Genomic DNA, 144179 nt, shown 5'->3' on the forward strand with positions numbered 1-144179 from the left:
AAGAGCGGAGGTGCCATAGGCACAATCAGAGAACACTGTATAAACATCAGAGGTCCGCGGTTGTTCAACGTCCTCCCAGCAAGCATAAGAAATATTGCCGGAACAACCGTGGACATTTTCAAGAGTAAACTAGATTTATTCCTCCAAGGAGTGCCGGACCAGCCGGGCTGTGGTGGGTATGTGGGCCTGCGGGCCGCTACAAGCAACAGCCTGGTGGACCAGACTCTCACAAGTCGAGCCTGGCCTCGGGCCGGGCTTGGGGAGTAGAAGACTCCCAGAACCCCATCAACCAGGTATCAACCAGGTAAATATGACCAAACGTCGCTTACAGTACTTGGCATATGTTGGGTATATAAAGTCGTAATTTCAATCTGCGAATACGTGCAGAGAGCCAGAATTTGGCTCCCAAATATTGCTCAGGCCTCGAAATTGGGATATTTGGGATATTTTGAAAACTGCAGTGCAGTTTGTGTGAAATGTGACTCACTGCCGCTTTCAGGACTTGGCATATGTTGGGCATAAAATGTCGTAATTTCAAACCGCGAATACATGCATAGAGCCAGAATTTGGCTCCAAAATATGGCTCAGGCCTCGAAATTGGGATGTTTGGGATATTTTGAAACTGCAGGGAGGTTTGGGACAAAAGTGACGAAACGCCGCTTTCAGTACTTGGCATATGTTGGGTATATAAATTCATAATTTCAAACTGCGAATACGTGCAGAGAGCCAGAATTTTGCTCCAAAATATGGATCAGGCCTCAAAATTGGGATATTTGGGATATTTCGAAAACTGCAGGGGAGTTTGTGTGAAATGTGACTCACTGCCGCTTTCAGGGCTTGGCATATGTTATGTATAAAATATCGTAATTTCAAACCGCGAATACGTGCATAGAGCCAGAATTTTGGCTCCATAATATTGCTCAGGCCTCGAAATTGGGATGTTTGGGATATTTTGAAAACTGCAGGGGGGGGGGGGGGGTTTGGGACAAATGTGACCAAACACCGCTTTCAGTACGTGGCATATGTTGGGCATAAAAAAGTCGTAATTTCAAACTGTGAATACGTGCAGAGAGCCAGAATTTGGCTCCCAAATATTGCTCAGGCCTCGAAATTGGGATATTTGGGATATTTTGAAAACTGCAGTGCAGTTTGTGTGAAATGTGTCTCACTGCCGCTTTCAGGACTTGGCATATGTTGGGTATAAAATATCGTAATTTCAAACCGCGAATACGTGCATAGAGCCAGAATTTTGGCTCCAAAATAAGGCTCATGCCTCGAAATTGGGATGTTGGGATATTTCGAAAACTACAGGGGAGTTTGTGCAAAATGTGACTCACTGCCGCTTTCAGTACTTGGCATATGTTGGGTATAAAATCGTAATATTAAACTGCGAATACTTGGAGAGAGCCAGAATTTGGCTCCATAATATGGCTCAGGCCTCGATATTGGGATATTTGGGATATTTCGAAAACTGCAGGGGAGTTTGTACAAAATTTGGACTCACTGCCGCTTTCAGGACTTGGCATATGTTGGGTATAAAAAGTCGTAATTTCAAACTGCGAATACGTGCATAGAGCCAGAATTGGCTGAAAATATTGCTCTGTCCTCGAAATTGGGATGTTTGGGATATTTTGAAAACTGCAGGGGGGTTTGGGACCAAACAGACGAAACGCCGCTTTCAGAACTTGGCATATGTTGCGTATAAAAAGTTGTAATTTCAAACTGCGAATACGTGCAGAGAGCTTGAATTTGGCTCCAAAATATGGCTCAGGCCTCGAAAGTGGGATGTTTGGGATATTTTGAAAACTGCAGGGGAGTTTGTGCAAAATGTGACTCACTGCTGCTTTCAGTACTTGGCATATGTTGGGTATAAAAAGTCGTAATTTCAAACTGCGAATACGTGCAGAGAGCCAGAATTTGGCTCGAAAATATTGCTCAGGCCTCGAAATTGGGATATTTGGGATATTTCGAAAACTGGAAGGAAGTTTGTGCAAAATGTGACTCACTGCCGGTTCAGGACTTGGCATATGTTGGGTATAAAATATCGTAATTCAAGCCTCGAATACGTGCATAGAGCCAGGAATTTGGCTCCAAAATATGGCTCAGGCCTCGAAATTGCGATGTTTGAGATATTTTGAAAACTGCTGGGGGGTTTGGGACAGATGTAACCAAACGCCGCTTTCAGTACTTGGATATGTTGGGTATAAAAAGTCGTAATTTCAAACTGCGAATACGTGCAAAGAGCTTGAATTTGGCTCCAAAATATGGCTCAGGCCTCGAAATTGGGATGTTTGGGATATTTTGTAAACTGCAGGGAGGTTTGGGACAAATGTGACAAAACGCCCCTTTCAGTACTTGGCATATGTTGGTATATAAAATCGTAATTTCAAAATGCGAATACGTGCTGAGAGCGAGAATTTGGCTCCAAAATATGGCTCAGGCCTCGAAATTAGGATATTTGTGATATTTTGAAAACTGCAGGGGAGTTTGTGCAAATGTGACTCACTGCCGCTATCAGGACTTGGACATATGCTGGGTATAAAAAGTCATAATTTCAAACTGCGTATACTTGCATTAGAGCGAGAATTTGGCTCCAAAATATGGCTCAGGCCTCGAAATTGGGATGTTTGAGATATTTTGAAAACTGCAGGGGGGTTTGGGACAAATGTCACCAAAATTTCAGTACTTCGCATATGTTGGGTATAAAAAAGTCGTAATTTCAAAATACGAATTCGTTCAGAGAGCCAGGAATTTGGCTCCAAAATATGGCTCTGGCCTCGAAATTGGGATGTTTGGGATATTTTGAAAACTGCAGGGGGGTTTTGGGACAAATGTCACCAAACATTTCAGTACTTCGCATATGTTGGGTATAAAAAGTCGTAATTTCAAAATACGAATTCGTTCAGAGAGCCAGAATTTGGCTCCAAAATATGGCTCAGGCCTCGAAATTGGGATGTTTAGGATATTTTGAAAATTGCTGGGGGGTTTGGGACAAATGTCACCAACATTTCAGTACTTCGCATATGTTGGGTATAAAAAAGTCGTAATTTAAAACTGCGAATACGTGCAGAGAGCCAGAATTTGGCTCCAAAATATGGCTCGGGCCTCGAAATTTAGATGTTTGGGATATTTTGAAAACTGCAGGGGGAATTGGGACAAATTTGAGAAAACGCCGATTTCAGTACTTGGCATATGTTGGGTATAAAAAAGTCGCAATTTAAAACTACGAATACGTGCAGAGAGCTAGAATTTGGCTCCAAAATATGGATCAGGCCTCGAAATGGGATGTTTGAGATATTTTGAAAACTGCAAGAAGGATTGAGACAAATGTGACCAAATGCCGCTTTCAGTACTTGGTATATGTTGGGTATAAAAAAGTCGTAATTTCAAACTGCGGATACGTGCAGAGAGCCAGAATTTGGCTCCAAAACATGGCTCAGTCCTCGAAATTGGGATGTTTGGGATATTTTGAAAACTGCTGGGAGGTTTGGGACAAATGTGACCAAATGCCGCTTTCAGTACTTGGTATATGTTAGGTATAAAAAGTCGTAATTTCAAAGTGCGAATACGTGCAGAGAGCCAAAATTTGGCTACAAAATATGGCTCAGGCCTCGAAAATTGGGATGTTTGGGATATTTTGAAAACTGCAGGGGAGTTTGTGCGAAATGTGACTCACTGCCGCTTTCAGGACTTGGCATATGTTGGGTATAAAATGTCGTAATTTCAAACCGCGAATACGTGCATAGAGCCAGAATTTTGGCTCCAAAATATTGCTCACGCACGAAATTGGGATGTTTGGGGTATTTCGAAAACTGCAGGGGAGTTTGTGCAAAATGTGACTCACTGCTGCTTTCAGTACTTGGCATATGTTGGGTATAAAAATCGTAATATCAAACTGCGAATACGTGCAGAGACCCATTAATTTGGCTCCTAAATATGGCTCAGGCCTCGATATTGTGATGTTTGGGATATTTTGAAAACTGCATGGAGGTTTGGGACAAATATAACCAAACGCCGCTTTCAACACTTGGCATATGTTGGGTATAAAAAATTCGTAATTTCATACTGCGAATACGTGCAGAGAGCCAGAAGTTGGCTTTAAAATATTGCTCAAGCCTCGAAATTGGGATATTTGGGATATTTCGAAAACTGCAGGGGAGTTTGTGCGAAATGTGACTCACTGCCGCTTTCAGTACTTGTCATATGTTGGGTATAAAAATCGTAATATCAAACTGCGAATACCTGCAGAGAGCCAGAATTTATCTCCAAAATATGGCTCAGGCCTCGATATTGTGATGTTTGGGATATTTTGAAAACTGCAGGGAGGTTTGGGACAATATAACCAAACGCCGCTTTCAACACTTGGCATATGTTGGGTATAAAAAATTCGTAATTTCATACTGCGAATACGTGAAGAGAGCCAGAAGTTGGCTCCAAAATATGGCTCAGGCCTCGAAATTGGGATATTTGGGATATATCGACAACTGTAGGGGAGTTTTGTGCAAAATTTGACTCACTGCTGCTTTCAGGACTTGGCATATGTTGGGTATAAAAAGTCGTAATTTCAAACCACGAATACGTGCCTAGAGCCAGAATTTGACTCCAAAATATTGCACAGTTCTCGAAATTGGGATGTTTGGGATATTTTGAAAACTGCAGGGACGGTTTGTGAAAAATGTGACCAAACGCCGCATTCAGTACTTGGCATATTTTGGGCATAAAAAAGGTCGTAATTTCAAACTGCGAATACGTGCAATGAGCCAGAATTTGGCTCCAAAATATTGCTCAAGCCTCGAAATTGGGATATTTGGGATATTTCGAAAACTGCAGGGGAGTTTGTGCGAAATGTGACTCACTGCCGCTTTCAGTACTTGACATATGTTGGGTATAAAAAGTCGTAATTTCAAACTGCGAATACGTGCAGAGAGCCTGAGTTTGGCTCCAAAAATATGGCTCTTGCCTCGAAATTGGGATTTTTGGGGTATTTCGAAACTGCAGGGGAATTTGTGCAAAATGTGACTCACTGGCGCTTTCAGTACTTGCATATGTTGGGTATAAAAATCGTAATATCAAACTGCGAATACGTGCAGAGAGCCAGAATTTGGCTCCAAAATATGGCTCAGGCCTCGATATTGTGATGTTTGGGATATTTTGAAAACTGCAGGGAGGTTTGGGACAAATATAACCAAACGCCGCTTTCAACACTTGGCATATGTTGGGTATAAAAAGTCGTAATTTCAAACTGCGAATACGTGCATAGAGCCAGAATTTGGCTCCAAAATATTGCTCAGTCCTCGAAATTGGGTAGTTTGGGATATTTTGAAAACTGCAGGGGGGTTTGGGACAAATATGACCAAACGCTGCTTACAGAACTTGGCATATGTTGGGTATAAAAGTCATAATTTCAAACTGCGAATACGTGCAGAGAGCTTGAATTTGGCTCCAAAATATGGCTCAGGCCATGAAAGTGGGATGTTTGGGATATTTTGAAAACTGCAGGCGAGTTTGAGCAAAATGTGACTCGCTGCCGCTTTCAAGACTTGGTATATGTTGGATATAAAATGTCGTAATTTCAAACCGCGAATACGTGCAGAGAGCCAGAATTTGGCTCCAAAATATGGCTAAGGCCTCGAAATTGGGATGTTAGGGATATTTTGAAAACTAAAGGGGGGGGGGGGTTTGGGACAAATGTGACCAAACGCCGCTTTCAGTACTTGGCATATGTTGGGTATAAAAAATTCGTAATTTCAAACTGCGAATACGTACAGAGAGCCAGAATTTGGCTCCAAAATATGGCTCAGGCCTCGAAATTGGGATATTTGGGATATTTCGAAAACTCCAGGGGAGTTTGTGCGAAATGTGACTCGCTGCCGCTTTCAAGACTTGGCATATGTTGGGTATAAAATGTCGAAATTTCAAACTGCGAATACGTGCAGAGAGCCAGAATTTGGCTCCAAAATATTGCTCAAGCCTCGAAATTGGGATATTTGGGATATTTCGAAAACTGCAGGGGAGTTTGTGCGAAATGTGACTCACTGCCGCTTTCAGTACTTAGCATATGTTGGGTATAAATTAAAAGTCGTAAATTCAAACTGCGAATACGTGCAGAGAGCCTGAGTTTGGCTCCAAAATATGGCTCACGCCTCGAAATTGGGATGTTTGGGGTATTTCGAAAACTGTAGGGGGTTTGGGACAAATATGACCAAACGCCGCTTACAGAACTTGGCATATGTTGGGTATAAAAAGTCGTAATTTCAAACTGCGAATACGTGCAGAGAGCCAGAATTAGCTCCAAAGTATGGCTCAGGCCTCAAATTGGGATATTTGGGATATTTCGAAAACTGCAGGGGAGTTTGTTGGAAATGTGACTCACTGCCGCTTTCAGGACTTGGCATATGTTGGGTATAAAATGTCGTAATTTCAAACCGCGAATACTTGCATGGAGCCAGAATTTGACTCTAAAATATGGCTCAGACCTCGAAATTGGGTTGTTTTGGGATATTTTGAAAACTGCAGGGGGGTTTGGGACAAATGTCACCAAACGCCGCTCTCAGTACTTCGCATATGTTGGTTATAAAAAAGTCGTAATTTAAAAATGCGAATACGTGCAGAGAGCCAGAATTTGGCTCCAAAATATGGCTCAGGCCTCGAAATTGGGATGTTTGGGATATTTTGAAAACTGCAGGGAGGTTTGGGACAAATGTGACCAAACGCCGCTTTCAGTACTTGGAATATGTTGGGTATATAAAGTCGTAATTTCAAACTGCGAATACGTGCAGAGAGCCAGAATTTGGCTCCAAAATATGGCTCAGGCCTAGAAATTGGAATATTGGGATATTTTGAAACTGCAAGAGAGTTTGTGCAAAATGTGACTCACTGCCGCTTTCAGGACATGGCATATGTTGGGTATAAAAGTCGTAATTTCAAACTGCGAATATGTGCATTAGCCAGAATTTGGCTCCAAAATTTGGGTCAGGCCTCGAAATTGGGATGTTTGGGATATTTTGAAAACTGCAGGGGGGTTTGCGACAAATATGACCAAACGCCGCTTTCAGAACTTTGCATATGTTGGGTATAAAAAGTCGTAAATTCAAAGTGCGAATACGTTCAGAGAGTCAGAATTTGGCTCCAAAAAAATGGCTCAAGCCTCGAAATTGGGATGTTTGGGATATTTTGAAAACTGCTGGGGGGTTTGGGACAGATGTAACCAAACGCCGCTTTCAGTACTTGGCATATGTTGGTATAAAAAGTCGTAATTTCAAACTGCGAATACGTTCAGAGAGCCAGAATTTGGCTCCAAAAAAATGGCTCAAGCCTCGAAATTGTAATGTTTGGGATATTTTGAAAACTGCTGGGTGGTTTGGGACAGATGTAACCAAACGCCGCTTTCAGTACTTGGCATATGTTGGGTATAAAAAGTCGTAATTTCAAATTGCGAATACGTGCAAAGAGCTTGAATTTGGCTCCAAAATATGGCTCAGGCCTCGAAATTGGGATGTTTGGGATATTTTGTAAACTGCAGGGAGGTTTGGGACAAATGTGACAAAACGCCCCTTTCAGTACTTGGCATATGTTGGGTATATAAAATCGTAATTTCAAAATGCGAATACGTGCTGAGAGCGAGAATTTGGCTCCAAAATATGGCTCAGGCCTCGAAATTAGGATATTTGTGATATTTTGAAAACTGCAGGGGAGTTTGTGCAAAATGTGACTCACTGCCGCTATCAGGTCTTGGCATATGCTGGGTATAAAAAGTCATAATTTCAAACTGCGTATACTTGCATAGAGCGAGAATTTGGCTCCAAAATATGGCTCAGGCCTCGAAATTGGGATGTTTGAGATATTTTGAAAACTGCAGGGGGGTTTGGGACAAATGTCACCAAACATTTCAGTACTTCGCATATGTTGGGTATAAAAAAGTCGTAATTTCAAAATACGAATTCGTTCAGAGAGCCAGAATTTGGCTCCAATATATGGCTCTGGCCTCGAAATTGATATGTTTGGGATATTTTGAAAACTGCAGGGGGGTTTGGGACAAATGTCACCAAACATTTTAGTACTTCGCATATGTTGGGTATAAAAAAGTCGTAATTTCAAAATACGAATTCGTTCAGAGAGCCAGAATTTGGCTCCAAAATATGGCTCAGGCCTCGAAATTGGGATGTTTGAGATATTTTGAAAACTGCAGGGGGGTTTGGGACAAATGTCACCAAACATTTCAGTACTTCGCATATGTTGGGTATAAAAAAGTCGTAATTTCAAAATACGAATTCGTTCAGAGAGCCAGAATTTGGCTCCAATATATGGCTCGGGCCTCGAAATTGGGATGTTTGGGATATTTTGAAAACTGCAGGGGGTTTGGGACAAATGTCACCAAACATTTTAGTACTTCGCATATGTTGGGTATAAAAAAGTCGTAATTTCAAAATACGAATTCGTTCAGAGAGCCAGAATTTGGCTCCAAAATATGGCTCAGGCCTCGAAATTGGGATGTTTAGGATATTTTGAAAACTGCTGGGGGGTTTGGGACAAATGTCACCAAACATTTCAGTACTTCGCATATGTTGGGTGTAAAAAAGTCGTAATTTAAAAGTGCGAATACGTGCAGAGAGCCAGAATTTGGCTCCAAAATATGGCTCAGGCCTCGAAATTTAGATGTTTGGGATATTTTGAAAACTGCAGGGGGAATTGGGACAAATTTGAGAAAACGCCGATTTCAGTACTTGGCATATGTTGGGTATAAAAAAGTCGCAATTTAAAACTACGAATACGTGCAGAGAGCTAGAATTTGGCTCCAAAATATGGATCAGGCCTCGAAATTGGGATGTTTGAGATGTTTTGAAAACTGCAAGAAGGATTGAGACAAATGTGACCAAATGCCGCTTTCAGTACTTGGTATATGTTGGGTATAAAAAAGTCGTAATTTCAAACTGCGGATACGTGCAGAGAGCCAGAATTTGGCTCCAAAACATGGCTCAGTCCTCGAAATTGGGATGTTTGGATTTTTTGAAAACTGCTGGGAGGTTTGGGACAAATGTGACCAAATGCCGCTTTCAGTACTTGGTATATGTTAGGTATAAAAAGTCGTAATTTCAAAGTGCGAATACGTGCTGAGAGCCAAAATTTGGCTACAAAATATGGCTCAGGCCTCGAAATTGGGATGTTTGGGATATTTTGAAAACTGCAGGGGAGTTTGTGCGAAATGTGACTCACTGCCGCTTTCAGGACTTGGCATATGTTGGGTATAAAATGTCGTAATTTCAAACCGCGAATACGTGCATAGAGCCAGAATTTGGCTCCAAAATATTGCTCAAGCCTCGAAATTGGGATATTTGGGATATTTCGAAAACTGCAGGGGAGTTTGTGCGAAATGTGACTCACTGCCGCTTTCAGTACTTGACATATGTTGGGTATAAAAAAGTCGTAATTTCAAACTGCGAATACGTGCAGAGAGCCTGAGTTTGGCTCCAAAATATGGCTCTCGCCTCGAAATTGGGATTTTTGGGGTATTTCGAAAACTGCAGGGGAATTTGTGCAAAATGTTACTCACTGGCGCTTTCAGTACTTGGCATATGTTGGGTATAAAAATCGTAATATCAAACTGCGAATACGTGCAGAGAGCCAGAATTTGGCTCCAAAATATGGCTCAGGCCTCGATATTGTGATGTTTGGGATATTTTGAAACTGCAGGGAGGTTTGGGACAAATATAACCAAACGCCGCTTTCAACACTTGGCATATGTTGGGTATAAAAAGTCGTAATTTCAAACTGCGAATACGTGCATAGAGCCAGAATTTGGCTCCAAAATATTGCTCAGTCCTCGAAATTGGGTAGTTTGGGATATTTTGAAAACTGCAGGGGGGTTTGGGACAAATATGACCAAACGCTGCTTACAGAACTTGGCATATGTTGGGTATAAAAAGTCATAATTTCAAACTGCGAATACGTGCAGAGAGCTTGAATTTGGCTCCAAAATATGGCTCAGGCCATGAAAGTGGGATGTTTGGGATATTTTGAAAACTGCAGGCGAGTTTGAGCAAAATGTGACTCGCTGCCGCTTTCAAGACTTGGCATATGTTGGATATAAAATGTCGTAATTTCAAACCGCGAATACGTGCAGAGAGCCAGAATTTGGCTCCAAAATATGGCTAAGGCCTCGAAATTGGGATGTTAGGGATATTTTGAAAACTAAAGGGGGGGGGGGTTTGGGACAAATGTGACCAAACGCCGCTTTCAGTACTTGGCATATGTTGGGTATAAAAAAATTCGTAATTTCAAACTGCGAATACGTACAGAGAGCCAGAATTTGGCTCCAAAATATGGCTCAGGCCTCGAAATTGGGATATTTGGGATATTTCGAAAACTCCAGGGGAGTTTGTGCGAAATGTGACTCGCTGCCGCTTTCAAGACTTGGCATATGTTGGGTATAAAATGTCGTAATTTGAAACTGCGAATACGTGCAGAGAGCCAGAATTTGGCTCCAAAATATTGCTCAAGCCTCGAAATTGGGATATTTGGGATATTTCGAAAACTGCAGGGGAGTTTGTGCGAAATGTGACTCACTGCCGCTTTCAGTACTTGGCATATGTTGGGTATAAATTAAAAGTCGTAAATTCAAACTGCGAATACGTTCAGAGAGTCAGAATTTGGCTCCAAAAAAATGGCTCAAGCCTCGAAATTGGGATGTTTGGGATATTTTGAAAACTGCTGGGGGGTTTGGGACAGATGTAACCAAACGCCGCTTTCAGTACTTGGCATATGTTGGGTATAAAAAGTCGTAATTTCAAACTGCGAATACGTTCAGAGAGCCAGAATTTGGCTCCAAAAAATGGCTCAAGCCTCGAAATTGTAATGTTTGGGATATTTTGAAAACTGCTGGGGGGTTTGGGACAGATGTAACCAAACGCCGCTTTCAGTACTTGGCATATGTTGGGTATAAAAAGTCGTAATTTCAAATTGCGAATACGTGCAAAGAGCTTGAATTTGGCTCCAAAATATGGCTCAGGCCTCGAAATTGGGATGTTTGGGATATTTTGTAAACTGCAGGGAGGTTTGGGACAAATGTGACAAAACGCCCCTTTCAGTACTTGGCATATGTTGGGTATATAAAATCGTAATTTCAAAATGCGAATACGTGCTGAGAGCGAGAATTTGGCTCCAAAATATGGCTCAGGCCTCGAAATTAGGATATTTGTGATATTTTGAAAACTGCAGGGGAGTTTGTGCAAAATGTGACTCACTGCCGCTATCAGGACTTGGCATATGCTGGGTATAAAAAGTCATAATTTCAAACTGCGTATACTTGCATAGAGCGAGAATTTGGCTCCAAAATATGGCTCAGGCCTCGAAATTGGGATGTTTGAGATATTTTGAAAACTGCAGGGGGGTTTGGGACAAATGTCACCAAACATTTCAGTACTTCGCATATGTTGGGTATAAAAAAGTCGTAATTTCAAAATACGAATTCGTTCAGAGAGCCAGAATTTGGCTCCAATATATGGCTCGGGCCTCGAAATTGGGATGTTTGGGATATTTTGAAAACTGCAGGGGGGTTTGGGACAAATGTCACCAAACATTTTAGTACTTCGCATATGTTGGGTATAAAAAAGTCGTAATTTCAAAATACGAATTCGTTCAGAGAGCCAGAATTTGGCTCCAAAATATGGCTCAGGCCTCGAAATTGGGATGTTTAGGATATTTTGAAAACTGCTGGGGGGTTTGGGACAAATGTCACCAAACATTTCAGTACTTCGCATATGTTGGGTGTAAAAAAGTCGTAATTTAAAAGTGCGAATACGTGCAGAGAGCCAGAATTTGGCTCCAAAATATGGCTCAGGCCTCGAAATTTAGATGTTTGGGATATTTTGAAAACTGCAGGGGGAATTGGGACAAATTTGAGAAAACGCCGATTTCAGTACTTGGCATATGTTGGGTATAAAAAAGTCGCAATTTAAAACTACGAATACGTGCAGAGAGCTAGAATTTGGCTCCAAAATATGGATCAGGCCTCGAAATTGGGATGTTTGAGATGTTTTGAAAACTGCAAGAAGGATTGAGACAAATGTGACCAAATGCCGCTTTCAGTACTTGGTATATGTTGGGTATAAAAAAGTCGTAATTTCAAACTGCGGATACGTGCAGAGAGCCAGAATTTGGCTCCAAAACATGGCTCAGTCCTCGAAATTGGGATGTTTGGGATTTTTTGAAAACTGCTGGGAGGTTTGGGACAAATGTGACCAAATGCCGCTTTCAGTACTTGGTATATGTTAGGTATAAAAGTCGTAATTTCAAAGTGCGAATACGTGCTGAGAGCCAAAATTTGGCTACAAAATATGGCTCAGGCCTCGAAATTGGGATGTTTGGGATATTTTGAAAACTGCAGGGGAGTTTGTGCGAAATGTGACTCACTGCCGCTTTCAGGACTTGGCATATGTTGGGTATAAAATGTCGTAATTTCAAACCGCGAATACGTGCATAGAGCCAGAATTTGGCTCCAAAATATTGCTCAAGCCTCGAAATTGGGATATTTGGGATATTTCGAAAACTGCAGGGGAGTTTGTGCGAAATGTGACTCACTGCCGCTTTCAGTACTTGACATATGTTGGGTATAAAAAAGTCGTAATTTCAAACTGCGAATACGTGCAGAGAGCCTGAGTTTGGCTCCAAAATATGGCTCTCGCCTCGAAATTGGGATTTTTGGGGTATTTCGAAAACTGCAGGGGAATTTGTGCAAAATGTTACTCACTGGCGCTTTCAGTACTTGGCATATGTTGGGTATAAAAATCGTAATATCAAACTGCGAATACGTGCAGAGAGCCAGAATTTGGCTCCAAAATATGGCTCAGGCCTCGATATTGTGATGTTTGGGATATTTTGAAACTGCAGGGAGGTTTGGGACAAATATAACCAAACGCCGCTTTCAACACTTGGCATATGTTGGGTATAAAAAGTCGTAATTTCAAACTGCGAATACGTGCATAGAGCCAGAATTTGGCTCCAAAATATTGCTCAGTCCTCGAAATTGGGTAGTTTGGGATATTTTGAAAACTGCAGGGGGTTTGGGACAAATATGACCAAACGCTGCTTACAGAACTTGGCATATGTTGGGTATAAAAAGTCATAATTTCAAACTGCGAATACGTGCAGAGAGCTTGAATTTGGCTCCAAAATATGGCTCAGGCCATGAAAGTGGGATGTTTGGGATATTTTGAAAACTGCAGGCGAGTTTGAGCAAAATGTGACTCGCTGCCGCTTTCAAGACTTGGCATATGTTGGATATAAAATGTCGTAATTTCAAACCGCGAATACGTGCAGAGAGCCAGAATTTGGCTCCAAAATATGGCTAAGGCCTCGAAATTGGGATGTTAGGGATATTTTGAAAACTAAAGGGGGGGGGGGTTTGGGACAAATGTGACCAAACGCCGCTTTCAGTACTTGGCATATGTTGGGTATAAAAAATTCGTAATTTCAAACTGCGAATACGTACAGAGAGCCAGAATTTGGCTCCAAAATATGGCTCAGGCCTCGAAATTGGGATATTTGGGATATTTCGAAAACTCCAGGGGAGTTTGTGCGAAATGTGACTCGCTGCCGCTTTCAAGACTTGGCATATGTTGGGTATAAAATGTCGTAATTTGAAACTGCGAATACGTGCAGAGAGCCAGAATTTGGCTCCAAAATATTGCTCAAGCCTCGAAATTGGGATATTTGGGATATTTCGAAAACTGCAGGGGAGTTTGTGCGAAATGTGACTCACTGCCGCTTTCAGTACTTGGCATATGTTGGGTATAAATTAAAAAGTCGTAAATTCAAACTGCGAATACGTTCAGAGAGTCAGAATTTGGCTCCAAAAAAATGGCTCAAGCCTCGAAATTGGGATGTTTGGGATATTTTGAAAACTGCTGGGGGGTTTGGGACAGATGTAACCAAACGCCGCTTTCAGTACTTGGCATATGTTGGGTATAAAAAGTCGTAATTTCAAACTGCGAATACGTTCAGAGAGCCAGAATTTGGCTCCAAAAAATGGCTCAAGCCTCGAAATTGTAATGTTTGGGATATTTTGAAAACTGCTGGGGGGTTTGGGACAGATGTAACCAAACGCCGCTTTCAGTACTTGGCATATGTTGGGTATAAAAAGTCGTAATTTCAAATTGCGAATACGTGCAAAGAGCTTGAATTTGGCTCCAAAATATGGCTCAGGCCTCGAAATTGGGATGTTTGGGATATTTTGTAAACTGCAGGGAGGTTTGGGACAAATGTGACAAAACGCCCCTTTCAGTACTTGGCATATGTTGGGTATATAAAATCGTAATTTCAAAATGCGAATACGTGCTGAGAGCGAGAATTTGGCTCCAAAATATGGCTCAGGCCTCGAAATTAGGATATTTGTGATATTTTGAAAACTGCAGGGGAGTTTGTGCAAAATGTGACTCACTGCCGCTATCAGGACTTGGCATATGCTGGGTATAAAAAGTCATAATTTCAAACTGCGTATACTTGCATAGAGCGAGAATTTGGCTCCAAAATATGGCTCAGGCCTCGAAATTGGGATGTTTGAGATATTTTGAAAACTGCAGGGGGGTTTGGGACAAATGTCACCAAACATTTCAGTACTTCGCATATGTTGGGTATAAAAAAGTCGTAATTTCAAAATACGAATTCGTTCAGAGAGCCAGAATTTGGCTCCAATATATGGCTCGGGCCTCGAAATTGGGATGTTTGGGATATTTTGAAAACTGCAGGGGGGTTTGGGACAAATGTCACCAAACATTTTAGTACTTCGCATATGTTGGGTATAAAAAAAGTCGTAATTTCAAAATACGAATTCGTTCAGAGAGCCAGAATTTGGCTCCAAAATATGGCTCAGGCCTCGAAATTGGGATGTTTAGGATATTTTGAAAACTGCTGGGGGGTTTGGGACAAATGTCACCAAACATTTCAGTACTTCGCATATGTTGGGTATAAAAAAGTCGTAATTTAAAACTGCGAATACGTGCAGAGAGCTAGAATTTGGCTCCAAAATATGGCTCAGGCCTCGAAATTTAGATGTTTGGGATATTTTGAAAACTGCAGGGGGAATTGGGACAAATTTGAGAAAACGCCGATTTCAGTACTTGGCATATGTTGGGTATAAAAAAGTCGCAATTTAAAACTACGAATACGTGCAGAGAGCTAGAATTTGGCTCCAAAATATGGATCAGGCCTCGAAATTGGGATGTTTGAGATGTTTTGAAAACTGCAAGAAGGATTGAGACAAATGTGACCAAATGCCGCTTTCAGTACTTGGTATATGTTGGGTATAAAAAAGTCGTAATTTCAAACTGCGGATACGTGCAGAGAGCCAGAATTTGGCTCCAAAACATGGCTCAGTCCTCGAAATTGGGATGTTTGGGATATTTTGAAAACTGCTGGGAGGTTTGGGACAAATGTGACCAAATGCCGCTTTCAGTACTTGGTATATGTTAGGTATAAAAAGTCGTAATTTCAAAGTGCGAATACGTGCTGAGAGCCAAAATTTGGCTACAAAATATGGCTCAGGCCTCGAAATTGGGATGTTTGGGATATTTTGAAAACTGCAGGGGAGTTTGTGCGAAATGTGACTCACTGCCGCTTTCAGGACTTGGCATATGTTTGGTATAAAATGTCGTAATTTCAAACCGCGAATACGTGCATAGAGCCAGAATTTGGCTCCAAAATATTGCTCAAGCCTCGAAATTGGGATATTTGGGATATTTCGAAAACTGCAGGGGAGTTTGTGCGAAATGTGACTCACTGCCGCTTTCAGTACTTGACATATGTTGGGTATAAAAAAGTCGTAATTTCAAACTGCGAATACGTGCAGAGAGCCTGAGTTTGGCTCCAAAATATGGCTCTCGCCTCGAAATTGGGATTTTTGGGGTATTTCGAAAACTGCAGGGGAATTTGTGCAAAATGTGACTCACTGGCGCTTTCAGTACTTGGCATATGTTGGGTATAAAAATCGTAATATCAAACTGCGAATACGTGCAGAGAGCCAGAATTTGGCTCCAAAATATGGCTCAGGCCTCGATATTGTGATGTTTGGGATATTTTGAAAACTGCAGGGAGGTTTGGGACAAATATAACCAAACGCCGCTTTCAACACTTGGCATATGTTGGGTATAAAAAGTCGTAATTTCAAACTGCGAATACGTGCATAGAGCCAGAATTTGGCTCCAAAATATTGCTCAGTCCTCGAAATTGGGTAGTTTGGGATATTTTGAAAACTGCAGGGGGGTTTGGGACAAATATGACCAAACGCTGCTTACAGAACTTGGCATATGTTGGGTATAAAAAGTCATAATTTCAAACTGCGAATACGTGCAGAGAGCTTGAATTTGGCTCCAAAATATGGCTCAGGCCATGAAAGTGGGATGTTTGGGATATTTTGAAAACTGCAGGCGAGTTTGAGCAAAATGTGACTCGCTGCCGCTTTCAAGACTTGGCATATGTTGGATATAAAATGTCGTAATTTCAAACCGCGAATACGTGCAGAGAGCCAGAATTTGGCTCCAAAATATGGCTAAGGCCTCGAAATTGGGATGTTAGGGATATTTTGAAAACTAAAGGGGGGGGGGGGGGTTGGGACAAATGTGACCAAACGCCGCTTTCAGTACTTGGCATATGTTGGGTATAAAAAATTCGTAATTTCAAACTGCGAATACGTACAGAGAGCCAGAATTTGGCTCCAAAATATGGCTCAGGCCTCGAAATTGGGATATTTGGGATATTTCGAAAACTGCAGGGGAGTTTGTGCGAAATGTGACTCGCTGCCGCTTTCAGTACTTGGCATATGTTGGGTATAAATTAAAAGTCGTAAATTCAAACTGCGAATACGTGCAGAGAGCCTGAGTTTAGCTCCAAAATATGGCTCACGCCTCGAAATTGGGATGTTTGGGGTATTTCGAAAACTGTAGGGGGGTTTGGGACAAATATGACCAAACGCCGCTTACAGAACTTGGCATATGTTGGGTATAAAAAGTCGTAATTTCAAACTGCGAATACGCGCAGAGAGCCAGAATTTGGCTCCAAAGTATGGCTCAGGCCTCAAAATTGGGATATTTGGGATATTTCGAAAACTGCAGGGGAGTTTGTTGGAAATGTGACTCACTGCCGCTTTCAGGACTTGGCATATGTTGGGTATAAAATGTCGTAATTTCAAACCGCGAATACTTGCATGGAGCCAGAATTTGACTCTAAAATATGGCTCAGACCTCGAAATTGGGTTGTTTGGGATATTTTGAAAACTGCAGGGGGGTTTGGGACAAATGTCACCAAACGCCGCTCTCAGTACTTCGCATATGTTGGTTATAAAAAAGTCGTAATTTAAAAATGCGAATACGTGCAGAGAGCCAGAATTTTGCTCCAAAATATGGCTCAGGCCTCGAAATTGGGATGTTTGGGATATTTTGAAAACTGCAGGGAGGTTTGGGACAAATGTGACCAAACGCCGCTTTCAGTACTTGGAATATGTTGGGTATATAAAGTCGTAATTTCAAACTGCGAATACGTGCAGAGAGCCAGAATTTGGCTCCAAAATATGGCTCAGGCCTAGAAATTGGAATATTTGGGATATTTTGAAAACTGCAAGAGAGTTTGTGCAAAATGTGACTCACTGCCGCTTTCAGGACTTGGCATATGTTGGGTATAAAAGTCGTAATTTCAAACTGCGAATATGTGCATTAGCCAGAATTTGGCTCCAAAATTTGGCTCAGGCCTCGAAATTGGGATGTTTGGGATATTTTGAAAACTGCAGGGGGGTTTGCAACAAATATGACCAAACGCCGCTTTCAGAACTTTGCATATGTTGGGTATAAAAAGTCGTAAATTCAAAGTGCGAATACGTTCAGAGAGCCAGAATTTGGCTCCAAAAAAATGGCTCAAGCCTCGAAATTGGGATGTTTGGGATATTTTGAAAACTGCTGGGGGGTTTGGGACAGATGTAACCAAACGCCGCTTTCAGTACTTGGCATATGTTGGGTATAAAAAGTCGTAATTTCAAACTGTGAATACGTGCAAAGAGCTTGAATTTGGCTCCAAAATATGGCTCAGGCCTCAAAATTGGGATGTTTGGGATATTTTGTAAACTGCAGGGAGGTTTGGGACAAATGTGACAAAACGCCCCTTTCAGTACTTGGCATATGTTGGGTATATAAAGTCGTAATTTCATAATGCGAATACGTGCTGAGAGCGAGAATTTGGCTCCAAAATATGGCTCAGGCCTCGAAATTAGGATATTTCTGATATTTTGAAAACTGCAGGGGAGTTTGTGCAAAATGTGACTCACTGCCGCTATCAGGACTTGGCATATGCTGGGTATAAAAAGTCATAATTTCAAACTGCGTATACGTGCATAGAGCCAGAATTTGGCTCCAAAATACGACTCAGGCCTCGAAATTGGGATGTTTAGGATATTTTGAAAATTGCAGGGGGGTTTGGGACAAATGTCACCAAACATTTCAGTACTTCGCATATGTTGGGTATAAAAAAGTCGTAATTTCAAAATACGAATTCGTTCAGAGAGCCAGAATTTGGCTCCAAAATATGGCTCAGGCCTCGAAATTGAGATGTTTGGGATATTTTGAAAACTGAAGGGGGAATTGGGACAAATATGACCAAATGCCGCTTTCAGTACTTGGCATATGTTGGGTATAAAAAAGTCGTAATTTCAAACTGCGAATAGGTGCAGAGAGCCAGAATTTGGCTCCAAAACATGGCTCAGTCCTCGAAATTGGGATGTTTGGGATATTTTGAAAACTGCTGGGAGGTTTGGGACAAATGTGACCAAATGCCGCTTTCAGTACTTGGTATATGTTAGGTATAAAAAGTCGTAATTTCAAAGTGCCAATACGTGCAGAGAGCCAAAATTTGGCTACAAAATATGGCTCAGGCCTCGAAATTGGGATGTTTGGGATATTTTGAAATCTGCAGGGGAGTTTGTGCAAAATGTCACTCACTGCCGCTTTCAGGACTTGGCATATGTTGGGTATAAAAAGTCGTAATTTCAAACTGCGAATACGTGCATAGAGCCAGAATTTGGCTCCAAAATACGGCTCAGGCCTCGAAATTGGGATGTTTGGGAAATTTTGAAAACTGCTGGGGGTTTGGGAAAAATATGACCAAACGCACTTTCAGAACTTTGCATATGTTAGGTATAAAAAGTCGTAATTTCAAAGTGCGAATACGTGCAGAGAGCCAAAATTTGGCTACAAAATATGGCTCAGGCCTCGAAATTGGGATGTTTGGGATATTTTGAAAACTGCAGGGGGGGTTTGGGACATATGTGACCAAACGCCGCTTTCATTACTTGGCATATGTTGGGTATAAAAAAGAAGTAATATCAAACGGCGAATACGTGCAGAGAGCCAGAATTTGGCTTCAAAATATAGCTCAGGCCTCGAAATTGGGATATTTGGGATATTTCGAAAACTGCAGGGGAGTTTGTGCAAAATGTGACTCACTGCCGCTATCAGGACTTGGCATATGTTGGGTGTAAAAAGTCGTTATTTCAAACTGCGTATACGTGCATAGAGCCAGAATTTGGCTCCAAAATACGGCTCAGGCCTCGAAATTGGGATGTTTAGGATATTTTGAAAACTGCAGGAGGGTATGGGACAAATGTCACCAAACGCCGCTTTCAGTAATTGGCATATGTTGGGTATAAAAAAGTCGAAATTTCAAACTGTAAATACGTGCAGAGAGCCAGAATTTGGCTCTATAATATGGCTCAGGCCTCGAAATTGGGATGTTTGGGATATTTTGAAAACTGCAGGGAGGTTTGGGACAAATGTGACCAAACGCCGCTTTCAGTACTTGGAACATGTTGGGTATATAAAGTCGTAATTTCAAACTGCGAATACGTGCAGAGAGCCAGAATTTGGCTCCAAAATATGGCTCAGGCCTAGAAATTGGAATATTTGGGATATTTTGAAAACTGCAAGAGAGTTTGTGCAAAATGTGACTCACTGCCGCTTTCAGGACTTGGCATATGTTGGGTATAAAAGTCGTAATTTCAAACTGCGAATATGTGCATTAGCCAGAATTTGGCTCCAAAATTTGGCTCAGGCCTCGAAATTGGGATGTTTGGGATATTTTGAAAACTGCAGGGGGGTTTGCGACAAATATGACCAAACGCCGCTTTCAGAACTTTGCATATGTTGGGTATAAAAAGTCGTAAATTCAAAGTGCGAATACGTTCAGAGAGCCAGAATTTGGCTCCAAAAAAATGGCTCAAGCCTCGAAATTGGGATGTTTGGGATATTTTGAAAACTGCTGGGGGGTTTGGGACAGATGTAACCAAACGCCGCTTTCAGTACTTGGCATATGTTGGGTATAAAAAGTCGTAATTTCAAACTGTGAATACGTGCAAAGAGCTTGAATTTGGCTCCAAAATATGGCTCAGGCCTCAAAATTGGGATGTTTGGGATATTTTGTAAACTGCAGGGAGGTTTGGGACAAATGTGACAAAACGCCCCTTTCAGTACTTGGCATATGTTGGGTATATAAAGTCGTAATATCATAATGCGAATACGTGCTGAGAGCGAGAATTTGGCTCCAAAATATGGCTCAGGCCTCGAAATTAGGATATTTCTGATATTTTGAAAACTGCAGGGGAGTTTGTGCAAAATGTGACTCACTGCCGCTATCAGGACTTGGCATATGCTGGGTATAAAAAGTCATAATTTCAAACTGCGTATACGTGCATAGAGCCAGAATTTGGCTCCAAAATACGACTCAGGCCTCGAAATTGGGATGTTTAGGATATTTTGAAAATTGCAGGGGGGTTTGGGACAAATGTCACCAAACATTTCAGTACTTCGCATATGTTGGGTATAAAAAAGTCGTAATTTCAAAATACGAATTCGTTCAGAGAGCCAGAATTTGGCTCCAAAATATGGCTCAGGCCTCGAAATTGAGATGTTTGGGATATTTTGAAAACTGAAGGGGGAATTGGGACAAATATGACCAAATGCCGCTTTCAGTACTTGGCATATGTTGGGTATAAAAAAGTCGTAATTTCAAACTGCGAATAGGTGCAGAGAGCCAGAATTTGGCTCCAAAACATGGCTCAGTCCTCGAAATTGGGATGTTTGGGATATTTTGAAAACTGCTGGGAGGTTTGGGACAAATGTGACCAAATGCCGCTTTCAGTACTTGGTATATGTTAGGTATAAAAAGTCGTAATTTCAAAGTGCCAATACGTGCAGAGAGCCAAAATTTGGCTACAAAATATGGCTCAGGCCTCGAAATTGGGATGTTTGGGATATTTTGAAATCTGCAGGGGAGTTTGTGCAAAATGTCACTCACTGCCGCTTTCAGGACTTGGCATATGTTGGGTATAAAAAGTCGTAATTTCAAACTGCGAATACGTGCATAGAGCCAGAATTTGGCTCCAAAATACGGCTCAGGCCTCGAAATTGGGATGTTTGGGATATTTTGAAAACTGCAGGGGGGTTTGGGAAAAATATGACCAAACGCACTTTCAGAACTTTGCATATGTTAGGTATAAAAAGTCGTAATTTCAAAGTGCGAATACGTGCAGAGAGCCAAAATTTGGCTACAAAATATGGCTCAGGCCTCGAAATTGGGATGTTTGGGATATTTTGAAAACTGCAGGGGGGGTTTGGGACATATGTGACCAAACGCCGCTTTCATTACTTGGCATATGTTGGGTATAAAAAAGAAGTAATATCAAACGGCGAATACGTGCAGAGAGCCAGAATTTGGCTCCAAAATATAGCTCAGGCCTCGAAATTGGGATATTTCGAAAACTGCAGGGGAGTTTGTGCAAAATGTGACTCACTGCCGCTATCAGGACTTGGCATATGTTGGGTGTAAAAAGTCGTTATTTCAAACTGCGTATACGTGCATAGAGCCAGAATTTGGCTCCAAAATACGGCTCAGGCCTCGAAATTGGGATGTTTAGGATATTTTGAAAACTGCAGGAGGGTATGGGACAAATGTCACCAAACGCCGCTTTCAGTAATTGGCATATGTTGGGTATAAAAAAGTCGAAATTTCAAACTGTAAATACGTGCAGAGAGCCAGAATTTGGCTCTATAATATGGCTCAGGCCTTGAAATTAGGATATTTGGGATATTTTGAAAACTGCAGGGAGGTTTGGGACAAATGTGACCAAACGCCGCTTACAGTACTTGGCATGTGTTGGGTATATAAAGTCGTAATTTCAAACTGCGAATACGTGCAGAGAGCGAGAATTTGGCTCTAAAATATGGCTCAGGCCTCGAAATTGGGATATTTGGGATATTTTGAAAACTGCAGTGGGGATTGGGACAAATGTGACCAAACGCCGCTTTCAGAACTTGGCATATGTTGGGTATAAAAAAGTCGCAATTTCAAACTACGAATACGTGCAGAGAGCCAGAATTTGGCTCCAAAATATGGCTCAGGCCTCGAAATTGGGATATTTGGGATATTTCGAAAACTGCAGGGGAGTTTGTGCAAAATGTGACTCACTGCCGCTATCAGGACTTGGCATATGTTGGGTATAAAAAAGTCGAAATTTCAAACTGCGAATACGTGCAGAGAGCCAGAATTTGGCTCTATAATATGGCTCAGGCCTCGAAATTAGGATATTTGGGATATTTTGAAAACTGCAGGGGAGGTTTGGGACAAATGTGACCAAACGCCGCTTTCAGTACTTGGTATATGTTGGGTATAAAAAAGTCGTAATTTCAATCTGCGAATACGTGCATAGAGCCAGAATTTGGCTCCAAAATATGGCTCAGGCCTCGAAATTGGGATGTTTGGGATATTTTGAAAACTGCTGGGAGGTTTGGGACAAATGTGACCAAATGCCGCTTTCAGTACTTGGTATATGTTGGGTATAAAAAGTCGTAATTTCAAACTGCGAATACGTGCAGAGAGCCAGAATTTGGCTCCAAAATATGGCTCAGGCCTCTTAATTGGGTTATTTGGGATATTTTGAAAACTGCAGGGGAGTTTGGGACAGATGTAACCAAACGCCGCTTTCAGTACTTGCCATATGTTGGGTATAAAAAGTCGTAATTTCAAACTGCGAATACGTGCAAAGAGCTTGTATTTGGCTCCAAAATATGGTTCAGGCCTCGAAATTGGGATGTTTGGGATATTTTGTAAACTGTAGGGAGGTTTGGGACAGATGTGACCAAACGCCGCTTTCAGTACTTGGCATATGTTGGGTATAAAAAGTCGTAATTTCAAACTGTGAATACGTGCAGAGATCCAGAATTTGGCTCTATAATATGGCTCAGGCCTCGAAATTAGGATATTTGAGATATTTTGAAAACTGCAGGGAGGTTTGGGACAAATGTGACCAAACACCGCTTTCAGTAATTGGAATGTGTTGGGTATATAAAGTCGTAATTTCAAACTGAGAATACGTGCAGAGAGCCAGAATTTGGCTCCAAAATATAGCTCAGGCCTCGAAATTGTGATATTTGGGATGTTTCCAAAACTGCAGGGGAGTTTGTGCAAAATGTGACTCACTGCCGCTATCAGGACTTGGCATATGCTGGGTATAAAAAGTCGTAATTTCAAACTGCGTATACGTGCATAGAGCCAGAATTTGGCTCCAAAATACGGCTCAGGCCTCGAAATTGGGATGTTTAGGATATTTTGAAAACTGCAGGAGGGTATGGGACAAATGTCACCAAACGCCACTTTCAGTACTTTGCATATGTTGGGTATAAAAAAGTCGCAATTTCAAACTACGAATACGTGCAGAGAGCCAGAATTTGGCTCCAAAATATGGCTCAGGCCTCGAAATTGGGATGTTTGGGATATTTTGAAAACTGCAAGAAGGATTGAGACAAATGTGACCAAACGCCGCTTTCAGTACTTGGTATATGTTGGGTATAAAAAAGTCGTAATTTCAATCTGCAAATACGTGCATAGAGCCAGAATTTGGCTCGAAAATATGGCTCAGGCCTCGAAATTGGGATGTTTGGGATATTTTGAAAACTGCAGGGAAGTTTGGGACAAATGTGACCAAACGCCGCTTTCAGTACTTGGCATATGTTGTGTATATAAAGTCGTAATTTGAAACTGCGAATACGTGCAGAGAGCCAGAATTTGGCTCCAAAATACGGCTCAGGCCTCGAAATTGGGATGTTTGGGATATTTTGAAAACTGCAGGGGGGTTTGGGACAGATGTAACCAAACGCCGCTTTCAGTACTTGGCATATGTTGGGTAAAAAAAGTCGTAATTTCAAACTGCGAATACGTGCAGAGAGCCAGAATTTGGCTCTATAATATGGCTCAGGCCTCGAAATTAGGATATTTGGGATATTTTGAAAACTGCAGGGAGGTTTGGGACAAATGTGACCAAACGCCGCTCTCAGTACTTGGCATATGTTGGGTATATAGATTCGTAATTTCAAAATGCGAATACGTGCAGAGAGCGAGAATTTGGCTCCAAAATATGGCTCAGGCCTCGAAATTGGGATGTTTGGGATATTTTGAAAACTGCAGGGGGGTTTGGGATATATGTGACCAATCGCCGCTTTCATTACTAGGCACATGTTGGCTATAAAAAAGTCGTAATTTCAAACGTCGAATACGTGCAGAGAGCCAGAATTTGGCTCCAAAATATAGCTCAGGCCTCGAAATTGGGATATTTGGGATGTTTCCAAAACTGCAGGGGAGTTTGTGCAAAATGTGACTCACTGCCGCTATCAAGACTTGGCATATGCTGGGTATAAAAAGTCGTAATTTCAAACTGCGTATACGTGCATAGAGCCAGAATTTGGCTCGAAAATACGGCTCAGGCCTCGAAATTGAGATATTTGGGATATTTTGAAAACTGCAGGGAGGTTTGGGACAAATGTGACCAAACGCCGCTTTCAGTACTTGGCATATGTAGGGTATAAAAAAGTCCCAATTTCAAACTTCGAATATGTGCAGAGAGCCAGAATTTGGCTCCAAAATATGGCTCAGGCCTCGATATTAGGATGTTTGAGATATTTTGAAAACTGCAGGGGAGTTTGTGCAAAATGTGATTCACTGCCTCTTTCAGTACTTGGCATATGTTGGGTATAAAAAGTCGTAATTTCAAACTGTGAATACGTGCAGAGAGCCAGAATTTGGCTCCAAAATATGGCTCAGGCCTCGAAATTGGGATGTTTGGGATATTTTGAAAACTGAAGGGGGGATTGGGACAAATGTGACTAAACACCGCTTACAGTACTTGGCATATGTTGGGTATAAAAGAGTCGTTATTTCAAACTGTGAATAAGTGCAGAGAGCCAGAATTTGGCTCCAAAATATGGCTCAGGCCTCGAAATTGGGATATTTGGGATATTTTGAAAACTGCAGGGGAGTTTGTGCAAAATGTGGCTCACAGCCGCTTTCAGTACTTGGCATATGTTGGATATAAATAGTCGTAATATCAAACTGCGAATACGTGCAGAGAGCCAGAATTTGGCTCCAAAATATGGCTCAGGCCTCGAAATTGGGATATTTGGGATATTTTGAAAACTGCAGGGGAGTTTGTGCAAAATGTGACTCACTGCCGCTTTCAGTACTTGGCATATGCTGGCTATAAAAAGTCGTAATATCGAACTGCGAATACGTGCAGAGAGCCAGAATTTGGCTATAAAATATAGCTCAGGCCTCGAAATTGGGATATTTGGGATATTTTGAAAACTGCAGGGAGGTTTGGGACAAATGTGACCAAACGCCGCTTTCAGTACTTGGCATATTTTGGGTATAAAAAGTCGTAATTTCAAACTGTGAATACGTGCAGAGAGCCTGAATTTGGCTCCAAAATATGGCTCAGGCCTCAAAATTGGGATGTTTGGCATATTTTGAAAATGGCAGGGGGGATTGGGACAAATGTGACCAAACGCCGCATTCAGTACTTGGCATATGTTGGGTATAAAAAAGTCGTAATTTCAAACTGCGAATACGTGCAGAGAGCCAGAATTTGGCTCCAAAATATGGCTCAGGCCTCGAAATTGGGAAGTTTGGGATATTTTGAAAACTGCAGGGGAGTTTGTGCAAAATGTGGCTCACTGCCCCTTTCAGTACTTGGCATATGTTGGGTATAAAAAGTCGTAATTTAAAACTGCGAATACGTGCAGAGAGCCAGAATTTGGCTCCAAAATATGGCTCAGGCCTCAATACTGGGATGTTTGGGATATTTTGAAAACTGCAGGGAGGTTTGGGACAAATGTGACCATATGCCGCTTTCAGTACTTCGAATATGTTGGGTATAAAAAAGTCGCAATTTCAAAAAGCGAATAGGTGCAGAGAGCCAGAATTTGGCTCTAAAATATGGCTCAGGCCTCGAAATTGGGATGTTTGGGATATTTTGAAAACTGCAGGGGAGTTTGTGCAAAATGTGACTCACTGCCTCGTCCAGTACTTGGCATATGTTGGGTATAAAAAGTCGTAATATCAAACTGCGAATACGTGCAGAGAGCCAAAATTTGGCTCCAAAATATGGCTCAGGCCTCGAAATTGAGATATTTGGGATATTTTGAAAACTGCAAGGAAGTTTGGGACAAATGTGACCAAACGCCGCTTTCAGTACTTGGCATATGTTGGGTATAAAAAGTCGGAATTTCAAACTGCGAATAAGTGCAGAGAGCCAGAATTTTGCTCCAAAATATGGCTCAGGCCTCGAAATTGGGATATTTTGGATATTTCGAAGACTGCAGGGGAGTTTGTGCAAAATGTGACTCACTGCCGCTTTCAGTACTTGGCATATGTTGGGTATAAAAAGTCGTAATATCGAAATGCGAATACGTGCAGAGAGCCAGAATTTGTCTATAAAATATAGCTCAGGCCTCGAAATTGGGATATTTGGGATATTTTAAAAACTGCGGGTGGGTTTGGGACAAATATGACCAAACGCCGCTTTCAGAACTTGGCAAATGTTGGGTATAAAAAGTCGTAATTTCAAAGTGCGAATACGTGCAGAGAGCCAGAATTTGGCTCCAAAATGTGAATCAGGCCATAAAATTGGGATGTTTGGGATATTTTAAAAACTGCGGGTGGGTTTGGGACAAATATGACCAAACGCCGCTTTCAGAACTTGGCAAATGTTGGGTATAAAAAGTCGTAATTTCAAAGTGCGAATACGTGCAGAGAGCCAGAATTTGGCTCCAAAATGTGAATCAGGCCATAAAATTGGGATGTTTGGGATATTTGGAAAACTGAAGGGGGGATTGGGCTAAATGTGACCAAATGCCGTTTTCAAGACTTGTCATATGTTGGGTATAAAAAAGTCGCAATTTTAAACTGCGAATATGTGCAGAGAGCCAGAATTTGGCTCCAAAATACGGCTCAGGCCTCGATATTGGGATATTTAGGATATTTCGAAAACTGAAGGGGGGTTTGGGACAAATGTGACCAAACGCCGCATTCAGTACTTGGCATATGTTGGGTATAAAAAAGTCGAAATTTCAAACTGCGAATACGTGCAGAGAGCCAGAATTTGGCTCCAAAATATGGCTCAGGCCTCGAAATTGGGATGTTTGGGATATTTTGAAAACTGCAAGAAGGATTGAGACAAATGTGACCAAACGCCGCTTTCAGTACTTGGTATATGTTGGGTATAAAAAAGTCGTAATTTCAATCTGCAAATACGTGCATAGAGCCAGAATTTGGCTCGAAAATATGGCTCAGGCCTCGAAATTGGGATGTTTGGGATATTTTGAAAACTGCAGGGAAGTTTGGGACAAATGTGACCAAACGCCGCTTTCAGTACTTGGCATATGTTGTGTATATAAAGTCGTAATTTGAAACTGCGAATACGTGCAGAGAGCCAGAATTTGGCTCCAAAATACGGCTCAGGCCTCGAAATTGGGATGTTTGGGATATTTTGAAAACTGCAGGGGGGTTTGGGACAGATGTAACCAAACGCCGCTTTCAGTACTTGGCATATGTTGGGTAAAAAAAGTCGTAATTTCAAACTGCGAATACGTGCAGAGAGCCAGAATTTGGCTCTATAATATGGCTCAGGCCTCGAAATTAGGATATTTGGGATATTTTGAAAACTGCAGGGAGGTTTGGGACAAATGTGACCAAACGCCGCTCTCAGTACTTGGCATATGTTGGGTATATAGATTCGTAATTTCAAAATGCGAATACGTGCAGAGAGCGAGAATTTGGCTCCAAAATATGGCTCAGGCCTCGAAATTGGGATGTTTGGGATATTTTGAAAACTGCAGGGGGGTTTGGGATATATGTGACCAATCGCCGCTTTCATTACTAGGCACATGTTGGCTATAAAAAAGTCGTAATTTCAAACGTCGAATACGTGCAGAGAGCCAGAATTTGGCTCCAAAATATAGCTCAGGCCTCGAAATTGGGATATTTGGGATGTTTCCAAAACTGCAGGGGAGTTTGTGCAAAATGTGACTCACTGCCGCTATCAAGACTTGGCATATGCTGGGTATAAAAAGTCGTAATTTCAAACTGCGTATACGTGCATAGAGCCAGAATTTGGCTCGAAAATACGGCTCAGGCCTCGAAATTGAGATATTTGGGATATTTTGAAAACTGCAGGGAGGTTTGGGACAAATGTGACCAAACGCCGCTTTCAGTACTTGGCATATGTAGGGTATAAAAAAGTCCCAATTTCAAACTTCGAATATGTGCAGAGAGCCAGAATTTGGCTCCAAAATATGGCTCAGGCCTCGATATTAGGATGTTTGAGATATTTTGAAAACTGCAGGGGAGTTTGTGCAAAATGTGATTCACTGCCTCTTTCAGTACTTGGCATATGTTGGGTATAAAAAGTCGTAATTTCAAACTGTGAATACGTGCAGAGAGCCAGAATTTGGCTCCAAAATATGGCTCAGGCCTCGAAATTGGGATGTTTGGGATATTTTGAAAACTGAAGGGGGGATTGGGACAAATGTGACTAAACACCGCTTACAGTACTTGGCATATGTTGGGTATAAAAGAGTCGTTATTTCAAACTGTGAATAAGTGCAGAGAGCCAGAATTTGGCTCCAAAATATGGCTCAGGCCTCGAAATTGGGATATTTGGGATATTTTGAAAACTGCAGGGGAGTTTGTGCAAAATGTGGCTCACAGCCGCTTTCAGTACTTGGCATATGTTGGATATAAATAGTCGTAATATCAAACTGCGAATACGTGCAGAGAGCCAGAATTTGGCTCCAAAATATGGCTCAGGCCTCGAAATTGGGATATTTGGGATATTTTGAAAACTGCAGGGGAGTTTGTGCAAAATGTGACTCACTGCCGCTTTCAGTACTTGGCATATGCTGGCTATAAAAAGTCGTAATATCGAACTGCGAATACGTGCAGAGAGCCAGAATTTGGCTATAAAATATAGCTCAGGCCTCGAAATTGGGATATTTGGGATATTTTGAAAACTGCAGGGAGGTTTGGGACAAATGTGACCAAACGCCGCTTTCAGTACTTGGCATATTTTGGGTATAAAAAGTCGTAATTTCAAACTGTGAATACGTGCAGAGAGCCTGAATTTGGCTCCAAAATATGGCTCAGGCCTCAAAATTGGGATGTTTGGCATATTTTGAAAATGGCAGGGGGGATTGGGACAAATGTGACCAAACGCCGCATTCAGTACTTGGCATATGTTGGGTATAAAAAAGTCGTAATTTCAAACTGCGAATACGTGCAGAGAGCCAGAATTTGGCTCCAAAATATGGCTCAGGCCTCGAAATTGGGAAGTTTGGGATATTTTGAAAACTGCAGGGGAGTTTGTGCAAAATGTGGCTCACTGCCCCTTTCAGTACTTGGCATATGTTGGGTATAAAAAGTCGTAATTTAAAACTGCGAATACGTGCAGAGAGCCAGAATTTGGCTCCAAAATATGGCTCAGGCCTCAATACTGGGATGTTTGGGATATTTTGAAAACTGCAGGGAGGTTTGGGACAAATGTGACCATATGCCGCTTTCAGTACTTCGAATATGTTGGGTATAAAAAAGTCGCAATTTCAAAAAGCGAATAGGTGCAGAGAGCCAGAATTTGGCTCTAAAATATGGCTCAGGCCTCGAAATTGGGATGTTTGGGATATTTTGAAAACTGCAGGGGAGTTTGTGCAAAATGTGACTCACTGCCTCGTCCAGTACTTGGCATATGTTGGGTATAAAAAGTCGTAATATCAAACTGCGAATACGTGCAGAGAGCCAAAATTTGGCTCCAAAATATGGCTCAGGCCTCGAAATTGAGATATTTGGGATATTTTGAAAACTGCAAGGAAGTTTGGGACAAATGTGACCAAACGCCGCTTTCAGTACTTGGCATATGTTGGGTATAAAAAGTCGGAATTTCAAACTGCGAATAAGTGCAGAGAGCCAGAATTTTGCTCCAAAATATGGCTCAGGCCTCGAAATTGGGATATTTTGGATATTTCGAAGACTGCAGGGGAGTTTGTGCAAAATGTGACTCACTGCCGCTTTCAGTACTTGGCATATGTTGGGTATAAAAAGTCGTAATATCGAAATGCGAATACGTGCAGAGAGCCAGAATTTGTCTATAAAATATAGCTCAGGCCTCGAAATTGGGATATTTGGGATATTTTAAAAACTGCGGGTGGGTTTGGGACAAATATGACCAAACGCCGCTTTCAGAACTTGGCAAATGTTGGGTATAAAAAGTCGTAATTTCAAAGTGCGAATACGTGCAGAGAGCCAGAATTTGGCTCCAAAATGTGAATCAGGCCATAAAATTGGGATGTTTGGGATATTTTAAAAACTGCGGGTGGGTTTGGGACAAATATGACCAAACGCCGCTTTCAGAACTTGGCAAATGTTGGGTATAAAAAGTCGTAATTTCAAAGTGCGAATACGTGCAGAGAGCCAGAATTTGGCTCCAAAATGTGAATCAGGCCATAAAATTGGGATGTTTGGGATATTTGGAAAACTGAAGGGGGGATTGGGCTAAATGTGACCAAATGCCGTTTTCAAGACTTGTCATATGTTGGGTATAAAAAAGTCGCAATTTTAAACTGCGAATATGTGCAGAGAGCCAGAATTTGGCTCCAAAATACGGCTCAGGCCTCGATATTGGGATATTTAGGATATTTCGAAAACTGAAGGGGGGTTTGGGACAAATGTGACCAAACGCCGCATTCAGTACTTGGCATATGTTGGGTATAAAAAAGTCGAAATTTCAAACTGCGAATACGTGCAGAGAGCCAGAATTTGGCTCCAAAATATGGCTCAGGCCTCGAAATTGGGATGTTTGGGATATTTTGAAAACTGCAGGGGAGTTTGGGACAGATGTAACCAAACGCCGCTTTCAGTACTTGCCATATGTTGGGTATAAAAAGTCGTAATTTCAAACTGCGTATACGTGCATAGAGCCAGAATTTGGCTCCAAAATACGGCTCAGGCCTCGAAATTGGGATGTTTAGGATATTTTGAAAACTGCAGGAGGGTATGGGACAAATGTCACCAAACGCCACTTTCAGTACTTTGCATATGTTGGGTATAAAAAAGTCGCAATTTCAAACTACGAATACGTGCAGAGAGCCAGAATTTGGCTCCAAAATATGGCTCAGGCCTCGAAATTGGGATGTTTGGGATATTTTGAAAACTGCAAGAAGGATTGAGACAAATGTGACCAAACGCCGCTTTCAGTACTTGGTATATGTTGGGTATAAAAAAGTCGTAATTTCAATCTGCAAATACGTGCATAGAGCCAGAATTTGGCTCGAAAATATGGCTCAGGCCTCGAAATTGGGATGTTTGGGATATTTTGAAAACTGCAGGGAAGTTTGGGACAAATGTGACCAAACGCCGCTTTCAGTACTTGGCATATGTTGGGTATATAAAGTCGTAATTTGAAACTGCGAATACGTGCAGAGAGCCAGAATTTGGCTCCAAAATACGGCTCAGGCCTCGAAATTGGGATGTTTGGGATATTTTGAAAACTGCAGGGGGGTTTGGGACAGATGTAACCAAACGCCGCTTTCAGTACTTGGCATATGTTGGGTAAAAAAAGTCGTAATTTCAAACTGCGAATACGTGCAGAGAGCCAGAATTTGGCTCTATAATATGGCTCAGGCCTCGAAATTAGGATATTTGGGATATTTTGAAAACTGCAGGGAGGTTTGGGACAAATGTGACCAAACGCCGCTCTCAGTACTTGGCATATGTTGGGTATATAGATTCGTAATTTCAAAATGCGAATACGTGCAGAGAGCGAGAATTTGGCTCCAAAATATGGCTCAGGCCTCGAAATTGGGATGTTTGGGATATTTTGAAAACTGCAGGGGGGTTTGGGATATATGTGACCAATCGCCGCTTTCATTACTAGGCACATGTTGGCTATAAAAAAGTCGTAATTTCAAACGTCGAATACGTGCAGAGAGCCAGAATTTGGCTCCAAAATATAGCTCAGGCCTCGAAATTGGGATATTTGGGATGTTTCCAAAACTGCAGGGGAGTTTGTGCAAAATGTGACTCACTGCCGCTATCAAGACTTGGCATATGCTGGGTATAAAAAGTCGTAATTTCAAACTGCGTATACGTGCATAGAGCCAGAATTTGGCTCGAAAATACAGCTCAGGCCTCGAAATTGAGATATTTGGGATATTTTGAAAACTGCAGGGAGGTTTGGGACAAATGTGACCAAACGCCGCTTTCAGTACTTGGCATATGTAGGGTATAAAAAAGTCCCAATTTCAAACTTCGAATATGTGCAGAGAGCCAGAATTTGGCTCCAAAATATGGCTCAGGCCTCGATATTAGGATGTTTGAGATATTTTGAAAACTGCAGGGGAGTTTGTGCAAAATGTGATTCACTGCCTCTTTCAGTACTTGGCATATGTTGGGTATAAAAAGTCGTAATTTCAAACTGTGAATACGTGCAGAGAGCCAGAATTTGGCTCCAAAATATGGCTCAGGCCTCGAAATTGGGATGTTTGGGATATTTTGAAAACTGAAGGGGGGATTGGGACAAATGTGACTAAACACCGCTTACAGTACTTGGCATATGTTGGGTATAAAAGAGTCGTTATTTCAAACTGTGAATAAGTGCAGAGAGCCAGAATTTGGCTCCAAAATATGGCTCAGGCCTCTAAATTGGGATATTTGGGATATTTTGAAAACTGCAGGGGAGTTTGTGCAAAATGTGGCTCACTGCCGCTTTCAGTACTTGGCATATGTTGGATATAAATAGTCGTAATATCAAACTGCGAATACGTGCAGAGAGCCAGAATTTGGCTCCAAAATATGGCTCAGGCCTCGAAATTGGGATATTTGGGATATTTTGAAAACTGCAGGGGAGTTTGTGCAAAATGTGACTCACTGCCGCTTTCAGTACTTGGCATATGCTGGCTATAAAAAGTCGTAATATCGAACTGCGAATACGTGCAGAGAGCCAGAATTTGGCTATAAAATATAGCTCAGGCCTCGAAATTGGGATATTTGGGATATTTTGAAAACTGCAGGGAGGTTTGGGACAAATGTGACCAAACGCCGCTCTCAGTACTTGGCATATGTTGGGTATATAGATTCGTAATTTCAAAATGCGAATACGTGCAGAGAGCGAGAATTTGGCTCCAAAATATGGCTCAGGCCTCGAAATTGGGATGTTTGGGATATTTTGAAAACTGCAGGGGGGTTTGGGATATATGTGACCAATCGCCGCTTTCATTACTAGGCACATGTTGGCTATAAAAAAGTCGTAATTTCAAACGTCGAATACGTGCAGAGAGCCAGAATTTGGCTCCAAAATATAGCTCAGGCCTCGAAATTGGGATATTTGGGATGTTTCCAAAACTGCAGGGGAGTTTGTGCAAAATGTGACTCACTGCCGCTATCAAGACTTGGCATATGCTGGGTATAAAAAGTCGTAATTTCAAACTGCGTATACGTGCATAGAGCCAGAATTTGGCTCGAAAATACAGCTCAGGCCTCGAAATTGAGATATTTGGGATATTTTGAAAACTGCAGGGAGGTTTGGGACAAATGTGACCAAACGCCGCTTTCAGTACTTGGCATATGTAGGGTATAAAAAAGTCCCAATTTCAAACTTCGAATATGTGCAGAGAGCCAGAATTTGGCTCCAAAATATGGCTCAGGCCTCGATATTAGGATGTTTGAGATATTTTGAAAACTGCATGGGAGTTTGTGCAAAATGTGATTCACTGCCTCTTTCAGTACTTGGCATATGTTGGGTATAAAAAGTCGTAATTTCAAACTGTGAATACGTGCAGAGAGCCAGAATTTGGCTCCAAAATATGGCTCAGGCCTCGAAATTGGGATGTTTGGGATATTTTGAAAACTGAAGGGGGGATTGGGACAAATGTGACTAAACACCGCTTACAGTACTTGGCATATGTTGGGTATAAAAGAGTCGTTATTTCAAACTGTGAATAAGTGCAGAGAGCCAGAATTTGGCTCCAAAATATGGCTCAGGCCTCGAAATTGGGATATTTGGGATATTTTGAAAACTGCAGGGGAGTTTGTGCAAAATGTGGTTCACTGCCGCTTTCAGTACTTGGCATATGTTGGATATAAATAGTCGTAATATCAAACTGCGAATACGTGCAGAGAGCCAGAATTTGGCTCCAAAATATGGCTCAGGCCTCGAAATTGGGATATTTGGGATATTTTGAAAACTGCAGGGGAGTTTGTGCAAAATGTGACTCACAGCCGCTTTCAGTACTTGGCATATGCTGGCTATAAAAAGTCGTAATATCGAACTGCGAATACATGCAGAGAGCCAGAATTTGGCTATAAAATATAGCTCAGGCCTCGAAATTGGGATATTTGGGATATTTTGAAAACTGCAGGGAGGTTTGGGACAAATGTGACCAAACGCCGCTTTCAGTACTTGGCATATTTTGGGTATAAAAAGTCGTAATTTCAAACTGTGAATACGTGCAGAGAGCCTGAATTTGGCTCCAAAATATGGCTCAGGCCTCAAAATTGGGATGTTTGGCATATTTTGAAAATGGCAGGGGGGATTGGGACAAATGTGACCAAACGCCGCATTCAGTACTTGGCATATGTTGGGTATAAAAAAGTCGTAATTTCAAACTGCTAATACGTGCAGAGAGCCAGAATTTGGCTCCAAAATATGGCTCAGGCCTCGAAATTGGGAAGTTTGGGATATTTTGAAAACTGCAGGGGAGTTTGTGCAAAATGTGGCTCACTGCCCCTTTCAGTACTTGGCATATGTTGGGTATAAAAAGTCGTAATTTAAAACTGCGAATACGTGCAGAGAGCCAGAATTTGGCTCCAAAATATGGCTCAGGCCTCAATACTGGGATGTTTGGGATATTTTGAAAACTGCAGGGAGGTTTGGGACAAATGTGACCATATGCCGCTTTCAGTACTTCGAATATGTTGGGTATAAAAAAGTCGCAATTTCAAAAAGCGAATAGGTGCAGAGAGCCAGAATTTGGCTCTAAAATATGGCTCAGGCCTCGAAATTGGGATGTTTGGGATATTTTGAAAACTGCAGGGGAGTTTGTGCAAAATGTGACTCACTGCCTCGTCCAGTACTTGGCATATGTTGGGTATAAAAAGTCGTAATATCAAACTGCGAATACGTGCAGAGAGCCAAAATTTGGCTCCAAAATATGGCTCAGGCCTCGAAATTGAGATATTTGGGATATTTTGAAAACTGCAAGGAAGTTTGGGACAAATGTGACCAAACGCCGCTTTCAGTACTTGGCATATGTTGGGTATAAAAAGTCGGAATTTCAAACTGCGAATAAGTGCAGAGAGCCAGAATTTTGCTCCAAAATATGGCTCAGGCCTCGAAATTGGGATATTTTGGATATTTCGAAGACTGCAGGGGAGTTTGTGCAAAATGTGACTCACTGCCGCTTTCAGTACTTGGCATATGTTGGGTATAAAAAGTCGTAATATCGAAATGCGAATACGTGCAGAGAGCCAGAATTTGTCTATAAAATATAGCTCGGGCCTCGAAATTGGGATATTTGGGATATTTTAAAAACTGCGGGTGGGTTTGGGACAAATATGACCAAACGCCGCTTTCAGAACTTGGCAAATGTTGGGTATAAAAAGTCGTAATTTCAAAGTGCGAATACGTGCAGAGAGCCAGAATTTGGGTCCAAAATGTGAATCAGGCCATAAAATTGGGATGTTTGGGATATTTTAAAAACTGCGGGTGGGTTTGGGACAAATATGACCAAACGCCGCTTTCAGAACTTGGCAAATGTTGGGTATAAAAAGTCGTAATTTCAAAGTGCGAATACGTGCAGAGAGCCAGAATTTGGCTCCAAAATGTGAATCAGGCCATAAAATTGGGATGTTTGGGATATTTGGAAAACTGAAGGGGGGATTGGGCTAAATGTGACCAAATGCCGTTTTCAAGACTTGTCATATGTTGGGTATAAAAAAGTCGCAATTCTAAACTGCGAATATGTGCAGAGAGCCAGAATTTGGCTCAAAAATACGGCTCAGGCCTCGATATTGGGATATTTAGGATATTTCGAAAACTGAAGGGGGGTTTGGGACAAATGTGACCAAACGCCGCATTCAGTACTTGGCATATGTTGGGTATAAAAAAGTCGAAATTTCAAACTGCGAATACGTGCAGAGAGCCAGAATTTGGCTCCAAAATATGGCTCAGGCCTCGAAATTGGGATGTTTGGGATATTTTGAAAACTGCAGGGTGGGTTTGGGACAAATGTGACCAAACGCCGTTTTCAGTACTTGGCATATGTTGGGTATAAAAAAGTCATAATTTCAAACTGCGAATACGTGCAGAGAGCCAAAATTTGGCTCCAAAATATGGCTCAGTCCTTGAAACTGGGATGTTTGGGATATTTTGAAAACTGCAGGGGGGTTTGGGACAAATGTGACCAAACGCCGCTTTCAGTACTTGGCATATGTTGGGTATAAAAAAGTCGATATTTCAAACTGCGAATACGTGCAGAGAGCCAGAAATTGTCTATAAAATATGGCTCAGGCCTCGAAATTGGGATATTTGGGATTTTACGAAAACTGCAGGGGAGTTTGTGCAAAATGTGATTCACTGCCGCTTTCAGGACTTGGCATATGTTGGGTATAAAAAGTCATAATTTCAAACTGCGAATACGTGCAGTGAGCCAGAATTTTGCTCAAAAATATAGCTCAGGCCTCGAAATTGGGATGTTTGGGATATTTTGAAAACTGCAGGGGGGGTTTGGGACAAATGTGACCAAACGCCGCAGATCAGTACTTGGCATATGTTGGGTATAAAAAGGTTGAAATTTCAAACTGCGAATACGTGCAGAGAGCCAGAATTTGGCTCCAAAATATGGCTCAGGCCTCGAAATTGGGATATTTAGGATATTTCGAAAATTGCAGGGGAGTTTGTTCGAAATGTGACTCACTGCCGCTTTCAGGACTCGGCATATGTTCTGTATAAAATGTCGTAATTTCAAACCGCGAATACGTGCATAGAGCCAGAATTTGGCTCCAAAATATTGCTGAGGCCTCGAAATTGGGATATTTGGGATATTTCGAGAACTGCGGGGGGTTTTGGGACAAATGAGACCAAACGCATTGGCATATGTTGGGTATAAAAAGTCGTAATTTTAAACTGCGAGTATGTGCAGAGAGCCAGAATTTTGCTCCAAAATATGGCTCAGGCCTCGAAATTGGGATGTTTGGGATATTTTGAAAACTGCGGGGGGGTTTGGGACAAATGTGACCAAACGCCGCTTTCAGTACTTGCCATATGTTGGGTATAAAAAAGTCGCAATTTCAAACTGCGAATACGTGCAGAAAGCCAGAATTTGGCTCCAAAATATGGCTCAGGCCTCGAAATTGGGATATTTGGGATATTTCGAAAACAGCAGGGAAGTTTGTGCAAAATGTGACTCACTGCCACTCACAGGACTTGGTATATGTTGGGTATAAAAAGTCATAATTTCAAACTGCGAATACGTGCATAGAGACAGAATTTGGCTCCAAAATATGGCTCAGTCCTTGATATTGGGATTTTTGGGATATTTTGAAAACTGCAGGGAAGTTTGGGACAAATGTGACCAAACGCCGCTTTCAGTACTTGGCATATGTTGGGTATAAAAAGTCGTAATTTCAAACTGCGAATACGTGCAGAGAGCCTGAATTTGGCTCCAAAGAATGGCTCAGGCCTCGAAATTGGGATGTTTGGGATATTTTGAAAACTGCAGGGGGGGTTTGGGACAAATGTGACCAAACGCCGCTTTCAGTACTTGGCATATGTAAGGTATAAAAAAGTCGTAATTTCAAACTGCGAATACGTGCAGAGAGCCAGAATTTGGCTCCAAAATATGGCTCAGGCCTTGAAATTGGGATGTTTGGGATATTTTGAAAATTGCAGGGGGGATTGAGACAAATGTGACCAAACGCATTGGCATATGTTGGGTATAAAAAGTCGTAATTTTAAACTGCGAGTATGTGCAGAGAGCCAGAATTTGGCTCCAAAATATGGCTCAGGCCTCGAAATTGGGATATTTAGGATATTTCGAAAACTGCAGGGGAGTTTGTTCGAAATATGACTCACTGCCGCTTTCAGGACTCGGCATATGTTGGGTATAAAATGTCGTAATTTCAAACCGCGAATACGTGCATAGAGCCAGAATTTGGCTCCAAAATATTGCTGAGGCCTCGAAATTGGGATGTTTGGGATATTTTGAAAACTGCAGGGGAGTTTGTTCGAAATGTGACTCACTGCCGCTTTCAGGACTCGGCATATGTTGGGTATAAAAAGTCATAAATTCAATCTGCGAATACGTGCAGAGAGCCAGCATTTTGCTCCAAAATATGGCTCAGGCCTTGAAATTGAGATGTTTGGGATATTTTGAAAACTGCAGGGGGGATTGGGACAGATGTGACCAAACGCCGCTTTTAGTACTTGGCATATGTTGGGCATAAACAAGTCGCAATTTCAAACTGTGAATACGTGCAGAGAGCCAGCATTTTGCTCCAAAACATGGCTAAGGCCTCGAAATTGGGATATTTGGGATATTTTGAAAACTGCAGGGGAGTTTGTGCAAAATGTGACTCACTGCTGCTTTCAGTACTTGGCATATGTTGGGTATAAAAATTCGTAATTTCAAACTGCGAATACGTGCAGAGAGCCAGAATTAGGCTCCAAAATATGGCTCAGGCCTCGAAATTGGGATATTTGGGATATTTCGAAAACTGCAGGGGAGTTTGTGCAAAATGTGACTCTCTGCCGCTTTCAGGACTTGGCTTATGTTGGGTATAAAAAGTAGAAATTTCAAACTGCGAATACGTGCAGAGAGCCAGAATTTGACTCCAAAATATGGCTCAGGCCTCGAAATTGGGATGTTTGGGATATTTTGAAAACTGCAGGGGAGTTTCTGCAAAATGTGAGTCACTGCCACTTTCAGTACTTGGCATATGTTGGGTATAAAAAAGTCGTAATTTCAAACTGCGAGTACGTGCAGAAAGCCAGAATTTGGCTCGAAAATATGGCTCAGGCCTCGAAATTGGGATATTTGGGATATTTTGAAAACTGCAGGGGGGTTTGGGACAAATATGACCAAACGCTGCTTTCAGAACTTGGCATAAGTTGGGTATAAAAAGTCGTAATTTCAAACTGCGAATACGTGCAGAGAGCCAGAATTTGGCTCCAAAATATGGCTCAGGCCTCGAAATTGGGATATTTGGGATATTTTGAAAACTGCAGGGGGGTTTGTGCAAAATGTGACTAACTGCCACTTTCATTACTTGGCATATATTGGGTATAAAAAATCGTAATTTCAAACTGCGAATACGTGCAGAGAGCCAGAATTTGGCTCCAAAATGTGAATCAGGCCTTAAAATTGGGATGTTTGGGATATTTTGAAAACTGCAGGGGGGGATTGCTCCAAATGTTACCAAACGCCGCTTTCAGGACTTAGCATATGTTGGGTATAAAAAAGTCGCAATTTTAAACTGCGAATACGTGCAGAGAGCCAGAATTTGGCTCCAAAATTTGACTCAGACCTCGAAATTGGGATGTTTGGGATATTTTGAAAACTGCATTGGGGGTTTTGGACAAATGTGACCAAACGCCGCTTTCAGTAATTGGCATATGTTGGGCATAAAAAAAGTCGTAATTTCAAACTGCGAATACGTGCAGAGAGCCAGAATTTGGCTCCAAAATATGGCTCAGGCCTCGAAATTGGGATGTTTGGGATATTTCGAAAACTGCAGGGGAGTTTGTGCGAAATGTGACTCACTGCAGTTATCAGGACTTGGCATATGTTGGGTATAAAATGTCGTAATTTCAAACCGTGAATACGAGCATAGAGCCAGAATATGGCTTCAAAATATGGCTCAGGCCTCGAAATTGGAATGTTTGGGATATTTTGAAAACTGCAGGGAGGGGTTTGGGACAAATGTTACCAAACGCCGCTTCCAGTACTTGGCATATGTTGGGTATAAAAAAGTCGTAATTTTAAACAGCGAATACGTGCAGAGAGCCAGAATTTGGCTTCAAAATATGGCTCAGGCCTCGAAATTGGGATATTTGGGATATTTTGAAAACTGCAGTGGGGTTTGGGACAAATATGACCAAACGCCGCTTTCAGAACTTGGCAAATGTTGGGTTTAAAAATTCGTAATTTCAAACTGCGAATACGTGCAGAGAGCCAGAATTTGGCTCCAAAATATGGCTCAGGCCTCGAAATTGGGATATTTGGGATATTTTGAAAATTGCAGGGAGGTTTGGGACAAATGTGACCAAACGCCGCTTTCAGTACTTGGCATATGTTGGGCATAAAAAAAGTCGTAATTTCAAACTGCGAATACGTGCAGAGAGCCAGAATTTGGCTTCAAAATATTTCTCAGGCCTCGAAATTAGCATGTTTGGGATATTTTGAAAACTGCAGGGAGGTTTGGGACAAATGTGACCAAATGCCGCTTTTAGTACTTGGCATATGTTGAGTATAAAATTTGCAATTAAAAACTGCTAATACGTGCAGAGACCCAGAATTTGGCTCCAAATTATGGTTCAGGCCACGAAATTGGGATATTTGGGATATTTAGAAAACTGCAGGGGGGATTGGGCTAAATGTGTCCAAACGCCGTTTTCAGGACTTGTCATATGTTGGGTATAAAAAAGTCGCAATTTTAAACAGCGAATATGTGCAGAGAGCCAGAATTTGGCTCCAAAATACGGCTAAGGCCTCGAAATTGGGATATTTGGGATATTTCGAAAACTGCAGGGGAGTTTGGGCGAAATGTGACTCAATGCCGCTTTCAGGACTTGGCATATGTTGGGTATAAAAAGTCGTAATTTAAAACTTCGAATACGTGCAGAGAGCCAGAATTTGGCTCAGGCCTCAAAATTGCGATGTTTGGGATATTTTGAAAACTGCAGGGGAGTTTGTGCAAAATGTGACTCAATGCTGCTTTCAGGGCTTGGCATATATTGGGTATAAAAAGTCGTAATTTTAATCTGCGAATACGTGCATAGAGCCAGAATTTGACTCCAAAATATGGCTCAGGCCTTGAAATTGGGATGTTTGGGATATTCTGAAAACTGCAGAGAGGTTTGGGACAAATGTGATGAAACGCCGCTTTCAGTACTTGGCATATGCTGGGTATATAAATTCATAATTTCAAACTGCAAATACGTGCAGAGAGCCAGAATTTGGCTCCAAAATATGGCTCAGGCTTCAAAATAGGGATATTTGGTATATTTCGAAAACTGCAGTGGAGTTTGTGCGAAATGTGATTCACTGCCGCTTTCAGGGCTTGGCATATGTTGGGTATAAAATGTCGTAATTTCAAATCACGAATACGTGAATAGAGCCAGAATTTGGTTTTAAAATTTGGCTCAGGCCTCGAAATATGGATGTTTGGGATATTTTGAAAACTACCAGGGGGGTTTGGGACAAATGTGACCAAACGCCGCGTTCAGTACTTGGCATATGTTGGGCATAAAAAAAGTCGTAATTTCAAACTGCGAATACGTGCAGAGAGCCAGAATTTGGCTCCAAAATATGGTTTAGGCCTCGAAGTTGGGATGTTTGGGATATTTTGAAAACTGCAGGATAGTTTGTGCTAAATGTGACTCACTGCCGCTTTCAGTACTTGGCATATGTTGGGTATAAAAATCCTAATATCAAACTTCGAATACTTGCAGAGAGCGAAAATTTGGTTCCAAAATAAGACTCAGGCCTCGAAATTGGGATATTGGGGATATTTTGAAAACTGCAGGGGAGTTTGTGCAAAATGTGACTCACTGCTGCTTTCAGTACCTGGAATATGTTGGGTATAAAAAGTCGTAATTTCAAACTGCGAATACGTGCAGAGAGCCAGAATTTGGCTTCAAAATATTTCTCAGGCCTCGAAATTAGCATGTTTGGGATATTTTGAAAACTGCAGGGAGGTTTGGGACAAATGTGACCAAATGCCGCTTTCAGTACTTGGCATATGTTGAGTATAAAATTTGCTATTAAAAACTGCTAATACGTGCAGAGACCCAGAATTTGGCTCCAAATTATGGTTCAGGCCTCGAAATTGGGATATTTGGGATATTTCGAAAACTGCAGGGGAGTTTGTGGGAAATGTGACTCACTGCCGCTTTCAGGACTTGGCATATGTTGGGTATAAAAATTCATAATTTCAAACTGCGAATACGTGCAGAGAGCCAGAATTTGGCTCCAAAATATAGCTCAGGCCTCGAAATTAGGATATTTGGGATATTTCGAAAACTGCAGGGGAGTTTGTGCAAAATGTGACTCACTGCCGCTTTCAGTACTTGGCATATGTTGGGTATAAAAATCGTAATATCAAACTGCGAATACGTGCATAGAGCCAGAATTTGGCTCCAAAATATGGCACATGCCTCAAAATTGGGATGTTTGGGATATTTTGAAAACTGCAGGGAGGTTTGGGACAAATGTGACCAAACGCCACTTTCAGTACTTGGCATATGTTGGGTATAAAAAGTCGTAATTTCAAACTGTGTATACGTGCAGAGAGCCAGAATTTGGCTCCAAAATATGGCTCAGGCCTCAAAATAGGGATATTTAGTATATTTCGAAAAATGCAGTGGAGTTTGTGCAAAATGTGACTCACTGCCGCTTTCAGAGCTTGGCATATGTTGGGTATAAAATATCGTAATTTCAAACCTCGAATACGTGCATAGAGCCAGAATTTGGCTCCAAAATATGGCTCAGGCCTCGAAATTGGGATGTTTGGGATATTTCGAAAACTGCTGGGGAGTTTGCGAATACGTGCAGAGAGCCAGAATTTGGCTCAAAAATATGGCTCAGGCCTCAAAATTGGGATATTTATGATATTTCGAAAATTGCAGGGGAGTTTGTGCAAAATGTGACTTACTGCCGCTTTCAGGGCTTGGCATATGTTGGGTATAAAATGTCGTAATTTCAAACCACGAATACGTGCATAGAGCCAGAATTTGGCTCCAAAATTTGGCTCAGGCCTCGAAATAGGGATGTTTGGGATATTTTGAAAACTAGAGGGGGGGGGGGTTGGGACAAATGTGACCAAACGCCGCGTTTTGTACTTGGCATATGTTGGGCATAAAAAAGTCGTAATTTCAAACAGCGAATACGTGCAGAGAGCCAGCATTTGGCTCCAAAATATGGCTCAGTCCTCGAAATTGGGATATTTGGGATATTTCGAAAACTGCAGGGGAGTTTGTGCGAAATGTGACTCTCTGCCGCTTTCAAGACTTGGCATATGTTGGGTATAAAATGTCGTAATTTCAAACCGCGAATACGTGCATAGAGCCAGAATTTGGCTCCAAAATATGGCTCAGGCCTCGAAATTGGGATGTTTGGGATATTTTGAAAACTGCAGGGGGGTTTGGGACAAATTTGACCAAAAGCCGCTTTCAGAACTTTGCATATGTTGGGTATAAAAAGTCCTAATTTCAAACTGCGAATACGTGCAGAGTGCTTGAATTTGGCTCCAAAATATGGCTCAGGTGTCGAAATTGAGATATTTGGGATATTTCGAAAACTGCAAGGGAGTTTGTGCAAAATGTGACTCACTGCCGCTTTCAGGACTTGGCATATGTTTGAATAAATAGTCGTAATTTCAAACTGCGAATACGTGCAGAGAGCCAGAATTTGGCTCCAAAATATGGCTCAGGCGTCGAAATTGGGATGTTTGAGATACTTTGAAAACTGCAGTGAGGTTTGGGACAAATATGACCAAACGTCGCTTACAGTACTTGGCATATGTTGGGTATATAAAGTCGTAATTTCAATCTGCGAATACGTGCAGAGAGCCAGAATTTGGCTCCCAAATATTGCTCAGGCCTCGAAATAGGGATATTTGGGATATTTTGAAAACTGCAGTGCAGTTTGCGTGAAATGTGACTCACTGCCGCTTTCAGGACTTTGCATATGTTGGGCATAAAATGTCGTAATTTCAAACCGCGAATACATGCATAGAGCCAGAATTTGGCTCCAAAATAGTGCTCAGTCCTCGAAATTGGGATGTTTGGGATATTTTGAAAACCTCAGTGGGCTTTGGGACAAATATGACCAAACACCGCTTTCAGAACTTGGCATATGTTGGGTATAAAAAGTCGTAATTTCAAACTGCGAATACGTGCAGAGAGCCAGAACTTGGCTCCGAAATATAGCTCAGGCCTGAAAATTGGAATATTTGGGATATTTCGAAAACTGCAGGGGAGTTTGTGCGAATGTGAATCACTGCCGCTTTCAGGACTTGGCATATGTTGGGTATAAAAAAGTCGTAATTTAAAACTGCGAATACGTGCTGGGAGCCAGAATTTGGCTCCAAAATATGGCTCAGGCATCGAAATTGGGATATTCGTAATTTCAAACTGCGAATATGTGCAGAGAGCCAAAATTTGGCTCCAAAATATAGCTCATGCCTCGAAATTGTGATGTTTGGGATATTTTGAAAACTGCAGGGGAGTTTGTGCAAAATGTGACTTACTGCCGCTTTCAGGACTTGGCATATGTTGGGGAAAAAAGTCGTAATTTCAAACTTCGAATACATGCAGAGAGCCAGAATTAGGCTCCAAAATACGGCTCAGGCCTCAAAATTGGGATGTTTGGAATATTTTGAAAACTGCAGGGGGGGGGTTTGGGACAAATGTGACCAAACTCCGCGTTCAGTACTTGCATATGTTGGGTATAAAAAAGTCGTAATTTCAAACTGCGAATACGTGCAGAGAGCCAGAATTTGGCTCCAAAATATGGCTCAGGCCTCAAAATTGGGATGTTTGGGATATTTTGAAAACTGCAGGGGGGGTTTTGGACAATTGTGACCAAACGCCGCGATCTGTACTTGGCATATGTTGGGAATAAAAAAGTCGTAATTTCAAACTGCGAATATGTGCAGAGAGCCAGAATTTGGCTCCAAAATATGGCTCAGGCCTCGAAATTGGGATGTTTGGGATATTTTGAAAAATGCCGGGTGGATTGAGACAAATGTGACCAATTGCCGCTTTCAGTACTTGGCATATGTTTGGGTATAAAAAAGTGGTTATTTCAAACTGCGAATATGTGCAGAGAGCCAGAATTTGGCTCCAAAATATGGCTCAGGACTCGAAATTGGGATTTTTGGGATATTTTGAAAACTGCAGGGAGGTTTGGGACAAATTTGACCAAATGCCACTTTCAGTACTTGGCATATGTTGGGTATAAAAAGTCGTAATTTCAAACTTCGAATACGTGCAGAGAGCCAGAATTTGGCTCCAAAATATGGCTCAGGCCTCGAAATTGGGATATTTGGGATATTTCGAAAACTGCAGGGGAGTTTGTGCGAAATGTGACTCACTGCCGCTTTCAGTACTTGGCATATTTTGGGTATAAAAATCGTAATATCAAACTGCGAATACGTTCAGAGAGCCAGAATTTAGCTCCAAAACATGGCTCAGGCCTCGATATTGTGATGTTTGGGATATTTTGAAAACTGCAGGGAGGTTATGGACAAATGTAACCAAACGCCGCTTTCAGTACTTGGCATATGTTGGGTATAAAAAAATCTTATTTTCAAACTGCGAATACGTGCAGAGAGCCAGAATTTGGCTCCAAAATATAGCTCAGGCCTCAAAATTAGGATATTTGAGATATTTCGAAAACTGCAGGGGAGCTTGTGCGAAATGTGACTCACTGCCGCTTTCAGTACTTGGCATATGTTGGGTATAAAATGCCGTAATTTCAAACCGCGAATACGTGCATAGGGCCAGAATTTGGCTCCAAAATATGGCTCAGGCCTCGAAATTGGGATGTTTGGAATATTTTGAAAACTGCAGGGGGGGTTTTGGACAAATATGACCAAACGCCGCGTTCAGTACTTGGCATATGTTGGGTATAAATAAGTCGTAATTTCAAACTGCGAATACGTGCAGAGAGCCAGAATTAGGCTCCAAAATACGGCTCAGGCCTCGAAATTGGGATGCTTGGGATATTTTGAAAACTGCAGGGGGGGTTTTGGACAAATGTTTCCAAATGCCACTTTCAGTACTTGGCATATGTTGGGTATAAAAAGTCGTAATTTCAAACTTCGAATACGCGCAGAGAGCCAGAATTTGGCTCCAAAATATAGCTCAGGCCTCAAAATTGGGATGTTTTGGGATATTTTGAAAACTGCAGGGGGGGTTTTGGACAAATGTGACCAAACGCCGCGTTCAGTACTTGGCATAAGTTGGGTATAAAAAGTCGTAATTTCAAACTTCGAATACGTGCAGAGAGCCAGAATTTGGCTCCAAAATATGGCTCAGGCCTCGAAATTGGGATGTTTGGGATATTTTGAAAACTGCAGGGAGGTTTGGGACAAATTTGATTAAATGCCACTTTCAGTACTTGGCATAAGTTGGGTATAAAAAGTCGTAATTTCAAACTTTGAATACGCGCAGAGAGCCAAAATTTGGCTCCAAAATATTGCTCAGGCCTCTAAATTGGGATATTTGAGATATTTCGAAAACTGCAGGGGAGCTTGTGCGAAATGTGACTCACTGCCACTTTCAGGACTTGGCATATGTTGGGTATAAAATGCCGTAATTTCAAACCGCGAATACGTGCATAGAGCCAGAATTTGGCTCCAAAATATGGGTCAGGCCTCGAAATTGGGATGTTTGGGATATTTTGAAAACTGCAGGGGGGGTTTTGGACAAATGTGACCAAACGCCGCGTTCAGTACTTGGCATATGTTGGGTATAAAAAAGTTGTAATTTCAAACTGCGAATACGTGCAGAGAGCCAGAATTTGGCTCCAAAATACGGCTCAGGCCTCGAAATTGGGATATTTGGGATATTTCGAAAACTGCAATGGAGTTTGTGCAAAATTTGACTCACTGCTGCTTTCAGTACTTGGCATATGTTGGGTATAAAAATCGTAATATCAAACTGCGATTACGTGCAGAGAGCTAGAACTTGGCTCCAAAATATGGCTCAGGCCTCGATATTGTGATGTTTGGGATATTTTGAAAACTGCTGGGAGGTTTGGGACAAATATAACCAAACGCCGCTTTCAACACTTGGCATATGTTGGGTATAAAAAATTCGTAATTTCATACTGCGAATACGTGCATAGAGCCAGAATTTGGCTCCAAAATATTGCTCAGTCCTCGAAATTGGGTAGTTTGGGATATTTTGAAAACTGCAGGGGGGTTTGGGACAAATATGACCAAACGCTGCTTACAGAACTTGGCATATGTTGGGTATAAAAAGTAGTAATTTCAAACTGCGAATACGTGCAGAGAGCTTGAATTTGGCTCCAAAATATGGCTCAGGCCTTGAAAGTGGGATGTTTGGGATATTTTGAAAACTGCAGGGGAGTTTGAGCAAAATGTGACTCACTGCCGCTTTCAGTATTTGGCATATGTTGGGTATAAAAAGTCGTTATTTCAAACTGCGAATACGTGCAGAGAGCCAAAATTTGGCTCCAAAATATGGCTCATGCCTCGAAATTGGGATATTTGGGATATTTCGAAAACTGCAATAGAGTTTGTGCAAAATGTGACTCACTGCCGCTTTCAGGACTTAGCATATGTTGGGTATAAAATGTCGTAATTTCAAACCACGAATACGTGCATGGAGCAAGAATTTGGCTCCAAAATATGGCTAAGGCCTCGAAATTGGGATGTTTGGGATATTTTGAAAACTGCAGGGGGGTTTGGGACAGATGTAACCAAACGCCGCTTTCATTACTTGGCATATGTTGGGTATAAAATAGTCGTAATTTCAAACGGCGAATACGTGCAGAAAGCCAGAATTTGGCTCCAAAATATAGCTCAGGCCTCGAAATTGGGATATTTGGGATATTTCGAAAACTGCAGGGGAGTTTGTCCAAAATGTGACTCACTGCCGCTATCAGGACTTGGCATATGTTGGGAATAAAAAGTCGTTATTTCAAACTGCGTATACGTGCATAGAGCCAAAATTTGGCTCCAAAATACGGCTCAGGCCTCTAAATTGGGATGTTTGGGATATTTTGAAAACTGCAGGGGGGTTTTGGAAAAATATGACCAAACGCCGCTTTCAGAACTTGGCATATGTTGGGTATAAAAAGTCGTAATTTCAAACTGCGAATACGTGCAAAGAGCTTGTATTTGGCTCCAAAATATGGCTCAGGCCTCGAAATTGGGATGTTTGGGATATTTTGTAAACTGTAGGGAGGTTGGGACAGATGTAACCAAACGCCGCTTTCAGTACTTGGCATATGTTGGGTATAAAAAGTCGTAATTTCAAACTGTGAATATGTGCAGAGATCCAGAATTTGGCTGTATAATATGGCTCAGGTCTCGAAATTAGGATATGTGAGATATTTTGAAAACTGCAGGGAGGTTTGGGACAAATGTGACCAAACATCGCTTTCAGTACTTATAATGTGTTGGGTATATAAAGTCGTAATTTCAAACTGCGAATACGTGCAGAGAGCGAGAATTTGGCTCCACAATATGGCTCAGGCCTCGAAATTGGGATGTTTGGGATATTTTGAAAACTGCAGGGGGGTTTCGGACATATGTGTCCAAACGGCGCTCTCATTACTTGGCATATGTTGGGTATAAAATAGTCGTAATTTCGAACTGAGAATACGTGCAGAGAGCCAGAATTTGGCTCCAAAATATAGCTCAGGCCTCGAAATTGGGATATTTGGGATATTTCGAAAACTGCAGGGGAGTTTTGTCCAAAATGTGACTCACTGCCGCTATCAGGACTTTGCATATGCTGGGTATAAAAAGTCGTAATTTCAAACTGCGTATACGTGCATAGAGCCAGAATTTGGCTCCAAAATACGGCTCAGGCCTCTAAATTGGGATGTTTAGGATATTTTGAAAACTGCAGTGGGGTTTGGGACAAATGTCACCAAACGCCGCTTTCAGTACTTCGCATATGTTGGGTATAAAAAAGTCGTAACTTCAAACTGAAAATACGTGCAGAGAGCCAGAATTTGGCTCCAAAATATAGCTCAGGCCTCGAAATTTTGATATTTGGGATGTTTCCAAAACTGCAGGGGAGTTTGTGCAAAATGTGACTCACTGCCGCTATCAGGACTTGGCATATGCTGGGTATAAAAAGTCGTAATTTCAAACTGCGTATACGTGCATAGAACCAGAATTTGGCTCCAAAATACGGCTCAGGCCTCGAAATTGGGATGTTTAGGATATTTTGAAAACTGCAGGAGGGTTTGGGACAAATGTCACCAAACGCCGCTTTCAGTACTTTGCATATGTTGGGTATAAAAAAGTCGCAATTTCAAACTACGAATACGTGCAGAGAGCTAGAATTTGGCTCCAAAATATGGCTCAGGCCTCGAAATTGGGATGTTTGGGATATTTTGAAAACTGCAAGAAGGATTGAGACAAATGTGACCAAACGCCGCTTTCAGTACTTGGTATATGTTGGGTATAAAAAAGTCGTAATTTCAATCTGCGAATACGTGCATAGAGCCAGAATTTGGCTCAAAAATATGGCTCAGGCCTCGAAATTGGGATGTTTGGGATATTTTGAAAACTGCGGGGAGGTTTGGGACAAATGTCACCAATCGCCGCTTTCAGTACTTGGCATATGTTGGGTATATAAAGTCGTAATTTCAAACGTCGAATACGTGCAGAGAGCCAGAATTTGGCTCCAAAATATAGCTCAGGCCTCGAAATTGGGATATTTGGGATGTTTCCAAAACTGCAGGGGAGTTTGTGCAAAATGTGACTCACTGCCGCTGTCAAGACTTGGCATATGCTGGGTATAAAAAGTCGTAATTTCAAACTGCGTATACGTGCATAGAGCCAGAATTTGGCTCGAAAATACGGCTCAGGCCTCGAAATTGGGATGTTTAGGATATTTTGAAAACTGCAGGGAGGTTTGGGTCAAATGTCACCAAACGCCGCTTTCAGTACTTCGCATATGTTGGGTATAAAAAAGTCGTAATTTAAAACTGCGAATACGTGCAGAGAGCCAGAATTTGGCTCCAAAATATGGCTCAGGCCTCGAAATTGGAATATTTCGGATATTTTGAAAGCTGCAGGGGAGTTTGTGCAAAATATGACTCACTGCCGCTTTCAGTACTTGGCATATGTTGGGTATAAAAAGTCGTAATTTCAAACTGCGAATACGTGCAGAGAGCCAGAATTTGGCTCGAAAGTATGGCTCAGGCCTCAAAATTGAGATGTTTGGGATATTTTGAAAACTGTAGTGGGGATTGGGACAAATGTGACCAACCGCCGCTTTCAGAACTTGGCATATGTTGGGTATAAAAAAGTGATGTGGAAAGCATGGGGGATTTTTTTTATATTGCAGAATGGTGACTGGGGCTAGTGCGTGATGCTTTCCTACTAATCCAGACCCACTCAGATGCACCTGCTATATTTAGATCAACAACACTGCTGATCTATGATTCATCCAGTGTCTAATGTCACTTAGTGGAGAGATTTAGCAAGAGGTCAGCAGCAGATCAACTTTTTCTAAATACCATGTTGGCGATCACAGCAAACAATGAGGGTGAAAAAAAGTTCATTTGCTGAGAGATTGTAATTCAGTAGAACTCCATTCACACTGACTGATGCCAAAATCTAGTACATCCATATCAGCCTGGATAGCTCCAGGGAGCCTCTGGCTCTCGCCATGTAAATGATGTTTCATTACATTCATTTTTTTTTTTTACCCTGTCTGTAAGACATCGTTTTCTACAGATAAAATAATAACTATTTGATATTTTTGAACATCATTCTCATAAATTTCTGCTCTGTTTAATTGAAGCCTTTTTATTTCTGCCATCCAACTATTATGAAGCTAAATGAGCTACGTAACATCAATCCACGATTAGCAGAACTCACTACCAAACAGGTCAGTAGGAGGGATGAAGTTTGATGCAAATGACAGATAAGGACACACTTTAAAAGGATTCAGTATAAGTAGACAAATAAACGCACAATTTAACAGGAGCATCTCTAAGCAGTAGCGTATATACTAAGCCTACAAACATAGGATTATGCCTAAACAGTAGGAGTGAGTGCTTCCAAAGACACAAAGCCAGTGTTCTAAACACTTATATTCGTCGAGCCCTTACCCACTGCTCAGAATGGAGCAACGTGAGTACGGAGTTTGAAAGTTAACTGAAGTGTTGGTGAACAATGGATATAGCAACAAAGAAATAAACGCGACAGAAGATACCTGGTCGATACCTGGTACCTGGTTGATGGGGTTCTGGGAGTTCTTCTACTCCCCAAGCCCGGCCCGAGGCCAGGCTCGACTTGTGAGAGTTTGGTCCACCAGGCTGTTGCTTGGAGCGGCCCGTAGGCCCACATACCCACCACAGCCCGGTTGGTCCGGCACTCCTTGGAGGAATAAATCTAGTTTCCTCTTGAAAATGTCCACGGTTGTTCCGGCAATATTTCTTATGCTTGCTGGGAGGACGTTGAACAACCGCGGACATGATGACACCTGGACCAGGTACAATCCTGAACCTAGAACAGAAACCACAACACCTCCAATAATATTATATTACAAATCGGATTTGGAAGGAAGGATTGGGCTACAGGAAGGATTGGTCAACAAGAAGGATTGGGCTACAGGAAAGATTGGGCTACAGGAAGGATTGAGCTACATGAAGGATTGGTCTACAGGAAGGATTGGGCTACAAGAAGGATTGGGCTACAGGAAAGATTGGGCTACAGGAAGGATTGAGCTTCATCTCCAAATGTATATTTGCCAGATAATTTGGCACTAAAAACAAAACGCATATATTATTGTTTAGACTAAATCCGCTACTCATTACTTTCCTGAAGTTGTCGTATATACACTACAAAATCTGCGTGTAAATCACGACAATTAACACGTGATGAAAATGTGAGTGTCAGACCAGGAAGGAAGAATTGAAACAGGAATTTCCTTAAGTATTTTCGTATTTAATAATACATCTTCAGAAGGGTGTTTCAATTCTTCCTTCGAGGTCTGACACAGTCACTACAGAACATGAATGTATTTCAAATCAAATCAAATGTTTATTTAGGTAAGGTACATACATACAAGAGATTTTACAAAGAGTGATGGATTTATAGATAGGGCTAGTACATACAATGCCTAAAGCCACTATTACGCAAAGCGTTTCGGGCATGAAACGTTGCAACAATGAATAATGAGAGCAATTATTATATGGATGGCGTAATAACAGGGGAACATTAGCGCCTCTGGTGGTCAGATGCTTAACTGTATTAGAGGTTGACAGTTTAGATATTATAGTGAAGTAAGGGTGAGTGGCGCGTCTGGGAGTCCCACTTCTTAACGTGTGGCTCAGTTGTCGACCAGCCGCCGCCTGGCAAGGGTCACGTTGATTACCAGTGTGCAAAAAATAAATGTGTTACAGATATCATTAATCAATCATAATAAAGAAAGAATTGTACGAGGTGTGTACTTCATGTTGTTATTCGTTATTATTTTGTATATTATATGTATTTAGACAAAATATAGAGGAGATTGTCAGGTGGCAGCCATAGGTGTACCCGCTAGTTAAGTCATTAGGGCGCTTGTGGTGGCCTTAATAGCCACGCCAGTAGTTAGCCAGCAATCTTAAGGTTATCTTGAGATGATTTCGGGGCTTAGCGTCCCCGCGGCCCGGTCCTCGACCAGGCCTTCTTTTTCTTACACATCCCCAGGAAGCAGCCCATAGCAGCTGTCTAACTCCCAGGTACTTATTTACTGATAGGTAAACAGGGTCATCAGGGTGAAAGAAAGTGCCCATTTGTTTCAGTCTCCACCGGGGATCGAACCCGGAACCTCAGGATTACGAATCCGAAGCGCTGTCCACTCGGCTGTCAGGCCCCTTAAAACAACCCAAAGAGAAATCTTCGACATATTTTGATGAAAATCTGAATGAAACGAGAAATTTTGGCCACAGATTGTGTGAAGATGGTGGGGGGGGGGGGATTGAGGGGGTGCAGGTTAGTACGATGAGCATGATTCAGGATGATGGAAGGAGAAGGGCTCCTATGATGAATTGACCTAAGGGCCACCATCTACAGTGGCCTCGACGGGGACAGGATGGCGGCACCTTGTCAAAGGTCAGCCTTCCTACTCCCTCCACCCTTATTTTATTGAGGATTTGTCTTGTGTATATTGTGAACAAGAGGAATGACTCTGCATTTACGACTTGAGTGGTTAAGCGGGTTCATGGGTTAATCCCCCCTATGGGGGAAACAACACATCTATTTTCTGTGTTACATTGTGGCTTGTTGAGCTTGAAGCTGTTGTCCAGCCTGTCTGTGTCAAATATGACATTTTAGAGAAGTGGTCTGTATTAATAGCCTCCAATTTGGTCAGTATTAAATTTTTTTTTTTTAATTTGTAATACTGACAAAGTTGGAGGTTATAAATACAAAGCACTTCTCTAAAAGACTTTACAAAGTATAAAGCAATGCATTAAAATAGTATTACAAAGGCCTCGGCTGTTATTCATTTATTTATATATCTATAAGAAGTTACATTGGGTTTCTGAGAGTACATGGCATGATGTGTTTACATTCTTGTAAAGCCACTAGTACGCATAGCGCTTCGGGCAGGGCCTTAATCTAACAGATAATATTAAGTAGGTAATTTCTAGCAAAATTTATAGGCTAATCTATCAAAATCTATAACAATTTAAACATTTATAGTGTTAGTCCTTCAAAGATTCGTGGTAGTGACAGTTGAACAAGTTCTGGCATGATTGTTGTTGCTGTCTTGAACTTTCTCCAAAGCGGAAAATCATTGATGTGTTTTTGAAGTGAAGTTTCCATATTAGGACACAGTAGGCCAGATGGGACCACAACAGAGACTCGTACAGTTCAATATTCAATGTTGTTCGTTTAAGTCAATGATTCGTTTAACTATTCTTAAGGATTGTTTTCATATTAACTGTGAGTCCCAGATGTTCAATGGCTGGTACATCATAACTCCTAGGTAATATTGACTTAAATTTACCAGAGGGCCACCATTTCTCCATAGTGCCCTCTACGGCAACAGGAAGCCGGCGGCTTGTCAAAGGTTCCCCTACGGTTCCTGAGGAGTTTGTCTATCTGTATTTTAAGGGCGCAAACTGCTGCATTATGACATTAAAGGTAGTTTGATAATATGCACAACGTGTCTTGTAGCTAAGGTAATGGTGACTTGTAATGTTTAGCAACAAGTCGCCCTAGATTGTTTAGTGTGTTGACGACGACATTTCGATCCTGGACCATTCTCAAGTCGACTTGTGAATGGTCCAGGACGGACCGAAACGTCGTCATCCCTTCACCTGCTAGTGTGTGGTCTGGTCAAACTACTTCAGCCACGTTATTGTGACTCATCGCCTGCACTTAGTATGTTAACGACTGGGGCGATGGAGTGGTCATATCAGGATGGCAATTGTGCAAATAAGTGTGGAAGATAATTGTTTCCATCTTGTTTACTCTGCGATATGAAATGGTTTCACCTGTAAATGGTAATTTTTAACAATGTAATCACTAGGCTTCTAACGTTGGTTTGGTGCTCAGAGACCATATTCTGTACTTAAGAGGTTTTAAGCATGTTATTAATATAATTTAGGCCAATAAACAGCTAAATAAATTAATAATACACAGTACGTTTATCTAAGGTTAGCAAAAGGTTTGTTTTTAGTGGAAGACCCTAATAAGATAATGTGTTTCTATGTAACTTTAAAAGAACATTGATGCTTAACCATAGCCTCATGAGTCAGAGACAAAAATGTACTCCGTTAGGCTATTGCAGTCTTATCAGTCTTGCCTACTCGCTATTGTTGATACAATCTGTTATTAATCTCCATTGCAATTACACCTTTTCCAGTGATTGGTTCCAGTGTTCTTGAAATTCATAATTGTATTTTCCTTCTCGATTGTATTTGAAATAAACTTTATACTTACCCTGGTGCTACATAGCCTTCCCGGTTTGGTGCATTCTTTTGATAATTACTTACTTATACTTGCCCTAAATATATGTAAAAAATATTTTTTCAGGAGTGTGGCCCGTGTGGACAAGTGTTGGATCAGAGGAGTCAAGGTAAAGTGCTTATTTAACAACTAGTTCTGGGGAGGAGCGGGTGGAACTAGATGGACGTAGTCAACTTCACATTCTTGTTACACTAACACTGGTTTGTGCCTCGGAGAGGCTGCAGGATCCAGTAAGTTCAGTAGAACTTCGGTTTCAACTCCTTTTGACCATGTCGTAGCTCAGTCGATTACGGCAGCGTCTGGGATGCTCTCGGACGCAGGTTCGAATCCTCGTCCCGGCCCTTGTGGATTTGTACACTCTTGTTAGCAGGCTGAGAGCTTTTCTTTCCCATAGATTTATTTAAAGAAGAGTTAGCAATAAGTCGGCTGGGTTTATTAACGTATTGTTTTTAGGCCCCATTTACATTATGCCGTTCAGTTTTGGTCGCCATACTAAAGAGTGGACATAATTCACTAGAACACGTCAGTTAGGATGACAAAGTTAATCCCGCAAATTAGAAAGCTTCCGTATGAAGAGATGTTGGAAAAACCTTAACGTGACATGATTGAAGTGTACAAGTGGATGAATGGGCATAACAAGGAAGCTATTGATAAGGCTTTAAATGAAGATAAGTTTAGATTTAGGAAATACCTGGGTAAATACTGGTTTGGTAACTGGGTTGTGGATTTGCGGAACAAATTACTGGATCATGTGCAGACGACGAGTCACAATAACGTGGCTGAAGTATGTTGACCAGACCACACACTAGAAGGTGAAGGGACAACGACGTTTCGGTCCGTCCTGGACCATTCTCAAGTCTATTGTGGATCATACTACTGGATCACTGGATCAGTTTCTTGACTTACGTTCTACTAGTTTACACTCGGAACGCGACTCTCCAATCAGTTTACATCTGTATCCTCAATTGCTGCTAGGTGATCAAGGGCAAACATTTAACCTTGAATGTTTAATCCAAACCAAATGATGGGTAGCAAAGATGTATGGTAAGGTAAAAGTTGGGTGGCGAGGCAAGTTTTGGGGTGGTGAAGACTTAGAATATTGTTCAATGTGGGTGACAAAGACTTGCTGTGAAGAGTAGGTAAAGAATAAATTGAGAGATAGGAGAATTATCTTAAGATTAGGCTTGGACTGGCTGGCATATGCATTATATATCATTAATGCATACGCCAGGGGGGGGGGATGGGAGATCTCCCCAAAGGCATAAACTGCTAGGTCAGGTAATCCACAAACCCATATCCAATGACTCCAAGGTCATGGGAAGCTTGACCTTCCCCTGAAGTTGCACCCACCGTTATATCTGTCTGTATGGCCTGTTTTGCCGCAGTTTGCACAGTGTGCTTCATTATGGCAGGCGAGGCGACTGTGCCCCAATAGATAACAAGCGTAACATCGTTACACAGGGAAGTTGTAGGGCTGGACCTGATACGAGGTTCTGTGTAGTACCACCCGATCAGGGAGGGGCCCATCGAACTTTACACAGACCATGGATGTCGGGTTTGCTGCTCCGCGAATCCCGGTAACTTCCAATAATCCCGCTGATGCACCCCCTAACACATGCAGAGCGGTCTGGATGTTATCCACATCAACACTCTGGTCATTGGGCCAATCTTCCCATACCGGGCCCGAGACTGCTCCTGCGACAATACCTGTCGGCACCTGACGGGCCAGTCCCCCAACTTAATAATGTCGGATACACGGATGTGTGATAGAGCCTCCTTTTTGATGTGTAGCTTCAGTGCTGCACCCCTACCCAGGGTACACGCGGTCTCAGGCAGGCAATGTGGCCACAATACCGAAGCCTCAATTGCTGCACCTAAGGTACGAGGATTTGCAACCACGCACTGAGCTGATTCTGACTGGATTAGGACAACCACAAACGAGGAATGAGGTACCACAGGAGAAAGGTCTTCTGAAGGCAAAGACATTCTCTTAGCATCTCGCTTTGGCGCAGCATCAGCCGACTCATTTTCCAGCAGACGTTTTCCTCTCTGGAACTTGCTGTCAACGTACATGGCGCCCCCGCTCGGGGAGGCGTCCATTAGTGAGGCTCCGGCCTCCCCCGGGGCTGTGAGCCCCTGGGTAGCTGCAGTGAGCACACACTGGCCCAAAAAAGCCATCTGAATTCAAAGATGAGTCCCAGGCGAGGTGTGGAAAGAAAGTCCAGCCAGGGGCGTTCAATCTGCGCGCCGAGATGGCCGACCTTCGGGCGGGAATCTCCTCCACAACCAAATCTTTAGTGTGGACCCCCTCCCCGCTCAGCTCGTTGTTGCCCTTGTGGGGGCTTAGTGGGCGGCTGCCAGAGTGTGATGCTCCTTGGGACAGTCCTCTGTCCTTTTCTAGCCTTGTGCTCCTGCTGCCGTCCTCTCCAATTCTGCTGGGCACCTTTTCCTTTTCCTTCTGTTTCGTTTTTCTCCCCCCTCTTCTCCTATCTGCTTGCCGTTTCCTGCCGACCTTTTGCTTGTTCTGGTTCTTCCCTTGGACTACTACTATTTTGACGCCCGGGTGCTTGAGGAGGCATACTCTTGCACCCGTAGAACTGTAGTACCCGACGTCGAGAGCGAGGGGAACCTTTTATTGTCAATCCTCCTTTCGTCACTGAACCCGATCTCGACGGACTGTCGGTTTCTTAAGGTGGCGTTTGTGGGGCGTATACTTACGACGCACACCTAGGAGGCCCCGGCAAGATCGGCGATAGCTTCTTGTTGGGTGTCCTGCCTCTAACTGTGGCTCCATGGTGGGTGTGGGGGCACATTCGTGAATGAATTCTTCTTTTCGTCATGATGATAAACCCTGTTTCGACTGCTTCTGGTTTACCTTCTCAGGCTCGTGGGGTGGGCGACCAAGCCCCCGAGTCGGTCCGTATTGGATGACCGGGCTCTGTAGCCTCCGCTGCATTGGGCCCCGACCTTGCTCCTCCTTTGGCCTCTCTGACTCCTTCCCCTGGCTCCCCTCCCTCCTCTGTGGTTGGGTCAAGCCCCAAGCCCCCAGTGGTGACTACCTCGTCCCCTGGCGCGGCTCCTTCTCTAGTTGTAACTACTGCGCCTTTTAACCCCTCTCTCTCTGGGGGTTCTCACCGCCGCCCTCGCTCGATTCCCTCCAGTTCTGCTACCTATCAAGCCTTGTTTGGTCCCGCTTCGTGGGCCAAATATTTTGATCTCCTCCCTCTTGATTCTGCGCCTCCTGACGATTTCTCCCTCCATCGACATCTCGTTGATTCCGTGGATGCCTCTGTTACCTCCAACCCCACTCGTCTCGGTACATGTGTCGTTGCTGCTCCTTCTCAGGATGCTGCTTCCCGCTTGGCTGCCTTATCCTGCCTTGGCGAGACCCCTGTTCGGGTCTCGAAGAACGCTCAGTTGAATGCCAGTGTTGGCACTATTCTGCTCCCGCCCCATGTTGCGACCGGTGTTCGGGACCTGCGCGACTGCCACGACGATATTCGACATATCCTCGCTGCCCAGGGCCATTCTATTCTCCAGGTGGACACGTTTACTCGTCCCCCTCGTGGTAGTCGCCGTCAACCCCTCCGGGTTGTGAAGATTACCTTTGATGGTAGGACCCTTCCGCCCTCTGTCATTCTTGCTGGTGCCAGGTGCTCTGTCCAGGAGTATATTCCTTCTCCTCGGCTCTGCAACAAGTGCTGGAGGTTTGGGCATGGTGCCCTCCGCTGCTCTGGGACTGTCTCTCTCTGTCCTTTGTGTGGTGGCGAAGGTCACTCTAAGTCGGAGTGCACTTCTCTCCAGGCTCGTTGCCTCAACTGCGGTGAGGCCCATCCTACCTTCTCCCGCGCGTGTGTCCATTACAAGCTTGAGGCGGCCGTCCTTAACCTGAAGCACCGGGAGCGTTTATCTTTTCCTGAGGCGAGGCGCCAGGTTCGCTGGCTCCCGCCTTATGCTAATATCTCTTATGCTCGCGTGTTGCGCTCTTCCTCTCCTCGTCCTTCCCGCCTTCCTCAGACTCACAACCGTTTCCGGGCCTTGGACCCTGATGCGCCCACTGCCCCCTCCTCTGTTCCTTTGGGTTCTCTCCCGAAGGATCCTCCTCCTGGTCCTCTGTCTGGGGTTCCCCTTCCTTCTACCCGGTCTGTCGTGTCTCCTGTGTCTTCTTCCTCGTCTCCCTCCGTTCCTCCTTCCCATCCTTCCCCTCCGTCTCTTGACTCTCCCCGCCGCCTGTCGGTGCGGGCTGATGTCCATCGCTCTCCAAACGGCTGTCATGTGTGCTCTCGTTCAGCTTCTCCTGTTGAGACACTAGAATCCGTTGCCCAGTACGTGGTTGCTGGGACACCGGTCTCTTTACGTCAGAAGCGTAAACCTGGCTCCTCTCCTTCCTCCTCCCCAGCAGGTAAGAAGGTTTCGCTTTCTTCCTCGGCCCCTACTTCTGCCTCTCTCGCTCCTTCCCCTCCCATTTCGGTGGTTGCGCCCCCTGTTCCTGCTATGGAGGTTTCTTTAGCCCCCGCTTCCCTCTCAGTTGCTGCCCTTGCTGAGGTACGCTCCCCTCTTTCTACCCCTCCTCTTCCTGCTGCTGTCCTTGACTGCTCCTCTCCGTTGTCTCCTCCTCCTCCTCCGGACCCCGCCCGTCCACCTCTGATCTGTTCTCCCATTTCCTTCCCTCCGTCTTTGCTCAGTTTACCCATGCCCCCTAACCCTGACTTTGCTGACCCTGATCCCAACCCTGATATTCTTTAAAGTGCTCTGTTGCTCTTTCGCCTTTGTTTCTTCCTTGTTCTCTGTTTTTGTCCTTTCTCTTCTCGTCGTTGTCCATTCTTCAATGGAACGTTCGAGGTTATTACGCTAATTTCCTCGAACTCCAACTTTTGATTTCGCGGTTTTCACCCCTTTGTGTCTGTCTCCAGGAGCCGATGCTTGGTGCTCGTCCTGGTCGTTTTCGTGGCTATTCCTTTCTCTCCTCCCCCCCCAGCTGTTGCTGGGGCTTCTAATTCTTCTACTCTTTTGATTCGTGCTGATGTTCCCTTTGTTCCTTTACTTTTTCCTTCACCTCTCCATTGTTCTGCTGATCGTGTCTTTGTGGGGAAATGGTACACTGTTTGTTCCATTTATCTCCCACCGAGTGTCCCGCTTTCTCTCCTTGATTTGAAACACCTAGACTCCTTACTGGAGCCTGTGCTCCTGCTGGGTGACTTCAATTGTCGTCATTCTCTTTGGGGTGGCGTTCTGACGAATACCCGGGGTCGCCTTCTTGAGCCGTTTCTCCTCTCTTCTTCCCTGTCTCTTCTGAATTCTGGTGAGCCCACTCATTTGGACTCTCGGACTCGCACCCTTTCTTGTCTTGATCTTTCTCTCTGCTCTTCTTCTCTTCACTTAAATTTCACGTGGCAGGTTCTTGATGACCTCCATGGAAGTGATCATTTCCCCATCCTTGTTTCCTTTTTCTCTTTTCGCCCTTCCCTCTCTTTCCCTAGGTGGCAGTTTGCTAAGGCGGACTGGACCCTATTTACCCTCAGTGCTGCTCTCTCTGACCTCTCCCTTCTGCCTCTCTCTCGCGCTCTCCTCCTTTTTCATGACACTGTCTTCAACGCTGCCCTCCGCTCTATCCCTCGCTCTTCCTCCCGGGGTCCACGGAAGTGCGTTCCCTGGTGGAATGCGAACTGTGCTCGGGCTGTCCGCTGTAAGCGTGCAGCCTGGAAGAGGCACCGCCGTAGGCAGACGACCGATTCTTTTCTTTTCTTTCGGAAAGCGAGTGCGGTGGCCCGTAGGGCCATCCGTACGGCTAAACGTGAATGTTGGGCATCTTATGTCTCAACAATTACGTCCGAAACTCCTCTGGCCCAGATCTGGAAGCGTATCCGCAAGATAGCGGGTAAATTCGTTCCCGATGTTTCACCGGTCCTTCACCTCCATGATACTCTTGTGGCGGACCCGTTGCAGGTCGCTTCCGAACTGGGTTCCCACTTTTCTTCTGTTAGCTCTGGTCTTCATCTTCCCCAGTCTTTTCTTCTTCGTAAACCTGTTCTTGAGTCTCGTCCTTTAGATTTCTGCACTCGTCTTCAACTTCCCTATAATGATCCCTTCTCTCTCTCTGAACTTCGTTCTGCCCTGGCCCTCTGCGGTTCTACGGCGGCGGGCTCCGATGGTATTCATTATGAGATGCTTCGCCATCTCCCTCCGTGCACGTCTCAGTATTTACTGAGTCTGTATAATCGGATCTGGGAGTCGTCGTCAGTCCCTGAGGACTGGCTCGATGCCGTTGTCCTCCCTATTCGCAAACCGGGGTCTCTGGGTACTTCCCCTAAGGACTTTCGCCCTATTGCTCTCACAAGTTGTGTCTGCAAACTCTTTGAACGTATGGTTAACGTTCGTCTGATGTGGTTCCTGGAACACCATCACCTCCTCTCCCCTTCTTAATTTGGTTTCCGCAAGTGCCGCAGCACGACAGATGTCCTGGTGAACTTGGAGGTCTATATTCGTACTGCTTTTGTTGCGAAGACCTCCGTTGTTGCCGTCCTTTTTGACCTGGAAAAGGCTTACAACACCACTTGGCGATATCATATTCTATCTCAACTTCATTCTTTTGGCCTTCGTGGTCGTCTCCCTCTCTTTCTCCGCAGCTTCCTCTCTCGTCGTTCCTTTCGGGTGCGCCTTGGTACCGCGCTCTCTGCTTCTTTTCAGCAATATGAAGGTGTGCCCCAGGGTAGTGTTCTGAGCACTACTCTTTTTCTGGTTGCCCTCAATGGTCTTCTTTCCTCTCTTCCTTCTGGTGTCTTCTCCGCTCTCTATGTCGATGATCTTACCCTTTGCTGTCAGGGTGATGATTCGCCTCTCCTTCAGCGCCGGCTTCAACTTGCAATTGATGCCGTGTCGTCTTGGGCCACCGATCATGGCTTCAAGTTCTCTACTTCTAAGACTTGTGCCATGACTTTTACTCGGAAACGGGTTGTTCTTCGTCCCTCTTTGTCACTTTATGATCATCCCCATGAATACAAAGAATCCGCAAAGCTTTTGGGGTTATTCCTTGACACTCGTTTGTCTTGGTCTCCCCATATCTCTTACCTTCGTGTTGAGTGCTCTAAGGCCCTCCTTCGGGTCTTGTCCCATACTTCTTGGGGAGCGGATAGGCGCACTCTCCTTGCTTTACATTCCTCTCTCGTCCTGTCTAAGCTTGATTATGGTTGCCCTGCTTACTCGTCTGCTTCTCCTACTCTTCGCCGTCTTGATGCTTTGCACCATACTGGGTTGCGCCTCAGTTCTGGTGCCTTTCGTTCGACTCCCATCCTTAGCCTGTATGTTGACGCTGGCTTCCTGTCTCTCCAGGACCGCCGTGATCGCTACTGTCTTCGCTATCTTGCGCGGTCCTTACAACATCCTTCCTCTCGCCTCTGTCGTGCTTTAACTTTTACCCCTCCTGCGGTTTCTGTTCCTCTTCATCAGCTCCCTCTTTCTGTCCGGTTATCTCGCCTGCAGGATTCTCTTTCCGTTCGTATTTCTAATGTTTCTCCTCGTGTTGTTCCTTCTTTGCCCCCGTGGAGAGTTCCTCTTCCGCGGTTTTGTACTTCCTTGACCCGTATCACTAAAGCTTTTACCCCTCTCACGGTTCTAAAATGCCTTTTCCTTGAGCACTTTTCTTCTCACTCCCGCTCCGTTTCTGTCTTCACCGATGGGTCTAAGTCGGCGGACGGTGTTGGCTACTCTGTTGTTTTTCCTGATCGCACTTATATGTGTCGCTTACCTCCGGAGACTAGCATCTTTACAGCGGAACTTTATGCTATTCTCTATGCTCTTCGTCTCCTGCTTTCTCGTTGTCAGTCTTCCTTTGTAGTTGTTGTTGACTCTCGTAGTGCCCTCATGGCTCTCGGGTCCTTTAATCTGGTTCATCCAGTAGTTGTCGAGATCCAACATTGGCTGTTTCTTGTTCACAGTAAATTTAAGTCGGTTGAGTTTTGTTGGGTTCCCAGCCATATTGGTGTGTCTTTAAATGAGCGTGCGGATGCTGCCGCCAAGGAAGCTGTCCGCTCTTGTCCCATCTCTCGTAAAGGCGTTCCGTATTCCGACTTTTACCCGGTTATCCATTCCTCAGTCCTTACCCCGTTGGCAGGCTTCTTGGTTGTCTGTTTCTGGTAACAAGCTACGTACTCTTAAATGTTGTGTTTCCTCGTGGCCGTCCTCCTTCCACCGTAACCGGCGGTGGGAAACAGCTCTGGCGAGGTTGCGTAGTGGCCATACTCGCTTAACCCATGGTCACTTGATGGAGCGCAGCCCTGCTCCTTATTGTCCTAGTTGCATTGTCCCTCTTACGGACGTGCATGTCCTTCTTGAATGTCCTGACTTCCAGGACGAGCGTGTCTTGCTTTCCGACCGTCCCTCGCGGTCACTTGTCCCTCGATAGAATTCTTGGTGACTCGGATACTTTTGATATCGTTCGCCTTATGCGTTTTTGTTCTCGTATTGGCATCCTTGGTGATATTTAGCGCCCTCTGATTATTTTGCGCATTTGATGGTGCTACATAGCCTTCTCGGTTTGGTGCCTTCTTTTGATAATTACTTACTTACTTCCTTATTCGTCAGCCTACTTCCAGCTGGAAATGTGGACGAGAGCACAGTTGACGGCCCATCAGGTTATCTTGAGGTGCTTCCGGGGCTTAGCGTCCCCGCGGCCCGGTCCTAGACCAGGCCTCCTTTTTGTTACACATCACCAGGAAGCAGCCCCGTAGCAGCTGTAACTCCCAGGTACCTATTTACTGCTAGGTGAATAGGGGCATCAGGGTGTAAGAAACTCTGCCCATTTATTTCCGCCTCCACCGGGGATCGAACCCGGAACCTCAGGACTACGAATCCCGAGCGCTGTCCACTCAGCTGTCAGGCGCCAACTGCGTCGGGGTCGAGGACAGCTCGCCAATATATGTCAAGGCACTCACTATTAGCATTAAGGCACACTCCTATTTTGTTTTCCTTAGTGTTGACTGTAGTGCGACTGCCACCATTCTAGTCCCAGACAGTTACGCTTAAATTCACTCTTTAACTCCTTAGAAACCTATTTGCTATTTTTTAATGGCTATTGTCGAACAGTTTTTCTTGACGTGGGCCTAAATTATGACATCTCCTGTAGGTATGCAACAGAGCTCCCTGACGGCTGAGAGGACACTGCTCGGGATTCGTAGTCCTAAGGTTATGGGTTCGATCGCCCGGTGGAGGCGGAAACAAATGGACAGTTTCTTTCACCCTGATTCACCTGTTCATCTAGCAGTAAATAGGTACCTGGGAATTACAGCTGCTACGGGGCTGCTTGCTGGGGATGTATAACAAAAAGAAGGCCTGGTCAAGGACCGGGCCGCGGGGACGGTAAGCCTCGAAATCATCTCAAGATAACCTCAAGATGCTGATATATCTGAAGGTTCCTGATGCTGGGCGCATGCTTCAACTTATTCATTCATGCAAGCAGTAGAGAGAAGTTCCGTACTACATTTCGCACACAGCCATAACCACTCTACTTGGCCTAGTAAGCAAGGCCTAATTTACTTAACAGGCAGAATGATTTTCTTAATGTTCAAATAATTATTTCCAAATTATTTAATTCTAAATTAATTTTTCATTCCAAATACAAATTATTTGTATATTACGTACCTTAATTACCGACGTTATCGTGATAGGTTAGATTAGGAGAGTTAAGTCGCTTAGGTTAGTTTGGCTCTGCTCGAATTGATTACACTCCCAAAAATTTTCATGTATAATGAAACTCTAAACCACATCATTTCATGTTTAAAAATGTATGAAAATTCAACTTTCAGGAAAATTCTGCTTGCTAGGCAACTCCCGCTATTAGGCACGACATATATACAAACAGAATAGATAATAACTGTACGGTTTATTTATCGTACACAGGTGGAACCTTCATGGGAATATGGATGGGTATATGTATCTACACCTTCATGAGTGTAGATGGATGAGTAGGAAAATGGGTCAAGCACGCGCACTGGGTCAAGCACGAACGCTGAGTCAAGTGCACACACACTTCCATCTGTTTACGTACATTCATTCACACAGGTGCTCAAATACAGAAAGAAAAAAACACCGATGGAAAACAAAGAATACACTTAGTTTCTCTCAGGGAGGCTCACATCCACACTGAAATCTCCGGCCATACTAGCGAGCTCCCTCGCTCCATCTCTCACTAACGTAACTATACATCTGCGTTATCAGCGGGAACTTCCAACAGGGCTCGTTATCTTGTCCCAGATCGCTGACCCGCCAAGGCAGATGCCAACTTGCCTCAACACTACACAAATTTCTGCTCATTTGTAGCACAGGGAACGTGAGGGGCGAATGTAACTCAAAGTCGCTGCACGATTTTTCTTAAGTCTCTTGAAGAGGGACTTAAGAAAATCTGTCTTCGTGAATTTTGAAAGATGGTCGTAATTCGCAGCTCTTGTAAAGTTTCGTCTCTTAGTGTGGAGTGAACGGAGATATGATCTCCAGTGTGAAGCTACCATCAAGGGACGAGAATGTAGACATTTAGTTACTCTGAACTGGATAACAATGTTAAAGAACGTTTATTGAGCCAATAAAATACATCTCGAGGGGATAGAGTAGCTTAGGCAATTTCTACCACCTCATAACACTTTTGTATCAGTATAAACATTTAATTATTAACTTGGTACAAAATAGAAGTAAAACTTGGTGATTGGTAGACATAAATAACATGAAAGTCCGCCCCCCCCCCCTTCTAACAAAAACAGTTAGTCTTAATGATCATAACTCACGCTCACCTTATAATCTCAAAAATTATAAGCTAACTCTGCAATTTATTTCTCCAAGGGTGCCCTTCTACTTGAGGTTAATGTAATGTTGAGTTTGCTCAAATTATGCTCCATATTGCATATTATGTGTGTACTCCTGTGGTATATATATGTATTTCTTTTTAAATAATTAACCCGTCAACGTCAACTGTGGTGGTCAGTTTATCATTTTATTTTTACGTTGCCGTTGCCTGACGATGCCGGCTCTGTGGCGAGCAGTGGTGCCCTGACTTATGTCAGTGTCCATGGTGCGCCCCTGGAGTTCCCTGATGACCTCCTCCGGCGTTACTTCGGGGGTTTTGGTACTGTTGTCAGCGTGCGGGTGAACACGCTCTCCTCGGGGCGGTATGCTGGGAGGCGTACAAACATTTGCACGTTGGGGATGCGCCTGCGGTCGGATATACCTTCTTCTGTCCGGCTTATGGGGTACTACGTCCGGGTGTATTATGCCCGGCAGCCTCGTACTGGTTTCCGGTGTGGCCTGTTGGGGCATCAGGCTGCCGGGTGCTCTGCGGCCCCTGCAGCTCCTGTCAACTTGTTCCGCGACGAGGATTTCCCGCCGCTCCCTCTGGCGGCAGTCTCCGGTGATGTTGATGAGGTGGTGCGCGTCCTGTCTGCTGCTGCAGCTTCCCCGGCGGCGCCTGCCATTCCTCCGGTGGGGGCGAGTGGCGACTTCTCGCCTCAAGAGTTCTACCATCTGGGTCCCCAGTTTGCAGGTGTTTGTTGCCCCGGTTCCAGATGTTATGGCGTCCCCGGTGGATGGACGAGACCCTTGGCAATGGGTGCTCTGGGTGGCGTTCAATGTGAGGTTCCCGCGGGCCAAGTTCCCGGGCAAGTATGTGCTCTGATTTCTTGTGTGTTTGCTCTGACATGCTGTGTGTCCTTCTGGCTGTTTGTTTGCCCTGTTCTATTATGTGTTTCTGCCTCTCTCTTTGTGCGTAGCTTTGCCGTGTGGCATATTAGTTTCTAGTGCTTGGCGTCACTCGTTTCGCGTTTTGGCTTAGCATTTCGCCTTTCCTGGCTTTGCGATTTCACCCTTCACGGGTACGCCGGGGCGCATCCGATCCCACGATCGTCGTTGCCCCTAACTCAACAACGACAACACCGTAGAGGGTCCCCTCCACCTGGACTAGGTACAGGGACCTTCTACAGTGTAAGTTATTTTTGGGGGATGTATTCGGTGTATGAGGAATTTCAGTGTTAAAGCATGCCTTCCGAGTGTGTGTGTGTGTGTGTGTGTGAGAGAGGCGTGGTTAAGTATTTTAGAAGTGTAGAGAGAAGTGTACCACTCACAGCTTTAAAATCTCTAATACAAACAGTTGTGCAATGCATTTTAATAGGAAACATTATCCACTAGGCACCATTGCGCAATTATATTCCTTGATACTATATGGATTATGCAGAACTGCTTAGAATGATCTTTAACACCTGGCTATATTGGTCATGTCATGTTAAATTTGTGCACTCTGAATGCTCAAAGACCCTTTCTTTATTCAGTGTTGTCACATACCTCATGGGGGTGTGGATAGGCAAACACTGAACCAGTTAAACTTGCCTCGTAGTACTTTCATAGCTCGGTAATTTGGAATCTGTTAAGCAGAATCTCCAAATAATTTTACCTTTAAAGTGAATTACTATTTGGGTTTAAAAGGTTCTACCGAATGAGTAAGTCGGATTAAATAGTCTAACACCAGAAATGTTATTCGGTTTGGTTGCCTAGAGCACATACAAACACTAGACATTACCAGGCAATCCAGGCTTCCTCTATACCTTACATTATGCTGTAAACATTGCCACAACCCTGTAATTTATTTATTTAAATGGCCACGGTGAGGCATACAAAACTGCAGATTATAATGTTGTTAGTTATCCACTGGGCTGAATGAAGTCCTTTGACACCTGTATCGTGCTTCAATTTACTCACTGGATCACCCTGTCACTGGACTCGTCTGTAGGAAGTATCTCAAATTATCTTGGATCATTAATAGATGACTTGGGGGGTAGAAGAGAGTTGCAGTGTTTGTCGTGGCCCTCAGTTGTTCCTGGTTTTAGAGTCGACTTAGTTTTCGAAATATTTTTGTTGGCCAGTGTTGAATTTTTTTGGAAGTGGGTATGTTTTTGTAAAGAGGGCAGGGAAAGGAGGGGGGGGGGTTCTCCGAGCTTGGATACACTTATCTAAATGATTACTATGAGACTACTGTATTACTATACACCAGAGATTTATACATTAGAATAACTACCTTCTTTTCCTTAAAGTCAAAAGGTCGGTTGATTTTTTGTTCTCGGGGTTTTGTTAGTATTGTTTTTTCACTGCATCACCCCTCCGTGGTGCCTCCTTGCCGTGGTGCCTCCGTGGTGCCTCCTTGCCGTGGTGCCTCCGTGGTGCCTCCTTGCCGTGGTGAGGGGCTCACGTACACCTCCCAGGGACCGGTGTGGGTTGCCTTTGCCCCCTCTCCTGCCCCCTCTTTGTGTGGTGTACGTGCAGAAGGGACCCACGTAGGGGCTTTGTGAGGCATCGGACCACCCGCTGGAGGGGTCGCCTGTGAGGGGCCGCCCTGAGTGGATGGTTGGGTGTCCAGGCTGGTGCGATAGGGGGACTGGGGTCTTAGCACCAGTGTGGGAGAATGAACGATGTAGTAGGACTCCCCTGTTGAAAAGGGGGAGCACCGTTGGGGCTTCCTACACTGGCCAGCGCTCGGCCTCCCTGGCTGCCCTGGTAGGTGGTATCCCTTGGTTCCAGGTCCCAAACTTTTGAAATTGTTTGCTGCATGGATGACGACACGACTTCTCTCACCCAGGCTCATGGTGTGTGCGACCAGGCCCGTGAGTCGGACCGTCCTGGAAAACCGGGATCTGTAGCCCCGGCTACAGGGCCCGGTTTAGACCCAGACCGGGCTCTTCCTCCCTGCTCCCCTCCCTCCTCTGTGGTTGTGTCGAGCCCCAAGCTTGCTGTGGTGACCGCCTCGTCCCCTTGCACGGCTCCATCTCTTATTGTGACTACTGCACCTTATGATCCGTCTCTCTCCAAAGGTTCTCATCGCTGTCCCCGCCACGGCCGCTCTCGTATGCTCCCTTCCCATACCGTGCTTTCTTTGGTCCTGCTACGTGGACTAAGTACTTTCACCTCCATCCTTTAGATTCGACTCCTCCTGACGATTTTTCCCTTCATAGGCATTTTGTAGATTCAGTAGATGTCTCTGTTACCTTCAACCCCACCTGTCTTGGTACCCGTTTCGTTGCTGCTCCTTCTCAGGATGCGGCCACCCACTTGGCCGCCTTATCCTGCATTGGTGAGACCTCTGTTCGGGTCTCCAAGAAAGCTCAGTTAAATGCCAGTGTTGGCACTATTCTCCTCCTGCACCATATTGTAACTGGTGTTAGGAATCTAAAAGACTGCCACGAGGATATCAAGCATAACCTCGAGGCCCAGGGTTATTCTGTCCTCCAGGTGGATACGTGTACTCGTCCCCCTCGTGGTAGTCGCCGTCAACCCCTCCGGGTTGTGAAGATTACCTTTGATGGTAGGACCCTTCCGCCCTCTGTCATTCTTGCTGGTGCCAGAAGCTCCGTCCAGGAGTATATTCCATCTCCTCGGCTCTGCAATAAGTGTTGGAGGTTTGGGCATGGTGCCCTCAAATGCTCTAGTCTTTTCTCCCTCTGTCCCATGTGTGGAGGCGAGGGTCACTCTAAGTTGGTGTGCACTTCCCCCCAGGCCCCCCGCTGCCTCAATTACGGTGAGGCCCACCTTACCTTCTCCCACACGTGTATACGTTACAAACTTGAGGCGGCCGTCCTAAACTTGAAGCACCGGGACCGTTTGTCTTTTCCTGAGGCTCGGCGCCAAGTTCATCGTCTCCCCTCTTTCGCTGGTGTCTCCTATGCTCGCGTGGTGCGCTCTTCCTCTCCTCGTCCTTCCCACCTTCCTCAGTCTCACAACCGTTTCCAAGCCTTAGACCCGGACATGTCCACCACCACCTCCCCCGTTTCCTTCCTTTCTGTCCCGTAGGGTCCCCCTCCTGGTTCTCTGTTTAGGGTTTCCCTTCTTTCTACCCAGTCTGTCATGTCTCCTGTGTCTTCTTTCTCCTCTCCCTCTGGTCCTCCTTCCCTTCATTCTCCTCTGTCTCTTGGCTCTCCACGCCGCCTGACTGTGCCGGCCGATGTCCATCGCTCTCCTGGTGGTCGTGTTGTTCGCTCTCGCTCTTCTTCTCCTCCTATTGAGACGCTAGAGTCTGTTGCCAGTACATTGGTGCTGGGACGCCAGTCTCTTTGAGTCAGAAGCAGAAACCTGGCTCCTCTCTTTCCTCCTCCCTGGTAAGTATGAAGGCTTTGCTTTCTTCTTCGCCCCTATATCTGATTTTATCGTTCCTTCCCCTCCCGCTTTGGTGGTGGAGCCCCCTGTTCCAACTGTGGAGGTTTCTTTAGCCCCCGGTTCCGTCTCAGTTTCTGCCCTTGCTGAGGTGCACTCCCCCTCTTTCTGCCCCTCCTCCTCCTCTTCCTCTTCTCCTCCTCGAGACCTTGCTCGTCCACCTCTGGTCTGCCCTCCCACTCCTTTCCCTCCTTCTATGCTCAGTTTACCCATGCCCCCTAACCCTGACATCACTGACCCTGATCCTGTGCTTCTTTAACGTGCTGTGTTCCTTTTTCACCTTTGTTTCTTTTTTGCTCTCTGTTGCTATCCTTTCTCTTTTTGTCAATGTATATTCTTCAATGGAACATCCGTGGATATTACGCCAATTTCCTTGACCTCCCACTTCTAATTTCACAGTTTTTGCCCCTTTGTGTCTGTCTCCAGGAGCCGATGCTTGGTGCTCGTCCTGGTCGCTTCCGTGGCCCCCCCTTCCCTCCCAGCTGTCGCTGGGGCCCATAACTCTTCTGCTCTCTTGATTTGCTCAGATGTTCCCTTCGTCCCCTTACTTTTTCCTCGCCTCTCCACTGTTCTGCTGACTGTGTCTTTGTGCTTAATGGTACACGGTTTGTTCCATTTATCTCCCCCCTGCTGTCCCACTTTCTCTTCCCCATTTTAAACACCTCCTGGACTCCTTGCCAGAGCCTGTGCTCCTGCTGGAAGATTTGAATTGTCGTCATGCCCTTTGGGGTGATGTGCTGACAAACACCCGGGGTCGCCTCCTTGAAACTTTCATCCTCTCTTCTTCCCTGTCCCTTTTGAATTCTCGTGAGCCCACTCATTTGGACTCTCGGACTCGCTCCATTTCCTGTCTCGATCTTTCTCTGTGCTCGTCATCCCTTTCCTTAGATTTCGGGTGACAGGTCCTTGATGACCTCCATGGCAGTGACCATTATCCTATCCTTGTTACCTTTTTCTCTTTTCACCCTCCTCTCTCCTTCCCTAGGTGGCGGTTTGCCGAGCCTGACTGGCGCCTCTTTACTCTCCGTGCTACTATTTCCGACCTCTCCATTCTGCCTCTCCCTCGCGCCCTCCTTCTTTTTCATGACATTGTCTTTGACGCTGCCCTCCGCTCTATTCCTCGCTCTTCCTCTCGGGGAACACAAAAGTGTGTTCCCTGGTCGAATGTGGACTGAGCTCAGGCTGTCCGCTGTAAGCGTGCAGCCTGGAAGAGACATTGCCGCCGGCAAACGGTTGAGTCCTTTGTTTTGTTTCGGAAGGCGAGTGCGGTGGCCCGTAGGACCACCCGTACAGCTAAATGTGCATCCTGGATGTCTTATGTCTCCACCGTTACGTCTGAAACTCCTCTACCACTGGTCTGGAAGCGTATCCGCAAGATAGCGGGTAAGTTCGTTCCCGATGTCTCGCTGGTCCTTCGCCTCCGTGGTGCTCTTGTGGCGGACCTGTTGCAGGTCGCGACCGAACTGGGTTCCCACTTTTCATCTGTTAGTTCTGGTTCTCATCTTCCCCAATCCTTCCTTTTTCGTAAGCCTATTCTTGAATCTCGTCCTTTAGATTTCTGTACTCATCTTTGCCTTCCTTATAATGATCCCCTCTCTCTCTCTCTCTCTCTCTGAGCTTCAGACTGTCCTAGCTCTCTGCGGTTCTACGGTGGCGGGCTCCGAAGGCATTCATTATTCATTATGAAATGCTACGCCATCTCCCTCCGTGCACGTCTCAGTATTTACTGAGTCTGTACAATCAGGTCTGGGAGTCGTCGTCAGTCTCTGAGGACTGGCTCGATGCTGTTGTCCTCCCTATTTGGAAACTAGGGCCTCTCAGGTCATTCCCCAAGGACTTCCGCCCTATTGCCCTCACGAGTTGTCTCCAAGCTCTTTGAATGTATGGTTAACGTTCGTTTGATGTGGTTCTTAGAGCACTATCACCACCTCTCCCCTTCTCAATTTGGTTTTCGCAAGTGCCGCAGCACAACGGATATCCTGGTAAACTCGGAGGTCTATATTCGTACTGCTGTTCCTGCGAAGACCTCCGTTGTTGCCGTCCTTTTTGACCTGGAAAAGACTTAGACATTACCTGGCGGTATCATATTCTGTCTCAACTTCAATCTTTTGGCCTATGTGGGAATCTCCCTCTCTTCCTCCAGAGTTTCCTCTCTCGTCGTTCCTTTCGTGTGCAGCTTGGTTCCACTCTCTCTGCCTCTTTTAGGCAGTATGAGGGTGTACCCCAGGGTAGTGTTCTGAGCACTACTCTTTTTCTAGTTACCAAATTTTAAGTTTCTTTTTATACCCAACATATGCCAAGTACTGAAAGCGGCAGTAAGTCACATTTTGCACAAACTCCCCTGCAAATTTTCAAAATATCGCAAACATCCCAATTTCGAGGCCTGAGCCATATTTTGCAGCCAAATTCTGGCTCTCTACACGTATTCGCAGTTTGAAATTACGACTTTTTATACCCAACATATGCCAAGTACTGAGAGAGGCATTTGATCACATTTGTCCCAAACCTCCCTGCAGTTTTCAAAATATCCCAAACATCCCAATTTCGAGGCCTGAGCCATATTTTGGAGCCAAATTCTGGCTCTCTGCACGAATTCGCAGTTTAATATTAAGCCTTTTTTATGCCCAACATATGCGAAGTAATGAAAGCGGCGTTTGGTCACATTTGTCCCAAACCTCCCTTCAGTTTTCAAAATATCCCAAACATCCCAATATCGAGGCCTGAGCCATATTTTGAAACCAAATTCTGGCTCTCTGCACGTATTCGCAGTTTGATATTACGACTTTTTATACCCAACATATGCCAAGTACTGAAAGCGGCAGTGAGTCACATTTTGCGCAAAACTCCCCTGCAGTTTTCAAAATACCCCAAACATCCCAATTTCGAGGCCTGAGCGATATTTTGGAGCCAAATTCTAGCTCATTGCACGTATTCGCAGTTTGAAAATACGACTTTTTATACCCAACATATGCAAAGTACTGAAAGCGGCAGTGAGCAACATTTTGCACACACCCCCCCTGCAGTTTTCAAAATATCCCAAATATCCCAATTTTGAGGCCTGAGCCATATTTTGGAGCCAAATTCTGGCTCTTTGCACGTAATCGCTGTTTGAAATTACGACTTTTTATACCCAACATATGCCAAGTACTGAAAGCGGCATTTGGTCACATTTGTCCCAAACCTCCCTGCAGTTTTCAAAATATCCCAAACATCCCAATTTCGAGGCCTGAGCCATATTTTGGAGCCAAATTCTGGCTCTCTGCACGTATTTGCAGTTTGATATTACGACTTTTTTATACCCAACATATGGGAAGTACTGAAAGCGGCGTTTGGTCACATTTGTCCCAAACCTCCCTGCAGTTTTCAAAATATCCAAAATATCCCAATTTCGAGGCGTGAGCCATATTTTGGAGCCAAATTCTGGCTCTCTGCACGTATTCGCAGTTTGAAATTACGACTTTTTATGCCCAACATATGCGAAGTACTGAAAGCGGCGTTTGGTCACATTTGTCCCAAACCTCCCTGCAGTTTTCAAAATAACCCAAACATCCCAATTTCGAGGCCTGAGCCATATTTTGGAGCCAAATTCTGGCTCTCTGCACGTATTCGAAGTTTGAAATTGCGACTTTTTTATACCCAACATATGCCAAGTATTGAAAGCGGCGTTTGGTCATATTTGTCCCAAATTGGAATGTTTGCAATATTTTGAAAACTGCAGGGGAGTTTGTGCAAAATGTGACTCACTGCCTCGTCCAGTACTTGGCATATGTTGGGTATAAAAATTCGTTATATCAAACTGCGAATACGTGCAGAGAGCCAGAATTTGGCTCAAAAATATGGCTCAGGCCTCGAAATTGAGATATTTGGGATATTTTGAAAACTGCAGGGAGGTTTGGGACAAATGTGACCAAACGCCGCTTTCAGTACTTGGCATATGTAGGGTATAAAAAAGTCCCAATTTCAAACTTCGAATATGTGCAGAGAGCCAGAATTTGGCTCCAAAATATGGCTCAGGCCTCGATATTAGGATGTTTGAGATATTTTGAAAACTGCAGGGGAGTTTGTGCAAAATGTGATTCACTGCCTCTTTCAGTACTTGGCATATGTTGGGTATAAAAAGTCGTAATTTCAAACTGTGAATATGTGCAGAGAGCCAGAATTTGGCTCCAAAATATGGCTCAGGCCTCGAAATTTGGATGTTTGGAATATTTTGAAAACTGAAGGGGGGATTGGGACAAATGTGACTAAACACCGCTTACAGTACTTGGCATATGTTGGGTATAAAAGAGTCGTTATTTCAAACTGTGAATAAGTGCAGAGAGCCAGAATTTGGCTCCAAAATATGGCTCAGGCCTTGAAATTCGGATATTTGGGATATTTTGAAAACTGCAGGGGAGTTTGTGCAAAATGTGGCTCACTGCCGCTTTCAGTACTTGGCATATGTTGGATATAAATAGTCGTAATATCAAACTGCGAATACGTGCAGAGAGCAAGAATTTGGCTCCAAAATATGGCTCAGGCCTCGAAATTGGGATATTTGGGATATTTTGAAAACTGCAGGGGAGTTTGTGCAAAATGTGACTCACTGCCGCTTTCAGTACTTGGCATATGCTGGCTATAAAAAGTCGTAATATCGAACTGCGAATACGTGCAGAGAGCCAGAATTTGGCTATAAAATATAGCTCAGGCCTCGAAATTGGGATATTTGGGATATTTTGAAAACTGCAGGGGAGTTTGTGCAAAATGTGACTCACTGCCGCATTCAGTACTTGGCATATTTTGGGTATAAAAAGTCGTAATTTCAAACTGTGAATACGTGCAGAGAGCCTGAATTTGGCTCCAAAATATGGCTCAGGCCTCAAAATTGGGATGTTTGGGATATTTTGAAAATGGCAGGGGGGATTGGGACAAATGTGACCAAACGCCGCATTCAGTACTTGGCATATGTTGGGTATAAAAAAGTCGTAATTTCAAACTGCGAATACGTGCAGAGAGCCAGAATTTGGCTCCAAAATATGGCTCAGGCCTCGAAATTGGGAAGTTTGGGATATTTTGAAAACTGCAGGGGAGTTTGTGCAAAATGTGGCTCACTGCCCCTTTCAGTACTTGGCATATGTTGGGTATAAAAAGTCGTAATTTAAAACTGCGAATACGTGCAGAGAGCCAGAATTTGGCTCCAAAATATGGCTCAGGCCTCAATACTGGGATGTTTGGGATATTTTGAAAACTGCAGGGAGGTTTGGGACAAATGTGACCATATGCCGCTTTCAGTACTTCGAATATGTTGGGTATAAAAAAGTCGCAATTTCAAAAAGCGAATAGGTGCAGAGAGCCAGAATTTGGCTCTAAAATATGGCTCAGGCCTCGAAATTGGGATGTTTGGGATATTTTGAAAACTGCAGGGGAGTTTGTGCAAAATGTGACTCACTGCCGCTTTCAGTACTTGGCATATGTTGGGTATAAAAAGTCGTAATATCAAACTGCGAATACGTGCAGAGAGCCAAAATTTGGCTCCAAAATATGGCTCAGGCCTCGAAATTGAGATATTTGGGATATTTTGAAAACTGCAAGGAAGTTTGGGACAAATGTGACCAAACGCCGCTTTCAGTACTTGGCATATGTTGGGTATAAAAAGTCGGAATTTCAAACTGCGAATAAGTGCAGAGAGCCAGAATTTTGCTCCAAAATATGGCTCAGGCCTCGAAATTGGGATATTTTGGATATTTCGAAGACTGCAGGGGAGTTTGTGCAAAATGTGACTCACTGCCGCTTTCAGTACTTGGCATATGTTGGGTATAAAAAGTCGTAATATCGAAATGCGAATACGTGCAGAGAGCCAGAATTTGTCTATAAAATATAGCTCAGGCCTCGAAATTGGGATATTTGGGATATTTTAAAAACTGCGGGTGGGTTTGGGACAAATATGACCAAACGCCGCTTTCAGAACTTGGCAAATGTTGGGTATAAAAAGTCGTAATTTCAAAGTGCGAATACGTGCAGAGAGCCAGAATTTGGCTCCAAAATGTGAATCAGGCCATAAAATTGGGATGTTTGGGATATTTTAAAAAACTGCGGGTGGGTTTGGGACAAATATGACCAAACGCCGCTTTCAGAACTTGGCAAATGTTGGGTATAAAAAGTCGTAATTTCAAAGTGCGAATACGTGCAGAGAGCCAGAATTTGGCTCCAAAATGTGAATCAGGCCATAAAATTGGGATGTTTGGGATATTTGGAAAACTGAAGGGGGGGTTTTGGACAAATGTGACCAAACGCCGCAGATCAGTACTTGGCATATGTTGGGTATAAAAAAGTTGAAATTTCAAACTGCGAATACGTGCAGAGAGCCAGAATTTGGCTCCAAAATATGGCTCAGGCCTCGAAATTGGGATATTTAGGATATTTCGAATACTGCAGGGGAGTTTGTTCGAAATGTGACTCACTGCCGCTTTCAGGACTCGGCATATGTTCTGTATAAAATGTCGTAATTTCAAACCGCGAAGACGTGCATAGAGCCAGAATATGGCTCCAAAATATTGCTGAGGCCTCGAAATTGGGATATTTGGGATATTTCGAAAACTGCGGGGGGGTTTGGGACAAATGTGACCAAACGCATTGGCATATGTTGGGTATAAAAAGTCGTAATTTTAAACTGCGAGTATGTGCAGAGAGCCAGAATTTTGCTCCAAAATATGGCTCAGGCCTCGAAATTGGGATGTTTGGGATATTTTGAAAACTGCTGGGGGGTTTGGGACAAATGTGACCAAACGCCGCTTTCAGTACTTGGCATATGTTGGGTATAAAATAGTCGATATTTCAAACTGCGAATACGTGCAGAGAGCCAGAAATTGTCTATAAAATATGGCTCAGGCCTCGAAATTGGGATATTTGGGATTTTTCGAAAACTGCAGGGGAGCTTGTGCAAAATGTGACTCACTGCCGCTTTCAGGACTTGGCATATGTTGGGTATAAAAAGTCATAATTTCAAACTGCGAATACGTGCAGTGAGCCAGAATTTTGCTCAAAAATATAGCTCAGGCCTCGAAATTGGGATGTTTGGGATATTTTGAAAACTGCAGGGGGGGGTTTTGGACAAATGTGACCAAACGCCGCAGATCAGTACTTGGCATATGTTGGGTATAAAAAAGTTGAAATTTCAAACTGCGAATACGTGCAGAGAGCCAGAATTTGGCTCCAAAATATGGCTCAGGCCTCGAAATTGGGATATTTGGGATATTTCGAAAACTGCGGGGGGGTTTGGGACAAATGTGACCAAACGCATTGGCATATGTTGGGTATAAAAAGTCGTAATTTTAAACTGCGAGTATGTGCAGAGAGCCAGAATTTTGCTCCAAAATATGGCTCAGGCCTCGAAATTGGGATGTTTGGGATATTTTGAAAACTGCGGGGGGGTTTGGGACAAATGTGACCAAACGCCGCTTTCAGTACTTGCCATATGTTGGGTATAAAAAAGTCGCAATTTCAAACTGCGAATACGTGCAGAAAGCCAGAATTTGGCTCCAAAATATGGCTCAGGCCTCGAAATTGGGATATTTGGGATATTTCGAAAACGGCAGGGGAGTTTGTGCAAAATGTGACTCACTGCCGCTTTCAGTACTTGGCATATGTTGGGTATAAAAAGTCGTAATATCGAAATGCGAATACGTGCAGAGAGCCAGAATTTGTCTACAAAATATAGCTCAGGCCTCAAAATTGCGATATTTGGGATATTTTGAAAACTGCAGGGAGGTTTGGGACAAATGTGACCAAACGCCGCTTTCAGTACTTGGCATATGTTGGGTATAAAAAGTAGTAATTTCAAACTGCGAGTACGTGCAGAGAGCCAGAATTTGGGTCCAAAATATGGCTCAGGCTTCGAAATTGGGATATTTAGGATATTTCGAAAACTGCAGAGGAGTTTGTGCAAAATGTGACTCACTGCCACTTTCAGGACTTGGCAAATGTTGGGTATAAAAAGTCGTAATTTTAAACTGCTAATACATGCATAGAGCCAGAATTTGGCTCTAAAATATGGCTCAGGCCTCGAAATTGGGATGTTTGGGATATTTTAAAAACTGCGGGTGGGTTTGGGACAAATATGACCGAACGCCGCTTTCAGAACTTGGCAAATGTTGGGTGTAAAAAGTCGTAATTTCAAAGTGCGAATACGTGCAGAGAGCCAGAATTTGGCTCCAAAATGTGAATCAGGCCATAAAATTGGGATGTTTGGGATATTTGGAAAACTGAAGGGGGGATTGGGCTAAATGTGACCAAATGCCGTTTTCAAGACTTGTCATATGTTAGGTATAAAAAAGTCGCAATTTTAAACTGCGAATATGTGCAGAGAGCCAGAATTTGGCTCCAAAATACGGCTCAGGCCTCGATATTGGGATATTTAGGATATTTCGAAAACTGAAGGGGGGTTTGGGACAAATGTGACCAAACGCCGCATTCAGTACTTGGCATATGTTGGGTATAAAAAAGTCGAAATTTCAAACTGCGAATACGTGCAGAGAGCCAGAATTTGGCTCCAAAATATGGCTCAGGCCTCGAAATTGGGATGTTTGGGATATTTTGAAAACTGCAGGGGAATTTGTGCAAAATGTGACTCACTGCCGCTTTACGTACTTGGCATATGTTGGGTATAAAAAGTCGTAATATCAAACTGCGAATACGTGCAGAGATCCAGAATTTGGCTCCAAAATATGGCTCAGGCCTCGAAATTGGAATGTTTGGGATATTTTGAAAACTGCAGGGTGGGTTTGGGACAAATGTGACCAAACGCCGTTTTCAGTACTTGGCATATGTTGGGTATAAAAAAGTCATAATTTCAAACTGCGAATACGTGCAGAGAGCCAAAATTTGGCTCCAAAATATGGCTCAGTCCTTGAAACTGGGATGTTTGGGATATTTTGAAAACTGCAGGGGGGTTTGGGACAAATGTGACCAAACGCCGCTTTCAGTACTTGGCATATGTTGGGTATAAAAAAGTCGATATTTCAAACTGCGAATACGTGCAGAGAGCCAGAAATTGTCTATAAAATATGGCTCAGGCCTCGAAATTGGGATATTTGGGATTTTTCGAAAACTGCAGGGGAGTTTGTGCAAAATGTGATTCACTGCCGCTTTCAGGACTTGGCATATGTTGGGTATAAAAAGTCATAATTTCAAACTGCGAATACGTGCAGTGAGCCAGAATTTTGCTCAAAAATATAGCTCAGGCCTCGAAATTGGGATGTTTGGGATATTTTGAAAACTGCAGGGGGGGTTTGGGACAAATGTGACCAAACGCCGCAGATCAGTACTTGGCATATGTTGGGTATAAAAAGGTTGAAATTTCAAACTGCGAATACGTGCAGAGAGCCAGAATTTGGCTCCAAAATATGGCTCAGGCCTCGAAATTGGGATATTTAGGATATTTCGAAAATTGCAGGGGAGTTTGTTCGAAATGTGACTCACTGCCGCTTTCAGGACTCGGCATATGTTCTGTATAAAATGTCGTAATTTCAAACCGCGAATACGTGCATAGAGCCAGAATTTGGCTCCAAAATATTGCTGAGGCCTCGAAATTGGGATATTTGGGATATTTCGAGAACTGCGGGGGGGTTTGGGACAAATGTGACCAAACGCATTGGCATATGTTGGGTATAAAAAGTCGTAATTTTAAACTGCGAGTATGTGCAGAGAGCCAGAATTTTGCTCCAAAATATGGCTCAGGCCTCGAAATTGGGATGTTTGGGATATTTTGAAAACTGCGGGGGGGTTTGGGACAAATGTGACCAAACGCCGCTTTCAGTACTTGCCATATGTTGGGTATAAAAAAGTCGCAATTTCAAACTGCGAATACGTGCAGAAAGCCAGAATTTGGCTCCAAAATATGGCTCAGGCCTCGAAATTGGGATATTTGGGATATTTCGAAAACAGCAGGGAAGTTTGTGCAAAATGTGACTCACTGCCACTCACAGGACTTGGTATATGTTGGGTATAAAAAGTCATAATTTCAAACTGCGAATACGTGCATAGAGCCAGAATTTGGCTCCAAAATATGGCTCAGTCCTTGATATTGGGATTTTTGGGATATTTTGAAAACTGGGGGGGGGGGGTTTGGGACAAATGTGACCAAACGCCGCTTTCAGTACTTGGCATATGTAAGGTATAAAAAGTCGTAATTTTAAACTGCGAATACGTGCAGAGAGCCTGAATTTGGCTCCAAAGAATGGCTCAGGCCTCGAAATTGGGATGTTTGGGATATTTTGAAAACTGGGGGGGGGGGTTTGGGACAAATGTGACCAAACGCCGCTTTCAGTACTTGGCATATGTAAGGTATAAAAAAGTCGTAATTTCAAACTGCGAATACGTGCAGAGAGCCAGAATTTGGCTCCAAAATATGGCTCAGGCCTTGAAATTGGGATGTTTGGGATATTTTGAAAATTGCAGGGGGGATTGAGACAAATGTGACCAAACGCATTGGCATATGTTGGGTATAAAAAGTCGTAATTTTAAACTGCGAGTATGTGCAGAGAGCTAGAATTTGGCACCAAAATATGGCTCAGGCCTCGAAATTGGGATATTTAGGATATTTCGAAAACTGCAGGGGAGTTTGTTCGAAATATGACTCACTGCCGCTTTCAGGACTCGGCATATGTTGGGTATAAAATGTCGTAATTTCAAACCGCGAATACGTGCATAGAGCCAGAATTTGGCTCCAAAATATTGCTGAGGCCTCGAAATTGGGATGTTTGGGATATTTGGAAAACTGCAGGAGAGTTTGTTCGAAATGTGACTCACTGCCGCTTTCAGGACTCGGCATATGTTGGGTATAAAAAGTCATAAATTCAATCTGCGAATACGTGCAGAGAGCCAGCATTTTGCTCCAAAATATGGCTCAGGCCTTGAAATTGAGATGTTTGGGATATTTTAAAAACTGCAGGGGGGATTGGGACAGATGTGACCAAACGCCGCTTTTAGTACTTGGCATATGTTGGGCATAAACAAGTCGCAATTTCAAACTGTGAATACGTGCAGAGAGCCAGCATTTTGCTCCAAAACATGGCTAAGGCCTCGAAATTGGGATATTTGGGATATTTTGAAAACTGCAGGGGAGTTTGTGCAAAATGTGACTCACTGCTGCTTTCAGTACTTGGCATATGTTGGGTATAAAAATTCGTAATTTCAAACTGCGAATACGTGCAGAGAGCCAGAATTAGGCTCCAAAATATGGCTCAGGCCTCGAAATTGGGATATTTGGGATATTTCGAAAACTGCAGGGGAGTTTGTGCAAAATGTGACTCTCTGCCGCTTTCAGGACTTGGCTTATGTTGGGTATAAAAAGTAGAAATTTCAAACTGCGAATACGTGCAGAGAGCCAGAATTTGACTCCAAAATATGGCTCAGGCCTCGAAATTGGGATGTTTGGGATATTTTGAAAACTGCAGGGGAGTTTCTGCAAAATGTGACTCACTGCCTCTTTCAGTACTTGGCATATGTTGGGTATAAAAATTCGTAATTTCAAACTGCGAATATGTGCTGAGAGCCAGAATTAGGCTCCAAAATATGGCTCAGGCCTCGAAATTGGGATATTTGGGATATTTCGAAAACTGCAGGGGAGTTTGTGCAAAATGTGACTCACTGCCGCTTTCAGGATTTGGCATATGTTGGGTATAAAAAGTCGTAATTTCAATCTTCGAATTCGTGCATAGAGCCAGAATTTGGCTCCAAAATATAGCTCAGGCCTCGAAATTGGGATGTTTGTATTATTTTGAAAACTGCAGGGAGGTTTCGGACAAATGTGACCAAACGCCGCTTTCAGTACTTGGCATATGTTGGGTATATAAAGTCGTAATTTCAAATTGCGAATACGAGCTGAGAGCCAGAATTTGGCTTCAAAATATGGCTCAGGGCTCGAAATTGAGATGTTTAGGATATTTTGAAAAATGCAGGGGAGTTTAGCAAAATGTGAGTCACTGCCACTTTCAGTACTTGGCATATGTTGGGTATAAAAAAGTCGTAATTTCAAACTGCGAGTACGTGCAGAAAGCCAGAATTTGGCTCGAAAATATGGCTCAGGCCTCGAAATTGGGATATTTGGGATATTTTGAAAACTGCAGGGGGGTTTGGGACAAATATGACCAAACGCTGCTTTCAGAACTTGGCATAAGTGTGGTATAAAAAGTCGTAATTTCAAACTGCGAATACGTGCAGAGAGCCAGAATTTGGCTCCAAAATATGGCTCAGGCCTCGAAATTGGGATATTTGGGATATTTTGAAAACTGCAGGGGGGTTTGTGCAAAATGTGACTAACTGCCACTTTCATTACTTGGCATATATTGGGTATAAAAAATCGTAATTTCAAACTGCGAATACGTGCAGAGAGCCAGAATTTGGCTCCAAAATGTGAATCAGGCCTTAAAATTGGGATGTTTGGGATATTTTGAAAACTGCAGGGGGGGATTGCTCCAAATGTTACCAAACGCCGCTTTCAGGACTTAGCATATGTTGGGTATAAAAAAGTCGCAATTTTAAACTGCGAATACGTGCAGAGAGCCAGAATTTGGCTCCAAAATTTGACTCAGACCTCGAAATTGGGATGTTTGGGATATTTTGAAAACTGCATTGGGGGTTTTGGACAAATGTGACCAAACGCCGCTTTCAGTAATTGGCATATGTTGGGCATAAAAAAAGTCGTAATTTCAAACTGCGAATACGTGCAGAGAGCCAGAATTTGGCTCCAAAATATGGCTCAGGCCTCGAAATTGGGATGTTTGGGATATTTCGAAAACTGCAGGGGAGTTTGTGCGAAATGTGACTCACTGCAGTTATCAGGACTTGGCATATGTTGGGTATAAAATGTCGTAATTTCAAACCGTGAATACGAGCATAGAGCCAGAATATGGCTTCAAAATATGGCTCAGGCCTCGAAATTGGAATGTTTGGGATATTTTGAAAACTGCAGGGAGGGGTTTGGGACAAATGTTACCAAACGCCGCTTCCAGTACTTGGCATATGTTGGGTATAAAAAAGTCGTAATTTTAAACTGCGAATACGTGCAGAGAGCCAGAATTTGGCTTCAAAATATGGCTCAGGCCTCGAAATTGGGATATTTGGGATATTTTGAAAACTGCAGTGGGGTTTGGGACAAATATGACCAAACGCCGCTTTCAGAACTTGGCAAATGTTGGGTTTAAAAATTCGTAATTTCAAACTGCGAATACGTGCAGAGAGCCAGAATTTGGCTCCAAAATATGGCTCAGGCCTCGAAATTGGGATATTTGGGATATTTTGAAAATTGCAGGGAGGTTTGGGACAAATGTGACCAAACGCCGCTTTCAGTACTTGGCATATGTTGGGCATAAAAAAAGTCGTAATTTCAAACTGCGAATACGTGCAGAGAGCCAGAATTTGGCTTCAAAATATTTCTCAGGCCTCGAAATTAGCATATTTGGGATATTTTGAAAACTGCAGGGAGGTTTGGGACAAATGTGACCAAATGCCGCTTTTAGTACTTGGCATATGTTGAGTATAAAATTTGCAATTAAATACTGCTAATACGTGCAGAGACCCAGAATTTGGCTCCAAATTATGGTTCAGGCCTCGAAATTGGGATATTTGGGATATTTAGAAAACTGCAGGGGGGATTGGGCTAAATGTGACCAAACGCCGTTTTCAGGACTTGTCATATGTTGGGTATAAAAAAGTCGCAATTTTAAACAGCGAATATGTGCAGAGAGCCAGAATTTGGCTCCAAAATACGGCTAAGGCCTCGAAATTGGGATATTTGGGATATTTCGAAAACTGCAGGGGAGTTTGGGCGAAATGTGACTCAATGCCGCTTTCAGGACTTGGCATATGTTGGGTATAAAAAGTCGTAATTTAAAACTTCGAATACGTGCAGAGAGCCAGAATTTGGCTCAGGCCTCAAAATTGCGATGTTTGGGATATTTTGAAAACTGCAGGGGAGTTTGTGCAAAATGTGACTCAATGCTGCTTTCAGGGCTTGGCATATATTGGGTATAAAAAGTCGTAATTTTAATCTGCGAATACGTGCATAGAGCCAGAATTTGACTCTAAAATATGGCTCAGGCCTCGAAATTGGGATGTTTGGGATATTTTAAAAACTGCGGGTGGGTTTGGGACAAATATGACCAAACGCCGCTTTCAGAACTTGGCAAATGTTGGGTATAAAAAGTCGTAATTTCAAAGTGCGAATACGTGCAGAGAGCCAGAATTTGGCTCCAAAATGTGAATCAGGCCATAAAATTGGGATGTTTGGGATATTTGGAAAACTGAAGGGGGGATTGGGCTAAATGTGACCAAATGCCGTTTTCAAGACTTGTCATATGTTGGGTATAAAAAAGTCGCAATTTTAAACTGCGAATATGTGCAGAGAGCCAGAATTTGGCTCCAAAATACGGCTCAGGCCTCGATATTGGGATATTTAGGATATTTCGAAAACTGAAGGGGGGTTTGGGACAAATGTGACCAAACGCCGCATTCAGTACTTGGCATATGTTGGGTATAAAAAAGTCGAAATTTCAAACTGCGAATACGTGCAGAGAGCCAGAATTTGGCTCCAAAATATGGCTCAGGCCTCGAAATTGGGATGTTTGGGATATTTTGAAAACTGCAGGGGAATTTGTGCAAAATGTGACTCACTGCCGCTTTACGTACTTGGCATATGTTGGGTATAAAAAGTCGTAATATCAAACTGCGAATACGTGCAGAGATCCAGAATTTGGCTCCAAAATATGGCTCAGGCCTCGAAATTGGAATGTTTGGGATATTTTGAAAACTGCAGGGTGGGTTTGGGACAAATGTGACCAAACGCCGTTTTCAGTACTTGGCATATGTTGGGTATAAAAAAGTCATAATTTCAAACTGCGAATACGTGCAGTGAGCCAGAATTTTGCTCAAAAATATAGCTCAGGCCTCGAAATTGGGATGTTTGGGATATTTTGAAAACTGCAGGGGGGGTTTGGGACAAATGTGACCAAACGCCGCAGATCAGTACTTGGCATATGTTGGGTATAAAAAGGTTGAAATTTCAAACTGCGAATACGTGCAGAGAGCCAGAATTTGGCTCCAAAATATGGCTCAGGCCTCGAAATTGGGATATTTAGGATATTTCGAAAATTGCAGGGGAGTTTGTTCGAAATGTGACTCACTGCCGCTTTCAGGACTCGGCATATGCTCTGTATAAAATGTCGTAATTTCAAACCGCGAATACGTGCATAGAGCCAGAATTTGGCTCCAAAATATTGCTGAGGCCTCGAAATTGGGATATTTGGGATATTTCGAGAACTGCGGGGGGGTTTGGGACAAATGTGACCAAACGCATTGGCATATGTTGGGTATAAAAAGTCGTAATTTTAAACTGCGAGTATGTGCAGAGAGCCAGAATTTTGCTCCAAAATATGGCTCAGGCCTCGAAATTGGGATGTTTGGGATATTTTGAAAACTGCGGGGGGGTTTGGGACAAATGTGACCAAACGCCGCTTTCAGTACTTGCCATATGTTGGGTATAAAAAAGTCGCAATTTCAAACTGCGAATACGTGCAGAAAGCCAGAATTTGGCTCCAAAATATGGCTCAGGCATCGAAATTGGGATATTTGGGATATTTCGAAAACAGCAGGGAAGTTTGTGCAAAATGTGACTCACTGCCACTCACAGGACTTGGTATATGTTGGGTATAAAAAGTCATAATTTCAAACTGCGAATACGTGCAGAGAGCCTGAATTTGGCTCCAAAGAATGGCTCAGGCCTCGAAATTGGGATGTTTGGGATATTTTGAAAACTGCAGGGGGGGTTTGGGACAAATGTGACCAAACGCCGCTTTCAGTACTTGGCATATGTAAGGTATAAAAAAGTCGTAATTTCAAACTGCGAATACGTGCAGAGAGCCAGAATTTGGCTCCAAAATATGGCTCTGGCCTTGAAATTGGGTTGTTTGGGATATTTTGAAAATTGCAGGGGGGATTGAGACAAATGTGACCAAACGCATTGGCATATGTTGGGTATAAAAAGTCGTAATTTTAAACTGCGAGTATGTGCAGAGAGCCAGAATTTGGCTCCAAAATATGGCTCAGGCCTCGAAATTGGGATATTTAGGATATTTCGAAAACTGCAGGGGAGTTTGTTCGAAATATGACTCACTGCCGCTTTCAGGACTCGGCATATGTTGGGTATAAAATGTCGTAATTTCAAACCGCGAATACGTGCATAGAGCCAGAATTTGGCTCCAAAATATTGCTGAGGCCTCGAAATTGGGATGTTTGGGATATTTTGAAAACTGCAGGGGAGTTTGTTCGAAATGTGACTCACTGCCGCTTTCAGGACTCGGCATATGTTGGGTATAAAAAGTCATAAATTCAATCTGCGAATACGTGCAGAGAGCCAGCATTTTGCTCCAAAATATGGCTCAGGCCTTGAAATTGAGATGTTTGGGATATTTTGAAAACTGCAGGGGGGATTGGGACAGATGTGACCAAACGCCGCTTTTAGTACTTGGCATATGTTGGGCATAAACAAGTCGCAATTTCAAACTGTGAATACGTGCAGAGAGCCAGCATTTTGCTCCAAAACATGGCTAAGGCCTCGAAATTGGGATATTTGGGATATTTTGAAAACTGCAGGGGAGTTTGTGCAAAATGTGACTCACTGCTGCTTTCAGTACTTGGCATATGTTGGGTATAAAAATTCGTAATTTCAAACTGCGAATACGTGCAGAGAGCCAGAATTAGGCTCCAAAATATGGCTCAGGCCTCGAAATTGGGATATTTGGGATATTTCGAAAACTGCAGGGGAGTGTGTGCAAAATGTGACTCTCTGCCGCTTTCAGGACTTGGCTTATGTTGGGTATAAAAAGTAGAAATTTCAAACTGCGAATACGTGCAGAGAGCCAGAATTTGACTCCAAAATATGGCTCAGGCCTCGAAATTGGGATGTTTGGGATATTTTGAAAACTGCAGGGGAGTTTCTGCAAAATGTGACTCACTGCCTCTTTCAGTACTTGGCATATGTTGGGTATAAAAATTCGTAATTTCAAACTGCGAATATGTGCAGAGAGCCAGAATTAGGCTCCAAAATATGGCTCAGGCCTCGAAATTGGGATATTTGGGATATTTTGAAAACTGCAGGGGGGATTGGGATAGATGTGACCAAACGCCGCTTTCAGAACTTGGCAAATGTTGGGTTTAAAAATTCGTAATTTCAAACTGCGAATACGTGCAGAGAGCCAGAATTTGGCTCCAAAATTTGACTCAGACCTCGAAATTGGGATGTTTGGGATATTTTGAAAACTGCATTGGGGGTTTTGGACAAATGTGACCAAACGCCGCTTTCAGTAATTGGCATATGTTGGGCATAAAAAAAGTCGTAATTTCAAACTGCGAATACGTGCAGAGAGCCAGAATTTGGCTCCAAAATATGGCTCAGGCCTCGAAATTGGGATATTTGGGATATTTTGAAAACTGCAGGGGGGATTGCTCCAAATGTTACCAAACGCCGCTTTCAGGACTTAGCATATGTTGGGTATAAAAAAGTCGCAATTTTAAACTGCGAATACGTGCAGAGAGCCAGAATTTGGCTCCAAAATTTGACTCAGACCTCGAAATTGGGATGTTTGGGATATTTTGAAAACTGCATTGGGGGTTTTGGACAAATGTGACCAAACGCCGCTTTCAGTAATTGGCATATGTTGGGCATAAAAAAAGTCGTAATTTCAAACTGCGAATACGTGCAGAGAGCCAGAATTTGGCTCCAAAATATGGCTCAGGCCTCGAAATTGGGATGTTTGGGATATTTCGAAAACTGCAGGGGAGTTTGTGCGAAATGTGACTCACTGCAGTTATCAGGACTTGGCATATGTTGGGTATAAAATGTCGTAATTTCAAACCGTGAATACGAGCATAGAGCCAGAATATGGCTTCAAAATATGGCTCAGGCCTCGAAATTGGAATGTTTGGGATATTTTGAAAACTGCAGGGAGGGGTTTGGGACAAATGATACCAAACGCCGCTTCCAGTACTTGGCATATGTTGGGTATAAAAAAGTCGTAATTTTAAACTGCGAATACGTGCAGAGAGCCAGAATTTGGCTTCAAAATATGGCTCAGGCCTCGAAATTGGGATATTTGGGATATTTTGAAAACTGCAGTGGGGTTTGGGACAAATATGACCAAACGCCGCTTTCAGAACTTGGCAAATGTTGGGTTTAAAAATTCGTAATTTCAAACTGCGAATACGTGCAGAGAGCCAGAATTTGGCTCCAAAATATGGCTCAGGCCTCGAAATTGGGATATTTGGGATATTTTGAAAATTGCAGGGAGGTTTGGGACAAATGTGACCAAACGCCGCTTTCAGTACTTGGCATATGTTGGGCATAAAAAAAGTCGTAATTTCAAACTGCGAATACGTGCAGAGAGCCAGAATTTGGCTTCAAAATATTTCTCAGGCCTCGAAATTAGCATGTTTGGGATATTTTGAAAACTGCAGGGAGGTTTGAGACAAATGTGACCAAATGCCGCTTTTAGTACTTGGCATATGTTGAGTATAAAATTTGCAATTAAAAACTGCTAATACGTGCAGAGACCCAGAATTTGGCTCCAAATTATGGTTCAGGCCTCGAAATTGGGATATTTGGGTTATTTAGAAAACTGCAGGGGGGATTGGGCTAAATGTGTCCAAACGCCGTTTTCAGGACTTGTCATATGTTGGGTATAAAAAAGTCGCAATTTTAAACTGCGAATACGTGCAGAGAGCCAGAATTTGGCTCCAAAATTTGACTCAGACCTCGAAATTGGGATGTTTGGGATATTTTGAAAACTGCATTGGGGGTTTTGGACAAATGTGACCAAACGCCGCTTTCAGTAATTGGCATATGTTGGGCATAAAAAAAGTCGTAATTTCAAACTGCGAATACGTGCAGAGAGCCAGAATTTGGCTCCAAAATATGGCTCAGGCCTCGAAATTGGGATGTTTGGGATATTTCGAAAACTGCAGGGGAGTTTGTGCGAAATGTGACTCACTGCAGTTATCAGGACTTGGCATATGTTGGGTATAAAATGTCGTAATTTCAAACCGTGAATACGAGCATAGAGCCAGAATATGGCTTCAAAATATGGCTCAGGCCTCGAAATTGGAATGTTTGGGATATTTTGAAAACTGCAGGGAGGGGTTTGGGACAAATGATACCAAACGCCGCTTCCAGTACTTGGCATATGTTGGGTATAAAAAAGTCGTAATTTTAAACTGCGAATACGTGCAGAGAGCCAGAATTTGGCTTCAAAATATGGCTCAGGCCTCGAAATTGGGATATTTGGGATATTTTGAAAACTGCAGTGGGGTTTGGGACAAATATGACCAAACGCCGCTTTCAGAACTTGGCAAATGTTGGGTTTAAAAATTCGTAATTTCAAACTGCGAATACGTGCAGAGAGCCAGAATTTGGCTCCAAAATATGGCTCAGGCCTCGAAATTGGGATATTTGGGATATTTTGAAAATTGCAGGGAGGTTTGGGACAAATGTGACCAAACGCCGCTTTCAGTACTTGGCATATGTTGGGCATAAAAAAAGTCGTAATTTCAAACTGCGAATACGTGCAGAGAGCCAGAATTTGGCTTCAAAATATTTCTCAGGCCTCGAAATTAGCATGTTTGGGATATTTTGAAAACTGCAGGGAGGTTTGAGACAAATGTGACCAAATGCCGCTTTTAGTACTTGGCATATGTTGAGTATAAAATTTGCAATTAAAAACTGCTAATACGTGCAGAGACCCAGAATTTGGCTCCAAATTATGGTTCAGGCCTCGAAATTGGGATATTTGGGTTATTTAGAAAACTGCAGGGGGGATTGGGCTAAATGTGTCCAAACGCCGTTTTCAGGACTTGTCATATGTTGGGTATAAAAAAGTCGCAATTTTAAACAGCGAATATGTGCAGAGAGCCAGAATTTGGCTCCAAAATACGGCTAAGGCCTCGAAATTGGGATATTTGGGATATTTCGAAAACTGCAGGGGAGTTTGGGCGAAATGTGACTCAATGCCGCTTTCAGGACTTGGCATATGTTGGGTATAAAAAGTCGTAATTTAAAACTTCGAATACGTGCAGAGAGCCAGAATTTGGCTCAGGCCTCAAAATTGCGATGTTTGGGATATTTTGAAAACTGCAGGGGAGTTTGTGCAAAATGTGACTCAATGCTGCTTTCAGGGCTTGGCATATATTGGGTATAAAAAGTCGTAATTTTAATCTGCGAATACGTGCATAGAGCCAGAATTTGACTCCAAAATATGGCTCAGGCCTTGAAATTGGGATGTTTGGGATATTCTGAAAACTGCAGAGAGGTTTGGGACAAAAGTGATGAAACGCCGCTTTCAGTACTTGGCATATGCTGGGTATATAAATTCATAATTTCAAACTGCAAATACGTGCAGAGAGCCAGAATTTGGCTCCAAAATATGGCTCAGGCTTCAAAATAGGGATATTTGGTATATTTCGAAAACTGCAGTGGAGTTTGTGCGAAATGTGATTCACTGCCGCTTTCAGGGCTTGGCATATGTTGGGTATAAAATGTCGTAATTTCAAATCACGAATACGTGAATAGAGCCAGAATTTGGTTCCAAAATTTGGCTCAGGCCTCGAAATATGGATGTTTGGGATATTTTGAAAACTACCAGGGGGGTTTGGGACAAATGTGACCAAACGCCGCGTTCAGTACTTGGCATATGTTGGGCATAAAAAAAGTCGTAATTTCAAACTGCGAATACGTGCAGAGAGCCAGAATTTGGCTCCAAAATATGGTTTAGGCCTCGAAGTTGGGATGTTTGGGATATTTTGAAAACTGCAGGATAGTTTGTGCTAAATGTGACTCACTGCCGCTTTCAGTACTTGGCATATGTTGGGTATAAAAATCGTAATATCAAACTTCGAATACTTGCAGAGAGCGAAAATTTGGTTCCAAAATAAGACTCAGGCCTCGAAATTGGGATATTGGGGATATTTTGAAAACTGCAGGGGAGTTTGTGCAAAATGTGACTCACTGCTGCTTTCAGTACCTGGAATATGTTGGGTATAAAAAGTCGTAATTTCAAACTGCGAATACGTGCAGAGAGCCAGAATTTGGCTTCAAAATATTTCTCAGGCCTCGAAATTAGCATGTTTGGGATATTTTGAAAACTGCAGGGAGGTTTGGGACAAATGTGACCAAATGCCGCTTTCAGTACTTGGCATATGTTGAGTATAAAATTTGCAATTAAAAACTGCTAATACGTGCAGAGACCCAGAATTTGGCTCCAAATTATGGTTCAGGCCTCGAAATTGGGATATTTGGGATATTTCGAAAACTGCAGGGGAGTTTGTGGGAAATGTGACTCACTGCCGCTTTCAGGACTTGGCATATGTTGGGTATAAAAAGTCGTAATTTTAATCTGCGAATACGTGCATAGAGCCAGAATTTGACTCCAAAATATGGCTCAGGCCTTGAAATTGGGATGTTTGGGATATTCTGAAAACTGCAGGGAGGTTTGGGACAAAAGTGACGAAACGCCGCTTTCAGTACTTGGCATATGTTGGGTATATAAATTCATAATTTCAAACTGCGAATACGTGCAGAGAGCCAGAATTTGGCTCCAAAATATAGCTCAGGCCTCGAAATTAGGATATTTGGGATATTTCGAAAACTGCAGGGGAGTTTGTGCAAAATGTGACTCACTGCCGCTTTCAGTACTTGGCATATGTTGGGTATAAAAATCGTAATATCAAACTGCGAATACGTGCATAGAGCCAGAATTTGGCTCCAAAATATGGCACATGCCTCGAAATTGGGATGTTTGGGATATTTTGAAAACTGCAGGGGAGTTTGTGCGAAATGTGACTCTCTGCCGCTTTCAAGACTTGGCATATGTTGGGTATAAAATGTCGTAATTTCAAACCGCGAATACGTGCATAGAGCCAGAATTTGGCTCCAAAATATGGCTCAGGCCTCGAAATTGGGATGTTTGGGATATTTTGAAAATTGCAGGGGGGTTTGGGACAAATGTTACCAAACGCCGCTTTCAGTACTTGGCATATATTGGGTATAAAAAATTCGTAATTTCAAACTGCGAATACGTGCAGAGAGCCAGAGTTTGGCCCAAAATATGGCTCAGGTCTCAAAATTGGGATATTTGGGATATTTTGAAAACTGCAGGGGGGTTTGGGACAAATTTGACCAAAAGCCGCTTTCAGAACTTTGCATATGTTGGGTATAAAAAGTCCTAATTTCAAACTGCGAATACGTGCAGAGTGCTTGAATTTGGCTCCAAAATATGGCTCAGGTGTCGAAATTGAGATATTTGGGATATTTCGAAAACTGCAAGGGAGTTTGTGCAAAATGTGACTCACTGCCGCTTTCAGGACTTGGCATATGTTTGAATAAATAGTCGTAATTTCAAACTGCGAATACGTGCAGAGAGCCAGAATTTGGCTCCAAAATATGGCTCAGGCGTCGAAATTGGGATGTTTGAGATACTTTGAAAACTGCAGTGAGGTTTGGGACAAATATGACCAAACGTCGCTTACAGTACTTGGCATATGTTGGGTATATAAAGTCGTAATTTCAATCTGCGAATACGTGCAGAGAGCCAGAATTTGGCTCCCAAATATTGCTCAGGCCTCGAAATAGGGATATTTGGGATATTTTGAAAACTGCAGTGCAGTTTGTGTGAAATGTGACTCACTGCCGCTTTCAGGACTTGGCATATGTTGGGCATAAAATGTCGTAATTTCAAACCGCGAATACATGCATAGAGCCAGAATTTGGCTCCAAAATAGTGCTCAGTCTTCGAAATTGGGATGTTTGGGATATTTTGAAAACCTCAGTGGGCTTTGGGACAAATATGACCAAACACCGCTTTCAGAACTTGGCATATGTTGGGTATAAAAAGTCGTAATTTCAAACTGCGAATACGTGCAGAGAGCCAGAACTTGGCTCCGAAATATAGCTCAGGCCTGAAAATTGGAATATTTGGGATATTTCGAAAACTGCAGGGGAGTTTGTGCGAAATGTGAATCACTGCCGCTTTCAGGACTTGGCATATGTTGGGTATAAAAAAGTCGTAATTTCAAACTGCGAATACGTGCAGAGAGCCAGAATTTGGCTCCAAAATATGGCTCAGGCATCGAAATTGGGATATTCGTAATTTCAAACTGCGAATATGTGCAGAGAGCCAAAATTTGGCTCCAAAATATAGCTCATGCCTCGAAATTGTGATGTTTGGGATATTTTGAAAACTGCAGGGGAGTTTGTGCAAAATGTGACTTACTGCCGCTTTCAGGACTTGGCATATGTTGGGGAAAAAAGTCGTAATTTCAAACTTCGAATACATGCAGAGAGCCAGAATTAGGCTCCAAAATACGGCTCAGGCCTCAAAATTGGGATGTTTGGAATATTTTGAAAACTGCAGGGGGGGGTTTGGGACAAATGTGACCAAACTCCGCGTTCAGTACTTGGCATATGTTGGGTATAAGAAAGTCGTAATTTCAAACTGCGAATACGTGCAGAGAGCCAGAATTTGGCTCCAAAATATGGCTCAGACCTCAAAATTGGGATGTTTGGGATATTTTGAAAACTGCAGGGGGGGTTTTGGACAAATGTGACCAAACGCCGCGATCTGTACTTGGCATATGTTGGGAATAAAAAAGTCGTAATTTCAAACTGCGAATATGTGCAGAGAGCCAGAATTTGGCTCCAAAATATGGCTCAGGCCTCGAAATTGGGATGTTTGGGATATTTTGAAAAATGCCGGGTGGATTGAGACAAATGTGACCAATTGCCGCTTTCAGTACTTGGCATATGTTGGGTATAAAAAAGTGGTAATTTCAAACTGCGAATATGTGCAGAGAGCCAGAATTTGGCTCCAAAATATGGCTCAGGACTCGAAATTGGGATTTTTGGGATATTTTGAAAACTGCAGGGAGGTTTGGGACAAATTTGACCAAATGCCACTTTCAGTACTTGGCATATGTTGGGTATAAAAAGTCGTAATTTCAAACTTCGAATGCGTGCAGAGAGCCAGAATTTGGCTACAAAATATGGCTCAGGCCTCGAAATTGGGATATTTGGGATATTTCGAAAACTGCAGGGGAGTTTGTGCGAAATGTGACTCACTGCCGCTTTCAGTACTTGGCATATTTTGGGTATAAAAATCGTAATATCAAACTGCGAATACGTTCAGAGAGCCAGAATTTGGCTCCAAAATATGGCTCAGGCCTCGAAATTGGGATATTTGGGATATTTTGAAAATTGCAGGGAGGTTTGGGACAAATGTGACCAAACGCCGCTTTCAGTACTTGGCATATGTTGGGCATAAAAAAAGTCGTAATTTCAAACTGCGAATACGTGCAGAGAGCCAGAATTTGGCTTCAAAATATTTCTCAGGCCTCGAAATTAGCATGTTTGGGATATTTTGAAAACTGCAGGGAGGTTTGGGACAAATGTGACCAAATGCCGCTTTTAGTACTTGGCATATGTTGAGTATAAAATTTGCAATTAAAAACTGCTAATACGTGCAGAGACCCAGAATTTGGCTCCAAATTATGGTTCAGGCCTCGAAATTGGGATATTTGGGATATTTAGAAAACTGCAGGGGGGATTGGGCTAAATGTGTCCAAACGCCGTTTTCAGGACTTGTCATATGTTGGGTATAAAAAAGTCGCAATTTTAAACAGCGAATATGTGCAGAGAGCCAGAATTTGGCTCCAAAATACGGCTAAGGCCTCGAAATTGGGATATTTGGGATATTTCGAAAACTGCAGGGGAGTTTGGGCGAAATGTGACTCAATGCCGCTTTCAGGACTTGGCATATGTTGGGTATAAAAAGTCGTAATTTAAAACTTCGAATACGTGCAGAGAGCCAGAATTTGGCTCAGGCCTCAAAATTGCGATGTTTGGGATATTTTGAAAACTGCAGGGGAGTTTGTGCAAAATGTGACTCAATGCTGCTTTCAGGGCTTGGCATATATTGGGTATAAAAAGTCGTAATTTTAATCTGCGAATACGTGCATAGAGCCAGAATTTGACTCCAAAATATGGCTCAGGCCTTGAAATTGGGATGTTTGGGATATTCTGAAAACTGCAGAGAGGTTTGGGACAAAAGTGATGAAACGCCGCTTTCAGTACTTGGCATATGCTGGGTATATAAATTCATAATTTCAAACTGCAAATACGTGCAGAGAGCCAGAATTTGGCTCCAAAATATGGCTCAGGCTTCAAAATAGGGATATTTGGTATATTTCGAAAACTGCAGTGGAGTTTGTGCGAAATGTGATTCACTGCCGCTTTCAGGGCTTGGCATATGTTGGGTATAAAATGTCGTAATTTCAAATCACGAATACGTGAATAGAGCCAGAATTTGGTTCCAAAATTTGGCTCAGGCCTCGAAATATGGATGTTTGGGATATTTTGAAAACTACCAGGGGGGTTTGGGACAAATGTGACCAAACGCCGCGTTCAGTACTTGGCATATGTTGGGCATAAAAAAAGTCGTAATTTCAAACTGCGAATACGTGCAGAGAGCCAGAATTTGGCTCCAAAATATGGTTTAGGCCTCGAAGTTGGGATGTTTGGGATATTTTGAAAACTGCAGGATAGTTTGTGCTAAATGTGACTCACTGCCGCTTTCAGTACTTGGCATATGTTGGGTATAAAAATCGTAATATCAAACTTCGAATACTTGCAGAGAGCGAAAAATTGGTTCCAAAATAAGACTCAGGCCTCGAAATTGGGATATTGGGGATATTTTGAAAACTGCAGGGGAGTTTGTGCAAAATGTGACTCACTGCTGCTTTCAGTACCTGGAATATGTTGGGTATAAAAAGTCGTAATTTCAAACTGCGAATACGTGCAGAGAGCCAGAATTTGGCTTCAAAATATTTCTCAGGCCTCGAAATTAGCATGTTTGGGATATTTTGAAAACTGCAGGGAGGTTTGGGACAAATGTGACCAAATGCCGCTTTCAGTACTTGGCATATGTTGAGTATAAAATTTGCAATTAAAAACTGCTAATACGTGCAGAGACCCAGAATTTGGCTCCAAATTATGGTTCAGGCCTCGAAATTGGGATATTTGGGATATTTCGAAAACTGCAGGGGAGTTTGTGGGAAATGTGACTCACTGCCGCTTTCAGGACTTGGCATATGTTGGGTATAAAAAGTCGTAATTTTAATCTGCGAATACGTGCATAGAGCGAGAATTTGACTCCAAAATATGGCTCAGGCCTTGAAATTGGGATGTTTGGGATATTCTGAAAACTGCAGGGAGGTTTGGGACAAAAGTGACGAAACGCCGCTTTCAGTACTTGGCATATGTTGGGTATATAAATTCATAATTTCAAACTGCGAATACGTGCAGAGAGCCAGAATTTGGCTCCAAAATATAGCTCAGGCCTCGAAATTAGGATATTTGGGATATTTCGAAAACTGCAGGGGAGTTTGTGCAAAATGTGACTCACTGCCGCTTTCAGTACTTGGCATATGTTGGGTATAAAAATCGTAATATCAAACTGCGAATACGTGCATAGAGCCAGAATTTGGCTCCAAAATATGGCACATGCCTCGAAATTGGGATGTTTGGGATATTTTGAAAACTGCAGGGGAGTTTGTGCGAAATGTGACTCTGCCGCTTTCAAGACTTGGCATATGTTGGGTATAAAATGTCGTAATTTCAAACCGCGAATACGTGCATAGAGCCAGAATTTGGCTCCAAAATATGGCTCAGGCCTCGAAATTGGGATGTTTGGGATATTTTGAAAACTGCAGGGGGGTTTGGGACAAATGTTACCAAACGCCGCTTTCAGTACTTGGCATATATTGGGTATAAAAAATTCGTAATTTCAAACTGCGAATACGTGCAGAGAGCCAGAGTTTGGCCCAAAATATGGCTCAGGTCTCGAAATTGGGATATTTGGGATATTTTGAAAACTGCAGGGGGGTTTGGGACAAATTTGACCAAAAGCCGCTTTCAGAACTTTGCATATGTTGGGTATAAAAAGTCCTAATTTCAAACTGCGAATACGTGCAGAGTGCTTGAATTTGGCTCCAAAATATGGCTCAGGTGTCGAAATTGAGATATTTGGGATATTTCGATAACTGCAAGGAAGTTTGTGCAAAATGTGACTCACTGCCGCTTTCTGGACTTGGCATATGTTTGAATAAATAGTCGTAATTTCAAACTGCGAATACGTGCAGAGAGCCAGAATTTGGCTCCAAAATATGGCTCAGGCGTCGAAATTGGGATGTTTGAGATACTTTGAAAACTGCAGTGAGGTTTGGGACAAATATGACCAAACGTCGCTTACAGTACTTGGCATATGTTGGGTATATAAAGTCGTAATTTCAATCTGCGAATACGTGCAGAGAGCCAGAATTTGGCTCCCAAATATTGCTCAGGCCTCGAAATAGGGATATTTGGGATATTTTGAAAACTGCAGTGCAGTTTGTGTGAAATGTGACTCACTGCCGCTTTCAGGACTTGGCATATGTTGGGCATAAAATGTCGTAATTTCAAACCGCGAATACATGCATAGAGCCAGAATTTGGCTCCAAAATAGTGCTCAGTCCTCGAAATTGGGATGTTTGGGATATTTTGAAAACCTCAGTGGGCTTTGGGACAAATATGACCAAACACCGCTTTCAGAACTTGGCATATGTTGGGTATAAAAAGTCGTAATTTCAAACTGCGAATACGTGCAGAGAGCCAGAACTTGGCTCCGAAATATAGCTCAGGCCTGAAAATTGGAATATTTGGGATATTTCGAAAACTGCAGGGGAGTTTGTGCGAAATGTGAATCACTGCCGCTTTCAGGACTTGGCATATGTTGGGTATAAAAAAGTCGTAATTTCAAACTGCGAATACGTGCAGAGAGCCAGAATTTGGCTCCAAAATATGGCTCAGGCATCGAAATTGGGATATTCGTAATTTCAAACTGCGAATATGTGCAGAGAGCCAAAATTTGGCTCCAAAATATAGCTCATGCCTCGAAATTGTGATGTTTGGGATATTTTGAAAACTGCAGGGGAGTTTGTGCAAAATGTGACTTACTGCCGCTTTCAGGACTTGGCATATGTTGGGGAAAAAAGTCGTAATTTCAAACTTCGAATACATGCAGAGAGCCAGAATTAGGCTCCAAAATACGGCTCAGGCCTCAAAATTGGGATGTTTGGAATATTTTGAAAACTGCAGGGGGGGGTTTGGGACAAATGTGACCAAACTCCGCGTTCAGTACTTGGCATATGTTGGGTATAAAAAAGTCGTAATTTCAAACTGCGAATACGTGCAGAGAGCCAGAATTTGGCTCCAAAATATGGCTCAGGCCTCAAAATTGGGATGTTTGGGATATTTTGAAAACTGCAGGGGGGGTTTTGGACAAATGTGACCAAACGCCGCGATCTGTACTTGGCATATGTTGGGAATAAAAAAGTCGTAATTTCAAACTGCGAATATGTGCAGAGAGCCAGAATTTGGCTCCAAAATATGGCTCAGGCCTCGAAATTGGGATGTTTGGGATATTTTGAAAAATGCCGGGTGGATTGAGACAAATGTGACCAATTGCCGCTTTCAGTACTTGGCATATGTTGGGTATAAAAAAGTGGTAATTTCAAACTGCGAATATGTGCAGAGAGCCAGAATTTGGCTCCAAAATATGGCTCAGGACTCGAAATTGGGATTTTTGGGATATTTTGAAAACTGCAGGGAGGTTTGGGACAAATTTGACCAAATGCCACTTTCAGTACTTGGCATATGTTGGGTATAAAAAGTCGTAATTTCAAACTTCGAATACGTGCAGAGAGCCAGAATTTGGCTCCAAAATATGGCTCAGGCCTCGAAATTGGGATATTTGGGATATTTCGAAAACTGCAGGGGAGTTTGTGCGAAATGTGACTCACTGCCGCTTTCAGTACTTGGCATATTTTGGGTATAAAAATCGTAATATCAAACTGCGAATACGTTCAGAGAGCCGGAATTTAGCTCCAAAACATGGCTCAGGCCTCGATATTGTGATGTTTGGGATATTTTGAAAACTGCAGGGAGGTTATGGACAAATGTAACCAAACGCCGCTTTCAGTACTTGGCATATGTTGGGTATAAAAAAATCTTATTTTCAAACTGCGAATACGTGCAGAGAGCCAGAATTTGGCTCCAAAATATAGCTCAGGCCTCAAAATTAGGATATTTGAGATATTTCGAAAACTGCAGGGGAGCTTGTGCGAAATGTGACTCACTGCCGCTTTCTGTACTTGGCATATGTTGGGTATAAAATGCCGTAATTTCAAACCGCGAATACGTGCATAGGGCCAGAATTTGGCTCCAAAATATGGCTCAGGCCTCGAAATTGGGATGTTTGGAATATTTTGAAAACTGCAGGGGGGGTTTTGGACAAATATGACCAAACGCCGCGTTCAGTACTTGGCATATGTTGGGTATAAATAAGTCGTAATTTCAAACTGCGAATACGTGCAGAGAGCCAGAATTAGGCTCCAAAATACGGCTCAGGCCTCGAAATTGGGATGCTTGGGATATTTTAAAAACTGCAGGGGGGGTTTTGGACAAATGTTTCCAAATGCCACTTTCAGTACTTGGCATATGTTGGGTATAAAAAGTCGTAATTTCAAACTTCGAATACGCGCAGAGAGCCAGAATTTGGCTCCAAAATATAGCTCAGGCCTCAAAATTGGGATGTTTGGGATATTTTGAAAACTGCAGGGGGGGTTTTGGACAAATGTTTCCAAATGCCGCGTTCAGTACTTGGCATAAGTTGGGTATAAAAAGTCGTAATTTCAAACTTCGAATACGTGCAGAGAGCCAGAATTTGGCTCCAAAATATGGCTCAGGCCTCGAAATTGGGATGTTTGGGATATTTTGAAAACTGCAGGGAGGTTTGGGACAAATTTGACCAAATGCCACTTTCAGTACTTGGCATAAGTTGGGTATAAAAAGTCGTAATTTCAAACTTTGAATACGCGCAGAGAGCCAAAATTTGGCTCCAAAATATTGCTCAGGCCTCTAAATTGGGATATTTGAGATATTTCGAAAACTGCAGGGGAGCTTGTGCGAAATGTGACTCACTGCCACTTTCAGGACTTGGCATATGTTGGGTATAAAATGCCGTAATTTCAAACCGCGAATACGTGCATAGAGCCAGAATTTGGCTCCAAAATATGGGTCAGGCCTCGAAATTGGGATGTTTGGGATATTTTGAAAACTGCAGGGGGGGTTTTGGACAAATGTGACCAAACGCCGCGTTCAGTACTTGGCATATGTTGGGTATAAAAAAGTTGTAATTTCAAACTGCGAATACGTGCAGAGAGCCAGAATTTGGCTCCAAAATACGGCTCAGGCCTCGAAATTGGGATATTTGGGATATTTCGAAAACTGCAATGGAGTTTGTGCAAAATTTGACTCACTGCCGCTTTCAGTACTTGGCATATGTTGGGTATAAAAATCGTAATATCAAACTGCGATTACGTGCAGAGAGCTAGAACTTGGCTCCAAAATATGGCTCAGGCCTCGATATTGTGATGTTTGGGATATTTTGAAAGCTGCTGGGAGGTTTGGGACAAATATAACCAAACGCCGCTTTCAACACTTGGCATATGTTGGGTATAAAAAATTCGTAATTTCATACTGCGAATACGTGCATAGAGCCAGAATTTGGCTCCAAAATATTGCTCAGTCCTCGAAATTGGGTAGTTTGGGATATTTTGAAAACTGCAGGGGGGTTTGGGACAAATATGACCAAACGCTGCTTACAGAACTTGGCATATGTTGGGTATAAAAAGTAGTAATTTCAAACTGCGAATACGTGCAGAGAGCTTGAATTTGGCTCCAAAATATGGCTCAGGCCTTGAAAGTGGGATGTTTGGGATATTTTGAAAACTGCAGGGGAGTTTGAGCAAAATGTGACTCACTGCCGCTTTCAGTATTTGGCATATGTTGGGTATAAAAAGTCGTTATTTCAAACTGCGAATACGTGCAGAGAGCCAAAATTTGGCTCCAAAATATGGCTCATGCCTCGAAATTGGGATATTTGGGATATTTCGAAAACTGCAGGGGAGTTTGTGCGAAATGTCACTCACTGCCGCTTTCAGGACTTGGCATATGTTGGGTATAAAAAGTCGTAATTTCAAACTGCGAATACGTGCATAGAGCCAGAATATGGCTCCAAAATACGGCTCAGGCCTCGAAATTGGGATGTTTGGGATATTTTGAAAACTGCAGGGGGGTTTTGGAAAAATATGACCAAACGCCGCTTTCAGAACTTGGCATATGTTGGGTATAAAAAGTCGTAATTTCAAACTGCGAATACGTGCAAAGAGCTTGTATTTGGCTCCAAAATATGGCTCAGGCCTCGAAATTGGGATGTTTGGGATATTTTGTAAACTGTAGGGAGGTTTGGGACAAATGTGACCAAACATCGCTTTCAGTACTTGGAATGTGTTGGGTATATAAAGTCGTAATTTCAAACTGCGAATACGTGCAGAGAGCGAGAATTTGGCTCCACAATATGGCTCAGGCCTCGAAATTGGGATGTTTGGGATATTTTGAAAGCTGCAGGGGGGTTTCGGACATATGTGTCCAAACGGCGCTTTCATTACTTGGCATATGTTGGGTATAAAATAGTCGTAATTTCAAACTGAGAATACGTGCAGAGAGCCAGAATTTGGCTCCAAAATATAGCTCAGGCCTCGAAATTGGGATATTTGGGATATTTCGAAAACTGCAGGGGAGTTTGTCCAAAATGTGACTCACTGCCGCTATCAGGACTTTGCATATGCTGGGTATAAAAAGTCGTAATTTCAAACTGCGTATACGTGCATAGAGCCAGAATTTGGCTCCAAAATACGGCTCAGGCCTCTAAATTGGGATGTTTAGGATATTTTGAAAACTGCAGTGGGGTTTGGGACAAATGTCACCAAACGCCGCTTTCAGTACTTCGCATATGTTGGGTATAAAAAAGTCGTAATTTCAAACTGAAAATACGTGCAGAGAGCCAGAATTTGGCTCCAAAATATAGCTCAGGCCTCGAAATTTTGATATTTGGGATGTTTCCAAAACTGCAGGGGAGTTTGTGCAAAATGTGACTCACTGCCGCTATCAGGACTTGCCATATGCTGGGTATAAAAAGTCGTAATTTCAAACTGCGTATACTTGCATAGAGCCAGAATTTGGCTCCAAAATACGGCTCAGGCCTCGAAATTGGGATGTTTAGGATATTTTGAAAACTGCAGGAGGGTTTGGGACAAATGTCACCAAACGCCGCTTTCAGTACTTTGCATATGTTGGGTATAAAAAAGTCGCAATTTCAAACTACGAATACGTGCAGAGAGCTAGAATTTGGCTCCAAAATATGGCTCAGGCCTCGAAATTGGGATGTTTGGGATATTTTGAAAACTGCAAGAAGGATTGAGACAAATGTGACCAAACGCCGCTTTCAGTACTTGGTATATGTTGGGTATAAAAAAGTCGTAATTTCAATCTGCGAATACGTGCATAGAGCCAGAATTTGGCTCAAAAATATGGCTCAGGCCTCGAAATTGGGATGTTTGGGATATTTTGAAAACTGCGGGGAGGTTTGGGACAAATGTCACCAATCGCCGCTTTCAGTACTTGGCATATGTTGGGTATATAAAGTCGTAATTTCAAACGTCGAATACGTGCAGAGAGCCAGAATTTGGCTCCAAAATATAGCTCAGGCCTCGAAATTGGGATATTTGAGATGTTTCCAAAACTGCAGGGGAGTTTGTGCAAAATGTGACTCACTGCCGCTATCAAGACTTGGCATATGCTGGGTATAAAAAGTCGTAATTTCAAACTGCGTATACGTGCATAGAGCCAGAATTTGGCTCGAAAATACGGCTCAGGCCTCGAAATTGGGATGTTTAGGATATTTTGAAAACTGCAGGGAGGTTTGGGTCAAATGTCACCAAACGCCGCTTTCAGTACTTCGCATATGTTGGGTATAAAAAAGTCGTAATTTAAAACTGCGAATACGTGCAGAGAGCCAGAATTTGGCTCCAAAATATGGCTCAGGCCTCGAAATTGGAATATTTCGGATATTTTGAAAGCTGCAGGGGAGTTTGTGCAAAATATGACTCACTGCCGCTTTCAGTACTTGGCATATGTTGGGTATAAAAAGTCGTAATTTCAAACTGCGAATACGTGCAGAGAGCCAGAATTTGGCTCGAAAGTATGGCTCAGGCGTCGAAATTGGGATGTTTGAGATACTTTGAAAACTGCAGTGAGGTTTGGGACAAATATGACCAAACGTCGCTTACAGTACTTGGCATATGTTGGGTATATAAAGTCGTAATTTCAATCTGCGAATACGTGCAGAGAGCCAGAATTTGGCTCCCAAATATTGCTCAGGCCTCGAAATAGGGATATTTGGGATATTTTGAAAACTGCAGTGCAGTTTGTGTGAAATGTGACTCACTGCCGCTTTCAGGACTTGGCATATGTTGGGCATAAAATGTCGTAATTTCAAACCGCGAATACATGCATAGAGCCAGAATTTGGCTCCAAAATAGTGCTCAGTCCTCGAAATTGGGATGTTTGGGATATTTTGAAAACCTCAGTGGGCTTTGGGACAAATATGACCAAACACCGCTTTCAGAACTTGGCATATGTTGGGTATAAAAAGTCGTAATTTCAAACTGCGAATACGTGCAGAGAGCCAGAACTTGGCTCCGAAATATAGCTCAGGCCTGAAAATTGGAATATTTGGGATATTTCGAAAACTGCAGGGGAGTTTGTGCGAAATGTGAATCACTGCCGCTTTCAGGACTTGGCATATGTTGGGTATAAAAAAGTCGTAATTTCAAACTGCGAATACGTGCAGAGAGCCAGAATTTGGCTCCAAAATATGGCTCAGGCATCGAAATTGGGATATTCGTAATTTCAAACTGCGAATATGTGCAGAGAGCCAAAATTTGGCTCCAAAATATAGCTCATGCCTCGAAATTGTGATGTTTGGGATATTTTGAAAACTGCAGGGGAGTTTGTGCAAAATGTGACTTACTGCCGCTTTCAGGACTTGGCATATGTTGGGGAAAAAAGTCGTAATTTCAAACTTCGAATACATGCAGAGAGCCAGAATTAGGCTCCAAAATACGGCTCAGGCCTCAAAATTGGGATGTTTGGAATATTTTGAAAACTGCAGGGGGGGGTTTGGGACAAATGTGACCAAACTCCGCGTTCAGTACTTGGCATATGTTGGGTATAAAAAAGTCGTAATTTCAAACTGCGAATACGTGCAGAGAGCCAGAATTTGGCTCCAAAATATGGCTCAGGCCTCAAAATTGGGATGTTTGGGATATTTTGAAAACTGCAGGGGGGGTTTTGGACAAATGTGACCAAACGCCGCGATCTGTACTTGGCATATGTTGGGAATAAAAAAGTCGTAATTTCAAACTGCGAATATGTGCAGAGAGCCAGAATTTGGCTCCAAAATATGGCTCAGGCCTCGAAATTGGGATGTTTGGGATATTTCGAAAAATGCCGGGTGGATTGAGACAAATGTGACCAATTGCCGCTTTCAGTACTTGGCATATGTTGGGTATAAAAAAGTGGTAATTTCAAACTGCGAATATGTGCAGAGAGCCAGAATTTGGCTCCAAAATATGGCTCAGGACTCGAAATTGGGATTTTTGGGATATTTTGAAAACTGCAGGGAGGTTTGGGACAAATTTGACCAAATGCCACTTTCAGTACTTGGCATATGTTGGGTATAAAAAGTCGTAATTTCAAACTTCGAATACGTGCAGAGAGCCAGAATTTGGCTCCAAAATATGGCTCAGGCCTCGAAATTGGGATATTTGGGATATTTCGAAAACTGCAGGGGAGTTTGTGCGAAATGTGACTCACTGCCGCTTTCAGTACTTGGCATATTTTGGGTATAAAAATCGTAATATCAAACTGCGAATACGTTCAGAGAGCCGGAATTTAGCTCCAAAACATGGCTCAGGCCTCGATATTGTGATGTTTGGGATATTTTGAAAACTGCAGGGAGGTTATGGACAAATGTAACCAAACGCCGCTTTCAGTACTTGGCATATGTTGGGTATAAAAAAATCTTATTTTCAAACTGCGAATACGTGCAGAGAGCCAGAATTTGGCTCCAAAATATAGCTCAGGCCTCAAAATTAGGATATTTGAGATATTTCGAAAACTGCAGGGGAGCTTGTGCGAAATGTGACTCACTGCCGCTTTCTGTACTTGGCATATGTTGGGTATAAAATGCCGTAATTTCAAACCGCGAATACGTGCATAGGGCCAGAATTTGGCTCCAAAATATGGCTCAGGCCTCGAAATTGGGATGTTTGGAATATTTTGAAAACTGCAGGGGGGGTTTTGGACAAATATGACCAAACGCCGCGTTCAGTACTTGGCATATGTTGGGTATAAATAAGTCGTAATTTCAAACTGCGAATACGTGCAGAGAGCCAGAATTAGGCTCCAAAATACGGCTCAGGCCTCGAAATTGGGATGCTTGGGATATTTTAAAAACTGCAGGGGGGGTTTTGGACAAATGTTTCCAAATGCCACTTTCAGTACTTGGCATATGTTGGGTATAAAAAGTCGTAATTTCAAACTTCGAATACGCGCAGAGAGCCAGAATTTGGCTCCAAAATATAGCTCAGGCCTCAAAATTGGGATGTTTGGGATATTTTGAAAACTGCAGGGGGGGTTTTGGACAAATGTTTCCAAATGCCGCGTTCAGTACTTGGCATAAGTTGGGTATAAAAAGTCGTAATTTCAAACTTCGAATACGTGCAGAGAGCCAGAATTTGGCTCCAAAATATGGCTCAGGCCTCGAAATTGGGATGTTTGGGATATTTTGAAAACTGCAGGGAGGTTTGGGACAAATTTGACCAAATGCCACTTTCAGTACTTGGCATAAGTTGGGTATAAAAAGTCGTAATTTCAAACTTTGAATACGCGCAGAGAGCCAAAATTTGGCTCCAAAATATTGCTCAGGCCTCTAAATTGGGATATTTGAGATATTTCGAAAACTGCAGGGGAGCTTGTGCGAAATGTGACTCACTGCCACTTTCAGGACTTGGCATATGTTGGGTATAAAATGCCGTAATTTCAAACCGCGAATACGTGCATAGAGCCAGAATTTGGCTCCAAAATATGGGTCAGGCCTCGAAATTGGGATGTTTGGGATATTTTGAAAACTGCAGGGGGGGTTTTGGACAAATGTGACCAAACGCCGCGTTCAGTACTTGGCATATGTTGGGTATAAAAAAGTTGTAATTTCAAACTGCGAATACGTGCAGAGAGCCAGAATTTGGCTCCAAAATACGGCTCAGGCCTCGAAATTGGGATATTTGGGATATTTCGAAAACTGCAATGGAGTTTGTGCAAAATTTGACTCACTGCCGCTTTCAGTACTTGGCATATGTTGGGTATAAAAATCGTAATATCAAACTGCGATTACGTGCAGAGAGCTAGAACTTGGCTCCAAAATATGGCTCAGGCCTCGATATTGTGATGTTTGGGATATTTTGAAAGCTGCTGGGAGGTTTGGGACAAATATAACCAAACGCCGCTTTCAACACTTGGCATATGTTGGGTATAAAAAATTCGTAATTTCATACTGCGAATACGTGCATAGAGCCAGAATTTGGCTCCAAAATATTGCTCAGTCCTCGAAATTGGGTAGTTTGGGATATTTTGAAAACTGCAGGGGGGTTTGGGACAAATATGACCAAACGCTGCTTACAGAACTTGGCATATGTTGGGTATAAAAAGTAGTAATTTCAAACTGCGAATACGTGCAGAGAGCTTGAATTTGGCTCCAAAATATGGCTCAGGCCTTGAAAGTGGGATGTTTGGGATATTTTGAAAACTGCAGGGGAGTTTGAGCAAAATGTGACTCACTGCCGCTTTCAGTATTTGGCATATGTTGGGTATAAAAAGTCGTTATTTCAAACTGCGAATACGTGCAGAGAGCCAAAATTTGGCTCCAAAATATGGCTCATGCCTCGAAATTGGGATATTTGGGATATTTCGAAAACTGCAGGGGAGTTTGTGCGAAATGTCACTCACTGCCGCTTTCAGGACTTGGCATATGTTGGGTATAAAAAGTCGTAATTTCAAACTGCGAATACGTGCATAGAGCCAGAATATGGCTCCAAAATACGGCTCAGGCCTCGAAATTGGGATGTTTGGGATATTTTGAAAACTGCAGGGGGGTTTTGGAAAAATATGACCAAACGCCGCTTTCAGAACTTGGCATATGTTGGGTATAAAAAGTCGTAATTTCAAACTGCGAATACGTGCAAAGAGCTTGTATTTGGCTCCAAAATATGGCTCAGGCCTCGAAATTGGGATGTTTGGGATATTTTGTAAACTGTAGGGAGGTTTGGGACAAATGTGACCAAACATCGCTTTCAGTACTTGGAATGTGTTGGGTATATAAAGTCGTAATTTCAAACTGCGAATACGTGCAGAGAGCGAGAATTTGGCTCCACAATATGGCTCAGGCCTCGAAATTGGGATGTTTGGGATATTTTGAAAGCTGCAGGGGGGTTTCGGACATATGTGTCCAAACGGCGCTTTCATTACTTGGCATATGTTGGGTATAAAATAGTCGTAATTTCAAACTGAGAATACGTGCAGAGAGCCAGAATTTGGCTCCAAAATATAGCTCAGGCCTCGAAATTGGGATATTTGGGATATTTCGAAAACTGCAGGGGAGTTTGTCCAAAATGTGACTCACTGCCGCTATCAGGACTTTGCATATGCTGGGTATAAAAAGTCGTAATTTCAAACTGCGTATACGTGCATAGAGCCAGAATTTGGCTCCAAAATACGGCTCAGGCCTCTAAATTGGGATGTTTAGGATATTTTGAAAACTGCAGTGGGGTTTGGGACAAATGTCACCAAACGCCGCTTTCAGTACTTCGCATATGTTGGGTATAAAAAAGTCGTAATTTCAAACTGAAAATACGTGCAGAGAGCCAGAATTTGGCTCCAAAATATAGCTCAGGCCTCGAAATTTTGATATTTGGGATGTTTCCAAAACTGCAGGGGAGTTTGTGCAAAATGTGACTCACTGCCGCTATCAGGACTTGCCATATGCTGGGTATAAAAAGTCGTAATTTCAAACTGCGTATACTTGCATAGAGCCAGAATTTGGCTCCAAAATACGGCTCAGGCCTCGAAATTGGGATGTTTAGGATATTTTGAAAACTGCAGGAGGGTTTGGGACAAATGTCACCAAACGCCGCTTTCAGTACTTTGCATATGTTGGGTATAAAAAAGTCGCAATTTCAAACTACGAATACGTGCAGAGAGCTAGAATTTGGCTCCAAAATATGGCTCAGGCCTCGAAATTGGGATGTTTGGGATATTTTGAAAACTGCAAGAAGGATTGAGACAAATGTGACCAAACGCCGCTTTCAGTACTTGGTATATGTTGGGTATAAAAAAGTCGTAATTTCAATCTGCGAATACGTGCATAGAGCCAGAATTTGGCTCAAAAATATGGCTCAGGCCTCGAAATTGGGATGTTTGGGATATTTTGAAAACTGCGGGGAGGTTTGGGACAAATGTCACCAATCGCCGCTTTCAGTACTTGGCATATGTTGGGTATATAAAGTCGTAATTTCAAACGTCGAATACGTGCAGAGAGCCAGAATTTGGCTCCAAAATATAGCTCAGGCCTCGAAATTGGGATATTTGAGATGTTTCCAAAACTGCAGGGGAGTTTGTGCAAAATGTGACTCACTGCCGCTATCAAGACTTGGCATATGCTGGGTATAAAAAGTCGTAATTTCAAACTGCGTATACGTGCATAGAGCCAGAATTTGGCTCGAAAATACGGCTCAGGCCTCGAAATTGGGATGTTTAGGATATTTTGAAAACTGCAGGGAGGTTTGGGTCAAATGTCACCAAACGCCGCTTTCAGTACTTCGCATATGTTGGGTATAAAAAAGTCGTAATTTAAAACTGCGAATACGTGCAGAGAGCCAGAATTTGGCTCCAAAATATGGCTCAGGCCTCGAAATTGGAATATTTCGGATATTTTGAAAGCTGCAGGGGAGTTTGTGCAAAATATGACTCACTGCCGCTTTCAGTACTTGGCATATGTTGGGTATAAAAAGTCGTAATTTCAAACTGCGAATACGTGCAGAGAGCCAGAATTTGGCTCGAAAGTATGGCTCAGGCCTCAAAATTGAGATGTTTGGGGATATTTTGAAAACTGTAGTGGGGATTGGGACAAATGTGACCAACCGCCGCTTTCAGAACTTGGCATATGTTGGTTATAAAAAAGTGATGTGGAAAGCATGGGGGATTTTTTTTATATTGCAGAATGGTGACTGGGGCTAGTGCGTGATGCTTTCCTACTAATCCAGACCCACTCAGATGCACCTGCTATATTTAGATCAACAACACTGCTGATCTATGATTCATCCAGTGTCTAATGTCACTTAGTGGAGAGATTTAGCAAGAGGTCAGCAGCAGATCAACTTTTTCTAAATACCATGTTGGCGATCACAGCAAACAATGAGGGTGAAAAAAAGTTCATTTGCTGAGAGATTGTAATTCAGTAGAACTCCATTCACACTGACTGATGCCAAAATCTAGTACATCCATATCAGCCTGGATAGCTCCAGGGAGCCTCTGGCTCTCGCCATGTAAATGATGTTTCATTACATTCATTTTTTTTTTACCCTGTCTGTAAGACATCGTTTTCTACAGATAAAATAATAACTATTTGGTATTTTTGAACATCATTCTCATAAATTTCTGCTCTGTTTAATTGAAGCCTTTTTATTTCTGCCATCCAACTATTATGAAGCTAAATGAGCTACGTAACAGCAATCCACGATTAGCAGAACTCACTACCAAACAGGTCAGTAGGAGGGATGAAGTTTGATGCAAATGACAGATAAGGACACACTTTAAAAGGATTCAGTATAAGTAGACAAATAAACGCACAATTTAACAGGAGCATCTCTAAGCAGTAGCGTATATACTAAGCCTACAAACATAGGATTATGCCTAAACAGTAGGAGTGAGTGCTTCCAAAGACACAAAGCCAGTGTTCTAAACACTTATATTCGTCGAGCCCTTACCCACTGCTCAGAATGGAGCAACGTGAGTACGGAGTTTGAAAGTTAACTGAAGTGTTGGTGAACAATGGATATAGCAACAAAGAAATAAACGCGACAGAAGATACCTGGTTGATACCTGGTACCTGGTTGATGGGGTTCTGGGAGTTCTTCTACTCCCCAAGCCCGGCCCGAGGCCAGGCTCGACTTGTGAGAGTTTGGTCCACCAGGCTGTTGCTTGGAGCGGCCCGTAGGCCCACATACCCACCACAGCCCGGTTGGTCCGGCACTCCTTGGAGGAATAAATCTAGTTTCCTCTTGAAAATGTCCACGGTTGTTCCGGCAATATTTCTTATGCTTGCTGGGAGGACGTTGAACAACCGCGGACATGATGACACCTGGACCAGGTACAATCCTGAACCTAGAACAGAAACCACAACACCTCCAATAATATAACAAATCGGATTTGGAAGGAAGGATTGGGCTACAGGAAGGATTGGTCAACAAGAAGGATTGGGCTACAGGAAAGATTGGGCTACAGGAAGGATTGAGCTACATGAAGGATTGGTCTACAGGAAGGATTGGGCTACAAGAAGGATTGGGCTACAGGAAAGATTGGGCTACAGGAAGGATTGAGCTTCATCTCCAAATGTATATTTGCCAGATAATTTGGCACTAAAAACAAAACGCATATATTATTGTTTAGACTAAATCCGCTACTCATTACTTTCCTGAAGTTGTCGTATATACACTACAAAATCTGCGTGTAAATCACGACAATTAACACGTGATGAAAATGTGAGTGTCAGACCAGGAAGGAAGAATTGAAACAGGAATTTCCTTAAGTATTTTCGTATTTAATAATACATCTTCAGAAGGGTGTTTCAATTCTTCCTTCGAGGTCTGACACAGTCACTACAGAACATGAATGTATTTCAAATCAAATCAAATGTTTATTTAGGTAAGGTACATACATACAAGAGATTTTACAAAGAGTGATGGATTTATAGATAGGGCTAGTACATACAATGCCTAAAGCCACTATTACGCAAAGCGTTTCGGGCATGAAACGTTGCAACAATGAATAATGAGAGCAATTATTATATGGATGGCGTAATAACAGGGGAACATTAGCGCCTCTGGTGGTCAGATGCTTAACTGTATTAGAGGTTGACAGTTTAGATATTATAGTGAAGTAAGGGTGAGTGGCGCGTCTGGGAGTCCCACTTCTTAACGTGTGGCTCAGTTGTCGACCAGCCGCCGCCTGGCAAGGGTCACGTTGATTACCAGTGTGCAAAAAATAAATGTGTTACAGATATCATTAATCAATCATAATAAAGAAAGAATTGTACGAGGTGTGTACTTCATGTTGTTATTCGTTATTATTTTGTATATTATATGTATTTAGACAAAATATAGAGGAGATTGTCAGGTGGCAGCCATAGGTGTACCCGCTAGTTAAGTCATTAGGGCGCTTGTGGTGGCCTTAATAGCCACGCCAGTAGTTAGCCAGCAATCTTAAGGTTATCTTGAGATGATTTCGGGGCTTAGCGTCCCCGCGGCCCGGTCCTCGACCAGGCCTTCTTTTTCTTACACATCCCCAGGAAGCAGCCCATAGCAGCTGTCTAACTCCCAGGTACTTATTTACTGATAGGTAAACAGGGTCATCAGGGTGAAAGAAAGTGCCCATTTGTTTCAGTCTCCACCGGGGATCGAACCCGGAACCTCAGGATTACGAATCCGAAGCGCTGTCCACTCGGCTGTCAGGCCCCTTAAAACAACCCAAAGAGAAATCTTCGACATATTTTGATGAAAATCTGAATGAAACGAGAAATTTTGGCCACAGATTGTGTGACGATGGTGGGGGGGGGGGGGATTGAGGGGGTGCAGGTTAGTACGATGAGCATGATTCAGGATGATGGAAGGAGAAGGGCTCCTATGATGAATTGACCTAAGGGCCACCATCTACAGTGGCCTCGACGGGGACAGGATGGCGGCACCTTGTCAAAGGTCAGCCTTCCTACTCCCTCCACCCTTATTTTATTGAGGATTTGTCTTGTGTATATTGTGAACAAGAGGAATGACTCTGCATTTACGACTTGAGTGGTTAAGCGGGTTCATGGGTTAATCCCCCCTATGGGGGAAACAACACATCTATTTTCTGTGTTACATTGTGGCTTGTTGAGCTTGAAGCTGTTGTCCAGCCTGTCTGTGTCAAATATGACATTTTAGAGAAGTGGTCTGTATTAATAGCCTCCAATTTGGTCAGTATTAAATTTTTTTTTTTTAATTTGTAATACTGACAAAGTTGGAGGTTATAAATACAAAGCACTTCTCTAAAAGACTTTACAAAGTATAAAGCAATGCATTAAAATAGTATTACAAAGGCCTCGGCTGTTATTCATTTATTTATATATCTATAAGAAGTTACATTGGGTTTCTGAGAGTACATGGCATGATGTGTTTACATTCTTGTAAAGCCACTAGTACGCATAGCGCTTCGGGCAGGGCCTTAATCTAACAGATAATATTAAGTAGGTAATTTCTAGCAAAATTTATAGGCTAATCTATCAAAATCTATAACAATTTAAACATTTATAGTGTTAGTCCTTCAAAGATTCGTGGTAGTGACAGTTGAACAAGTTCTGGCATGATTGTTGTTGCTGTCTTGAACTTTCTCCAAAGCGGAAAATCATTGATGTGTTTTTGAAGTGAAGTTTCCATATTAGGACACAGTAGGCCAGATGGGACCACAACAGAGACTCGTACAGTTCAATATTCAATGTTGTTCGTTTAAGTCAATGATTCGTTTAACTATTCTTAAGGATTGTTTTCATATTAACTGTGAGTCCCAGATGTTCAATGGCTGGTACATCATAACTCCTAGGTAATATTGACTTAAATTTACCAGAGGGCCACCATTTCTCCATAGTGCCCTCTACGGCAACAGGAAGCCGGCGGCTTGTCAAAGGTTCCCCTACGGTTCCTGAGGAGTTTGTCTATCTGTATTTTAAGGGCGCAAACTGCTGCATTATGACATTAAAGGTAGTTTGATAATATGCACAACGTGTCTTGTAGCTAAGGTAATGGTGACTTGTAATGTTTAGCAACAAGTCGCCCTAGATTGTTTAGTGTGTTGACGACGACATTTCGATCCTGGACCATTCTCAAGTCGACTTGTGAATGGTCCAGGACGGACCGAAACGTCGTCATCCCTTCACCTGCTAGTGTGTGGTCTGGTCAAACTACTTCAGCCACGTTATTGTGACTCATCGCCTGCACTTAGTATGTTAACGACTGGGGCGATGGAGTGGTCATATCAGGATGGCAATTGTGCAAATAAGTGTGGAAGATAATTGATTCCATCTTGTTTACTCTGCGATATGAAATGGTTTCACCTGTAAATGGTAATTTTTAACAATGTAATCACTAGGCTTCTAACGTTGGTTTGGTGCTCAGAGACCATATTCTGTACTTAAGAGGTTTTAAGCATGTTATTAATATAATTTAGGCCAATAAACAGCTAAATAAATTAATAATACACAGAACGTTTATCTAAGGTTAGCAAAAGGTTTGTTTTTAGTGGAAGACCCTAATAAGATAATGTGTTTCTATGTAACTTTAAAAGAACATTGATGCTTAACCATAGCCTCATGAGTCAGAGACAAAAATGTACTCCGTTAGGCTATTGCAGTCTTATCAGTCTTGCCTACTCGCTATTGTTGATACAATCTGTTATTAATCTCCATTGCAATTACACCTTTTCCAGTGATTGGTTCCAGTGTTCTTGAAATTCATAATTGTATTTTCCTACTCGATTGTATTTGAAATAAACTTTATACTTACCCTGGTGCTACATAGCCTTCCCGGTTTGGTGCATTCTTTTGATAATTACTTACTTATACTTGCCCTAAATATATGTAAAAAATATTTTTTCAGGAGTGTGGCCCGTGTGGACAAGTGTTGGATCAGAGGAGTCAAGGTAAAGTGCTTATTTAACAACTAGTTCTGGGGAGGAGCGGGTGGAACTAGATGGACGTAGTCAACTTCACATTCTTGTTACACTAACACTGGTTTGTGCCTCGGAGAGGCTGCAGGATCCAGTAAGTTCAGTAGAACTTCGGTTTCAACTCCTTTTGACCATGTCGTAGCTCAGTCGATTACGGCAGCGTCTGGGATGCTCTCGGACGCAGGTTCGAATCCTCGTCCCGGCCCTTGTGGATTTGTACACTCTTGTTAGCAGGCTGAGAGCTTTTCTTTCCCATAGATTTATTGAAAGAAGAGTTAGCAATAAGTCGGCTGGGTTTATTAACGTATTGTTTTTAGGCCCCATTTACATTATGCCGTTCAGTTTTGGTCGCCATACTAAAGAATGGACATAATTCACTAGAACACGTCAGTTAGGATGACAAAGTTAATCCCGCAAATTAGAAAGCTTCCGTATGAAGAGATGTTGGAAAAACCTTAACGTGACATGATTGAAGTGTACAAGTAGATGAATGGGCATAACAAGGAAGCTATTGATAAGGCTTTAAATGAAGATAAGTTTAGATTTAGGAAATACCTGGGTAAATACTGGTTTGGTAACTGGGTTGTGGATTTGCGGAACAAATTACTGGATCATGTGCAGACGACGAGTCACAATAACGTGGCTGAAGTATGTTGACCAGACCACACACTAGAAGGTGAAGGGACAACGACGTTTCGGTCCGTCCTGGACCATTCTCAAGTCTATTGTGGATCATACTACTGGATCACTGGATCAGTTTCTTGACTTACGTTCTACTAGTTTACACTCGGAACGCGACTCTCCAATCAGTTTACATCTGTATCCTCAATTGCTGCTAGGTGATCAAGGGCAAACATTTAACCTTGAATGTTTAATCCAAACCAAATGATGGGTAGCAAAGATGTATGGTAAGGTAAAAGTTGGGTGGCGAGGCAAGTTTTGGGGTGGTGAAGACTTAGAATATTGTTCAATGTGGGTGACAAAGACTTGCTGTGAAGAGTAGGTAAAGAATAAATTGAGAGATAGGAGAATTATCTTAAGATTAGGCTTGGACTGGCTGGCATATGCATTATATATCATTAATGCATACGCCAGGGGGGGGGGATGGGAGATCTCCCCAAAGGCATAAACTGCTAGGTCAGGTAATCCACAAACCCATATCCAATGACTCCAAGGTCATGGGAAGCTTGACCTTCCCCTGAAGTTGCACCCACCGTTATATCTGTCTGTATGGCCTGTTTTGCCGCAGTTTGCACAGTGTGCTTCATTATGGCAGGCGAGGCGACTGTGCCCCAATAGATAACAAGCGTAACATCGTTACACAGGGAAGTTGTAGGGCTGGACCTGATACGAGGTTCTGTGTAGTACCACCCGATCAGGGAGGGGCCCATCGAACTTTACACAGACCATGGATGTCGGGTTTGCTGCTCCGCGAATCCTGGTAACTTCCAATAATCCCGCTGATGCACCCCCTAACACATGCAGAGCGGTCTGGATGTTATCCACATCAACACTCTGGTCATTGGGCCAATCTTCCCATACCGGGCCCGAGACTGCTCCTGCGACAATACCTGTCGGCACCTGACGGGCCAGTCCCCCAACTTAATAATGTCGGATACACGGATGTGTGATAGAGCCTCCTTTTTGATGTGTAGCTTCAGTGCTGCACCCCTACCCAGGGTACACGCGGTCTCAGGCAGGCAATGTGGCCACAATACCGAAGCCTCAATTGCTGCACCTAAGGTACGAGGATTTGCAACCACGCACTGAGCTGATTCTGACTGGATTAGGACAACCACAAACGAGGAATGAGGTACCACAGGAGAAAGGTCTTCTGAAGGCAAAGACATTCTCTTAGCATCTCGCTTTGGCGCAGCATCAGCCGACTCATTTTCCAGCAGACGTTTTCCTCTCTGGAACTTGCTGTCAACGTACATGGCGCCCCCGCTCGGGGAGGCGTCCATTAGTGAGGCTCCGGCCTCCCCCGGGGCTGTGAGCCCCTGGGTAGCTGCAGTGAGCACACACTGGCCCAAAAAAGCCATCTGAATTCAAAGATGAGTCCCAGGCGAGGTGTGGAAAGAAAGTCCAGCCAGGGGCGTTCAATCTGCGCGCCGAGATGGCCGACCTTCGGGCGGGAATCTCCTCCACAACCAAATCTTTAGTGTGGACCCCCTCCCCGCTCAGCTCGTTGTTGCCCTTGTGGGGGCTTAGTGGGCGGCTGCCAGAGTGTGATGCTCCTTGGGACAGTCCTCTGTCCTTTTCTAGCCTTGTGCTCCTGCTGCCGTCCTCTCCAATTCTGCTGGGCACCTTTTCCTTTTCCTTCTGTTTCGTTTTTCTCCCCCCTCTTCTCCTATCTGCTTGCCGTTTCCTGCCGACCTTTTGCTTGTTCTGGTTCTTCCCTTGGACTACTACTATTTTGACGCCCGGGTGCTTGAGGAGGCATACTCTTGCACCCGTAGAACTGTAGTACCCGACGTCGAGAGCGAGGGGAACCTTTTATTGTCAATCCTCCTTTCGTCACTGAACCCGATCTCGACGGACTGTCGGTTTCTTAAGGTGGCGTTTGTGGGGCGTATACTTACGACGCACACCTAGGAGGCCCCGGCAAGATCGGCGATAGCTTCTTGTTGGGTGTCCTGCCTCTAACTGTGGCTCCATGGTGGGTGTGGGGGCACATTCGTGAATGAATTCTTCTTTTCGTCATGATGATAAACCCTGTTTCGACTGCTTCTGGTTTACCTTCTCAGGCTCGTGGGGTGGGCGACCAAGCCCCCGAGTCGGTCCGTATTGGATGACCGGGCTCTGTAGCCTCCGCTGCATTGGGCCCCGACCTTGCTCCTCCTTTGGCTTCTCTGACTCCTTCCCCTGGCTCCCCTCCCTCCTCTGTGGTTGGGTCAAGCCCCAAGCCCCCAGTGGTGACTACCTCGTCCCCTGGCGCGGCTCCTTCTCTAGTTGTAACTACTGCGCCTTTTAACCCCTCTCTCTCTGGGGGTTCTCACCGCCGCCCTCGCTCGATTCCTTCCAGTTCTGCTACCTATCAAGCCTTGTTTGGTCCCGCTTCGTGGGCCAAATATTTTGATCTCCTCCCTCTTGATTCTGCGCCTCCTGACGATTTCTCCCTCCATCGACATCTCGTTGATTCCGTGGATGCCTCTGTTACCTCCAACCCCACTCGTCTCGGTACATGTGTCGTTGCTGCTCCTTCTCAGGATGCTGCTTCCCGCTTGGCTGCCTTATCCTGCCTTGGCGAGACCCCTGTTCGGGTCTCGAAGAACGCTCAGTTGAATGCCAGTGTTGGCACTATTCTGCTCCCGCCCCATGTTGCGACCGGTGTTCGGGACCTGCGCGACTGCCACGACGATATTCGACATATCCTCGCTGCCCAGGGCCATTCTATTCTCCAGGTGGACACGTTTACTCGTCCCCCTCGTGGTAGTCGCCGTCAACCCCTCCGGGTTGTGAAGATTACCTTTGATGGTAGGACCCTTCCGCCCTCTGTCATTCTTGCTGGTGCCAGGTGCTCTGTCCAGGAGTATATTCCTTCTCCTCGGCTCTGCAACAAGTGCTGGAGGTTTGGGCATGGTGCCCTCCGCTGCTCTGGGACTGTCTCTCTCTGTCCTTTGTGTGGTGGCGAAGGTCACTCTAAGTCGGAGTGCACTTCTCCCCAGGCTCGTTGCCTCAACTGCGGTGAGGCCCATCCTACCTTCTCCCGCGCGTGTGTCCATTACAAGCTTGAGGCGGCCGTCCTTAACCTGAAGCACCGGGAGCGTTTATCTTTTCCTGAGGCGAGGCGCCAGGTTCGCTGGCTCCCGCCTTATGCTAATATCTCTTATGCTCGCGTGTTGCGCTCTTCCTCTCCTCGTCCTTCCCGCCTTCCTCAGACTCACAACCGTTTCCGGGCCTTGGACCCTGATGCGCCCACTGCCCCCTCCTCTGTTCCTTTGGGTTCTCTCCCGAAGGATCCTCCTCCTGGTCCTCTGTCTGGGGTTCCCCTTCCTTCTACCCGGTCTGTCGTGTCTCCTGTGTCTTCTTCCTCGTCTCCCTCCGTTCCTCCTTCCCATCCTTCCCCTCCGTCTCTTGACTCTCCCCGCCGCCTGTCGGTGCGGGCTGATGTCCATCGCTCTCCAAACGGCTGTCATGTGTGCTCTCGTTCAGCTTCTCCTGTTGAGACACTAGAATCCGTTGCCCAGTACGTGGTTGCTGGGACACCGGTCTCTTTACGTCAGAAGCGTAAACCTGGCTCCTCTCCTTCCTCCTCCCCAGCAGGTAAGAAGGTTTCGCTTTCTTCCTCGGCCCCTACTTCTGCCTCTCTCGCTCCTTCCCCTCCCATTTCGGTGGTTGCGCCCCCTGTTCCTGCTATGGAGGTTTCTTTAGCCCCCGCTTCCCTCTCAGTTGCTGCCCTTGCTGAGGTACGCTCCCCTCTTTCTACCCCTCCTCTTCCTGCTGCTGTCCTTGACTGCTCCTCTCCGTTGTCTCCTCCTCCTCCTCCGGACCCCGCCCGTCCACCTCTGATCTGTTCTCCCATTTCCTTCCCTCCGTCTTTGCTCAGTTTACCCATGCCCCCTAACCCTGACTTTGCTGACCCTGATCCCAACCCTGATATTCTTTAAAGTGCTCTGTTGCTCTTTCGCCTTTGTTTCTTCCTTGTTCTCTGTTTTTGTCCTTTCTCTTCTCGTCGTTGTCCATTCTTCAATGGAACGTTCGAGGTTATTACGCTAATTTCCTCGAACTCCAACTTTTGATTTCGCGGTTTTCACCCCTTTGTGTCTGTCTCCAGGAGCCGATGCTTGGTGCTCGTCCTGGTCGTTTTCGTGGCTATTCCTTTCTCTCCTCCCCCCCCAGCTGTTGCTGGGGCTTCTAATTCTTCTACTCTTTTGATTCGTGCTGATGTTCCCTTTGTTCCTTTACTTTTTCCTTCACCTCTCCATTGTTCTGCTGATCGTGTCTTTGTGGGGAAATGGTACACTGTTTGTTCCATTTATCTCCCCCCGAGTGTCCCGCTTTCTCTCCTTGATTTGAAACACCTAGACTCCTTACTGGAGCCTGTGCTCCTGCTGGGTGACTTCAATTGTCGTCATTCTCTTTGGGGTGGCGTTCTGACGAATACCCGGGGTCGCCTTCTTGAGCCGTTTCTCCTCTCTTCTTCCCTGTCTCTTCTGAATTCTGGTGAGCCCACTCATTTGGACTCTCGGACTCGCACCCTTTCTTGTCTTGATCTTTCTCTCTGCTCTTCTTCTCTTCACTTAAATTTCACGTGGCAGGTTCTTGATGACCTCCATGGAAGTGATCATTTCCCCATCCTTGTTTCCTTTTTCTCTTTTCGCCCTTCCCTCTCTTTCCCTAGGTGGCAGTTTGCTAAGGCGGACTGGACCCTATTTACCCTCAGTGCTGCTCTCTCTGACCTCTCCCTTCTGCCTCTCTCTCGCGCTCTCCTCCTTTTTCATGACACTGTCTTCAACGCTGCCCTCCGCTCTATCCCTCGCTCTTCCTCCCGGGGTCCACGGAAGTGCGTTCCCTGGTGGAATGCGAACTGTGCTCGGGCTGTCCGCTGTAAGCGTGCAGCCTGGAAGAGGCACCGCCGTAGGCAGACGACCGATTCTTTTCTTTTCTTTCGGAAAGCGAGTGCGGTGGCCCGTAGGGCCATCCGTACGGCTAAACGTGAATGTTGGGCATCTTATGTCTCAACAATTACGTCCGAAACTCCTCTGGCCCAGATCTGGAAGCGTATCCGCAAGATAGCGGGTAAATTCGTTCCCGATGTTTCACCGGTCCTTCACCTCCATGATACTCTTGTGGCGGACCCGTTGCAGGTCGCTTCCGAACTGGGTTCCCACTTTTCTTCTGTTAGCTCTGGTCTTCATCTTCCCCAGTCTTTTCTTCTTCGTAAACCTGTTCTTGAGTCTCGTCCTTTAGATTTCTGCACTCGTCTTCAACTTCCCTATAATGATCCCTTCTCTCTCTCTGAACTTCGTTCTGCCCTGGCCCTCTGCGGTTCTACGGCGGCGGGCTCCGATGGTATTCATTATGAGATGCTTCGCCATCTCCCTCCGTGCACGTCTCAGTATTTACTGAGTCTGTATAATCGGATCTGGGAGTCGTCGTCAGTCCCTGAGGACTGGCTCGATGCCGTTGTCCTCCCTATTCGCAAACCGGGGTCTCTGGGTACTTCCCCTAAGGACTTTCGCCCTATTGCTCTCACAAGTTGTGTCTGCAAACTCTTTGAACGTATGGTTAACGTTCGTCTGATGTGGTTCCTGGAACACCATCACCTCCTCTCCCCTTCTTAATTTGGTTTCCGCAAGTGCCGCAGCACGACAGATGTCCTGGTGAACTTGGAGGTCTATATTCGTACTGCTTTTGTTGCGAAGACCTCCGTTGTTGCCGTCCTTTTTGACCTGGAAAAGGCTTACAACACCACTTGGCGATATCATATTCTATCTCAACTTCATTCTTTTGGCCTTCGTGGTCGTCTCCCTCTCTTTCTCCGCAGCTTCCTCTCTCGTCGTTCCTTTCGGGTGCGCCTTGGTACCGCGCTCTCTGCCTCTTTTCAGCAATATGAAGGTGTGCCCCAGGGTAGTGTTCTGAGCACTACTCTTTTTCTGGTTGCCCTCAATGGTCTTCTTTCCTCTCTTCCTTCTGGTGTCTTCTCCGCTCTCTATGTCGATGATCTTACCCTTTGCTGTCAGGGTGATGATTCGCCTCTCCTTCAGCGCCGGCTTCAACTTGCAATTGATGCCGTGTCGTCTTGGGCCACCGATCATGGCTTCAAGTTCTCTACTTCTAAGACTTGTGCCATGACTTTTACTCGGAAACGGGTTGTTCTTCGTCCCTCTTTGTCACTTTATGATCATCCCCATGAATACAAAGAATCCGCAAAGCTTTTGGGGTTATTCCTTGACACTCGTTTGTCTTGGTCTCCCCATATCTCTTACCTTCGTGTTGAGTGCTCTAAGGCCCTTACCCTCCTTCGGGTCTTGTCCCATACTTCTTGGGGAGCGGATAGGCGCACTCTCCTTGCTTTACATTCCTCTCTCGTCCTGTCTAAGCTTGATTATGGTTGCCCTGCTTACTCGTCTGCTTCTCCTACTCTTCGCCGTCTTGATGCTTTGCACCATACTGGGTTGCGCCTCAGTTCTGGTGCCTTTCGTTCGACTCCCATCCTTAGCCTGTATGTTGACGCTGGCTTCCTGTCTCTCCAGGACCGCCGTGATCGCTACTGTCTTCGCTATCTTGCGCGGTCCTTACAACATCCTTCCTCTCGCCTCTGTCGTGCTTTAACTTTTACCCCTCCTGCGGTTTCTGTTCCTCTTCATCAGCTCCCTCTTTCTGTCCGGTTATCTCGCCTGCAGGATTCTCTTTCCGTTCGTATTTCTAATGTTTCTCCTCGTGTTGTTCCTTCTTTGCCCCCGTGGAGAGTTCCTCTTCCGCGGTTTTGTACTTCCTTGACCCGTATCACTAAAGCTTTTACCCCTCTCACGGTTCTAAAATGCCTTTTCCTTGAGCACTTTTCTTCTCACTCCCGCTCCGTTTCTGTCTTCACCGATGGGTCTAAGTCGGCGGACGGTGTTGGCTACTCTGTTGTTTTTCCTGATCGCACTTATATGTGTCGCTTACCTCCGGAGACTAGCATCTTTACAGCGGAACTTTATGCTATTCTCTATGCTCTTCGTCTCCTGCTTTCTCGTTGTCAGTCTTCCTTTGTAGTTGTTGTTGACTCTCGTAGTGCCCTCATGGCTCTCGGGTCCTTTAATCTGGTTCATCCAGTAGTTGTCGAGATCCAACATTGGCTGTTTCTTGTTCACAGTAAATTTAAGTCGGTTGAGTTTTGTTGGGTTCCCAGCCATATTGGTGTGTCTTTAAATGAGCGTGCGGATGCTGCCGCCAAGGAAGCTGTCCGCTCTTGTCCCATCTCTCGTAAAGGCGTTCCGTATTCCGACTTTTACCCGGTTATCCATTCCTCAGTCCTTACCCCGTTGGCAGGCTTCTTGGTTGTCTGTTTCTGGTAACAAGCTACGTACTCTTAAATGTTGTGTTTCCTCGTGGCCGTCCTCCTTCCACCGTAACCGGCGGTGGGAAACAGCTCTGGCGAGGTTGCGTAGTGGCCATACTCGCTTAACCCATGGTCACTTGATGGAGCGCAGCCCTGCTCCTTATTGTCCTAGTTGCATTGTCCCTCTTACGGACGTGCATGTCCTTCTTGAATGTCCTGACTTCCAGGACGAGCGTGTCTTGCTTTCCGACCGTCCCTCGCGGTCACTTGTCCCTCGATAGAATTCTTGGTGACTCGGATACTTTTGATATCGTTCGCCTTATGCGTTTTTGTTCTCGTATTGGCATCCTTGGTGATATTTAGCGCCCTCTGATTATTTTGCGCATTTGATGGTGCTACATAGCCTTCTCGGTTTGGTGCCTTCTTTTGATAATTACTTACTTACTTCCTTATTCGTCAGCCTACTTCCAGCTGGAAATGTGGACGAGAGCACAGTTGACGGCCCATCAGGTTATCTTGAGGTGCTTCCGGGGCTTAGCGTCCCCGCGGCTCGGTCCTAGACCAGGCCTCCTTTTTGTTACACATCACCAGGAAGCAGCCCCGTAGCAGCTGTAACTCCCAGGTACCTATTTACTGCTAGGTGAATAGGGGCATCAGGGTGTAAGAAACTCTGCCCATTTATTTCCGCCTCCACCGGGGATCGAACCCGGAACCTCAGGACTACGAATCCCGAGCGCTGTCCACTCAGCTGTCAGGCGCCAACTGCGTCGGGGTCGAGGACAGCTCGCCAATATATGTCAAGGCACTCACTATTAGCATTAAGGCACACTCCTATTTTGTTTTCCTTAGTGTTGACTGTAGTGTGACTGCCACCATTCTAGTCCCAGACAGTTACGCTTAAATTCACTCTTTAACTCCTTAGAAACCTATTTGCTATTTTTTAATGGCTATTGTCGAACAGTTTTTCTTGACGTGGGCCTAAATTATGACATCTCCTGTAGGTATGCAACAGAGCTCCCTGACGGCTGAGAGGACACTGCTCGGGATTCGTAGTCCTAAGGTTATGGGTTCGATCGCCCGGTGGAGGCGGAAACAAATGGACAGTTTCTTTCACCCTGATTCACCTGTTCATCTAGCAGTAAATAGGTACCTGGGAATTACAGCTGCTACGGGGCTGCTTGCTGGGGATGTATAACAAAAAGAAGGCCTGGTCAAGGACCGGGCCGCGGGGACGGTAAGCCTCGAAATCATCTCAAGATAACCTCAAGATGCTGATATATCTGAAGGTTCCTGATGCTGGGCGCATGCTTCAACTTATTCATTCATGCAAGCAGTAGAGAGAAGTTCCGTACTACATTTCGCACACAGCCATAACCACTCTACTTGGCCTAGTAAGCAAGGCCTAATTTACTTAACAGGCAGAATGATTTTCTTAATGTTCAAATAATTATTTCCAAATTATTTAATTCTAAATTAATTTTTCATTCCAAATACAAATTATTTGTATATTACGTACCTTAATTACCGACGTTATCGTGATAGGTTAGATTAGGAGAGTTAAGTCGCTTAGGTTAGTTTGGCTCTGCTCGAATTGATTACACTCCCAAAAATTTTCATGTATAATGAAACTCTAAACCACATCATTTCATGTTTAAAAATGTATGAAAATTCAACTTTCAGGAAAATTCTGCTTGCTAGGCAACTCCCGCTATTAGGCACGACATATATACAAACAGAATAGATAATAACTGTACGGTTTATTTATCGTACACAGGTGGAACCTTCATGGGAATATGGATGGGTATATCATGGGTATATGTATCTACACCTTCATGAGTGTAGATGGATGAGTAGGAAAATGGGTCAAGCACGCGCACTGGGTCAAGCACGAACGCTGAGTCAAGTGCACACACACTTCCATCTGTTTACGTACATTCATTCACACAGGTGCTCAAATACAGAAAGAAAAAAACACCGATGGAAAACAAAGAATACACTTAGTTTCTCTCAGGGAGGCTCACATCCACACTGAAATCTCCGGCCATACTAGCGAGCTCCCTCGCTCCATCTCTCACTAACGTAACTATACATCTGCGTTATCAGCGGGAACTTCCAACAGGGCTCGTTATCTTGTCCCAGATCGCTGACCCGCCAAGGCAGATGCCAACTTGCCTCAACACTACACAAATTTCTGCTCATTTGTAGCACAGGGAACGTGAGGGGCGAATGTAACTCAAAGTCGCTGCACGATTTTTCTTAAGTCTCTTGAAGAGGGACTTAAGAAAATCTGTCTTCGTGAATTTTGAAAGATGGTCGTAATTCGCAGCTCTTGTAAAGTTTCGTCTCTTAGTGTGGAGTGAACGGAGATATGATCTCCAGTGTGAAGCTACCATCAAGGGACGAGAATGTAGACATTTAGTTACTCTGAACTGGATAACAATGTTAAAGAACGTTTATTGAGCCAATAAAATACATCTCGAGGGGATAGAGTAGCTTAGGCAATTTCTACCACCTCATAACACTTTTGTATCAGTATAAACATTTAATTATTAACTTGGTACAAAATAGAAGTAAAACTTGGTGATTGGTAGACATAAATAACATGAAAGTCCGCCCCCCCCCCTTCTAACAAAAACAGTTAGTCTTAATGATCATAACTCACGCTCACCTTATAATCTCAAAAATTATAAGCTAACTCTGCAATTTATTTCTCCAAGGGTGCCCTTCTACTTGAGGTTAATGTAATGTTGAGTTTGCTCAAATTATGCTCCATATTGCATATTATGTGTGTACTCCTGTGGTATATATATGTATTTCTTTTTAAATAATTAACCCGTCAACGTCAACTGTGGTGGTCAGTTTATCATTTTATTTTTACGTTGCCGTTGCCTGACGATGCCGGCTCTGTGGCGAGCAGTGGTGCCCTGACTTATGACAGTGTCCATGGTGCGCCCCTGGAGTTCCCTGATGACCTCCTCCGGCGTTACTTCGGGGGTTTTGGTACTGTTGTCAGCGTGCGGGTGAACACGCTCTCCTCGGGGCGGTATGCTGGGAGGCGTACAAACATTTGCACGTTGGGGATGCGCCTGCGGTCGGATATACCTTCTTCTGTCCGGCTTATGGGGTACTACGTCCGGGTGTATTATGCCCGGCAGCCTCGTACTGGTTTCCGGTGTGGCCTGTTGGGGCATCAGGCTGCCGGGTGCTCTGCGGCCCCTGCAGCTCCTGTCAACTTGTTCCGCGACGAGGATTTCCCGCCGCTCCCTCTGGCGGCAGTCTCCGGTGATGTTGATGAGGTGGTGCGCGTCCCTGTCTGCTGCTGCAGCTTCCCCGGCGGCGCCTGCCATTCCTCCGGTGGGGGCGAGTGGCGACTTCTCGCCTCAAGAGTTCTACCATCTGGGTCCCCAGTTTGCAGGTGTTTGTTGCCCCGGTTCCAGATGTTATGGCGTCCCCGGTGGATGGACGAGACCCTTGGCAATGGGTGCTCTGGGAGGCGTTCAATGTGAGGTTCCCGCGGGCCAAGTTCCCGGGCAAGTATGTGCTCTGATTTCTTGTGTGTTTGCTCTGACATGCTGTGTGTCCTTCTGGCTGTTTGTTTGCCCTGTTCTATTATGTGCTTCTGCCTCTCCCTTTGTGCGTAGCTTTGCCGTGTGGCATATTAGTTTCTAGTGCTTGGCGTCACTCGTTTCGCGTTTTGGCTTAGCATTTCGCCTTTCCTGGCTTTGCGATTTCACCCTTCACGGGTACGCCGGGGCGCATCCGATCCCACGATCGTCGTTGCCCCTAACTCAACAACGACAACACCGTAGAGGGTCCCCTCCACCTGGACTAGGTACAGGGACCTTCTACAGTGTAAGTTATTTTTGGGGGATGTATTCGGTGTATGAGGAATTTCAGTGTTAAAGCATGCCTTCCGAGTGTGTGTGTGTGTGTGTGTGTGAGAGAGGCGTGGTTAAGTATTTTAGAAGTGTAGAGAGAAGTGTACCACTCACAGCTTTAAAATCTCTAATACAAACAGTTGTGCAATGCATTTTAATAGGAAACATTATCCACTAGGCACCATTGCGCAATTATATTACTTGATACTATATGGATTATGCAGAACTGCTTAGAATGATCTTTAACACCTGGCTATATTGGTCATGTCATGTTAAATTTGTGCACTCTGAATGCTCAAAGACCCTTTCTTTATTCAGTGTTGTCACATACCTCATGGGGGTGTGGATAGGCAAACACTGAACCAGTTAAACTTGCCTCGTAGTACTTTCATAGCTCGGTAATTTGGAATCTGTTAAGCAGAATCTCCAAATAATTTTACCTTTAAAGTGAATTACTATTTGGGTTTAAAAGGTTCTACCGAATGAGTAAGTCGGATTAAATAGTCTAACACCAGAAATGTTATTCGGTTTGGTTGCCTAGAGCACATACAAACACTAGACATTACCAGGCAATCCAGGCTTCCTCTATACCTTACATTATGCTGTAAACATTGCCACAACCCTGTAATTTATTTATTTAAATGGCCACGGTGAGGCATACAAAACTGCAGATTATAATGTTGTTAGTTATCCACTGGGCTGAATGAAGTCCTTTGACACCTGTATCGTGCTTCAATTTACTCACTGGATCACCCTGTCACTGGACTCGTCTGTAGGAAGTATCTCAAATTATCTTGGATCATTAATAGATGACTTGGGGGGTAGAAGAGAGTTGCAGTGTTTGTCGTGGCCCTCAGTTGTTCCTGGTTTTAGAGTCGACTTAGTTTTCGAAATATTTTTGTTGGCCAGTGTTGAATTTTTTTGGAAGTGGGTATGTTTTTGTAAAGAGGGCAGGGAAAGGAGGGGGGGGGGGGTTCTCCGAGCTTGGATACACTTATCTAAATGATTACTATGAGACTACTGTATTACTATACACCAGAGATTTATACATTAGAATAACTACCTTCTTTTCCTTAAAGTCAAAAGGTCGGTTGATTTTTTGTTCTCGGGGTTTTGTTAGTATTGTTTTTTCACTGCATCACCCCTCCGTGGTGCCTCCTTGCCGTGGTGCCTCCGTGGTGCCTCCTTGCCGTGGTGCCTCCGTGGTGCCTCCTTGCCGTGGTGAGGGGCTCACGTACACCTCCCAGGGACCGGTGTGGGTTGCCTTTGCCCCCTCTCCTGCCCCCTCTTTGTGTGGTGTACGTGCAGGAAGGGACCCACGTAGGGGCTTTGTGAGCCATCGGACCACCCGCTGGAGGGGTCGCCTGTGAGGGGCCGCCCTGAGTGGATGGTTGGGTGTCCAGGCTGGTGCGATAGGGGGACTGGGGTCTTAGCACCAGTGTGGGAGAATGAACGATGTAGTAGGACTCCCCTGTTGAAAAGGGGGAGCACCGTTGGGGCTTCCTACACTGGCCAGCGCTCGGCCTCCCTGGCTGCCCTGGTAGGTGGTATCCCTTGGTTCCAGGTCCCAAACTTTTGAAATTGTTTGCTGCATGGATGACGACACGACTTCTCTCACCCAGGCTCATGGTGTGTGCGACCAGGCCCGTGAGTCGGACCGTCCTGGAAAACCGGGATCTGTAGCCCCGGCTACAGGGCCCGGTTTAGACCCAGACCGGGCTCTTCCTCCCTGCTCCCCTCCCTCCTCTGTGGTTGTGTCGAGCCCCAAGCTTGCTGTGGTGACCGCCTCGTCCCCTTGCACGGCTCCATCTCTTATTGTGACTACTGCACCTTATGATCCGTCTCTCTCTAAAGGTTCTCATCGCTGTCCCCGCCACGGCCGCTCTCGTATGCTCCCTTCCCATACCGTGCTTTCTTTGGTCCTGCTACGTGGACTAAGTACTTTCACCTCCATCCTTTAGATTCGACTCCTCCTGACGATTTTTCCCTTCATAGGCATTTTGTAGATTCAGTAGATGTCTCTGTTACCTTCAACCCCACCTGTCTTGGTACCCGTTTCGTTGCTGCTCCTTCTCAGGATGCGGCCACCCACTTGGCCGCCTTATCCTGCATTGGTGAGACCTCTGTTCGGGTCTCCAAGAAAGCTCAGTTAAATGCCAGTGTTGGCACTATTCTCCTCCTGCACCATATTGTAACTGGTGTTAGGAATCTAAAAGACTGCCACGAGGATATCAAGCATAACCTCGAGGCCCAGGGTTATTCTGTCCTCCAGGTGGATACGTGTACTCGTCCCCCTCGTGGTAGTCGCCGTCAACCCCTCCGGGTTGTGAAGATTACCTTTGATGGTAGGACCCTTCCGCCCTCTGTCATTCTTGCTGGTGCCAGAAGCTCCGTCCAGGAGTATATTCCATCTCCTCGGCTCTGCAATAAGTGTTGGAGGTTTGGGCATGGTGCCCTCAAATGCTCTAGTCTTTTCTCCCTCTGTCCCATGTGTGGAGGCGAGGGTCACTCTAAGTTGGTGTGCACTTCCCCCCAGGCCCCCCGCTGCCTCAATTACGGTGAGGCCCACCTTACCTTCTCCCACACGTGTATACGTTACAAACTTGAGGCGGCCGTCCTAAACTTGAAGCACCGGGACCGTTTGTCTTTTCCTGAGGCTCGGCGCCAAGTTCATCGTCTCCCCTCTTTCGCTGGTGTCTCCTATGCTCGCGTGGTGCGCTCTTCCTCTCCTCGTCCTTCCCACCTTCCTCAGTCTCACAACCGTTTCCAAGCCTTAGACCCGGACATGTCCACCACCACCACCACCTCCCCCGTTTCCTTCCTTTCTGTCCCGTAGGGTCCCCCTCCTGGTTCTCTGTTTAGGGTTTCCCTTCTTTCTACCCAGTCTGTCATGTCTCCTGTGTCTTCTTTCTCCTCTCCCTCTGGTCCTCCTTCCCTTCATTCTCCTCTGTCTCTTGGCTCTCCACGCCGCCTGACTGTGCCGGCCGATGTCCATCGCTCTCCTGGTGGTCGTGTTGTTCGCTCTCGCTCTTCTTCTCCTCCTATTGAGACGCTAGAGTCTGTTGCCAGTACATTGGTGCTGGGACGCCAGTCTCTTTGAGTCAGAAGCAGAAACCTGGCTCCTCTCTTTCCTCCTCCCTGGTAAGTATGAAGGCTTTGCTTTCTTCTTCGCCCCTATATCTGATTTTATCGTTCCTTCCCCTCCCGCTTTGGTGGTGGAGCCCCCTGTTCCAACTGTGGAGGTTTCTTTAGCCCCCGGTTCCGTCTCAGTTTCTGCCCTTGCTGAGGTGCACTCCCCCTCTTTCTGCCCCTCCTCCTCCTCTTCCTCTTCTCCTCCTCGAGACCTTGCTCGTCCACCTCTGGTCTGCCCTCCCACTCCTTTCCCTCCTTCTATGCTCAGTTTACCCATGCCCCCTAACCCTGACTTCACTGACCCTGATCCTGTGCTTCTTTAACGTGCTGTGTTCCTTTTTCACCTTTGTTTCTTTTTTGCTCTCTGTTGCTATCCTTTCTCTTTTTGTCAATGTATATTCTTCAATGGAACATCCGTGGATATTACGCCAATTTCCTTGACCTCCCACTTCTAATTTCACAGTTTTTGCCCCTTTGTGTCTGTCTCCAGGAGCCGATGCTTGGTGCTCGTCCTGGTCGCTTCCGTGGCCCCCCCCTCCCTCCCAGCTGTCGCTGGGGCCCATAACTCTTCTGCTCTCTTGATTTGCTCAGATGTTCCCTTCGTCCCCTTACTTTTTCCTCGCCTCTCCACTGTTCTGCTGACTGTGTCTTTGTGCTTAATGGTACACGGTTTGTTCCATTTATCTCCCCCCTGCTGTCCCACTTTCTCTTCCCCATTTTAAACACCTCCTGGACTCCTTGCCAGAGCCTGTGCTCCTGCTGGAAGATTTGAATTGTCGTCATGCCCTTTGGGGTGATGTGCTGACAAACACCCGGGGTCGCCTCCTTGAAACTTTCATCCTCTCTTCTTCCCTGTCCCTTTTGAATTCTCGTGAGCCCACTCATTTGGACTCTCGGACTCGCTCCATTTCCTGTCTCGATCTTTCTCTGTGCTCGTCATCCCTTTCCTTAGATTTCGGGTGACAGGTCCTTGATGACCTCCATGGCAGTGACCATTATCCTATCCTTGTTACCTTTTTCTCTTTTCACCCTCCTCTCTCCTTCCCTAGGTGGCGGTTTGCCGAGCCTGACTGGCGCCTCTTTACTCTCCGTGCTACTATTTCCGACCTCTCCATTCTGCCTCTCCCTCGCGCCCTCCTTCTTTTTCATGACATTGTCTTTGACGCTGCCCTCCGCTCTATTCCTCGCTCTTCCTCTCGGGGAACACAAAAGTGTGTTCCCTGGTCGAATGTGGACTGAGCTCAGGCTGTCCGCTGTAAGCGTGCAGCCTGGAAGAGACATTGCCGCCGGCAAACGGTTGAGTCTTTTGTTTTGTTTCGGAAGGCGAGTGCGGTGGCCCGTAGGACCACCCGTACAGCTAAATGTGCATCCTGGATGTCTTATGTCTCCACCGTTACGTCTGAAACTCCTCTACCACTGGTCTGGAAGCGTATCCGCAAGATAGCGGGTAAGTTCGTTCCCGATGTCTCGCTGGTCCTTCGCCTCCGTGGTGCTCTTGTGGCGGACCTGTTGCAGGTCGCGACCGAACTGGGTTCCCACTTTTCATCTGTTAGTTCTGGTTCTCATCTTCCCCAATCCTTCCTTTTTCGTAAGCCTATTCTTGAATCTCGTCCTTTAGATTTCTGTACTCATCTTTGCCTTCCTTATAATGATCCCCTCTCTCTCTCTCTCTCTCTCTGAGCTTCAGTCTGCCCTAGCTCTCTGCGGTTCTACGGTGGCGGGCTCCGAAGGCATTCATTATTCATTATGAAATGCTACGCCATCTCCCTCCGTGCACGTCTCAGTATTTACTGAGTCTGTACAATCAGGTCTGGGAGTCGTCGTCAGTCTCTGGGGACTGGCTCGATGCTGTTGTCCTCCCTATTTGGAAACTAGGGCCTCTCAGGTCATTCCCCAAGGACTTCCGCCCTATTGCCCTCACGAGTTGTCTCCAAGCTCTTTGAATGTATGGTTAACGTTCGTTTGATGTGGTTCTTAGAGCACTATCACCACCTCTCCCCTTCTCAATTTGGTTTTCGCAAGTGCCGCAGCACAACGGATATCCTGGTAAACTTGGAGGTCTATATTCGTACTGCTGTTCCTGCGAAGACCTCCGTTGTTGCCGTCCTTTTTGACCTGGAAAAGACTTAGACATTACCTGGCGGTATCATATTCTGTCTCAACTTCATTCTTTTGGCCTATGTGGGAATCTCCCTCTCTTCCTCCAGAGTTTCCTCTCTCGTCGTTCCTTTCGTGTGCAGCTTGGTTCCACTCTCTCTGCCTCTTTTAGGCAGTATGAGGGTGTACCCCAGGGTAGTGTTCTGAGCACTACTCTTTTTCTAGTTACCAAATTTTAAGTTTCTTTTTATACCCAACATATGCCAAGTACTGAAAGCGGCAGTAAGTCACATTTTGCACAAACTCCCCTGCAAATTTTCAAAATATCGCAAACATCCCAATTTCGAGGCCTGAGCCATATTTTGGAGCCAAATTCTGGCTCTCTACACGTATTCGCAGTTTGAAATTACGACTTTTTATACCCAACATATGCCAAGTACTGAGAGAGGCATTTGATCACATTTGTCCCAAACCTCCCTGCAGTTTTCAAAATATCCCAAACATCCCAATTTCGAGGCCTGAGCCATATTTTGGAGCCAAATTCTGGCTCTCTGCACGAATTCGCAGTTTAATATTAAGCCTTTTTTATGCCCAACATATGCGAAGTAATGAAAGCGGCGTTTGGTCACATTTGTCCCAAACCTCCCTTCAGTTTTCAAAATATCCCAAACATCCCAATATCGAGGCCTGAGCCATATTTTGAAACCAAATTCTGGCTCTCTGCACGTATTCGCAGTTTGATATTACGACTTTTTATACCCAACATATGCCAAGTACTGAAAGCGGCAGTGAGTCACATTTTGCGCAAAACTCCCCTGCAGTTTTCAAAATACCCCAAACATCCCAATTTCGAGGCCTGAGCGATATTTTGGAGCCAAATTCTAGCTCATTGCACGTATTCGCAGTTTGAAAATACGACTTTTTATACCCAACATATGCAAAGTACTGAAAGCGGCAGTGAGCCACATTTTGCACAAACCCCCCCTGCAGTTTTCAAAATATCCCAAATATCCCAATTTTGAGGCCTGAGCCATATTTTGGAGCCAAATTCTGGCTCTCTGCACGTAATCGCTGTTTGAAATTACGACTTTTTATACCCAACATATGCCAAGTACTGAAAGCGGCATTTGGTCACATTTGTCCCAAACCTCCCTGCAGTTTTCAAAATATCCCAAACATCCCAATTTCGAGGCCTGAGCCATATTTTGGAGCCAAATTCTGGCTCTCTGCACGTATTCGCAGTTTGAAATTACGACTTTTTTATACCCAACATATGCGAAGTACTGAAATCGGCGTTTGGTCACATTTGCCCCAAACCTCCCTGCAGTTTTCAAAATATCCCAAACATCCTTATTTCGAGGCCTGAGCCATATTTTTGAAGCCAAATTCTGGCTCTCTGCACGTATTCGCGGTTTGATATTACGACTTTTTATACACAACATATGCCAAGTACTGAAAGCGGCAGTGAGTCACATTTTGCACAAACTCCCCTGCAGTTTTCAAAATATTCCAAATATCCCAATTTCGAGGCCTGAGCCATATTTTGGAGCCAAATTCTGGCTCTCTGCACGTATTTGCAGTTTGATATTACGACTTTTTTATACCCAACATATGGGAAGTACTGAAAGCGGCGTTTGGTCACATTTGTCCCAAACCTCCCTGCAGTTTTCAAAATATCCAAAATATCCCAATTTCGAGGCGTGAGCCATATTTTGGAGCCAAATTCTGGCTCTCTGCACGTATTCGCAGTTTGAAATTACGACTTTTTTATGCCCAACATATGCGAAGTACTGAAAGCGGCGTTTGGTCACATTTGTCCCAAACCTCCCTGCAGTTTTCAAAATAACCCAAACATCCCAATTTCGAGGCCTGAGCCATATTTTGGAGCCAAATTCTGGCTCTCTGCACGTATTCGAAGTTTGAAATTGCGACTTTTTTATACCCAACATATGCCAAGTATTGAAAGCGGCGTTTGGTCATATTTGTCCCAAATTGGGATGTTTGCAATATTTTGAAAACTGCAGGGGAGTTTGTGCAAAATGTGACTCACTGCCTCGTCCAGTACTTGGCATATGTTGGGTATAAAAATTCGTTATATCAAACTGCGAATACGTGCAGAGAGCCAGAATTTGGCTCAAAAATATGGCTCAGGCCTCGAAATTGAGATATTTGGGATATTTTGAAAACTGCAGGGAGGTTTGGGACAAATGTGACCAAACGCCGCTTTCAGTACTTGGCATATGTAGGGTATAAAAAAGTCCCAATTTCAAACTTCGAATATGTGCAGAGAGCCAGAATTTGGCTCCAAAATATGGCTCAGGCCTCGATATTAGGATGTTTGAGATATTTTGAAAACTGCAGGGGAGTTTGTGCAAAATGTGATTCACTGCCTCTTTCAGTACTTGGCATATGTTGGGTATAAAAAGTCGTAATATTCAAACTGTGAATACGTGCAGAGAGCCAGAATTTGGCTCCAAAATATGGCTCAGGCCTCGAAATTGGGATAGTTTGGGATATTTTGAAAACTGAAGGGGGAGTTGGGACAAATGTGACTAAACACCGCTTACAGTACTTGGCATATGTTGGGTATAAAAGAGTCGTATATTCAAACTGTGAATAAGTGCAGAGAGCCAGAATTTGGCTCCAAAATATGGCTCAGGCCTCGAAATTGGGATATTTGGGATATTTTGAAAACTGCAGGGGAGTTTGTGCAAAATGTGGCTCACTGCCGCTTTCAGTACTTGGCATATGTTGGATATAAATAGTCGTAATATCAAACTGCGAATACGTGCAGAGAGCCAGAATTTGGCTCCAAAATATAGGCTCAGGCCTCGAAATTGGGATATTTGGGATATTTTGAAAACTGCAGGGGAGTTTGTGCAAAATGTGACTCAACTGCCGCTTTCAGTACTTGGCATATGCTGGCTATAAAAAGTCGTAATATCGAACTGCGAATACGTGCAGAGAGCCAGAATTTGGCTATAAAATATAGCTCAGGCCTCGAAATTGGGATATTTGGGATATTTTGAAAACTGCAGGGAGGTTTGGGACAAATGTGACCAAACGCCGCATTCAGTACTTGGCATATGTTGGGTATAAAAAAGTCGTAATTTCAAACTGCGAATACGTGCAGAGAGCCAGAATTTGGCTCCAAAATATGGCTCAGGCCTCGAAATTGGGAAGTTTGGGATATTTTGAAAACTGCAGGGGAGTTTGTGCAAAATGTGGCTCACTGCCCATTTCAGTACTTGGCATATGTTGGGTATAAAAAGTCGTAATTTAAAACTGCGAATACGTGCAGAGAGCCAGAATTTGGCTCCAAAATATGGCTCAGGCCTCAATACTGGGATGTTTGGGATATTTTGAAAACTGCAGGGAGGTTTGGGACAAATGTGACCATATGCCGCTTTCAGTACTTCGAATATGTTGGGTATAAAAAAGTCGCAATTTCAAAAAGCGAATAGGTGCAGAGAGCCAGAATTTGGCTCTAAAATATGGCTCAGGCCTCGAAATTGGGATGTTTGGGATATTTTGAAAACTGCAGGGGAGTTTGTGCAAAATGTGACTCACTGCCTCGTCCAGTACTTGGCATATGTTGGGTATAAAAAGTCGTAATATCAAACTGCGAATACGTGCAGAGAGCCAAAATTTGGCTCCAAAATATGGCTCAGGCCTCGAAATTGAGATATTTGGGATATTTTGAAAACTGCAAGGAAGTTTGGGACAAATGTGACCAAACGCCGCTTTCAGTACTTGGCATATGTTGGGTATAACAAGTCGGAATTTCAAACTGCGAATAAGTGCAGAGAGCCAGAATTTTGCTCCAAAATATGGCTCAGGCCTCGAAATTGGGATATTTTGGATATTTCGAAGACTGCAGGGGAGTTTGTGCAAAATGTGACTCACTGCCGCTTTCAGTACTTGGCATATGTTGGGTATAAAAAGTCGTAATATCGAAATGCGAATACGTGCAGAGAGCCAGAATTTGTCTATAAAATATAGCTCAGGCCTCGAAATTGGGATATTTGGGATATTTTAAAAACTGTGGGTGGGTTTGGGACAAATATGACCAAACGCCGCTTTCAGAACTTGGCAAATGTTGGGTATAAAAAGTCGTAATTTCAAAGTGCGAATACGTGCAGAGAGCCAGAATTTGGCTCCAAAATGTGAATCAGGCCATAAAATTGGGATGTTTGGGATATTTTAAAAACTGCGGGTGGGTTTGGGACAAATATGACCAAACGCCGCTTTCAGAACTTGGCAAATGTTGGGTATAAAAAGTCGTAATTTCAAAGTGCGAATACGTGCAGAGAGCCAGAATTTGGCTCCAAAATGTGAATCAGGGCCATAAAATTGGGATGTTTGGGATATTTGGAAAACTGAAGGGGGGATTGGGCTAAATGTGACCAAACGCCGTTTTCAAGACTTGTCATATGTTGGGTATAAAAAAGTCGCAATTTTAAACTGCGAATATGTGCAGAGAGCCAGAATTTGGCTCCAAAATACGGCTCAGGCCTCGATATTGGGATATTTAGGATATTTCGAAAACTGAAGGGGGGTTTGGGACAAATGTGACCAAACGCCGCATTCAGTACTTGGCATATGTTGGGTATAAAAAAGTCGAAATTTCAAACTGCGAATACGTGCAGAGAGCCAGAATTTGGCTCCAAAATATGGCTCAGGCCTCGAAATTGGGATGTTTGGGATATTTTGAAAACTGCAGGGGAATTTGTGCAAAATGTGACTCACTGCCGCTTTAAGTACTTGGCATATGTTGGGTATAAAAAGTCGTAATATCAAACTGCGAATACGTGCAGAGATCCAGAATTTGGCTCCAAAATATGGCTCAGGCCTCGAAATTGGAATGTTTGGGATATTTTGAAAACTGCAGGGTTGGTTAGGGACAAATGTGACCAAACGCCGTTTTCAGTACTTGGCATATGTTGGGTATAAAAAAGTCGTAATTTCAAACTGCGAATACGTGCAGAGAGCCAAAATTTGGCTCCAAAATATGGCTCAGTCCTTGAAACTGGGATGTTTGGGATATTTTGAAAACTGCAGGGGGGTTTGGGACAAATGTGACCAAACGCCGCTTTCAGTACTTGGCATATGTTGGGTATAAAATAGTCGATATTTCAAACTGCGAATACGTGCAGAGAGCCAGAAATTGTCTATAAAATATGGCTCAGGCCTCGAAATTGGGATATTTGGGATTTTTCGAAAACTGCAGAGGAGTTTGTGCAAAATGTGACTCACTGCCGCTTTCAGGACTTGGCATATGTTGGGTATAAAAAGTCATAATTTCAAACTGCGAATACGTGCAGTGAGCCAGAATTTTGCTCAAAAATATAGCTCAGGCCTCGAAATTGGGATGTTTGGGATATTTTGAAAACTGCAGGGGGGGTTTTGGACAAATGTGACCAAACGCCGCAGATCAGTACTTGGCATATGTTGGGTATAAAAAAGTTGAAATTTCAAACTGCGAATACGTGCAGAGAGCCAGAATTTGGCTCCAAAATATGGCTCAGGCCTCGAAATTGGGATATTTAGGATATTTCGAATACTGCAGGGGAGTTTGTTCGAAATGTGACTCACTGCCGCTTTCAGGACTCGGCATATGTTCTGTATAAAATGTCGTAATTTCAAACCGCGAATACGTGCATAGAGCCAGAATTTGGCTCCAAAATATTGCTGAGGCCTCGAAATTGGGATATTTGGGATATTTCGAAAACTGCGGGGGGGTTTGGGACAAATGTGACCAAACGCATTGGCATATGTTGGGTATAAAAAGTCGTAATTTTAAACTGCGAGTATGTGCAGAGAGCCAGAATTTTGCTCCAAAATATGGCTCAGGCCTGGAAATTGGGATGTTTGGGATATTTTGAAAACTGCTGGGGGGTTTGGGACAAATGTGACCAAACGCCGTTTCAGTGCTTGCCATATGTTGGGTATAAAAAAGTCGCAATTTCAAACTGCGAATACGTGCAGAAAGCCAGAATTTGGCTCCAAAATATGGCTCAGGCCTCGAAATTGGGATATTTGGGATATTTCGAAAACGGCAGGGGAGTTTGTGCAAAATGTGACTCACTGCCGCTTTCAGTACTTGGCATATGTTGGGTATAAAAAGTCGTAATATCGAAATGCGAATACGTGCAGAGAGCCAGAATTTGTCTATAAAATATAGCTCAGGCCTCAAAATTGGGATATTTGGGATATTTTGAAAACTGCATGGAGGTTTGGGACAAATGTGACCAAACGCCGCTTTCAGTACTTGGCATATGTTGGGTATAAAAAGTAGTAATTTCAAACTGCGAGTACGTGCAGAGAGCCAGAATTTGGGTCCAAAATATGGCTCAGGCTTCGAAATTGGGATATTTAGGATATTTCGAAAACTGCAGAGGAGTTTGTGCAAAATGTGACTCACTGCCACTTTCAGGACTTGGCAAATGTTGGGTATAAAAAGTCGTAATTTTAAACTGCTAATACATGCATAGAGCCAGAATTTGGCTCTAAAATATGGCTCAGGCCTCGAAATTGGGATGTTTGGGATATTTTAAAAACTGCGGGTGGGTTTGGGACAAATATGACCAAACGCCGCTTTCAGAACTTGGCAAATGTTGGGTATAAAAAGTCGTAATTTTAAACTGCTAATACATGCATAGAGCCAGAATTTGGCTCTAAAATATGGCTCAGGCCTCGAAATTGGGATGTTTGGGATATTTTAAAAACTGCGGGTGGGTTTGGGACAAATATGACCAAACGCCGCTTTCAGAACTTGGCATATGTTGGGTAAAAAAAGTCGTAATTTCAAACTGTGAATACGTGCAGAGAGCCTGAATTTGGCTCCAAAATATGGTTCAGGCCTCAAAATTGGGATGTTTGGGATATTTTGAAAATGGCAGGGGGGATTGGGACAAATGTGACCAAACGCCGCATTAAGTACTTGGCATATGTTGGGTATAAAAAATTCGTAATTTCAAACTGCGAATACGTGCAGAGAGCCAGAATTTGGCTCCAAAATATGGCTCAGGGCTCGAAATTGGGAAGTTTGGGATATTTTGAAAACTGCAGGGGAGTTTGTGCAAAATGTGGCTCACTGCCCCTTTCAGTACTTGGCATATGTTGGGTATAAAAAGTCGTAATTTAAAACTGCGAATACGTGCAGAGAGCCAGAATTTGGCTCCAAAATATGGCTCAGGCCTCAATACTGGGATGTTTGGGATATTTTGAAAACTGCAGGGAGGTTTGGGACAAATGTGACCATATGCCGCTTTCAGTACTTCGAATATGTTGGGTATAAAAAAGTCGCAATTTCAAAAAGCGAATAGGTGCAGAGAGCCAGAATTTGGCTCTAAAATATGGCTCAGGCCTCGAAATTGGGATGTTTGGGATATTTTGAAAACTGCAGGGGAGTTTGTGCAAAATGTGACTCACTGCCTCGTCCAGTACTTGGCATATGTTGGGTATAAAAAGTCGTAATATCAAACTGCGAATACGTGCAGAGAGCCAAAATTTGGCTCCAAAATATGGCTCAGGCCTCGAAATTGAGATATTTGGGATATTTTGAAAACTGCAAGGAAGTTTGGGACAAATGTGACCAAACGCCGCTTTCAGTACTTGGCATATGTTGGGTATAAAAAGTCGGAATTTCAAACTGCGAATAAGTGCAGAGAGCCAGAATTTTGCTCCAAAATATGGCTCAGGCCTCGAAATTGGGATATTTTGGATATTTCGAAGACTGCAGGGGAGTTTGTGCAAAATGTGACTCACTGCCGCTTTCAGTACTTGGCATATGTTGGGTATAAAAAGTCGTAATATCGAAATGCGAATACGTGCAGAGAGCCAGAATTTGTCTATAAAATATAGCTCAGGCATCGAAATTGGGATATTTGGGATATTTTAAAAACTGTGGGTGGGTTTGGGACAAATATGACCAAACGCCACTTTCAGGACTTGGCAAATGTTGGGTATAAAAAGTCGTAATTTTAAACTGCTAATACATGCATAGAGCCAGAATTTGGCTCTAAAATATGGCTCAGGCCTCGAAATTGGGATGTTTGGGATATTTTAAAAACTGCGGGTGGGTTTGGGACAAATATGACCAAACGCCGCTTTCAGAACTTGGCATATGTTGGGTATAAAAAGTCGTAATTTCAAAGTGCGAATACGTGCAGAGAGCCAGAATTTGGCTCCAAAATGTGAATCAGGCCATAAAATTGGGATGTTTGGGATATTTGGAAAACTGAAGGGGGGATTGGGCTAAATGTGACCAAACGCCGTTTTCAAGACTTGTCATATGTTGGGTATAAAAAAGTCGCAATTTTAAACTGCGAATATGTGCAGAGAGCCAGAATTTGGCTCCAAAATACGGCTCAGGCCTCGATATTGGGATATTTAGGATATTTCGAAAACTGAAGGGGGGTTTGGGACAAATGTGACCAAACGCCGCATTCAGTACTTGGCATATGTTGGGTATAAAAAAGTCGAAATTTCAAACTGCGAATACGTGCAGAGAGCCAGAATTTGGCTCCAAAATATGGCTCAGGCCTCGAAATTGGGATGTTTGGGATATTTTGAAAACTGCAGGGGAATTTGTGCAAAATGTGACTCACTGCCGCTTTAAGTACTTGGCATATGTTGGGTATAAAAAGTCGTAATATCAAACTGCGAATACGTGCAGAGATCCAGAATTTGGCTCCAAAATATGGCTCAGGCCTCGAAATTGGAATGTTTGGGATATTTTGAAAACTGCAGGGTGGGTTAGGGACAAATGTGACCAAACGCCGTTTTCAGTACTTGGCATATGTTGGGTATAAAAAAGTCGTAATTTCAAACTGCAAATACGTGCAGAGAGCCAAAATTTGGCTCCAAAATATGGCTCAGTCCTTGAAACTGGGATGTTTGGGATATTTTGAAAACTGCAGGGGGGTTTGGGACAAATGTGACCAAACGCCGCTTTCAGTACTTGGCATATGTTGGGTATAAAATAGTCGATATTTCAAACTGCGAATACGTGCAGAGAGCCAGAAATTGTCTATAAAATATGGCTCAGGCCTCGAAATTGGGATATTTGGGATTTTTCGAAAACTGCAGGGGAGTTTGTGCAAAATGTGACTCACTGCCGCTTTCAGGACTTGGCATATGTTGGGTATAAAAAGTCATAATTTCAAACTGCGAATACGTGCAGTGAGCCAGAATTTTGCTCAAAAATATAGCTCAGGCCTCGAAATTGGGATGTTTGGGATATTTTGAAAACTGCAGGGGGGGGTTTTGGACAAATGTGACCAAACGCCGCAGATCAGTACTTGGCATATGTTGGGTATAAAAAAGTTGAAATTTCAAACTGCGAATACGTGCAGAGAGCCAGAATTTGGCTCCAAAATATGGCTCAGGCCTCGAAATTGGGATATTTAGGATATTTCGAATACTGCAGGGGAGTTTGTTCGAAATGTGACTCACTGCCGCTTTCAGGACTTGGCATATGTTCTGTATAAAATGTCGTAATTTCAAACCGCGAATACGTGCATAGAGCCAGAATTTGGCTCCAAAATATTGCTGAGGCCTCGAAATTGGGATATTTGGGATATTTCGAAAACTGCGGGGGGGTTTGGGACAAATGTGACCAAACGCATTGGCATATGTTGGGTATAAAAAGTCGTAATTTTAAACTGCGAGTATGTGCAGAGAGCCAGAATTTTGCTCCAAAATATGGCTCAGGCCTCGAAATTGGGATGTTTGGGATATTTTGAAAACTGCGGGGGGGTTTGGGACAAATGTGACCAAACGCCGCTTTCAGTACTTGCCATATGTTGGGTATAAAAAAGTCGCAATTTCAAACTGCGAATACGTGCAGAAAGCCAGAATTTGGCTCCAAAATATGGCTCAGGCCTCGAAATTGGGATATTTGGGATATTTCGAAAACGGCAGGGGAGTTTGTGCAAAATGTGACTCACTGCCGCTTTCAGTACTTGGCATATGTTGGGTATAAAAAGTCGTAATATCGAAATGCGAATACGTGCAGAGAGCCAGAATTTGTCTATAAAATATAGCTCAGGCCTCTAAATTGGGATATTTGGGATATTTTGAAAACTGCAGGGAGGTTTGGGACAAATGTGACCAAACGCCGCTTTCAGTACTTGGCATATGTTGGGTATAAAAAGTAGTAATTTCAAACTGCGAGTACGTGCAGAGAGCCAGAATTTGGGTCCAAAATATGGCTCAGGCTTCGAAATTGGGATATTTAGGATATTTCGAAAACTGCAGAGGAGTTTGTGCAAAATGTGACTCACTGCCACTTTCAGGACTTGGCAAATGTTGGGTATAAAAAGTCGTAATTTTAAACTGCTAATACATGCATAGAGCCAGAATTTGGCTCTAAAATATGGCTCAGGCCTCGAAATTGGGATGTTTGGGATATTTTAAAAACTGCGGGTGGGTTTGGGACAAATATGACCAAACGCCGCTTTCAGAACTTGGCAAATGTTGGGTATAAAAAGTCGTAATTTCAAAGTGCGAATACGTGCAGAGAGCCAGAATTTGGCTCCAAAATGTGAATCAGGCCATAAAATTGGGATGTTTGGGATATTTGGAAAACTGAAGGGGGGATTGGGCTAAATGTGACCAAATGCCGTTTTCAAGACTTGTCATATGTTGGGTATAAAAAAGTCGCAATTTTAAACTGCGAATATGTGCAGAGAGCCAGAATTTGGCTCCAAAATACGGCTCAGGCCTCGATATTGGGATATTTAGGATATTTCGAAAACTGAAGGGGGGTTTGGGACAAATGTGACCAAACGCCGCATTCAGTACTTGGCATATGTTGGGTATAAAAAAGTCGAAATTTCAAACTGCGAATACGTGCAGAGAGCCAGAATTTGGCTCCAAAATATGGCTCAGGCCTCGAAATTGGGATGTTTGGGATATTTTGAAAACTGCAGGGGAATTTGTGCAAAATGTGACTCACTGCCGCTTTACGTACTTGGCATATGTTGGGTATAAAAAGTCGTAATATCAAACTGCGAATACGTGCAGAGATCCAGAATTTGGCTCCAAAATATGGCTCAGGCCTCGAAATTGGAATGTTTGGGATATTTTGAAAACTGCAGGGTGGGTTTGGGACAAATGTGACCAAACGCCGTTTTCAGTACTTGGCATATGTTGGGTATAAAAAAGTCATAATTTCAAACTGCGAATACGTGCAGAGAGCCAAAATTTGGCTCCAAAATATGGCTCAGTCCTTGAAACTGGGATGTTTGGGATATTTTGAAAACTGCAGGGGGGTTTGGGACAAATGTGACCAAACGCCGCTTTCAGTACTTGGCATATGTTGGGTATAAAAAAGTCGATATTTCAAACTGCGAATACGTGCAGAGAGCCAGAAATTGTCTATAAAATATGGCTCAGGCCTCGAAATTGGGATATTTGGGATTTTTCGAAAACTGCAGGGGAGTTTGTGCAAAATGTGATTCACTGCCGCATTCAGGACTTGGCATATGTTGGGTATAAAAAGTCATAATTTCAAACTGCGAATACGTGCAGTGAGCCAGAATTTTGCTCAAAAATATAGCTCAGGCCTCGAAATTGGGATGTTTGGGATATTTTGAAAACTGCAGGGGGGGTTTGGGACAAATGTGACCAAACGCCGCAGATCAGTACTTGGCATATGTTGGGTATAAAAAGGTTGAAATTTCAAACTGCGAATACGTGCAGAGAGCCAAAATTTGGCTCCAAAATATGGCTCAGGCCTCGAAATTGGGATATTTAGGATATTTCGAAAATTGCAGGGGAGTTTGTTCGAAATGTGACTCACTGCCGCTTTCAGGACTCGGCATATGTTCTGTATAAAATGTCGTAATTTCAAACCGCGAATACGTGCATAGAGCCAGAATTTGGCTCCAAAATATTGCTGAGGCCTCGAAATTGGGATATTTGGGATATTTCGAGAACTGCGGGGGGGTTTGGGACAAATGTGACCAAACGCATTGGCATATGTTGGGTATAAAAAGTCGTAATTTTAAACTGCGAGTATGTGCAGAGAGCCAGAATTTTGCTCCAAAATATGGCTCAGGCCTCGAAATTGGGATGTTTGGGATATTTTGAAAACTGCGGGGGGGTTTGGGACAAATGTGACCAAACGCCGCTTTCAGTACTTGCCATATGTTGGGTATAAAAAAGTCGCAATTTCAAACTGCGAATACGTGCAGAAAGCCAGAATTTGGCTCCAAAATATGGCTCAGGCCTCGAAATTGGGATATTTGGGATATTTCGAAAACAGCAGGGAAGTTTGTGCAAAATGTGACTCACTGCCACTCACAGGACTTGGTATATGTTGGGTATAAAAAGTCATAATTTCAAACTGCGAATACGTGCATAGAGCCAGAATTTGGCTCCAAAATATGGCTCAGTCCTTGATATTGGGATTTTTGGGATATTTTGAAAACTGCAGGGAAGTTTGGGACAAATGTGACCAAACGCCGCTTTCAGTACTTGGCATATGTTGGGTATAAAAAGT

At 43.7% G+C, this 144179-nt stretch overlaps 1 long non-coding RNA gene across 1 annotated transcript; it reads left to right on the top strand.

Moving 5' to 3' along the window:
* The first annotated feature begins 52273 nt into the window (after window positions 1-52273).
* On the top strand, window positions 52274-114545 carry LOC138360126 (uncharacterized). The gene is made up of 3 exons (XR_011226215.1): window positions 52274-52782; window positions 55366-55408; window positions 114502-114545. It is a non-coding gene; the product is annotated as an uncharacterized lncRNA (long non-coding RNA).
* The last annotated feature ends 29634 nt before the right edge of the window (window positions 114546-144179 follow it).

This window comes from Procambarus clarkii, unplaced genomic scaffold (genome assembly GCF_040958095.1).
Source record: "Procambarus clarkii isolate CNS0578487 unplaced genomic scaffold, FALCON_Pclarkii_2.0 HiC_scaffold_97, whole genome shotgun sequence".
Classification (NCBI taxonomy): domain Eukaryota; kingdom Metazoa; phylum Arthropoda; class Malacostraca; order Decapoda; family Cambaridae; genus Procambarus; species Procambarus clarkii.